This window comes from Microtus pennsylvanicus, chromosome 14, assembly GCF_037038515.1.
Source record: "Microtus pennsylvanicus isolate mMicPen1 chromosome 14, mMicPen1.hap1, whole genome shotgun sequence".
Lineage (NCBI taxonomy): Eukaryota > Metazoa > Chordata > Mammalia > Rodentia > Cricetidae > Microtus > Microtus pennsylvanicus.
In genome coordinates, this window is record NC_134592.1 from 12,575,413 (window position 1) to 12,719,591 (window position 144,179).

Sequence of the window (144,179 nt, forward strand, 5' to 3'; positions counted from 1 at the left end):
CCCAGAGTTTTTCTTAAGAATATTTGTTTTATTGGATTATTTGTTCTTTTGATGACCAATTTCTTGAGTTCTTTGTATATTTTGGAGATCAGTCCTCTGTTCGATGTGGGGTTGGTGAAGATCTTTTCCCATTCTGTAGACTGTCATTTTGTCTTGTTGACCATTCCCTTTGCTGTACAGAAGCTTTTCAGTTTCAGGAAGTCCCATTTATTAATTGTTTCTCTCAGTGTCTGTGCAACTGGGGTTATATTTAGGAAGTGATCTCCTGGGCCAATACGTTCAAGTGTACTTCCCACTTTCTCTTTTAGAAGGTTCAGTGTGGCTAGCTTTATGTTGCGTTCTTTGATCCATTTGGACATGTGCTCAATTATGTTCATAGTAGCATTGTTTGTCATAGCCAGAACCTGGAAACAACCTAAATGCCCCTCAGTCGAAGAATAGATAAGGAAAATGTGGTACATTTACACAATAGAGTACTACACAGCAGAAAAAAAATTACATCTTGAATTTTGCAGGAAAATGAATGGAGCTAGAAAACATTTTGAGTGAGGTAACCCAGACACTGAAAGACAATTATCACATGTACTCACTCATAGGTGGTTTTTAAACACAAAGCAAAGAAAACCAGCTTACAAACCACAATCCCAGAGAACTTAGACAACAATGTGGACACTAAGAGAGACTTACATAGATCTAATCTACATGGGAAGTAGAAAAAGACAAGATCTCCTGAGTAAATTGGGAGCATGGGGACCTTTGGGGAGGGTTGAAGGGGAGGGGAGACATAGGGAGGGAAGCAGAGAAAAATATAGAGCCCAATAAAAATCAATAAATTTAAAAAGACTATTTGTTTTATTTATTTATGTGCATGTGTGCTATGTGGGATGTGCATGTGAGTGCGGGTGTCCATGGAGGATGGATGCATCAGATTCCTCCAGAGAAAAAGCTTAAGGCAGCTGGGAGTCTTATAATACGGGTGCTGGAAACCAACTCAGGTCCTCTGTAGGAGCAGTGTACGCTCCTAACCACAAAGCCATCTCTCCAGCCCCAAATTAGCCTCTTACATGGCTGTTGGAAGGAAACCAGTACACATGGAAACATCACAAAGAAACAAGGAGGAGACAAGAGGAAGTCAAAAGGATGGATAGGAAAGATATCCACCAGGCATCTCACAGAAGAAACACCAATAAGGCCACCCGTGCTAAAGACATCATGTGAAAGCAATGGGAGGCTGGGGGTGTAGCTCAGTGGTAAAGCACGCGCTTAGCATGTGCGAGGCCTTGGGTTTAATTCTTAACACACACACACACCTGGGAGATACAAATGTGTAGAGGCTCAACAGGGGCAATCATTCCACTCGGAAACAGTGGCTACTGGGGAATAATGTGAAAATATATTCCAATATACAGGGGCAGGATTTCAAATGGCCACTAAGTCAGCAAGATGTAATAGACTACATTTGGGGTTCTGATAGTCACTAAACACAGCTGTTGGCTACTTGTGTTGGAAGAGCTGGAGAAAGCTTGGACACATTAAGGAGCCAGACCTGAGGACATTTAGGGACCTGAGGCTTACAGAAGATAGAACTATCCTGGGGTGGGGTGAAGTCATGAGGCTACTGACTATAACCACAGAGCCTGGGAAAGGGCAGAACCAGGTAAACCAGGAATGCACTCTGCTGGGGATGGTGACAGAATGGATTGCCCCGGGACTGTCAGGAATGTTACCCTCACTGGCTTCTACGTCAGGAAAGGTTCAACATGGCTGACAGTGGGTGAGGGTCAGAGATGGCCCCACACTGTGCAATAAGTTGAATTGGGTCTAGGAAGATGAGTGTCCAAGCTGGACCCCCTACAGCTTGCCATAGAAATTTCTGGAAAATGAGGAATTTGTAGAAGCTGTTCTAGAGAGCACGGTCACCTAAGGTCCTGCTGGGTTGAGAATAGGCCCTGACCCATGACTGTGAGCCTTGTGGAAGGGTGGGCAGTGGAGGATTTGAGACGGAGAACCAAAGAGAAGGCTATGGCGTGAAGACAGAAAAGACAGCTGCACCTATACTGTCAGAAGTCAGTATGTAGCTGCTCCGCCGGGCTGAAAGCCAAACGCCAGCTTAGGCCTTGAGATACCAGCGTCCTGGTGAGGGATCGGCATCCTCTCTAGGCGCAGAGTTTTATCTGGAGAGAAGTAACAGGCGCATGCATGATCTTTAGTCGGGACGGACAAAGAGGGACAGAAGCCATACTTGCAGTGGGGTCTGGCTCCAGCACCCTTGCTTTGCAGATTGGGGTCTGATGTTTCCCCCTCTGGGAGGCCGGGGCCCATGTGCCAGGGGCCTCATTGGGAAATGTGTTGGCAGCTGGACCTCAGGAGCCATCAGTACAGAGTCCTTCAATGTGTGCTGGGTTGAGAAGGCTCAGAGTCAGTCACCGCGGTGTCCTTTCCTCCTTGTGGAGGCCTGGGACAAGTGGCTTCCAGGATGCAGCGAGAAGATTGGGTGCTGTAACAAATAGCACCGAGAAAACACCCAAATACTCTCCCCGCTCTGGAGCTGGCAACACGAAACCAAGACTTCAGGTGGGCTGGCTTCTTCTGGAGGTGGGAGGCAGGACCTGTGGGCCCCATTTCTCCATGTCTCCACATCACACCCCCCTCTGAACACCCACTTCCTCTAAGGTCCCAGTCTTTTCAGATGAGCCCCTTCCATGTCCTCCTTTCCTCACTGGACCTCTGTAAAGACCCATCTCTAAACAAAAGCCATGTTCCCAGGAACTGGGGGGTTTGACCATATCTTTGCGGGGGGGGGGCTGTAATGTAACAAATAAAGCCGGAACTCCCTACCCAGTGGAGTTCCTGGACGTTTCTAGAACTCAGTCCACCTCCAATTTCCTGGGAAAGTGAAGAGACGAAAGGGTACAGTGAAGGGCCAGGCCCAGGGCCGTGCTGTGTGCTTCAAATCACAGCTTCATACTTAAGTGAGTTGTTTTAGTTTTGCTTTTAAACCAAATAAGCCTCAGTTCTCTTTTCTGTAGATGGAGGGTAAAGTGTACTGTCCCAGAGTACCGTGAGAGTTCCATGTGAGCAGGCATGGGATGCCCGGGCCAGTGCCAGCACACAGTGATGTCCAGTAAACCGAAAGGCTCCCCACCACCAGAGTCTGCCACACCCGTGCTTAGCTCCCACGTAAGAAAGTGAGAGAGAGGATGATGAAGGCAGACATACAGGCCCGTATGAGAGCATGCCATTTACAGGCTCTGAAAGGCCACTTCTAGAATATCCCCACGGGCTCGTTTGTTTGAACACTTGGCTTCTGGTTGGTGGTGCTGTTCTAGAAAGCCATGGAAGTTTTAGGAGGTAGCGATTTGCTGAAAGAAATGGGTCAAAGAAGGGACAGACACTTAAGGTTTATTGACTGGCCCCACCCACATGCAGTCCTCTCAGCTTCCTGACTGCAGAAGCAATGCGATCACCTACTGCCGGGCCCTCCCCTCGAACTGTGGCTCAGAAGAAAGCCTTCTCCCATGACTGCCTTCTTATGGGGTCTGGTCAGAGCCAGGAGCGAGTGGCTACAACACCCTCACTGCACTTGCTCACGGAGAAACCCATGCCCCTGGTGATTTGGAAAGATCCCCAATGCTGCAGTTGGTTCCCATCAGCACATCCTCCCTGGGAGAAGGTGGGTTCGCGGCTGCTCCCACCGCCGACAGCAAACGTTTTATACTTATTTACAAGGCGGAGCAATTATGTGTAATTATTCCATAATGCAAACACATTACCAATCCTTACAGCGCCATTTTCCCCTCCTCCTAAGGAATCTGGCTGAACTCAGGGTTAAAGATATTTTGTGTAATTGAAATTTGGAGCAGGTGTGAAAAGGGGAAGCCGCCTTCCTGACTGGGGTTAAGGAAACCACAGTGAGTGTTCCTTTTAAAGGTGGAAAGAAGAGTTTTCATGGACAACGACAGAACACTGACACACCAGGAACTGCCAGAGACCGCAGCCCCATCCCTGTGGTGCCATTCCTCCCCATTTTTATAAGTGCGTGTGCGTGTGTGCGCGTGCGTGCGTGTGTGTGTGTGTGTGTGTGTGTGTGTGTGTGCGCGCACTTGTGGGAACAGATTTCCTCCTTCCACCATGGGAGTTCCAGGCATGGAACTCAGGTCTCCAGCCCTGGTGACAAGTACCTTTACCTGGTTAGTAAGTTCTCTTTCTTGCACTGCCACCCCTTCCCCATCCCCGGTGCTCCTGACATTTTTATTATCCTGCCTCCCTGCCTCAAAGGAGAGGCCTACTAGCTCATTTCATCCACTGGCCTCACACCACAGCATGCAGGAAGTGCCGGGGACACTGGGGGCATGCGATGAATGCCTAGTCAATAAGCAAGTGTGGGCCGGCGAGATGGCACAGCAGGAGGAAGCATTTGCTGTGTAAGCTTGATGAGCCGAGTGCAATTCCCCAAACCCACGCTTAAAAAGCCAGATATGGTGGCTCACACTTGCTCCTACTGGGAGACCAGAGGAGAACACGAGACAATCAGCAGCAGTTCATGTCCACAGCACAGCATAAGAAACTACAAGAGAGACCCTGCCTCAAAAACAAAGCAGAGAAAACACTTGGAAAATTATCCTCTGACTTTACAATGCCTGCTATGCCATACATATACTGTGTTACACACGTGCTGGTGGGCATGCACACACATATGCAAATAATAAGCTTTAAAAATAATCAAGTGTATAAATCTTCAAGTCATTCCCTGAGGGGAGGTGGAGGACAAAGAATTAGCATCATGTGAGTGCTTGCTGACCTAAGCAACACAATTTTGTGCCATCCTGGCATACACTCCCAGGGTGTGCAGTTTCATCCCTAATGCACAGGTGAGGAAACTGAGGCTCAGAAATGTTCTGTGGTTTGCCCAAGACCACAGATGTTCAAAACCACAGCAGTAAGTGTCTCACCCTGCAAGTCTTCTGCATCCGACCTGAAGCATCCTCAAAGCGTGATTCTGTCCCTGCATCCTGTTTTTGTCATCTTAGTCACACAACCAAGCTGTCAGCAAAGGCCATCAGACACAAGCAGAGTTTGGAAGGAGGATGGAGTGGCAGGGCTACTGTTGGGGAGCTCATTTTCCTGACATCTGCATGGAAAGGCCATCAACAGTCTCCTGGTCTGAACTTGCCTTTGGCCCTGGGCCAAGCCCTCCGAGGGCCCCAGGGATGTGCTCTCCCTCGCTTGGTCTTAGCACATGCCTTAGCTTGTTCTTACCCGAGAAGCAATCTCCCTGTGTTCTGCTGGATGGTCACCTGGCCCTTACTGCCACTCTGCCTAAGGAAGGCAGGGGCGGGGTGACACCCTGACAGTCGAGATGAAGCTAGTAGGCATTCATAGGCAGAATACTTTCCTTGGGATGGGACAACTGACACCTAATTGTCTTTGCCCTTAGCGATCATCTGCAGCAGCATGGAGATTGGGGGTTGCAGTGGAAGGACCCAGGCTGTGTGTGGTTAGATCCTGGCTACATATTTTTCTTTATTAACCAGCTTCCTAGAATACATCCAGGCGGCTCCACACAGAGGTTGAGAGACCTAAGAAATGAAAGGGAAGAACAGGCTAAAACCAGTTAGGGAGGCAATGACAAAAGTGGTGGGAGGGCAGAACCCCAAATCGTGTAGCTTTTGTTCTGAGTTTCTCATTGGTAAACACACTGTATCAGTTACTATTGCTGCATAGCAAATAACCCTGAAGCACAATGGCTTGAGGTCTGGGGAGATAGCTTAGCTGGTGAAGTGCCTGCCCTGCAAGCATGAGAACCCACATAAAAACATCAAGCATGCTAGGACATGCTTGCAGTCCTCATGCTGGGGAGGCAGAATTAGGCAGATCCCTGGGCTGGCTAGCCAGCCAGAGTACCAGGTCCCAGTGAGAGAACGTGAGTCACAAAGCTAGGTGGATGGATCCTGAGAACTGACTCCAGGCTGACTTCTGACTTCCACACTAACCACACACAGTGTGCTGCCTTCCAGCCGCCATCGTCACAGGCTGCTTCTTCCTCCATTGGTTTCCCTACCCCAGCCCTGCCCACCTTCCTGTCTCACCACGTGATCTCTAACTTCTGGGGCCACCGCGGTGACACCATCACAGTAGTTCCTTATAGAAGTCTCTCAATGGGACTGCCCACTGAATTTCCAAAACCATGAAACTAAATAAATCTCTTTTCTTTGTAAGTAAGTTATTCAGCCTCATGTACTTCATTGTAGTAATAGAAAATGGATATACACTCACCTCTTAGCCCACTATGCCAAGAGGGCAGCTGCCAGGGGTAAAGCGGAAGGCAATCTAGGCGCAAAGCCAGGGATAGGGAGGATCATTTCCTGCCTTGGGGATTCCCAGTGAGCTTCATGACCTCTCTTCTACCAGCAAGTTCCACTCCTGCCGTCTTCTTCAGGACACTCATCATCCTTCGTGCCCTGTGCCTGGCATGGCTCTCTGCTGCTTCCCCACAACGAGCATGTGCTGGTCACCAGTGTGTGGGTCTGTGTGCTTACTCAGAGCTTAATGTCTCTTCCAAGCTTAGAGATTACTAGCCGGCATGATGGAGATGCCAGGACGGCAGGGGTCAGACAAACCACAACTCTAAGTTAAACAGCTCTGGCCTGCAGGTCAGGAACTGTGAGTTGAAACCAGGCCCCACCCAGTGTGAGCATTCTCTATAAGCATCTCTGCTGCTTTAGAGCAAGGTGAGGAATGTTGAGGGCCAGGACGGCCGGCTGTGGCAGAGACCGCCGGGCAGTACTAAACTCTGCCGTGCCTCCCTCACCCTGAGAAATTAAAGGAACAAGCTAAGAAGCACACGGCAAACAAACAGCTCTAGGAAACCAGGCTCCAGAGGACAGGAAACACAGAGTTGAAATGTATAAGGCCCAGTAATGGTTTAGTCAATAAGTGCTTGCCATGAAATCCTGAGGAAAGCCAGGGGTGACCGAGCATGTTTTAGCCCCAGCACATGGCAGCAGAAACAAGGAGATCCCTGGAGCTTGTGGGCTGGCCAGCTGAGCCTAACTGGTGAGTTCCCGGAAAGGAAGAGGCCCTGTCTCAAGAAAAGAAAGTAAATGGTGTCTGATAATTGAATGCAAGTTCATCCTTTAGCCGACACTCACTCTCTCTCTGTCTGTCTGTCTGTCTGTCTGTCTAAGCCAGCAACAGATTACCATATAGAGTGTTCAAGAAATTCCCACAAGTGGAAAAGAAAAAGAGACCAGATCAAATAGGAAAATGGGGGGAAAGTACAGGTACCTTCAGAGAATGAAAACAGAAGAACTAAGAGCCACATAAAAGTGCTCATATGTTATTAGTCAGAAAAAAGCATCATGAAGTAATGACGTGCAAAAATAAGCAGAGTGCCCTGGTTGCCTCTGTCAACCTGACACAACCCAGAACCACCTGAGAAAATCTCAGTGAGGGGCTCTCTACACTGGGTTAGACTACAGGCATATGTTCGTACTGGTTGTCTTAATTGATGTGTAAAGGCCCAGCCCCCTGTGGGTGGCACCATTCCCTAAGCAGGGGTCCTGAACTGTAACTGTGGAGAAGCCAAGCTGAGAACAAGCAAGTTAAACCTGCATGCATTCATTTCTCTCTCTTCTTGACTGTGCATGATCAGCTTTTGACATTGCTGCCTCAACTTCCCCACAATGACAGAATGTAACCTGAAATACATCCTTTCCTTTCTAAGCTGCTTTTGGTCAGGGTATCTGATCGTGCATGGGAGTGTTAAAGAAACTAAAACATAGAACCATGCTGACCACTTGGTCACTGTAGACACCTGCCATGAGCAAGCTCACAAATGGGTTCATAGCCAAAAGAATTCTCACATTGGCCCAGAGAGGGAATGTGTGTGCAATATCAATGTAGCAGCATTATATTCTATAGACACCGCAGCTCACTGCTCTCCAAGCCCCACCTGTATTTTATAATTTACTAAAAAAAGGAAAAGATACTTCCAATTAAGGGCCAAAAGCTTCACATCACTTTGAGTTTTTATCTTCATTAAAGGACTCTCTCATCCTGGGTTTAGTCTTTAGATCTACTCTTGAGAAGATATAAAGGCAGACACTAGTACTAGACTCTTGAGAAGATATAAAGGCAGACACTAGTACTAGACTCTCCTCTGTCACCGCCACCTCAGAGCTTTCTGAGCTACCTTCTGACTCAAGAGTTGTGTCCTGGACACTTAGAGTCACAGAGAAGCAGAGTCTGGCGTCCCTTTTCAATGCATGATTTATTGTTCACACATCACACTCCAGGGAGAGGGAAACACAGCAAACGAGTTTAACAACTTAATCCAGCTCTACGTGCTGCCACTGATATCTGGAGGCAGGACCTCACTCATGGACTGTGGGTAGGGTTGCACAAGCAGGTCTGACTGCCCAGTGCACAGGAAGCCACCATGTCCACCTCCAATGATGGGTGTAGGGGGGAGAAAGGATGCTGTCTCTGCAGCAGCTGCTCCTTGGGAGGGATGATGACAGCTACCTGCGCTTGGCCTCAGTTGTACTTAGCCAGGTCAGAGACAGGAGATCCTGACTGAGGATACAGTTACTGGGAGGGTCCCTTGTTGATAGCATAGGGGCTTTATGTGTTGAGGGATGTTGGAGACCAGTGTCTGCTAAGCCTCCTGGAGCCTGGGATTGTATGAACCTTCAGAGCCCTTCAAAGGTTTATCTCAGCCTCAAAGACAGGCAGCCGATTCCCAGGGCTTTCCTGGTTACAACCAGGTGCTCACTTCTGATGTCAGCACAATCTAATGTAGGGACATTTAGCAGAAAAATGCCTCCATCTTTGCTTTGTTTTCAATTTTGTGTTCTAAGTGCTCACCTACAAGTTATCAATGCCAGCTTGTTCCACACAGCAGCAGTATTATAAGCATGAATCATGAAGAATGTGGTAGAAAAACCTTGTAATCCCAGCTCCATAAATGGACAGAACCACACACGCATGTGCACGTGCGTGCGCGCGCTCACACACACTCGAATCATTGGGCATCTCCTAGCATGCGCCACCACCATCCCCAATACTCTCCTAAGCTACAGTCGCCATTTGTGCAGCTCTAGCCCTGGAGAGATGAGGCAATGCTTTTGAAGGGTCAGAAAAGTAGCGTATCACAGCCCACACAGCAAGCATAAGAGGTTGAGCAGATTCAGGTGTTACACTGTGGGCTCTCTAAGGCATGGTATTCATAGGTGGAACTGGTGGGCATCTAGACACAAGGAAGAAGTTGACACAGAAACATGTCACAGAGCACCAGGAGATGCTAACCACACATTGGCAAACTAAAGCAATGTGGCCCAGGAAACAGAAGCTTCCTGTGGGGAAGGAAGGTAAAGAGAGGAGTAACAAATTAAGCCAGCACTTAACCAAGATAACCACACTGGACGGTTTTTAAAACCCATGAGAGGTCATTTTTTTCACCTAATGCAATCCTCCTGACTCCTTCCCAACATTGGGGAAACTGAGGCTCTGAAAGAGTGAGATAGATGGGAAGCAAGCACATATCCACAAAGTAATTCATTAAAAATTATTAATTTAATAAGTAACTAAAAATAAAAATTTGAAGCCTCATCAGGAGCTGGGGAGAGGGGCTCAGTGGGTGAGCAAACTGGCTCCTCAAACATAAGATCCTGAGTTCAAGTCCCAGGCACTCCATGAAAGCTGGGCAAGGCTGTGTGTGTCTGCATCTCCAGCCCTGAGGGACAGAAACATCAGGGTCTCTGGTCAGTCAGCCTAAGGGAAGTGGCGACAGAAGGTCAAGGGAATAAGGCAGAGACAAAGGAAGACAACTGGCGCACATGTGCACAAACACACACACACATGTGTGCACAAACATACACACACATGCACACACAAACACATAATAAACCAATGAGCAAAATCAACAAACAAAAGCAAACAAACAAAAGGAAAGTCTGATCCTCAGTTACTCAGTACAGCCAAATCTGGAGAGAATGGCAAAGCATTCTCTATTAAAAATACTCCCAGAATCGGTTTCAACAGAGAAGCACAATTTGCAAACTAGACAGATGACAGGGACTAAGAGCCCATTTCTAAGCCAGCTAGTCACAGGCTTCTCCTTCCATGCTCTGTGTACCTGTCTTCATGCATAAGGGAACCCGGTGCCCCGCCACCCCCACCTGCCCAGAGGCGTCACCCAAGGAGGAAACTAGTTCTCAGAATTACATGCTGTGAACTATTGAGAGGAAAACCACAGTCACCCAGGGCATCCGAGAGGAGCCCTGGCATTTCTGGGCTGGGAATCGCAGATTGAGCTGCCTTGGTGAGGTCCTGGGCCCTTGCTCCCAAGGGCACCTGGGACAGCAGGAGCTGGCGAACAGTGTGACACTGTCACTCACCAGGAAAAGTCACTTCCCAAATACCACATGCTGCAGGGAAATGGAAAAAAGGTCAGAGTGGTGTAGGTGTGCGTGGTGTCGGCCACCTCGTACATAAGAATTGCCTAATTACTGAGAAGACACTGAAAAGCGCAGAATATTCCTCTAAGTGGCTCACCCTCAAGGCTGGCGACAGCAAAGCAATCTCAGAGCAGGCTAAACTCATCAGAGCCCAGGTTGACCCCAGCTCTGCCCATGCTTACATATAAATCAGTCTTAAAAATCAGCAGGAACATGCCCTAAGTATCTAAATCTTTGTGTTCATTTCATACTTAACTGATGTGACTAATCATGGGTTTTCCCCTTGCCCTTGAATTTTCATGATGGAGGCTCAAGAAGTATAAATTCTACCCATTTGGTTCAGAGGCATGTTTCACATAATATTTGGATAAATTACATTTTGTTGACTTCACACTATTTTGAAATATGATGGAATAGTACTGTGTCCTCCATCCATAGTTAAAAGATTAAACCCATTTTGAAGCAATATAATTCTTTTCAAAATCACTTCGGAATTCCTTTATCCAGTTCTATTGTGTTCTAGATGAAGCTGGAAAACAAAGCTTTCAAGAGTTTCTATGGACTTGCTGAAAATGCAGATACCAAAAGGAGCTGCTTGCATAAGGAGACACCAGATTGGTGGGATCAGATAAGGCTTCCCAGAGGACACAATGTTGGACTCTAAAGAGAATAACAGAAACTGGGTGGGAATCACAGAAAGGCTTTGGGGTCATGGAGAGGCCCCTGCAACAACAGGGAGGGAACTCTAGGGAAGGGCAGCTTGTTTGGGGTGCCTGGGAGTGGCAAACCCTGTGCTTCTCACTGGGTGTTTGTGCATCAGAGGGAGGAGCTCCTTCCACCATCCTTTTCCAGAACCTTCAGGGTACAACTGTGAATAAGGTCACTGAGTGTCCCCAACTGCTCTAGAAAACAGGCAACTGTGTGTTTGTGTGGAGGGAGGGATGCAGCCAAGGCGACAAGTTTCTAAACTTAAAATTCCTGGGGGAGTGGGGAGGCTCTTGGATAAAGAGGAAGATTCCCTCTAGAGGTCAGAGGTCACCACAAGAGAAGACTGTGCTGGTATCCAGTTCAAGCAGCATCCTCATTGTGTCACAGTAGAGCTGTATCTCTGGGGCCCCAAACATGGGGAGCTCGGGCTCAAGCAAAAACCTTGCAGTCCAGTATGGGATGTGGATGAATAACTCTAAACACAGCTGAATGTCCCTTTCATATGGAGCCTCATGGCTTCAATAGAAACATGTCCCTCAAAAGTCAGGTCATATTTGTGATTTAAAAATAAAAAAACTATCTGTTGTTTATCTGAAATGCAGAGCTCACTTTGCTTCTAATGTTCATGCCCTTCATGATTTTGAGGAGAACTCAGACACTGGGCCTTTGGGGAGATGATTAAGTCCCAAAGGCTCCACTCTTGGGGCGGGACGAAATGTCCTTATCAAACTGGTCTCAGAGCCCGTCAGCACTTTGCTTTTGTGCCACATGAGGACACCATTATCCCTTCTGTCACTTGAAGAAGCAGTAGACATGGTTATGCAACACAGACTCTCCCAGCTTCCTGACCTCGTAGTGCCAGCTTCTAGAACCGTGAGAAATGAATTACTATTACTTATAAATTACAAAGTCTGCGGTGTTTTGTTACAGAAACAGAAAGGGACTAAGGCAGCATCCAGTATTTTATTCAACAACACTGATCAAAGTGTAAGAGAACGTTGTGAAGGTGACAGCACTGGCCAGTCTTCCTTCACATCCGGGAGATGTGCCTCCTTCTAAACCAGCTCACTGTGTCAAACCCAGTCCTTTCCATGGAGTAGCTAATGGAGGCTCAGACACTATTAGATAGTTCATTAACTGTGTGGCATTGGGCAAGGCACTCGAGAGTACTGGGAGATCACAGCACTCTTGTTCGGGGTGTTAAGACTGAATGAGATCTTGCTATACTTGAAATGCTACACAGAAGATAGAGGTGGCCATTTCAAAAACTGAAGAACTATTTGCATCCAGATTCTATACCCAGCTAAGCTTCTATATGCAAAGACAGATAAAAATATTTTCAAACAATATATAAATATCTTGCTATGAACCTTTTAAAAGAAACTTTTGAGTACATGCTAGTGAAAAGCAGAGAGAGAGAGAGAGAGAGAGAGAGAGAGAGAGAGAGAGAGAGAGAGAGAGAGTCGTCCAAGGGAGGAACATCAGCTGGAGAGCAGGGGAAGGAGCCCTATGACTCCTGACATTAGACTGAACTAACATAAAGAACAGCCCTAGGAGGGAGGTCTCCAGCTAAGGGGGAGAGGGGATGCTGAAAGAGCCTGGTGTTATAATAGACACAGTGCAGAAACTATAGGCAATGACATGTGGAGAACTTAGAATAAAATTAGTAAAGCAACTTTTAGTTTCAGGAGGGAAAAGGGAGAATTTTATTTTAAAAATAGGAAACAGTATTACATTTCACCAAAGTAGTGGTGGTACCCGGTAGGAACAAGGTAGCCACAGAGCAGCCATTCATCTAAAGATACAGCTGCACTGAGAAGTGGACATAGGGGAGCAAAGAGCTCACTGGCCACAAGAAAGGACTCAACATCTAAGCTTACAGAACAACACACATCATCAGTGTCATAAGATGCAAGATCAGCACAGGGACACATATATATACACACCTTAACACACAGAGACAAACACATACACACACATACATTAGACACAGACACACAGACACATACCTCAGTTTTCACTGTTTCATACTGAGGTACAATCTTACCAGGTCGGCCTCATGATCTTCCTGCCTCAGTCTCCAGAATGCTAGGACTACAGGCATGAGGCTTCATTCTGAACCATATAATAGACATATATATTATTTATATTTTATGCAACAATGATCTATGGAAGTTGGATTTTTTTTAAATACAGCAATTAAGAAAATGAAATAGGTGTATACTTATTTAAGTGAGTACAAGACTTGTTACCTAAACTTAAACACGAGTGAAAGAAATCAAAGATACTGGAAACAAATGGACAGATATACTGTGAGGTCAGTCATATATGAAAAATCCCAACTCCTCCTTAATGGGCCAGTTAATTTTTATGCTGTTCCTATCACAATCCCTAGGGCTTACTCTAAAACCTGAAAAGCAAAGGCTCTCAAGCAGCTCTCACCAGCTTTAAGGGTAGAACAGAGGAATAGGCATACTGCTTAGGAAACGTGAGCTGCACATGTGTGTGGTGCAGGCGCACATGTGAAGATCAGGTCAACTACAAGTGTTGTTCCTCAGAAGCCGCCCACCGTGCTGCTGTTTTCCTGAGACAGGATCTCTCACCAGACCTGGGGCTTACCCACCAGGCTCCACTCGTTAGCCAGAAGCTCCATAGATCTACCCGGGACGGAATCATACGTGTATGCCACCATGCCTGGTCTTTTACAGTTGCTGGAATCAAATGCAGGTCCTAAGGCTTGAACAGCAAATCTTTACTGACCGGCTACCATCTCAGCCCCCAGATAAGAGTGACTTTTAAGTGACATGGGCAGAGGCAAGAACACAGAATTCAGCAGAAACAAAGAGAGGTCCCAGAATAGACTCATTCACGCCTAAACGATTTTGAGTCAGCGGCAGAAGTTTCTTGCAAACACTGTCCTGCAGCACCCCCCACCCACAAGCAGAGAGCTGAACCTCTGCTAGAAAGCCAGGGAAGTCTTCTCCAGGGAAATGACTGGGCTCACTGTCCCAGAGGAGACGAGAAAGGGAGGGGAGACAGCACTTCAAATCTTCCCATCCCTGCCCAGGCACAAGGACATAATTTCCCCGACGTCCCGAGTCTGACTGCCAGCTCTTTCCCTCCTTCTCTAGGGGTAGCTGGCACACCTGCCAAGAACTGTGCGCCTCCCTTGGTGCAGCTCAGAAGTGGAGGGATGCTGGTCCCCAAGGCCAGCTTGTGAGATGCACTTTGGAGTACCAGGTGCTCTCAGCTGTGGTCTGCTGAATGACTGGCCTTTGCCCCATCCTCAGAGTACCCCTCTCTTCTCACTGAGACCACATGCAGAAGCCATCTGCACTGCATGGAAACCTTCGTGTCAGACTCAGCATCCTGGAGATCGCGGGTTGGATTAAATTCTTCTAAAAACCACCAGCCAGGCTGAAGAAAGTGACAGCTCCAAACACCGCCCCTCATAGAGACTCCAAATTCCAGTCACCTGACCTGGCTGACAGCTCATTCCAGCACAGCCACAGAGCACCTGAGAAAGCCATCCCAGTGGAAGACAACCAAGACAAATGACATCCCTTGAAGAAACATATTTGGAACTGGAGAGATGGCTCTGTGGGTAAAGGCACTTGCCACCAAGGCCTGAGGACTCAAGTTCCATCCCTAGAGTCTACATATTAGAAGGAAAGAACTGACAGCTTCAAGTATGCACACACACACACACACACACACAACCACTAAAAATATAATAAAAGAAAATAATAATAAAAGAACTATGTGGAAGGGCAGGGGAGAGTGCTGAGCGGTTAAGAGCACTAACTGCTCTTCCAGAGGACCCAGGTTCAATTCCCAGCACCCACATGGCAGCTCACAGCTGTCTGTAACTCCAGTTCCAGGGTCGACACCCATGGCCAACACTAATGCATAAAAAATAAAATGAAATGAAATGAAATAAACTACATGGAGACAGGAAGCACTTACGTACTACAATTAAAATCTTTGGGGATGTAAAAGCCTGCAGCTACAAACTAAGACCAGAATCATATTTTTAAAATTAAGTTAGAAAACAGAGAAGAACTCCTGGAAATTACAAGCATAATAGATTTTTTTTTTCATTCCAAAGATTTGGAAGAGAACATTAAGAAAATCTCCTTGGCAGTACAGCAACTGAGAGGAGACAATGAATGTTCTGGAACTTCATGAGAGAACAGAGGAAATGGAAAGGGGAAACTGTCAAAAGACATTTCAACAAAAGTTTCAGGACACACCCAGGAAACAGCCCCGCACCAACTCACTCTATGAGAATAAAGACAATCAGGGAAAGACAGCCCGCCATACAGCAGGGAGGTTAATGGCACCCACAGAACAGAAGCCAGAGCAACTCTGAGTTTGCTAAACAGCAGTAATGGAGCCAGCAAAGTTCTTAAGAAAAATTAATTCCTATCTATAATCCGCTATGAGTCAAACTATCAGTCAAGAGGAAAGGCAGAACAAAGGCATTTGACATCAGCAAGACTTCAAAAGGGTTCACCTCCCACATATCCATTCCTCAGGCAACTGGTGACGAGTCACATGGGATGACAGGTAAACTGAGGAAGAGCACGCTGACTCAGGAATGTGACCCAACACTGCAGGCATGGGCAGGCTCCGGCTGAGACCAGCAGCCTGGGACACGGTGGCGACTGGAGCAGGTCACTGGAGGCTTGTGGATCTGCGCTCAAGCCCGAGTCCACTCTAGGAAGCCACTGCCCCAAGCTTTCTCTGGTGAAGGTGGGCGACTTAGCATGCGGACCACTGAGGTGCTCTGTCAGGCTCATGTTTCCATAGCATAGACACAGTTACATTTTATTTGGGTCAGGAATTCTCTTCCTTTCTTAGTGCAATAAGCAGCATTTTTCTCTATCCAGGTTCTTAGAGGTTTGGAATTCCCGCTGCTCACCTCGATCCCGATCTTTCTGCTATGCACCACGTACACACGTGTCACTGAGAGAAAAAGCTCCCAATGTCAGAGGAGGGCTGTGTAGCAGAGCCCATGGGGCCAGTCAACAGCTAGGACCCTGTCTTGTTTCACACAGGAGCCATCCCACCTGACCTCTCGGAGGGGTGTGGTCTTTATTATGTAGCTGTGGCTATCCTGGAACTACTAATGCAGACCAGGTTAGCACTGAACTCAGATCTGCCTGCCTATGCCTCCTAAATGCTTGGACTAAATGCATGCATCACCATATCACCATGCCTGGAAAAAAACCACACACCAAAAACCTCACATTCTTGTTTTCATCCAGGGTACTTTCAAAATAAAAAGAGTTTGTTTGTAACCATGGCTCCATGGGGGCTCAAACCCAGATCTTCTGCATGTAAAGCAGCCGTATGGGATAACTTCTATACTCTGCAACCTTCACTGGCCTGACTTTCGAAGCTAGTTCTACTTTATTCAAGGCCGATTCATGTTTCACACACATTCTCACTGTGCTGGTTTTCACTACATTGATCTGGGTGAATGAAGTAGGCCCTTCTGTCTTTTCTCCCAGCGTCTGGTACAGTGCAGGAGTCAGCAGAGCCCTGCAGCACTGGCAGTCCTGCAGACAGGAGCCTCAGCCCCCAGGCAAAGGCTGTGAAAGGGAATGGGATGGAAATACGAGGACCCCAGCACACATGGAGTGCAGGGGGGTGGGGTGGGGGGGGGGGATGGGAATGAAATGCACACAGGGACTTCTCTAGAACCACCTCCATTGCGGCTGTCAGAAGTGGATTCAGTAGCAGGACATTAGCTATTAGCGCTAACTTTAGGAGTGAGTGCAGAGACGTAAGAACTCAGAGCAAACCTGTCTGCTTCAAAAGCAGTGTGGCACAACCCCAGAACCTTCTGTGTGGAGGAAAATGCTATCACTTCGAGCTGGGTTTTTAATTTGCCTATTTTTGAGACAGAAAACATGACAGTGGCGAAATGGGGGCAGCTTAAGGAAGGACTGTAGACACTGAGCTGAGTCAAGGAGCAGGAAGCATCCTGGCTTCTCCCTGAATCTTCATTTCCAGGGTCGCAGTGATTAAGAAATGTAAACCCAACACACCCCAGTACAGTTAATTTCTCTTGACAGTTTGTAGCACAAATTGTGAAAATCTGTGAAACTGAGTGTCTCTGAGGCGGGAGAACTAAAGCAAGGTTACACACTGAAGGAAGGACTCAACACAGAAACTAAAATCTGATAAAGCGAGGTGCCAGGGTGGGGCTGCTCGGCCCGCCTTCTGATTCTAACGGGGCAACAATGGCTGTCAATTAGGCAATGAGTGCTCTGTGCCTATGGGCTGGCTCCACTACAGTTTTCCTTTTTTTTTTTTCAGTGTCTGCCAGAATGTTTCACAAAGCGAACCCAGCAAGACTACACTCCTACCAGAAGGTGCCTCAGATGGTTTTGTTAATAATTTTGATCAGCTGAAAGGAGAAAAAAAAAACATTTCAATTATTCACTTTTCAGAAACTGTCAATTTCAATTTGGAGGGTCCAGTGTGTCTTTCCTTCTCCCTCCATCACCACCAACCAAACAATCCAAACCTGAAAAGCAGCCCCAGGCAGAAGAAAAGGGATCAGGCAGGGCATGCCCACACACTAAACATCTTGCTGACCACCTTCTCCCCTGGGGAGGTGGAGTCCAGCGCACACAGAACTTTGTTGGAAGGGAGCACATTCCTTTAGGCTGCAACTGCTACTGTGAAGATACAAGCATGAGCCACCATACACTGGCTTCAGTTTTAATAGCCTTTTAACCAACTTTGTTAATGGACTGAATGCAATTTAGATATGGAACTTGGCTAAAACACAGCTTCAATTGGCTATTAAAATTTAAGAGCCAACTAAGATAGCTAATTACAAAATAAAAAAAAAAAGCCCCAGTGATGATGCTAAGCAGAATTAGGAACAGCAAATGACAGTCTGTCTAGTCTTATTCCCATAGGGGAAGAGACTCTTAACTGAGAAGTCAACCAGACACTGCGCAGCAAACCTAATTGCATTCCTGGTATTACGGCATACAAATCTGGCAGCTTGCTGCTACCAGACAGGGAGGAAGGCCTGTGGAACTCAGTCTGAAGGCAGCTGACCTCTTTCCACACGGGTTCCAGCCTGTTTCAGGAACACTTCCTCTTGTGGAGCAAATGCTGTGACTGAGGAACAATCCTGCACAACTCCAGTGGATGAAGGAGTAAGGCCAGAATAAGAGACCCTCCAAAAAGCACAGTGCAAAGGAAAGAGCTCCTTCTCCCCCACAGACTCCATCTCCCTCTAATATCTAGGTCTAATAAAGGCAACAATAAATACAGGACTGCTCAGAAGCTGAGCCGAGGGGATGCCATGCTCGTTTGCTTCATTACGGATCCCCTCGTTATGGCATCAGCCGAGTGCCGCCCAGCTCTCCTGTGAAGATTTATCGCGTGTGCGGTGGCCACTTTGAATGGAGGTACTGGAGTCTTTAACATTCCCTAGTCAAGTGTCTCCCTGCTGTGCCTGTAAATGTCAGTCCAGTTTTTTCACGGCTGTGCGCACAGATTAGAAACAGCGGGAGAGCCGGGTAGTATGACTACAGTGCCAGGAAGGACACTTGTCTTGTGGCACAGCTCAAGTGATTCTTGGGATGCAGGACCCTGCTGTTTTCTAATATTTACACACAACTGGAGTCATCAAGAGCAGTAAATGCAGCCCAAAGATGGCTCGCTTCTTTTGTGCTCAGAACTTTACATTCAAATAGGGCTATCAACAATAACACCAAAAAAGACACCCGTCTTAAAGTTTCCTATTTCCCCTCGATTCTGCTACACTAACAGACAACTGGGCATTACTGCAGCTGCTCACTTAGCCTGGCCCCTCCAACACTCTGGGCATCACCAGTTCCCTGGGAAGAGCGGGTGTTAGGATTCTTGATCTCAAACTGTGTTTCTGCAGACTGTAGTTTCTCTGACCTCTACAGGAACAGGGCCCCAGACACAATTTTGATGTAATTTCAGCCACCTGATTTTTTTTTTAACACTTTGAATGGCATATTGAACGCACACCTTGTAGGTTGCAGCACCTGGATACATGAGCTTTCAAATCCATGGTTTGGGAACTTAGGAGTGGGGAGCAGGGGTTCTGAACCAAAACTATGCACATCTTAAAAAATTACTTGAATGACTCTTCAAATTATGGAGTATGGAAATTATATTTTCATAAGCTTTTAACTATCTGCTAAGGATTTCTGCATTCACAATGTGCGTGTGTTGAGAGGCACACGGGAGCTAGACGATGCACACGGGAGCTAGACGATGCACACGGGAGCTAGACAATACACCCTGAAACTACAATATCAACCAGCCTAGGATATGCACCTCTCCAGCTGAATGGAATCCATCCTGTTAGTCACTGAATGAAGACAGAATGTCAGGGTGCTTTTACACTCTTGGTTGGGTGTAAAACAACCCATCAAGGATGTACGTATGTATGTATGTGTATATATAAAGCTTTATTGTTGGTATGCATGTGTGTGAGAGCACATTTGCGTGTGAGTGGCTTCTGTGCACATGTGTGTGCAAGTCAAAGGGCAACTTTAAAGTTAAGCTCTCTCTTTCTACCATGAGTTCTGGTACAAACTCAGGTTTTCAGGCATCCACGGCCAAGTGCCTTTAACCTGCCTAGTCATCTTGTTTGCCCAGCCTTGGGGACACCAAAGATATATCTCCTGCATGTAAACTCCTCTCAGGCAGCTTGCTACCTTGCAAACAGTCCTCGGGCATGTAGTGGAGGCCACAGACAGCTCTCTGGGGCTGCTGTGCACCGGTGCTAGAATGCCACTCCTCCTCTCTTTCCAGGCACTCTGACAGAACCTCTGTACACTACCCAGCCGGAACCTGCCCAGCCAACAGACCACCCCAGGACCTTTCAGTCCTCATTAGCTGTGCTCGCGTGCTCTGATGCTGTAAGGGCTACAGCACACTGGCCCCGGATGGGGAAGGTATGAGGACACACGCAGCACCACTCTCAGAACTGAGAATTATGTCACCCCAAATTTTGTACCAATTTCCACCAAGTTCAGAAGGTTAAAGTGAGTAATTTTCTCAATTTTGTAAGATCTTATTATTATATGTATAAATGCTTTGCCTATATGTATGTCTGTGCACTATACATGTGTCAGGTACCCAAGGAGAGAAGAAGAGGGCATTGGATCCCCTGGAACTGGAGTTAAAGAACAAGACCCAAAAAGAAGCAAATGCTGTAAAAGGTTTTCACGTACGCATCTGGCAGTGCTTATCAGTGGCTGCACACAGGTACACCCTTGACTGTCTGTGGGGTTGACAGATGAAGTGCTGCCACCCCCACTTACTAAGGCTGCACTCACATGGACACAGGCACAGCTCTAGGGCGTCCTTACTGAGGCCGCAGCAGTTTGTAGCTTTTGAGCATTCCTAAATTTGTAGTGCAGCTTGGGAGGCAGTAGCATTTCTGCATTGAGCAAATTCAGCTGTTAGCAATTGTAGAAAATAACCACAGAAAATTTCTCCCTCTGTGCGTGCATGTGTGTGTTGCACAATGATGCATCAACTTTTAAAAACTAAAAACCATTATCTGACCTACTGCTACAAGTAAGTACATAAGCATGAAATAGACTAGGAATGGCATTGTCAAAGGTAGGAATTGGAAGTTTAAAACTTTATTATTTGGGGGACAGGGGTGTGCCAGATATGTGTGTGTGGAGGTCAAAATATAAGTTTGTGGAGTCAGTTATATCCATGGTTCCTGGCGATCGAGCTCAGGTCACCTTTACCTCCTGAGCCGTCTCACTGGCCCAAGAGTTTGACTTCTGTAGTGGTGGCAGAATAAGCTAAATGTTTCCCACTTTCATTTCTGTTAATATAACCTGGACAATGACTAAGAATCAGCACTGGTGACACAAGAACCTACCAGGGAACAGACCTGGGATGAGAACTGGAGAGAAATGAAGCAGAGGGAGGGGCTACTGAACGGACGTCCCCAAAGTATCAGTCAGTCTCACCTAATGGCACACATGCACCACAACAATCCTACATCAACTGCAAACTCAGAAACTTTACAACAGAAGTCATAGTAAATATTTCTGACTTCTGGTTAGAGGACATTTTAAAACACTGGCAGAAATTACAATAGAAAACAACAGACCAAAGCCATAAAATCAGATCCTTATGAAAACTGGAGAGACAAACAAAAAGACATAGCAAATGGCTCTGGTCGTTATTCTATAAGCAACAGACACAACTCACGGGAGAGAAGACAGAAAGCTAATTTACAAATAAAGAATTGTTTAGCTAGCAACAACAACAAATTCATCTGAGCAAGGAAATAATCACAGCTTGGCTGAGGCTAGAGCAAACCCAGAAGTTGGTGGCTTCTACAACGGGCACCAGGTCCAAGGCCAAGGTGCAGACACTATTCCTGGTAGAACCATACACAGGAAAGAGACCACACCTTCTGCTTCCTCTTACAGGGAACAGTACTGATGTCACTCAGCAGGTCCCACCCTGGGTACCCCATTATTTCCCAAAACCCCCTTCTACTACTCACACCTGAGATTAGACTTCAGCTTATGGCAGGGGACAGGTGTGGCTCAGGTAGAAGGCAGATGGGACACCAAGATTCGCCCACAGAATTAGATGCCATCAAGATGGAGACCAGGCAAAGGAGGGTAAAGTGCTAACAGACTTTGATAAAAAATGAGAGCACACACCAGTTCAGCAGCTTTCCTAGTCCTTAACCTAGTGTTCACTTTTTTAAAGCTAGGGAACTGGTCACAGATGTTGACAATGAATTCTGCCCAATTTTGTTCAAGAATATTGTTTATAATGTGAAACACTGATAAGAATTTAAAGTTCAATATTAAAGTTATAAAAAGATGAGATCAAAAATCCAGAAGAAAGACACACTATAGTTATGTCCATGAAATAACTACAACATTAAAAACATTGTAGGACTTAAAAAGGAGACCATGGAGTGGTATAAGGTATTTAAAATAAAGTTTAAAAAGTCAAAATTAAGTGTGACTGTGAACAGTGAGTACCTGAACGTGGTGGTGAAGACATTTTTCTGCATATTTTAAATCTTCTACAATGGGTCTGCATTATTAAAACCCTCCAATCACTGTAATACACAACATTAAAAAAAATACAGTACTCTACAGCACATATCCAGATACACAAAGACAAACCTTGCACCCCACACTGAAGCAGTGCTGGGCAACCCAGGTCTGGATGGGCACAGCTAATTCAGCAATTCAAGGAAATGAGCTTGTGTTTACGGTTCTAATAACAGTGTTCTGTCTTAAGAAATCACCATTGAAGAACACAGGAAGTTGTTTTTCTTAGGGCTCAACAAGTTACCACCACTGAATCCTTCTGTGCTCGACAGAAGAGCCTATCACAGGGGATGATCCTCAGGGCCAGGAAACACCACATCACCGAGAACAGAATGAAGTGAAACCAAGCAGCACAGAACTAAGTGCACAGGTTAGAGTGTGAACACTGCACTATGAGAGAAGAACAGAGACTGCAAACCTACCCTCTCAGGAACTGGCAAGAAGATAAAAACTCAAGGACAGCAATTGTAGGTGCTGACTTGGCTAGACCTGCCAAACACCGTACTCCATAGGGAGTGCAGGCAGAAGACCAAGGGACCCAGCTAGCTGGTGGTAATCAATCGGGCTACTTCTGGCTAGTAGTTCTTTGCTAATTTATGTAGCCATGCCAATATAGTAACATTTGAGGAAATGTCAGCACTTGTTTAAAACAATATGGGAGGAAATATTTGTTTTCTTAATATTTAACCAACAGGTTGTGCTGTTTTGTATTTTAAAAAATAAAAAAGGCTACGGCACACAGACAAAAACACATCACACACATTTTATCCTATTTTAGGCATCAATGTGTTTAAGACAGAACTTGGGAGTCGATTTAGGTATTACAAATAGACTTAGGACCAACACACTGCTCAGTATTATAATCCTACATTCTAAGGAAAGCAGCAGCCTCTGTCCCAAATGAGTTCCTTTCCCCTAGTCCTGCAGCTGTATGTAACTCTGGAGTACTGACTTACCAGCCTGTGGGAGCTGCAGCTCAGCTTTGCACTTCTGATAGCACCTTGTCCCAGTGATGACCATGTCGTGTGACAACTCAACAGTTCATAGAGCCAGAGTCACAGCTCTGTCCTGCTGTCCATCCACACAATAGTTTCCTCAGTCCTGTCTACAAAGCAACTCAGTCTTTATGCACCAAGATGTCTTTAGGATTTCCTAGGTTGTGCCAGTTATACTGAGCATACACGATGGCTGCCCATAGTACCAAACACACTACACATAGTATAGGCAGGCAAATTATGCACCCATTACAACATTATGTCTAATCCTGATTACTCTAACTAATTTTTGAGGAATGTCTCTTGAAATTGTTCAGAAACATGCTACATTTTCTGAGCTTTATTCCTCAAACAACTTGGAAAACTATCTTAAGTTTTCTAATCATGAAAATTTTCCATCTAGCATGAGTGTACACATCTATAATCCCTGCAGTTAATGTGGGGTATACAGCTGTAACCACTCCAGCTAGTGCGAGGTGCACAGCCGTAATCCCTGCAGCTAGTAGAGGTTACACACCTATAATCCCTGCAGCTAGTGTGTGGTGCATGACTGTATTCTCTGCAACTATTGTAGGGCAGACGCACACCAGTAATCCTAGCCTTTGGAAAGTAGAGGCAGGCAGGTCAGGAGTTTGAGGACAAATGAGCTATGTAAATCAGACTCAAAACACCAGAAAAACAACTTAAAAACAAAAAACTCTACAGAACTTAAATTTGTTTTACAAATTATCATTTTTACAAAACTGAAACTTGCAAAAATAAAAAAAACAACATCTAAATGGGGGATGTCTTAGTTAGGGTTTCTATTGCTGTGAAAAGACACCATGACCACAGTAATTCTTGTCAAGGAAAACATTTAATTGGGTTGGCTTACAGTTTCGGGGTTTAGTCCATTATCTTCATGGCAGCGTTCAGGCAATGTGCTGGAAAAGGAGCTGAGAGTTCTACATCTTGAGCCACAGACAGCAGCCCACACTGGGCATAGCTTGAGCATCAGAGACCTCAAAGCCCACTTCCACAGTGACATACTTCATCTAACAAGGTCACACCTCCTAATAGTGCATTCAAACACAGGGGTCTATAGGAGCCATTCCTACTGAGACCACCACAGGAAGGTTCTGAACACCCTGCACACAGGACTTCCTTGGAAGGCACCAGGTACTTAACATCTTTGGTCTTGTACCACTGGGTGATCACTGTCTACTGTCCTCCTATCGTTTACCTTCCATGCTAGTCTTACATAAGCTGACTTTCAAACGTGCATGTCTCTCACAGATACACTGGATTTACTGAACTCCTCCTTTGTGCATACAGCAGGCATTCAATTCATGCTTGTGTAAAAGAACAGAATCCACGTAGACCAAACTTTATTGTCGTAACAAATTGTATAGTTACACCGAGCAAAAGAGACCTTTAAGTTCTGTACCTCCCTAAAAGCAAGGAGCCTACCTACTCTGGAGAGTGCACAGCAGCCAGGGTCGGCACACACTCTCAGGCCCCCAAACCACACAGGCTGTAATGACTAAAGATTCAGGGATTTTATAAACTATCCTTCAATAAAGTACACAAAATATTCATTTTAATAAAGTTTGTTTTTAAAAAAAATAGCCATTTAATTATTACTACGACCCCACAAGACTCACATGAAAATAACACATAAAGTAGAAAAGGAGAAAAGCCAAATGAGTATGCAGAAAAGTTGATTCCTGGCAGCTCGCTTACTTCTGGGCTTTCTTTCTGGTTCTTGAACCTTGAAGAGGAATCAGAAAAAGTCACATCAGTAATCATTACTTCACAAAAGGGAGGGTCAGAAGCCCAACTCTCTTCATATCTGCCTGACTGATGTCTGTGGAAATGAACTCCACACAGGGCCTAGCTGTGGCTGGGGAGTCTAGGAACTGTCAGTTTCCTGTTCAGTTGCAGCCCACCAGGAAAAGCACATCCCAGCATTTCTACCCAAGATTTGTACTATAAATTTGATACATTAAGTTCCAGTGCAACTTCCTGGGGATACACTGGGGTTACACACGGCACAACGACAAGAGGGCTGTCCTGTACAGCCTACTCCCCAAAGCTGGGCTAACAGGACAGTCCTCCCTGCTGCCCCCACAGCCAATCCTGACCTAAGACCCTAGGAACAGCTCCTGTCCACCTCACAAAGGGATTCTTCTCCCTGGCCTGACCACACAGCCCGGCACTGACCTCAGTTCTTCCCCAGCCTCAAGCTCTCTGGATCAGAATGACCCACAGTATTGGAATGAGGGCATCCTGGTAGTTGATAGTTAACCAACTTCTTTTTGAAAAAGAATTTTCTTTGAATCTGAGATAAAATTTCTAATCCCATACAAGCAATTATAGTTTCTAAAGGTATTCTGATCATGGGCGGTTTTAGTTACTTAGCTGGAAAATCAGTTTTAAAATTAAATTTTTTTTCAGTCAGTTTCTGTTCAACTGTTCACTTCAGTCACACAAACTTTCGTGAGCACCATGCGCCACTCACACAGCCGGTACACCATGGCTGACTAACAATCTGGGGTTTTTCTGAACTGTAATATACTGGTAGCTAGAGGGGCTCATAAAGCCCCGCCCCTCTATGAGTGCATACAGGCAGAAATGGTTGCTGGGGTGGTTGTTGTATAAGTAACACCTCAACCAGGACTCTCTACCAACCCCTAATGAAATTAAGTAACCAGGCAAGTAAACAGACAAAGAGGGAGTAAGTGGGAAGAGAAAAGGCATGTATGGGAGAGTGGCCAGAACAAACACATTCTATATTCTACAGAAACACGAGTACCACGACAAAACCATTATCATGTATAATTAACCTACACTAATAAAAATAAGCAAAAAAGACCGACCCAAGAAGAAATTAAAAGCTTTGATATTGCAAAATAAATTCCATAGTATATTTTGAGGTTTTCATTTCTAGAATGTTAAAGTCAAATCTACAAAGAAAACGAGAACTGTTGTGACTGTGAGGCTGTCCTGACAGCCATCTCCAAATCAACACCAAGCAGCTCACTTCCGGTGAGCTTTGAGTCCAAAGGCACATGGCAGACACGATGTAACTGCCACGCTGTACTTAACCAATGCTCTCTTACAAACATCCAAACTTGACAATTCACTCTCATGCTAAATATTACTGCTTGTCCCTGTGGTCTAGACTTAGCACTGCTTGCTGCAATTCAGAATGCTCTTTAGATTTAGAATGCAATTTAGATTCCTCTTGGAATCTAAAGTTTCAGAACCGACCTTGATCCAGGAGTCTCTGCTGTACAGGGCAGTTCAGTGTTTTCCCTAATGATCAGTTCTGCTATACATCTGTCTCTTTAAAATAAAACCACATTCACAACACAGTACTGCTGGCAACAGACCTAATCATAAAATCAACATGTAAAATATGATAGTTGAAAAATAAAATATACAAGTTGGGGGAAACCCTTTCACCGTTTTATAAATACGTGAACGTGGGGAGCATCCAGCAGGGTTTTCTTATAAACATCTGATCCCTGACTGTTTGGTATTTTCCCAGCCCTTAGTGCTTGACGAGTAAGTAACCCCCAGAAGAGTGGTCCCCCACTGTCCGACAAGGACAAGCACACAAGCCATAAGGATCATGGCCACATCAACTAATTTTTAGTACAATTCTGAAATATTGGCACAGTTTTAAAATACCAGAATATACATGGTTTTTAAGACTTATCATTTTGTAAGAGGGGGAAATTACTTGCAGCAAATAACCAAATTTTCTCAATTGGTAAAAATTATGCCTTGCATAAAAATAAAAGGATTAGAGGCCTCAGTTTGTTCTGGGCACCACCCGTCACCCTCTCTTTCTCTCACAGCCTGCACAATAACACAGAGAAAGCTTTCAGAGTGCGTGCCCACACAATAGACCCCCAACTATTCAAAATGAGTTTAGGTGTATCAAGAAAATTACACACGGCTTTAAAATGGTCTAAATAGATATTAAAGGAGAGTTGCTCCCATTTTGCGAGGCACAGCATTCTAAAAGATCACATGGTGAGAAAAGTCTCTCACCACATTGTAAACCAGAAACTGTGTTTGAAAATAAAATTGTTAATGAAGAAACTGACATTTCTAGAGCTGCCACTAAAGACAGCCATTCTTGAAACACATTTATGACACAAAATCCTAAAGCTCCAAACCGCAAAATTCATGGAATTTATCGTATTTCTCAAAATATTAAAAAACACAAAAGCAGCAATGTGCCCTCTCCATGAAGTGACTTAAATTGATGACTATAGATGTATACATTTACATGACCCTTGGCCTGTTTTTTTTTTCCTTCCCTTGAATCAACATTTACCAACTACCTCGGGCAATATTTCTCCCCTATGAATATTCTAATAGTAAAATAACTACCCTTGCACTTTGACGGGGGGGGGGGCAATGAAAAAAACAAAACGATCATTTAAGCAAAATGTTGGGCATAGTGGTGTACCCCTTTAATCCCAATTTGGGGTGGGGGTGGAGGCACAGAGACAAGTGGATCTCTGAATTCAAGGCCAGCCATGGCTACTTAGAGAGCTACAGGCCTGCCAGACATACATAGCAAGACCATCTTAACAGGGTGTGCGTACATGTGTGTGCTAACTAAGCAAAGTAATTCTGAGTTTGCATGAATACAGAAGAATCTGATTATTCTTAAGAAGTTAAGCAGCTGGGCATGGTGGCAGCCTCAATCAGGAGGCAAAAGCAGGTGGATCTCTGAGTTCTAGGCCAGCCTGGTCTAGGGCTGCAACAGAGAAATCCTGTGTTCAAAAGCAAAACAAAAGAAAGTTTTCGAGCAATTGAGCAGTTCTAAGTAAGGAGTACCATCTAAGCTCAGTGATATTTTCTCATAAGAACTGCCAGTTACAGTTACTACATTCCTCATTTATTTATTTTGGTTTTTTGAGACAGGGTTTCTCTGTGTAACAGCCCTAGCTGTCCTGGAACGAGCTCCTGTAGACCAGGCTGGCCTCAAACTCCCAGAGATCCACCTGCCTCTGCCACCCCCCCAGTGTTGTGATTAAAGACCACTACTGCCTGGTGAACAGTTACTATATTCTTATATCAAAACTGCCAGCACTGAAGTGTTCATAGTTAAATGAAGAATTTTAAGTCACACACTCTCAAAGCGAAGACCCTCTATGTTTATCGAGCAGCATTCAGGTCGCCAATGACCCACAGGCTAAGAGCGCATGTCTGACTCAGGCACATCTGGGACCCGCCTGGACAGACTCCTGGTCTGGCCTACTACAACAGGAGGCTTGCATCAACTGCAATGACAAGGCTGCTTTAAAGCTTGAGGGTGTGTTCAAAGGTAAGAACAGAACGTCTTCATCAGTGCTACTTAGTTCGTTCCCACTCACTGTCAGAGCTGCTGCAGCTCGCCTCTGGCTGAGACATGCTTCCATGTATTGCACCTTGGGACTCCTCACTTCCTAGTAACAAAATGAACAAGACAGGGAAGGAGGCAGTAAAAAACAAACAGTAGCAAATGGGAGATGGCAGCATTAGAAGGAAAGGAACTACTGCAGAGCTTTGGCCTCCAGAGTGAACTGACGCCCTCCTGACACCCCAGGGACTCTCTGGGTAAATGCAGATGAACCCGACCATGTTGGATCCATAATATATAAGGACTAAATACTAATAAAAATCAGGATAAAGGTGGCTTATTTTCAAAAGCTGCTTTCCAGCATGTACCAAAGCCACTGTCAAAATACAGTGCTGGCCTAAGTCAGCAGGGCATTTATGATATCCTGACATTTTTGCCCAAAACATGGCTATTCATCAGAAATTAAGAAATGCCCCAGGACCAACAAATAAACAAAATGTTGAGAACGAGGAAAGAAATCTTTAAGAAGCACTCAATCCAAAAAAGCACTGCATGGGGACACCAACACACAGACAAGTCGTCTTAGCTGGCCCGTGCAGATGCTGCCTTTGCTGACACCATTTCTAACTGTGGGTTTACAGGCATTGCCTTCAGTGCCAGCCTCTAAAACTAGAAGTAACTTCAAATCTTTGCTTTTGCATCAACTACCCTAAACAGTGAAGTTTCCAAACTTCCTAACTGGGCTGGGATGTGCTGCAGAGAAGTGGACTGTGGCACAAGCATGCCACGAGGTATGTGACTCACTGTGAGGGAGTGGAAAGCTGTGGGCCTGACAGGCAATTCTGGTCTCTACCTCCTAAGTCCCAGTCACGACTGCTGTGAAAAGCAAGTGACATAATGTGTATACGAAAGACACTCCAATACACACTGTGCCAACACAAAACCTATCCACAGGATAGTTTATCATCAAATGGAAATTCTACGACTCACGTGGTTAGCCTGTCATGTGGGAGGAAGTACAACTTGGGGCTGTACAAGGAAGGACAAAGCAATGCTCCTCACTTACGAGTCTGTATGGCCTCTTCCACCTGTGTATTCGAGCACTCCATGTCTTCCACACTACACGCCGTGCTTTCTTCTACTTCTTTCTTCCGCTTCTTACACATGAAAGAAAGTTTAAAAGACAAGAGAGAAAGAGAGATGTAGTCTTCTTCCCACAAAAGCAAATATACATAAATTAGCATATCTCAGTGTAAGAGTCTCAAAACAAACAGAAGAACCTAACAGAAGGATCTGGAAACAGCCCTCCAGCAGTCAGCTGGGTGGAGAATCTTTTCTTCCACCACTTCTAACTTCCCATGCTTTAGTCTACCACTAAGTCACACTTGATCAAGAAGAAATACTTTCAGGACATGAAATGTCTTCACAGGCCAGTGACATTCATACTTCTTCACAACATGGATGGAGGAAGATGCAGAGGCTGCGAGCCTGAGAACACACACACACACCTCACCTCACACCTAGAGTCTAAATTTGTTGGCAAATTCTGTCTATGAACCAGTGTTTCTTTAGAATGCTTCTTAGCAAATACTTGAGTGCCATAAACATTGATGAGTGACATTCTAAGCACCGAGTTCTCGTGGTGGCCTGGAAGTCGTTCAGATTCTCCACACTGGTCCTTCCGTCTTCCATGTTCTTGGCTGGCGTCTGGAGAACGGGCCTGTCTGTACTCCTTTGCCTTCCACTCTTCACAAACACTCTACAAGACTGAGCTGGGCCAATTCTGTGCTGAGTCATTTAATTAGTTAACATCTCTATAAGTGTATTTATAGAGGGATGTTGGCAATAAATATAAAACACATTTTTCATGTAGTCTTATCCTATGTGTGCCCAAAGTAAAATGTGCAGCAGTCCGAATTCTATTCAAAGATTCTCTAAGTTCCTTGAAGTAATTCTGGATCAATTTAGATATGCATCTGACATGTCCCAGACTCCACAGCACGATGCAACAGGACGTCCTCACTTACACTGTCTAGCAATTAAGTTCAACTTCATCTCAGAGTGTTCCTTGCTGCAGGCCATTTTGTGTACCCTGCAGAAGATAATATTCACTGACAGCACAGCATTCTTTCCCTAATGGTAACCACAGGTTCTGCCCTAGATAACAAAGCCAACGTGCGCAAGCTACCATGATTCATATCCAGCGCTTAGAGCCTCTGTAGGTGCATCACGACCAAGCCCACTGTTTTAAGGCATGTATAAGGTGGCTGTAGAGGAACGCAGAGGAACCTAGCCTGTACCCAATGAATAACCCGATTAAACCTTAAGGAACTTTCAATGTCATTCACTTAGGAGATTTGTATAAGAAGGTACTGCTTCTTAAACATAGCCATGAGAACAGTTCTAACTTCACACAGCTGATGAGGGAAGGGGAGAATGCCTTACATCTTTCTTTTCCAAAGTGTTGCTTCATGATTACCATCTAAACCCTGCTGGGCTGAACAGATTGGCTCGATAATTACATACAATAACTGCAGTGGGCAGGTAACCCTCAGCTGGCACGGGCAGCTCCCCTGTGAGAGCCTCCATATGCAAGTGCACTGATGGAGTGCGTTAGGTACGTCTTTCCTGCCGGTTCACAGGCCTGATTAACGGCAGCCAAGACTCCAAGGTTAGTGTGTCAGCAGACTTGTGATGCATTAGGCAGGGATAAACACAGACACTTTTGTTCGTTCAGACCCAAATTAAGGAGGAATATTTCAGCACTGTTCTGTGCTCCATATAGGCTAGAAAGCAGTTTCCAGATTTTAGAGGGTAGTTTTGAAGTGCTTATTATGAAGGGAGCTAGCCAGTATTTCTGACTGAAGAGCCCAGCACATTCAATCTGTTTTGAAGCTTATTTAATAAAAAATGAGCTTTCTTAATCTCCACACAGGTGAACTACAAGGAATGAAAATCAGACAGCATTCAGCTGAGGAAAGGAACACCTGTGCATCAAGGAAGGCGGTGGTCACATTCACCCACACCCCAGTCAAGAAGCTCCTACCCAACTTTTCTGACAGCACATGCTGTCTGGGGAGAAAGGGCCCATGATCTAAAGATCACCAGTTAGCAAAATAAATGAAGTCAGTCTAGCTTAACACTGTAAGGATGGCACATGATTCATAGGGCAACACACAAAAATCCCAAACAGGCTGCTGGGCTGTCTTCTGAGCATTTCTGCCAGTATCCTTACGCTTTGGGTGTGCGTGTGTGGGCTCCATCCGAAATGAAAAGCTTCCCAAGCGGCTGTGCCAATCTTTGATTCTCTAACAATCCCCACAATGTCTCGCAGGTGCCTTTATTTGCATTTATAAATGAAACCAAAATACTGTATGACACACAGGGGCAACTTACAAAATACACATGGGATAGAGTGTGCTTTTAATTCAACATAGAAAAAGCTCTTTAAAAAATAGGTTTATTTCAAAGGACATTAGTATATACCCTACACATTATATTTTTAAAGTGTTCAGATATGCTAGGTTAAAATTCAGTTAATTAGTTGCTTCTCACTTCCAATTTAGAAACAGGAAGACAAATCAGCTGACTGTACTGGACTGATAATTTACTAATAGTCTAAACACTGACTGGAGACCAAGAGAGCTGTTTCAACAAAAAGGACAACAAAAATCTTCAGAGGCAAAACCATAGACCGATTCTCTGCTCATCAAGCTCTAGAAAATCATATGCAAGAGCATGTGACAGCCTTTAGGAAACACCACCCAGATCCATGGCCATCTTCAAACAAGTAAGTGATGCTCTCAGGGTGCCCTTCCCCTTACTACAGGCACCCTTTTCATTTTAAAAACAAAGAACATACAGCCTAAAACTCGCAGCCAAAGATCTCCAGGCACAAATATGCACAAACCAGCTCATCTGAGTTGTCAGAGCCCAGTAAAGTCACCATGCAAATGCACACATTCAGACTGCTCTACTCTAGAGCAACTACAATGGGACATTAGTCACTAAGAGCAACTGGGGGAGGATGGCATGAGCGACAGCAAACATGGCGTGCCACAGAACCTGCAGCCTACAGATTCAGTTAAAAAATACGAGATGGGAAAAAATGAAGAGAGGGACACAGGAAAGCCAAGGAGAATGTGCTCCTTGTTTTTCAGCTCAGGGCAACAAGGAGACTCGAACCCACTGCAGTCCTCGGGCAGATGTCTCCTCCTTATGTGACTGGTTGAGTATGGAACAGCAATTGTTAATCACTGTGTATGTTTCCAAGGAGGAAGAATGCACAAACTGTGCTCTTGTCGGAGTTACGTTCACATCTGTTTTCCTTCTGTATGCTCTTCCAGGGTAGGGACTCAGTCCTACCCATTCCTCACCCTAGCTGAACTTTAGCACAGCACTACATGGGTCTGCACATACAGCAGCTATTCAACTACTGCAACCACGGCAGAGTTAGTTCATTCTTACCTAGGTCTGCCAAATGCTGTGCTATTTAAGTGGCAACGAAATAATTAAGATACATTTGAAGAAAACATTAGAAAGTATCATTCACAGTTAGAAGAAGAAATTAAAAATGGGAAGTAGGCTAGGAAATGAAAACAATGACTTTTTTGAGAAAGACGGATGATTTGAAGACTCATCCAATACTGTTAGAACACAGTAAAATGCTTGTTGTCTGAGGTGGGGCAAAGACAAAGACTGCTCCAAGAGTAAGGGACACTGTAACATCTTTCTCCAGAGCACCAGCCTCTACCCAAGTGAAGACAGCATCTACTGTGTGGCTAGCACGGTGACTAGCTTCTTCTGAACGTTATAAAAACAAAATAAGATTAAAACCATCTGACATGATGCCACACTCCTTTAATCCCAGCACTCAAGGAGAGCGGATTTTTGTGAGTGGGGGCCAGACTGGTCTACATAATGAGTTCCAGGCCAGCTGGGGTTATACAGTGACACAGTCTCACCCCCAAAAAGGAGGGGATTAAAGTAGAAAAGTACTGCCATTTTTATGAAAGCATTAAATACACACATGTTCAGTCTCCACACCTGGTTGCCTTTTCATACACTGTGTATAAAAATCCTTTCCATGTTTCACAAACGGATGCTCCATATAACCCTACATACATGGAATTTCATTCTATGAAGTATTCATTCTTAAGCAGGCATAACATAACATGCCTTCATGGCCAACTCCCAATTTTCCAGTTATTTATCTAAATTTAGACATTTGTCTAAATTTAATTCTCTTACTAACAATTTTAATCTGCTCTGGGGATAGGAAGAAGAAATATAATTCAAGTAATTTTGCTAACTATTAACAAGTTTAGGGAGGAGAGTTTTAAAAAGGAAAATGTTCACAGTGTTCGTTCCTACATGGAAGGGTTTACCATGAGCACCTGAAAGGGTACACCAGCATACTAGGGCTGACCCTGTTGTCACAGCCATGGGTGAGCCAGTCCTGAGGGCATGAGAGCAGAAGAGCTGACCTCCCCCACCCCCATGTCACCAATCTCTCTCATCCTCTCACAGTGGCAGTAGACACTGTAGGGAAAACATTAAACAGGTAAATGGGCAACTGGGGTGAGGAACAAAATCTAAGAAAAGTTACAAAACCAAAAAAGAGACACTAAGCAAGCCCAAGCAGCACATAGAATTTCTATGTTCAGAATCATTAAAAATAGCAATCCCTATCCATAAAGAGACATAAAAGGCTATCACACTGGTAACACAGTTATGGATAGGAGAGAGACTACTGGACCTTACCCATCCCTGCTGATCTATTGGCCACCAACAAATTCTGGGAGAAGGGGAGTTACCGTCCTCAGCTGTGCACCAACGGGTGACCCCACCAGGCTCCAACAAAGACCTCAAAACCTATGGTCACACAGACTGCCCTAGTTAAATTCAGTGGGTCACAAACAAATGACAGGGATGTGAGAGAGATTTGTCTGAAGGAAGAGGGAGATGGGGTAGAAGGAGTTTGGACAGGGTGGGGTGATAGGTGGGCATGCATATATATACATGTTACGGTGTTAAAGAATAAATTTATTTAATGAAAAAGAAGAATGTGACACAAAGAAAATCACCATTTCCCCTAAAATATGACTGAAAAGTAGAGCAAATGAGATGAGTGAGCTACAAGTCCAGAGAGCAGTTTGTTTCACAGAGAGAAGAAAATATGCAAAAGTTCAATGTGAAAAAGGAAAGTAGATTCCAGCTCTCCCAGATACCAGCAAAGACGGGGGACTGGGAGGCAGCGGGGGTGGGAGGGTTGGATGCTTACAAAGATGAATTCTCTCTCTCTTTCTCTCTTTTTTTTTTTTTTGGTTTTTCAAGACAGGGTTTCTCTGTGGTTTTGGAGCCTGTCCTGGAACTAGCTCTTGTAGACCAGGCTGGTCTCAAACTCACAGAGATCCACCTGCCTCTGCCTCCCGACTGCTGGGATTAAAGGCGTGAACCACCACCGCCCGGCTCAAAGATGAATTCTCAAGTTCCAAGTTGAGTGTTACATCTTTACACAAGGGTTCCCAAGTACCAAGCATACATGAGGTTTAAACTAACAAACACACCCATACACACACACACACACTCTCACATTCTGTGGGGAAAAGTATGATGACGGGTAGAATAAAAAGCAAGAGGCCTCAAATCTGGGGGAGGGGGAGCAGAAATCTAGTAACAAACAAAATTAACCAAACTGGAAGCTGAGGGATAATACAGCAGTGCCTTTGGCCAAATTACTCTTTCAGTGGAACAAATAGCACCATTTTTGGAAATTGTGGATTCATAAAGTTTACCATTTATAGCACTCTTCAAGAAAAAAACTTATTTGAGCGCATATTCTAAAAAATGAGTCCAAGAGAAAAGACACAGTAACAATAAAAAATACCAACAGAAATATAAAACTCAGGAATTCCACAGCACCAAGGACAAGGAGCACACAAAGAAACAACAGGAGACTTGCATTAACAACCTGAGACGTGGGCTGTAGGGAGACATTCCTCTTATGGGGGATGGATACAGATTCTAATTAAGTCTAAATGTTCACACACAAACAAGTTAAAATGTGTTAGAAAATAAGGGTGAGGACATTTGGGAAACAAGAATCCACAGCTTCTTCCTGTCTAAAACCTGAAGAAATGAACCCACCCAAAACAACCATTTAGGGCATTTCTGCCACAAGCACTATGGCTCCAAGGCACCACTTTACAAACAGCTGCTGAAAGTAGTGACCAGGAAGAACGGAGGCATATCCAGGAAGTGAGGGGTGGTCCTATTCACCACTGAACCACACTGGGGACATCTTTCTAAAAACCTGCACCAGTAATCCCCAATCAGAAAGTGCAGCTGGGTGGTAGTGGCACTCGGTACCAGAGGCACTTGAAGCAGAGGCAAGATGATCTGTGAGTTCGAGACCAGCCTGGTCTACAGAATTAGTTCTAGAACAGCCAGAGCTACACAGAGAAACCCTGTCTCGAAAAACCAAAATGAAAAAATAAAAGAAAGTGCTGGCCAGTTAGGGGAAATAGGGGTAAAGTGGGGGGCTGTACATTTAAAACCCCTCTGCAAAGGAGACACATCCTCCACAGTGGCCCATCAAGAGCAAGGATTGATAGCAGAAGAATCAAAAGCATTCATTAGGTATGAGTCACCAGAACAAGTGTCAAAAGAGAAAATAAGAGATACACAGAGCAAAAGTCAGAAACCAGATCTTGCTTTTATGGCAGATTTCCCAAGACCTAAGCAATGACTCAAGAGCTCACCCCTAGGGAAGAGAACTAAGGCACCTAGTAAGGAAAAACAGATCATAGGTCTGACAGCACAGGGTCTCCAACAGGTAGGTAATGTGATTAACAATACTGAGCTCAAATCCCAAACTATGAGGGAAAAAAAACAGCTTTGTAAGATATAAAAGTCAGACACAGACACAATAATCCAGCAATCCAGGCAGAGCTTTCCCCACTCAATTAAATACAATCAAGAGAAAAGTCATACCAGCAAGTTAAATACCAAAGGTAAAAGGAGAAAATAAAAGAGGTCGGAGAGATGGCTCAGTGGTTAAAAAACAAAAATTTATAAATCTATCCGACAATCAAAAATGGATTTTAAAAGCGAATGGAAAGTTTTTACAGATTTATTTTTATTAGGTGTGTGCACATACATGCATGCACGCGCACGCACACAGACACACACACATAAAAGCAGGTACTCACAGAGGCTGGAGGCACAGATGCTCCTAGAGCTAGAGTTACAGACAATTATGTGCTGCCCAGCATAAGTTCTGGGAAACAAACTTGGGTCCCTGCTTAAGCAGGTGCTCTTAACCACCGAGTCATCTCTCTAACCCCATTGAAATTGTTTTTAAAAGCAAAAGCAGTTCGGTTAGATACTACATGATTATAATCTCAGGATGTAGGGGGCTGAGGCAGGAAGAACTAATTTGAATACAACCTGGGCTACATAGGGAGAATGAATCAAAAGAGGCAAGAGGAGAAGAGAAAAAGAAAAAAGAAAATGTCTAGCTAAACAAATAGAACAATAACCATCACAGTATCTATGTATTAAAAACAGCCAAATCTAGAGGACAACTGAATGGCACGAAAGGAAGGTTGGGAATTATCAGACACAAAGAAATAATTAAACCGCTGAGACAAATTATACACGGAAGATGTGTATGGTCTCTACAGCAGAAAACCACAAAGGGCACATGGAGGGAACCAATCAGCTGGCTTGAGGGTACAGGCACTTGCCACCAAACCTGATGATCTGTGTCCAATTCCCAAAACATGGTGGAAGGAATGAACAAAACTCCCCCACAAGCTGCCCTCTTAGCCCACACAAGGTGCGCACATATGTACACACACTTACCCTTTAGGCACCCACTCTCTCACTCTGAGACAAAGAGTGTGTGTGCGTGTTGTTCATGTGTGTTCTTTAAAACAACTATTGAGACACAAGAAAGGCAGGTGAGAAAACACAGAAGGAAAGCTGAGGTAAGCCCCATTCATGGAAGAGACTGCTGCAAAGACAGCCTTTCTTCCAGAACTGACCCATCGCATCCATGCAATCTCAATCAAACCTCACACTTGTTTTTGTGAGAATACTATGACTCTAACATTTACGTGCAAGTGAAAGGACCCCCATTAGCAAAGTCAATTCTAGAGAGCCACTAGATAGGCACTCACTGGATAGCAGGTGTCCATAACAGACAAGACATGGTGACCTGAGAGTCACTGCAACACCGTGGGACCCAAGAGTCTTTCCAGTAAGTGCAGATCAACCAGCAATTCACCATGGGAGACCTCATCTGCAATTATAACACTGGCGAGGCTGAGGCAGGGGGACTCCAAGTTTAAAGCCAACCTGGACTTCACAGTGAGTTCAGGCCAGCCTAAGCAGTTAGTGAAAGCCTCTAGGGAAAATCAACAGTGATACAGCCCCGCAGGAGTATGTACATAGTGTGCATGGAACCCCAGGTTCACCCTCTAGGGAACAGTGGCAGGGGTGGGGTGACAAAGCAAACAAAACACCCCTCGTCTGCTCCACTTCGTTTTACAAACAAAAAGATGAAAATCCAGTCAAACTAAGAACTTACTTCAGTTATATGACTACCAAGCAGCTTCATAATTTTGCCACAGGCAAATCTGAGTATTTTATAATTTCTTAAAAAAAAAAACCAACAACAACAAAACTATCTTTCTCATTTTACATGCCAATCCCAGCTCTCACTAAAGGCACTAGCAGCTCTTCCACCGAACTGGCCATTACTTCTTAGTATTTCTCTGCTAACAGCTGAGTCCCTTGAATGCAGATAAACCCAACACTCCTTTAAAGATCCCATTCATGTTTGAAGGCATGCCAAGCCAAGCCATATGCCAACTTTCAGAGACATTTTCACCATATCCATAAACAAAGAGAAACTGAGGCAAGACTAAAGGTCACCCAGCAGAAAAGAACTCCTATATTCAAGCTTCAGTGCCCCATCAACACCTGTCCTCAGATCCCGTGAGGTGGCTCAGACATTTAGTAACCTGCCCCCGTAACGATGTAAGAACTCCACGTCCTCCTGTCCCCAGTGCTCTGCAGCTGCTCTGCTGTCAAGCTGCCCCGCACATGGCAGCAAACCCTTCACCTGCAACCCTGCCTTCAATGCCTATTAAAATGAATCCGAAGAATACCCAGACTCACCTTTGAAGCCGGCTTTGTCTTCATACTTCCATTCTCCACAGCACTAAAATCCAGTTTACCGTCATCTTTACTTCCTATAGCTTTTAGTCCTTGTGAAAGAATGTCACGTAAATTTTGATAAAGAGGTTTTTCAGTGTAGTCCAGTAATTTCACAGTTTCCATGTACTTAGCAATTTCACCTAAAACAATGACACATTTTATCACTTTTAGTCACAAACCCAACATGTCTGTCTCATTCCTAAAAAAACAGTCCATGACCAATGTAAAATTACAATACAAGTGGGCAACATGTTAAAATAAAAACCTTGTTCTCAATCAAAGCTCAGTGCAAAGTATGCTTTTAAGTCCAAAAATTAACAAGTAAATAAAAGAACATATTTTGAGATACAATGTAAAAGACATTTCTGCAACCATAGAGACAATAAAAGAACACATTCAAACACACATAAAATATAAATATAAAGAATTCAGAAAGTAGTTTGTCCTGAGCTGCAGTGACCCCAGAAGCTATCAGTCCTGCAATGAAAAGCTGTATGCTATGAGGTGAGAATCAGAGCCCGAGAGCAGATTCAAAAGCACAAGACATGGCCAGAGAGGCCTGGGTTTCTGCGTGAGAAGAAACCTACCTGGCAGGATCAGCCCCTTACAAAGACTTTCCCTTGACACACACAGGCATCCACTGCCTCATCATCAGAGTCTTGATTACACAACCACTACCACAAACCCCAACTCCTGACCGAGATAAATACACACACACAAACTGCACCCCATCAATCTCTCTGGTGTGTGTCACTGGAAACCTTATCCTCCCAACTCAAACCAACATCTTTTCAGTCTTCCCTCTACTCAACATGAATATATGATGCTCTTTTGCCAGAGCAGTATCCATGCATAGATGCACATATAACTACTAGTTTAACTATGTAAGTGCCACTGTATGCCAGGCTCTATTCTGGACAGCTGAGATACAGCAGGGGCATAGGGGTGGTCTCAAATCTCTACTATCTTAACAAGAAAAAAAAGAAATCTGAAACACCCAAGACAGTATGGTCAAAACACACTGTATGAAAACATGAAAAATTAATAAAAATGTATTTTTAAAACTCCTGAAACAAACATTAGTATGTCTGACAAAATAACCAAAAGCTTCTGTTTTAGATGAGAGGCAGAGAACTCCACCTTCACCATCATCTACGCAGAACACAAGAGCCAAGTTTGCTTTAGCTGGCATCTAAAGGCAAGAAAGTAGGTCAAAGGGTGTCAGAGCACCTTCAGGAGCAAACAGCATGGTTGGGCTTGCATCAAGGTCTATGAAAAAAAGGATTTGGTATGCAAACTTATAATCCTAGCATTCAGGAAGCTGAGGCTGGAAGAGCACAAGTTCAAGGCCAGCCAGGGCTACACAGAGGAACCAAGTACTGGCACAAAGAGATGGAAGGAAAGGGAAAGGAAACAACAAAGCAAAATTCCTACAGCACAGTACAGAATACAGGGTAAAAATACACAAAAATCTGCCCTATTTTTATATACTGTTAGAACTTGGAAATGAAATGTTCAAACCAGAATACTTAACATAGAACAAAAAAAAATATCAGTTACCCAATGTGACTGTGATGACAGCAAGATTTCTGTGGAGGCCAAAATACAACCAGAATTTAAGGAGGAATTTAATGGAAGAGCTGCCACAGTGGGCTGGAAGACAGGATTACAAAGGCGGTGGCTCTTCAAATCACAGCAGACTCGCTCCAAAGCCCAGCAAACATGAGGGACTGACAGTGATGTGCAAACGTCAACAGAAATGCAGTCAAGACAAAGTCAAGGGCTGGAGAGACGGCTCAGCAGTTAAAGCACTGGCTGCTCCTCCAAGGATGTGGGTTCCATTCCCAACACCCACATAGTGACTCACAACCATCTGTAACTCCAGCTCTAGGAGATTCAATGCCCTCTACTGGTCTCCGCAGGCACTAGGCATACCTGCGGTATTTAGACAGAGAAAAAATCCAAACACACAAATTTTTTTTTGAGACAGTGTCTCTGTGTAGTCCTGGTTCTCCAGGAACTCACTCTGTAGACCAGGCTGGCCTTGAACTCAGAGATCTGCCTGCCACTACCTCACAAGTATTGGGATTAAAGTGTATACCAGTAATTCTTTATTGGAAAAAAAAAACGAAAGTCAGGTTTAAAAAACAACAACACATAATTACTTAAACCACCGGATACTGCCAGGCAGCAAGACCAAAGAGAAAATTGCAATATCTGATAAGTATAGATGAGGACGAGACAAAAAGAACCATTCAAAGAACAGAGTTCACACAAGAATTCTGAAAAAACACCAAAAGATAAAGGAAGTCTTTAATAGGATACAAAGTCAACTGAATATGACTCTTCTCACACATAGTCAAACTGAACCCCAGGGAAATGGGTCCTGTGCAGCAGACAAGACCCAGATATGCAGTAGCATACATAAACAATGGAATGTAGATATAGCAGAGCACCACACAGACATACATACAACGGAAGTCTTAGTGCACTCAGCCCAAGACTGAGGACAGAAACGGATGGTAACAGAAGGACACACTGCAGAGTGCTCCCCAGTCCTACCCTCAGCGGTCTTCCCTCAACCAGGACCTAGAGGTAGTTTTTGTCTCTAGAATAGTGGTTCTCAACCTGTGGGCCACGATCCCTTGGAGGGGAGGTCCAAATGACCCTTTCACATGGGTTGCCTAAGACCATCCTGCATAGCAGATATTTACATTATGATTCATAACAGTAGCAAAAATACAGGTATGAAGTAGCAGTGAAAATAATTTTATGGCTGGGGGTCACCACGACATGAGGTGTATTAAAGAATCATAGCATTAGGAAGGTTGAGAACCACTGCTCTAAAAAGTAAAGCCATTGGCATCCCGTCTATTTCGAGCTGTAGACTCTTGATCAAAGTAAAAACCAGTGGCCTCATGATGACCAAAAAGGACAGTCCTCACATCCTCTAAAGCAGTCTCCCAACCTTCACACAGCTACTTCTTCACCTCCTCCCTACAATGTTGCAGTATCCCATCCACAAGGCTGTCCTTGGCCATGCTGCTCAAAATTTAAAATCTCTCTCCTACTCTCTGTGCCATCTCTACATTCCCTATTCCATTGCCTGTCTTCTTATTCTCCAGAGGACTAACAACATAATGTGCTAACAAAAATCGCTGTTGTGTTCTTAGCTGCAGCAAGAGTGCCAGCATCCTGAGGGCAGAGGTAAGATGCAGCCTGCATTAACAGCAGCCTCTGGCACATAATACAACCTCCATAAACACTGGCTAAGCGAACAAAACATGCTTCCCCTGATGAAAGCAAAGGGTAATCATATGAGGCTCCAAAGCCCACTGAGCAGCTTGCTGACCGGCTCACTGTGCAGAGTTGCTTTTGGGAAGAAGGCACACCTCCAACAACAGTAACGTCCTAAAATGCCCAGGCTCACAGGCAGAGGGATTTTTCCTTCCAGAAACTAAAAGCTCTGTGAAGGTCTATGGAAACCTTCCCTACCTGGCTTGTTCTTCTCAGGAAAGCACTTCTCCATCAAAGCTGTGACATTGTCCCTGTATCTGTTGAGGAAGGAAGGAAAGCTTAGTGACAAGTGACCAAGTGTCATTCTGAGCTCAGTCCCCTACCAGGACAGCACAGCAGGCAGTACTTCCAAGAAAAACAGCAAAGTTCAAAGAGCCCTGCCACCTCACCAGCACCTTCTACTTTAAACATCACTGAGCCAGGTGTGGTGACTGTGACATGCCTATAATAGCAACATTCAAGAGGCTGAGGCAGGAGGGCTGCTCAGCAAAGCACTGTCTAAAAAAATAAAATAAAATAAATAATCTAGAAAAAAAACCCAATAGGTCTTGTCAGGAAATTCTGACTAAAATCCTCTGTCCTATCACCACCCAACCCAAAATAATGTAAGATGTCCCTTACCTAATTTTAGAATCTCTAACGTAGTTGGGATCTTTCAAGTTATCCTCCCAAGGAAGACAGCCACTGAGCCACTGGATCATGCAATAACCAAGTATTTCCAAATCGCCACGTCGTGATGGGGCTACAAACACAACAAGATCAAGCAGAGTACAATAGCTTTCCAGAAAGACACAGCAGTCCACTCAAGTCTACCTTTCGGCAGAAACATTTGTCTGAATGTAATGAAAACATTGAACACTGGTCTGTAGAAAAGAAATCTTTATCTACAACTAATAACCCAAACTGACTTAAACTTACTTAACCCAAACTTACTTAAAACCCACACTGAGAAAACTTAAGCTTTCACACTGCTACTACTGTCTAGGAAATACAAGTCTGAAAGCACCTAACATGCACTGTTATCTTTGGGAGACCGGAAGCTATTAAAATGTTGACACTCTAAATACTGTGAGGTCCACCACAGCAAAAGTCATAAACACCGGACTAAGCTAGCTTACACAAAAGCTACTCGCCATAAAGGCATAATACATAAGAAACCAGGATGTAGAAAACAAAGCCGCACAGAGGTGAGCTATGGGAACCCAAAGATCCAGTTATCCCTGAAGGGCAGGGGCATGCACAAGGGCCTTACCCTACTGTAGGAGCCAAACCTTTGCCCTCTTTCTCATCCCACTCTGCTTCTTCCAGTATTCTTATCAGTCTACTTATTTACTTAGCATAATTAAGTACAGAAATTCAGAAGGAAACATCAGTACAGACCACGGTGGACACACCAGGTCACTGTAGACACGGCAAGCTACTGTGGACACAACAGGCCACTGTGAACATACCCACGCCATTGTGCGCATCGATGCTGGTGAACTCCAGTGTGCCATCATGGCATCTTTTGGGATCTTCTTTGTACTCTTTATGAACTCCATCTGGGCAGTACCGATAAGCAAGTCCATAGTCTACCAAGTACACCTATAAATTTCCAAGTGCCAAATTAAAGACAAAAATCAACCCACATGTATCACTCAAAAAGTTCAGAAATAGCCGGGCAGTGGTGGTGCACACCTTTAATCCCAGCTCTTGGGAGGCAGAGGCAGGCAGATTTCTATGAGTTCGAGGCCAGTCTGGTCCACAAGAACTAGTTCCAGGACAGGCTCCAAAGTTACAAAGAAACCCTGTCTCGAAAAAACAAAACAAAACAAAAAGTACAGAAACAAAATACAACCACTTGGGGGTAAATTAACCTACGAGGGCAAATAGCAGCTCTCCAAACAAGTCAAATCTAATATGAACACTGTAGAAGTACTGAACCAACAACCCCTACCTCCTCTAGAACGCTGGGAACTGCACCTAACGTTTCATAAATGCTAAACATGAGTTCTGCCACTGAGCTATTATCTCTGAGTAATTCTTACCTTTTTTTTTTTTCATTTTTCAAAGCAGGGTTTCTCTGTGTAACTTTGGCTGCCTTGAAACTCACTCTGTAGACCAGACTGCCCTCAAACTCACAGAGATCTACCTGCATCTGCCTCCCAAGTGCTGGGATTACAGGTGTGAGTCATCATTGCCCAGCCCTAATTCTTACTTTTAAGAAATCTTATTTTGTTTGCAGTATTGAGTCTAACTCAGGACCTTCCTCTGCCACTGAGCTACCCAACCCTCTCACCCAATAATTTTTACTTTTAATAAATGTGAAATGACCATGAAGCGACAGTTCTTAGAAACTATTTCACTTTGCATATTTTCTTAGAAAAGTATGTGCTAAACTTCTAACTAATCCTGAGCAAGGCTTACTGGTGTCAAGTTTTTCTTAGAGTCTAGAACATAACTACCACACAAAGTAAGCTTTCAAGACAAAGTAAGCTTTCAAGACTCCACAAAGGAGAGAGATGAACAATGTCAGCACACAATACAACAGCTGTCTTCTCTTGATTCTTGACCTGCAGGCCTATTTACATCATAATTATTCAAGGGCTAAAATAATATTCAAAACTCTTATATGAGGTCTTTACCTACAGTTTAAAATATTACATATAAAGTTGAGACTTCCAGATTAAAGCTAATTTGGAATGCAGACAGAGGAATCCAATGAGCAAAGTCTGTTGCTCTGACTAGCACACAACATTAGTACATGTGGCACCCATCTGATAGCCACACATACCTGATTCTCTGTCACAAATGCAGGCGCCCATATACATGTGAGCACAAAGATGGACTAAGTACTGGGAAAGTAACCCCATCCATGCATGCCTGAAAGGTAGGAGAGATGCACATGGCTGTCAAGTGCAAACTAACAGGAGTCAATTTTTTAGTAGGACTAGGCAAGTCCCTCCTAATCCGGCTAAAGGACCTCTACTGTTCAGGTTCTTAGCTGTGTTCAAGGAAACAGCTCAAATGAGATGGCTGTGGAGAGTTGAACCCTGCAATGCCTCACAGAGCACCCCAGCACAGCAACTCTCTTTCTTTTGGTGCACACACACACCCCGATGATCTCATAGCCTATCTAGGGGAAGCAAACACAGTGTGGTAGAAATGGAGGCAATCAAAAGAAAAAGGGAAATCTAAGCCATAGGTGGTTGCAAACAGGTAGCTCTATGAGAAGGAGCCAAGTTCATAGAATGTGGACGGACCACTGCACCAAACCAAGCATGCAGAACTTCCTTCTTATACAACACCAAGAAGTGCCATTCCAGCATCTTCTCTGCATAAAACATGGAAATGGCTACAAGCATCCTGTATGTCACTGACAACCGAGCTGACTCCAACACAGGTATACAATAGAGCTTTCTCCTCTTAAACACAGAACTGCAAAGGGAACGAAGCAAACTGAAGATGCACACCTGCACTGCGCCCTAAGAACAGACAAGTTCAGACTGCTCTGGCAGTCTGTACACCAAATACCAAACCTTCCGAGTAGCAGACACATCTGATGGAGCTCTTGAACAAAGGAAATTTAAAAAGGTGACAGAGCGGACAGGCAGATCTAATTCATTGGTGTACTATATAATTTTAAGCTTCCACCCCCAAATAGCTATTTGAAATTCATTTTGTATCAAGTACTTCTGAATATTATTTAGGACAAATCAGCCAACTTGATAAAGTGCCAGCAGTTCAAACTGCAGCAAAAATGCAGAATGGCAACAATATAAAAGTGTCTGAAGAAACAGCACTGTTAGTGTATCTACAAAAAAAAAAGAAGCAGAGCTTGTGGGGGGTTCAGTACAGAGCACCCTACTTGCCCATGCAGCATGTTTTACAACAGCAAATATTGAAGTTATAAGGACCTGGTCAGGGTTCTTGTAGCTCAGAAGAAGATTGGAGGCTTTGATGTCCCCGTGCACATACTCATGCTCGTGGATGTATTCCAGGATATCCAGCTATGGAGAACACACACAGTAAATTAATGCAGTACCAAACACGGCCAGCAGAGGACTGAGCTGTGACAGAAACAGCCCTTACTGCATCCACAAACAAGGATCAGAGCTCACATACAATTCTTAAGCTTAGCTGCAAAACAGTTTTCCGAGAAAACCTTTTGGCATTTGCTTCATATATTTTCTGAAGGTCACTCCCAAAGCGGTCCATTATCATAAACCTGTAACTGAAGACAAACAAGGAAAGTCAGTGAGGGAAATAACTAGGAACATGCATAGCAATGAACATTCTCCCTTCAGATTATGTCAAATTATGCTTAATAAGGCAGTATTATAAAAGAGGAGGAAAGGGGCATGAACACATCCCATAAAGATTTCTCCCATCTAGATAGAAATCTCAAGAATTCAGACTGCTGTACTGTCCTGTCTTCCTGGGTCTAAACCAGTTTTACAGGAGACAACACTCAATTTAAAACAATGCCCACACAGACTTGAGCAGACCCATCTATAGTGAAACACATCCACTTGGCTTTTAGTGCGGGCACTGATTCTTCTCCTGAAGTTAACTGCTGTTTCTAAACAGGAGCGTCCTCCTGTGACTGTGTCTCCATTTTTAATGTATATTTCAGCAATAAAATGCTCTGTTAAATCTAGGCTGTCAAGAGGTGGCTTAAAAATCACATTCAGTAAAACTGTCCAAATGGTACAAAGCAATTATGTATTAAACACTCAATGGTCAAGATTTTACCCTTTACCTGCATGTCACCTTGACCAGGTGATATTACTTCCTCAAGCCATAACTTCTAGAAATGAAATGAGGAGGTGGGTCTCATCCTTCCTAGGGATTCGAACTCTAAGCATGCATATGAGACGCACTAGAGACCTGTAATGGCACTGCTCAACTCCTCTAAATGTCACTCTCTCCTTCAAGAGTTGCCCAAAGTCTACTGTGTCTACTGAAATCATGAAGACAGACACACAAGACAAAACTCCCCATGGGATGAGCACATAGCCACAGAAGTCAGCTGGTGCACCTCACCCCACAGTTTATCTCACCCAGGGCACTCGCCAGGCAGGCACTCTTCCATCCTATTTTACAGAAGAACATTTTAGTGCCCTCCCCTCAAACCAAGTGGACCCATGGTTTGAACCACTGTCTTCCACACACTGGAATAATAACAGTGTACAACACAAAAGTCACACTTCCATAATGTAGGTTTTTATGACAATAAAATATGGTGAGTTACAAGGAAACAGTCAGCTAATACTAAAAAATGGTGTCATAATATAAAATAAAGGATCCTATCCATTTTTTGAACTAGAAGAGAATTAGAGACTGTACATTTTTTTATTAGATAGTAATGTTTTAGGAGGTAAAGTTTATGTCAAAGTCATACTATCAAGTAGGGCCAAAATATCCATTTGTATCAAGATTCCCACAACTCTGGCCTCTAATATAATAGAGAACAGTCATGTGACTTCCCAATATAGGTAGGCAGGTTTTACAAAGTTGAGAGAGGAGCCTCTTCCAAAGAGTTAGCCTGTGTGATCATTACAAAACTGAATAACAGTGTAACCTTTAACCTTTGCCGACAGTCTGTACCCTAGGGTCACTACTCCTGTGATGAAGCACCATGACCAAAGCAACTGGGGAGAAAAGAGTTTATTAAACCTACACTTCCACATCATTGTGTATCATTAAAGGAAGCCAGGGCAGGAACTCAAGCAGGGCAGGAACCTGGAGGCAGGAGCTTAGAGGCCAAGGAGGGGTGCTGCTTACTGGCTTGCTTAGCCTGCTTTTTTATAGAACCCAGGACCACCAGACCAGGGATGGCACCACCACAATGGGCTAGACCCTCCCCATCAATCACTAATGAACAAACTGCTCTAAAGGCTGGCCCATAGATCAATCTTATGGAAGTATTTTCTCAATCAAGTTTCCTCCTCTCAGGTAACTCTAGCTTGTGTTCAGTCGACACAGACCTAGCCAGCAGAGTCTGGAAGATGGGAACACTGTCTGATCAACACAAGGTCCCACCACTAAAGCAGATTAACCAGGCCTTTGCTTTTACATGCAAATCACCCTTTCACTAACTCTGAACGAACGGCCCTAACATCTTCTCAACATTCCTAAATTATAAACAAATGACACACACAAACTGTTAGCATGTTCTCCTGAGAGAGAGCTCTAAGACTGAATATTAAGAGAAAGCTGCTTCCAAACATGTCAGGTAAGGCCTCTGATGCTTTCTTTTTCAGGGACTTGGCTAAATGCTTCAAGTAATGAGAAAATATTAATTAGATCAAACAATTCCCAAATGGCAACAGAAGTATTTTTTTACAGTCCTCATACTGTCCTAATCACTCCCCATCACTCCCAAACAGGTTAAAGGAAAAGTAAGGATGGCTAGCAGGGGAGGCAGTTGGAAGAAGAATCCTATGTTCTATTTCTTCACTTCTGAAAGACTTATGTGATTATTTTTAGTGCTTCAACCTACAGTCAACACTTCATCCACGACCAGTCTGAGTCTCTTGCTCCACTGAGGAAGGTCAGTAAGCCAGTTTCAGAAGGAATGATCATTACTAACAATAAACTGAGACACAGTTGGAGAATCGGTCAGCTATAGTTACCCACTCTGAGTCCTCTGAAGCTCCTGTCAGGTACCCTTTGAACAACCAGCCTTCCACCTACTACCTCTCTCTGGATTCCAGGGAGCCCCAGACTCCCTAAGAGGAGATGCATGGCTCTCTAGTAAATAAAACTGGCAGGCTTACACACTGGTCGCCCCATTCTCAAGTCTTTGCTAACACAGTACCAATTTAGCTTGGGCATTCCCTCCCCTTCAATGTATCAGTGAAACCAAGAAACTTGTGTGACCTGTGTGGCTTCTTGGACCTTTCCAGTGGCAGGTTTAAGCATAAGAATTACAAAACTGTGACCAAGAAAATGTATAAAGAAGTCTCACAGGACTCCAGGAGAAGTTCCTTGACAGGAAAATTCACAAGACATTGACACCAATTTCTGACACTGGCACCGTGTCTGCATGTGAGGTCCAGAAATGGAACAGCTTCCCCAGTGACACAAAAGGATACTAACAGAGAGCTAGACAATGAGGGTAACTGTGCAAGACAAGCAAAGATGTACCTACAACCCCAGACTCAGGAGGAGCAGGCCAGAGGACACTGTCAGTCTGGGCTCTGCAATGAGCTGACGTAAGTCTAGAAAGCAAGACCTTAGCTCAAAAAAGGACAAACCATGGAATTAGGCTTTGGTGACTGCTTAAAACAGTGGAGTCACAGTTGTTCTTCACTTAATACAAACACACTCTAACTAGTAGGCTTCCAGTTTCTGACTAGGTCTGGCCTTCATGGTCTCTCCTACAAGTTTTGAAAAGAGCAGACTGCACAAGGCATTAGGGGTTTTCTTCAACTCCAACTCCTAAGACATCTAGGAGGAATGGGTTACACAAGTTAGCACCCAGCTTTTCTCCCATGTTTCAGAAAATGTTGTCTCTAAACGTTTGTCACCTCTAACCAGCTAGACTAAAGCTCTCATAAAGAAAAAGGCTCCATGAATGATTAGACATTCAATATGAGATATCAAATGGGATCCTGAGGGCTCTTTTGCATAAAGAATGGAAGAGGCAGGGTGCACTCTTTTGGTTTTGTTCCTGTCAATGGAGCTAGCCACCTGACACTGCTCCACAAGTTAGGCCCCAAACTATGGTGGATAGAGGGAAGCAGAGTTCGATCTTAACCCTCCCCTCTGCCGCCCTACAGCCCATATGTACACCTAGTTATTGTGGGTGCTCAGCAATAAATTCCCAACTAAACCAACCCAACAAGAAATGCTTAAAATGTAGATTTTTACCTCTTTCCATTTTTATCATGTAGACCAGATCCCCAATACTTAGGAACACCAAGGTACTTCAATTTATGTGTACGAATCCATTTCTGAACTAGAAGTTGAAAGAGAGGCCTGCGATGACAACTTCTGTATGTAAATGGTCATTTCAAGACAAATGACTAAGAGGAGAGCATACATACATGAGCAACAAACAAAACCACTCCTACTTGTAACAGGATGAGAAGAGCACAGAGGAACACAAAGTATCATAAAATTTCTACCAACCTGCAAAACAGTGCTCTGCTGTATCTTTCTCTTGAACTGGCCAGATGTGAAACCAGTTCTGAAGTGCACAGCAACAGCACCGCCTAATGACGTAGTTTGCCTGCTTCCGACCCCAATCTCTAGAAACACAGGGCTGTCTCCTTCAGTATTACATCTCTTCCTCACCTTGCAAATCAAGATGTAGGAGACACGGAGGTGCTGCTCCCACTCCCCTACTGTAGGAGTTGGGGCCTCAGATACACAAGAGATGAGAGCAGCCAGGAGGCTGTTCACTGCACTTGGTCTCAGCAAACCCAGTGCCCACCCCTGTTCATGTGCTTCAGGTTTTAGCAAAATGCTCAAAAGAGTTAGAGACCATGTACTCGCACTTGTCAATTAAGATAATTCGTATATTTCTTAGGCCATATACCATTGATTATTCATATACCAACAAACCAAATAGCAATACATCAGAATGACTTCCTGCAAATACCATTTGAATGGAATTTGTGTATGAAGCAAACACAAACAGAGCCACAGGATGTGACACTTTAACCTAGCTTATGTGAAATCAAGTCAGGCAAACTGCTTATTTTTACATATTTAAACCTTTAACAAGACAATTTTAAACATATTTATTGTTTCTTACTTTGCTCTGGTTTAGCAGCCCGCTGGTAAAACTTCAATTCAGTGAAAAGAGGTCCATTGTCACTGGGTTCCTTAGAATACAAGAGTCAATTAAAATTACTGAATTATTTTCACTGAGCCTTCAAAAATGGAGTAAATCTAATTTTTCCTACAACAAAATGTAACTTTGGTATTTAAATTTTTAAGCTATTAAAAGATTAAATTCAACTCCTTAGAAATATTTTCCATGTTCTCACAATAATCTTTATTTCTCTGAAGCTCAACTTTCATAAGTGATGAATTATCAAAAATTTAGTTCTCTCTGCAGAAGTTTAAGACAAATGTTTAAACTAATTTTCATCTTTATTAAGCAAAGACCAGCAACCATGCTAAATGTATCACCATCAAGGGCCTACAAGACATTCCCGAGATTTAATAAGATTCAACCCTGATTTAACCAACTAAGGCTGGACTTCCATTCCTTTCCTTCATTCTTCCCTTGGTTCTACCTAGTTATCAGAACCAGCAGGAATGGATATGGATCTCCAGAGCAAAACAGCACTCTGCTCTTTGCTTTCTGACACTGACTCCTATGTTTCTCAGACAAAGAAACCTTCAACTTTTGTAAAGTCAAAAGGAATTAGAGCTAAATAACTGTTTTCCCCAACTTTACTAGACAGTATCTATTTCCTATTTCAAGGGATATTAACCATTTGAATTATTTGTAAAAAGACAAACATGTACAAAGAGGTATTTTACACAACAAGAGATAACAGCCCACGTTGTTTAATAAATATGGATAAGAAATAAGCTATAATTTTGTTGGCTTTTTAAATACTGAGTTTGGTCTGGCTTATTGATAAAGTAGTATTTACTTAATGTTTGATATTTTATACTGATTTTAAAGGAATGACAACTTCAAATAGGAAAGCAAACATTTCTAAACTAATCTGAGCAAAGTATTTTGGACAGAAAACCTGCATGGCTGAAGTTAAGGTTCAGAGCTCATTAGACATGGCAAAGATTTGAGCTGCAGCTCTTCCCCACCTCAGCAACATCTGCTCCAAACCCTGAAAATAAGTACATCTACATTTTCTCCACTGAAGAAACCCTCCATTACTACAGAAGTTAATTTGGGTCCTTGAGATGTCAATTAAAACCTTTATTCCATAGACAGTTCTCTCAGCTCACAAGTCTCCAGGTAGCACGTCTACCTGACTCGACTCATCGGCAATCAAGCATACCTAACTCCAGAGAGCATGTAAGTCACAAATGGGCAACGCTCGGATCAGAAAGAACCCAAACGGTTTGCCATACTTGCTATAGCTCAGCCTCAGGAAAGCAGTGTTCAAGGGCCTTACACGTCACCAAGCTCTGACCCAGGATCAAGTCCCTGTACTCAAGTGCAAATGTCAAGGGCCTAATTGATGTACTAAAGCAAAAAACTCTCCCTACCTGTTTCTCAGCTGCACCAGGAGCCAGAAACATGAGCAAATGGGATTGAGCAAGTCACAGAATAAGTGAAATTAAAGAAAAAGAATTTTGGCTAACTTTTAGAATGACTCATTAATAAAACCCAGACTTGAAGGACACTTTCCCAAGACCACTCCTGGCTTACTACCAACAACGTAAAGCTTTTGATTTATTCAGTTTCAGCCTACATCCTATCAACTTTAATTTTCAAGTTTCCTTCAAGCAATAATTTATTAAACTTCTAATGTGACTCAACCATATAAATGAGAATGTTATAATGCAGACTTTCTGAGCACTTTCTTACATTAGCTATCCAATAGGCTTCCATTATGACAAAGTAAAGGAACTACTTCTTGGCACTGTGCTTTAGCTGAAGCGAGCTATCTGTGGAGAAAATACCTTATCTCAGAACTAAAATTGTATTAACATATTTCAAATCTAAAATACTTTGCCAACTCTATAATAGCCAAGATTTAGAAAAGAAATTGGGACTGACATTTTAACTAGAATATCACTAAACGTTTCCTTAAGACTTCTAAGTGTCAAAATGACGATGACAACAGGAAAAAAATTAAAATGTGATATATTTCAATGGCACCATCCAAAAGCAACTGGCTGCCATTTAAAAATGAAGCTGTACAAAGTTTCTCCTTCTTACCAAAAAAATTAAGATATCTAAATTGAAAATTCACCACACACACCATAACATCAGGCAAAGTCCTTCCCAGGAGGCTGTGAAATAGAGACCATCAGTTCTCCAAGAAAGGACCACCAAGCACCAGCTCTGGGTGACACAAACTGGAAGCTATCTTCAGGCTTCCAATTCTGTTCCCACAAAGGTGACAATGACTCAAAGAACTAATTCTTACTAAGTCTTCGGTTAACTGTGGGAAGGAGGAATTAGAAAAAAAGTCTTCTCATATTATCCAGTTTACTTATTTACTACTTCTTCCTGACCTCCTAATTTCATATGCACACACATGTGTGCCCACACACACACATAGCCTCTGAAAGTAGAGATAAGCTAACTTACGACACAGAAGCACTATCCTATAGCACCTTGCATCAGTAAAGGTTGAAGAAGGCCCTAAGCACACACAGGAGGCAGTGTGTGGGAGATGCTGAGACATCTAACGTGCATGTGTGTCTTACGTTCACACCAATGCCAAATGCAGGTCTACAGAGCTCATTCACAAAGCAGGCATGTCAGAAGTAACCAAGTTCTCGAGGTGGAGACTCAGAGCAGAAGCATGGGAAAGGATCTCAGAGTCAAAGTCCAGATCTGGAGATATAATCCCATCCGACATGATAATGGTTCACAATGCGGCAGGTTCTAATCTGGATCTCCACCTGACTTATCAAGGCTTGGTTAAAGTTATGTGATTACATAACTTTACAGTAAAAATCAACTTAGCTGTATGTCTTAAATAACTTGCCCATTTTTGTTCTAAAAATAAAAGGCATGCTCATTTTTCCAATGCACAAGTATCGTGGTATGTCTCTTCATAGAACCATCTTATAAAGACCCTTACATACTAAACTTCACATCTTGCTGTTCTGGTATCGTGCCCAGGCAGTCATTCATGTTCTCTGAAAACACAAGCCTTAGCTAGCACTGCAGCAACCACAGAAACCTGCCTAGCAGCCAGCAGGCTTTGCACCCATTTCAGCACCGCACATACAAGCACCTGTCACAACCCTCATGTTTATGTCTGAATGGCAACGGTTCTGGTTTTAATGCAGAAAAGGTTTATTAATCGCCCTACATGCTTGTATTTGATGTCTACCTCCACTTTGAAGACTACAAAGCTGTAAGAAGAGAGATGATGATCCAGTCTATTCCCAATAGAGAAAGGTGAATCAAAATGATAAAAGTAAATGAACAGAAAAACAGGTAAAAGGGGATAGAAAATTATACCTTAATAAACAAACAAACAAACAAAACAGGAATGTAAGAACTGCATAAGTAAAGGACATTTGAAAAAAGGTCATTATCGAGTAACTTAAAATCTACTTAGATTTTAGAGAAATACACACAATTTTTTTGAATGGCATCATAAGGATATTAAAAGTGAAATTGTATAATAAATGACAATACAGTGATTGACACAGGAATTTAAAGGACCCAAAGGTTTTAGTCACCAAGAGAACAGTAGCCAACTATGCGTAGACTCCCCTCTGGAGGCTGGGCAGCTGTTCTTCCAGGACCACAGACCACAATGCTGGAAGAACTACTAAAATATGAATCACAAGAAACCAAGCACTCATCACCATCTCTATTACAAAGAGAAGAACAAAGGACAACAGAAGACACAGAATATTAGACTAGGTCTGAAAATAAACATCCTTAAAACTTAGAACTTCAATGTGCTCTGATTAAATAACTGGAAATAATGATCCTACCCATTTCCCCTCAGCCAGGTAAGTAAAAAAGGTAGAAAAGTGAAGTTCATTCCACTTACAATGAAGCTCAAAGTTCTAAGGTAAAACAGAGGCTGCCAGAGGTTCAGCTCACACAGAACAGAACAAACGCCATCACTTAGCACTCTCCTTCTAAGACTTGGAGACAAGTATGCAAATTAGCCAGCTGCAGAGGGGTCTGAAAGCCTGGACCAGTTTGCTCCGCACAGTCTTGAGTCATAGGAGGCTTACTTCCTTCTCAATGGAATCCTCTAAAGACACTTAGAAACTAATCTTACCCACAGGTGTCATGTTTCCGTCTGTACAGACGACAGGTACAGACAACTCCCTGCAACTGATGCACATGACTAGTGTCACCCTAAGAACTCTATTTTCTCTGCCTGCCAGCAAACCCAGCAGTTCAGAAGGAACGCCATTCCACAAGGAGAAAGAAAGCTCCAACGTGGAAGGACAGGAGACAAGGGAACGAATGGCAGGAGACACAGACACAAGCACAGGCACTAATTAATACGCCACGCAGGACGGGCAGAGGCTGACTAAGGCCTATAAATAAAAGCTGTGGAAGCACTCACCTCACACACTCCACAAAGGCGCTCAAGACCTGCCTGCACTCTAGAAGATGAGACACGAGTGCACACCCAGAGGTCCTTGGGATAAGGAGCCAGTGCAGCCCCTGGGAATCAAACAGCCAATGCTGCTGACAACAAAGCCGGTCAGACTCAAAGAGTCTAATATAGAAATACTTCTGGAAAAAGTAAAGACCATGATGCCTTATGAATAAAGACACAAAAGTCCTGAGCAAAGCAATTCCAAACTACATAAGAAGCCTACTTCAGTCTACCTAAATGGGGTATATGCTACAGCTTTAGCTCAGTATCAGAAGCCATATTAACCAAAGAGGAAAAGAATCTAACAAGTCAGCTAAAAAGATATATAAAAGCATTTAAAAATGAACAAGTCAACTATAAACTAGAAGGAAATAGTTATAACACACATATCAGAAAATAAGATTTAGCCAGAATAACTCATCCTACTCAACTATAAAAGGCAACACAACCCAGTTATTACAAATAATTTTCTTAAGAAGAAGCAAGAGACTGAAGAAGCACTTATCACAAGGAAAGGGGGCTCACTTATGTGCTTGGAAGTAAGCGCAAACTGAAACCACAAGACAACCATCGCAAACCTTCCATAAGGGCTAGGAAAGTAAGCAAGCTCACAAAGCTGGGCACACCCACTGTGGGCTGTCAGCAACCACTGGCAATGTGAAAACCCGCAAGTCACTTCGGAAATAGGTCCGGAACTTTATAAAAATGTAAATGTTTATCCTTCCTACAGAGAAGCAATTCAGCTTCTAAGAGAAACAAAAGCCTATCCCCACCAAAAGATCCTCCAACAACCTACATGGAAGGTTTCTAACAGTAGCCCGAACTGTAAACAGCCCAAATGCCTTCAGCGGGTCAATAAAGTGCAGTAAATGACTGATAAACTAAAAATACAGTGATCCTTTACAAATATCATGCTGAACACACAGCATTTTATCTCGCATAAACTCTAGACAGGGGAAATAGCTGAGAAGGGGACAGGGCTCAAACTCAGGACACAGAGTTCTCTAGAGGCAGCAGAGAGGAGAGACCGCTTGCTCTACAAGGGGCAAGGGTGACACACTTGCACATGCCTGTCACGTGTCTTCAAATACTGATTTATTAGCTTAATGTGTACTGAAAAATTACACTTCTTAGTAAATGTTTTTTACATGCTCACTAAAACAAGGGCTAGCAATAGCTCAGCAGTTAAGAGCACTGGCTGCTCTTCCAGAGGACCTGGGTTGTATTCCCAGGACTCACATGGCAGCTCACAACCATCCTCCAGCTTCAGAGGATCCAATGCTCTCTTTGGCCTGCAGGGCACCAGGCACACACATGGTTTACAGACATAGATGCAAGAAAACACACATCAAATAAACAAATTAGAAAAAAAAGGAAAAAAAACCTCTCAATTCTGGTCTAAATTGGCTCCTAGGGAGTCAAATATATTATATTTGAATACAATAAAATGAACCGACAAATTCTGAGGCACTTCTAACTCCCAGGATCTATAACTTTAGTGAAAAAAAGATGACAGGGAATGCGCACTGAGCTCTCCACAACTCCTCTGCTGGCTCTATTTAACAAGGGTCTACACGTGTATCAAATACGGGGTGAGGGGAACTACAAGCTCTGCTGAGCAGAACAATGTCTAAGTGCAGAGAAAATAAAAACGGTGATTAAATATAAAGATGCCTCAGTTCTCCAGTCTGTAACTGGCCTCGTTACTCAGTGTCCAGTGTGGCGCTACCAATCCCTGCACATGCAACTAACTGCAGCATAAGAACAGCACAGAAGGCCCTGCCACACCAAGGGAGAGAATCACAACTACTTAAAATGAACATGGAAGGGAATAAAACTGACAGCAGGAAAAATAAATAAATATACGGATGGATGAATGGATGGACAGAAAGACGAACAGACAGATAGAGGGATGGATGGATAAAAAACCGCCCAGGACAAAATACAAAAATAAAAATCAGCTTAGCATGATGTTTCAGGATATAAATATAAAACGTGCCTGCCTGGTGTGAAACAGATACTTCCACCCCTGCAGACCTCTGGCATTTCCCACATACCCTCAAATTGTGCCCCTCTAGTTCAGGGGAGCTGAAGACTCTGAACTCAAGTTACTTAAAACTATAAAACTACTTATGTACTTCATTAAATATTTATGAAACATAATTAACAATGCAATACCTTATGGTTTAATTCTAGTCATCAAAAAAGATGTTTTACAAAATAAATCCCAACTTACACTGATAAAAGAAAAAAAATGAGCAGTATTTTCTTACCACTTTCACAACACAGGGTGCGTCACTGCCAACCGGTTTGGAAGAATTTGTGTCCGCTGTTTAAAGAGTGAGACATTCACATTAGAACAAGCAGTGTTGCACAGACAGCAAATGACAGACACATAGGCCTACAGCCCTGCAGCCCTGTGAAGAGTGAATCCCAGTCCCCAAGTGGCACTTCCCAACATCTCTACAACACTGCCCCTAGTCAAAGACTTCTTCATGTGTAGACTGTATCTAGCAGCTTTTGGTTTCTTCTATTTGGTCAGCCAATACAAAGTTAAGGCTATTTCTTTTATACAGAAGTCCTCTGATCACTGGTATGTTGTACAGTGAATCCCTGGAGGATGCAGACTGGTGAAAGCCCAGGGTCTAACAAGCTATATAGCCCTTTAGGAAAGAACAGCCAGAAGCAGAGGTGCTGACCCCAGACACTAGTTATGCAGAGCAATACTTGGGGCACCGCCATGCAGAATGGGAAGCCTTTCCAAACTCATCAACAAGTACCTACACTGTGACATTTTCTAAGAAATGGAAATTTCCAGCTGGGCAGTGGTGGCATATTCCTTTAATCCCAGGACTCGGTAGCAGAGGCAGGTGGATCTCTGTAAATTTGAGGACAGCCTGGTCTACACAGTGAGTTCTAGGATAGCCAGAGTTGTTACACAGAACCCTATCTCAAAAAGGGGGGGGGGGGGAGGTAATTTGCAAGTGGACAGAGGAAAAAAAACAGTTCTTCTGGCTGCCATTTGAGCAGTAAAATACAAACATCACATAAAATATAAAGCATGTTTGATGTGATAGGAGATAGAATTTTAAACAGTGAAGGGGGTAAGCAGTGTTGCAGTGTGTTAAGAAGAGCCTGGGGTATCGCTAAACCATGAAACAGTTTAAGCCACAGGAATTCACAGGAAGAGCATTCTACATGGACTAGCACCAAAGACCACCATGTGGGAGTGTTACAAGCATTTGTAAAGCCAGGACACCAATGGACAGAGAAAGACTATGATATAAAAAGGGCAGAATACCCATTAAAAAGCAGCAGGGATCAAACATGAAGGGCTTAACAATATCAAGGTTAGGACTGCTGCTGTAACAGAGACAGGAAGCCTCCAAGGTTTTGCCAAAAGGACTAGCATAACCCAACTTTGATGGGGCTGCTTGGAAGAACTGTGTGCAGGCAAGCCAAGAACAGAAGCAGGCAGAGCAACGAAGAGATTTGATAGTATAATAGGTGGGGCAGAGTGTGCTCTGACAACTGCATGGGCCCACCAAGGTGGTGCTAGCAGACTGTGATCATAGACTCAAAAGGCAGCTAACAGGACCTCGATGCAGGACCAGGATGCAGAGGAAGAGACGCTTCTAGGGTTTGGGCACAAAACTGCATCAAAAGCTGCAAGTGGAGAAATGCAGGAGAGTACTTTGGGGTATCTTGTTTAGGACACTTACTAATCCAAGTTCAGATGTTGCTATGGTTTGAAACTAAAATGTCCCCAGACTTGTATTTTGAACACTTATGCTCATTTGATGGTACCCTTGAAAAGGAAGCAGGTTACTGGCTGAGGACCTCTGACAGTTACAGCCCCCCCTAGTTCAGACCAACACTCTCTGCATCCTGGTCTGCTGCACTGTGGATAGCTGTCCTCCACTCCTGCCATTACCAGGTTCCCCTCATATGTATGAGCTGCAACTCTAGACTCAAGGTCTGTGAGCCAAAGCAAATCCTCCCCTTTAGGGTGTCTGACCATAATAACACAAAGCTGCTGATACAGATCTTAGTCACCACTGCATATATGTCTCAAAGTCTTAGTGATTAGCTGAGAAATGCTACCTATCAGGTTGAGGATCTAGTTCAGTAGAATAGCACATCCATCCCTGCATAGGTGAGGTCTAGGTTCAGTCTCCAGCACAGTTTAAATGAAGAGACTATTTATTTAGAGCCTCACATTATTTATTTAGAAATCTCCTAAGGAACAAACAGAGAGAGAAAAGAAATGCTAGGACAGATCGCAAAGGCACCCCTACCTCGGAACAGAAGATAGGCAGACTGAGAAAACAGAAAATAAAACCAAAGAAGAGTTGCAGCCAAAGCACTTCAAACACAGGACAAGCACCAGCTTCTAGAAACACTCACTCAGTGAAGAAGAGCTCTGAGCTCCCTAAGAACAGCCCCAGGGAACAGCACTTAGATGCTGAATTAGGAATAAGGCAGGTTCAGAATCTTTAACAAACATGAACATGAAGATAGCATACCAGTACTACTGCACACTCCAGTGAGAAGAGACACAATGTTTCTCCACAACACACGCACACACTATGCCAGACACAAAGAAGACAAGAGCTATGTCGTGTCAACAAGGAGGTTTACCCTGCAACTGAGAAAAGAATTCACGTGTGTGGGGGAGGCATCATAACAAAAATAAAGGATGATGTTCATGAAAGGGAAGAATCATGCCACCCAAAACTATTTAAAAACATATTTTAAACCCAAGTCATGTTTTTGGAAAAAGATGTCATATACTCTCAAAGTGATGAGAAAATGCTGCTCTCCAGAGTCCCCACTCTTTTCTCTCACGTGACGAAGGTTATTGGTAGTAAGGCCATTATTTGTGCTCTCATCCATTCTTGTCAAGACTATACTACTATCACTTTAAAACTCTTTAAGAAAACCCTTTTAAAGGCATAGTGGTGCACACTTTAACCCCAGCACTTGTGAGGCAGAGGCAGGCTGATCTCTGTGAGTTCCAGGCCAGCCTGGTCTACAGACTGAATTCCAGGAAAGCTGGAGCTATAGAGAGAGAGATCCTGTCTTGAAAAATCAAACCCAAACCCAAACCAAAAAAATCAAAGACAAAATATAGATTTTTTTTTTTTATTTTTAAAGGCAAAAAAAAAAGAGGATAAAGGGAATAAACATGTGCAAGCCCTGCCCGAAGCTCAGCTTTGTAAAAGGAAAGCAACAAGCTCTGTGTAAAACCAAAATGGAGAGAGATTCAATGCTTCCAAGTTCAGACATTATACACAAATGCTAACACATCGGGCAGCTTCAATGTATCAGTGTACACAGCAATGAAGGCATCAATCTTGAAGCAAATCCTCCTTCTCTACACAGAGAACAAAGTCCTAAGTCACAGATTGTTTGTTAAGTATTAAAAATACTCAAATCCAAGAACACATCAGAACCATCATCTACCATGACCAAGTCGGCTTCATCCCACAGATGCAGGGATGGTTCAACATATGAAAATCTGTCAATGTAATCCACCACATAAACAAGCTGAAAAATAAAAACCACATGATCATCTCATTAGATGCCAAAAAAGCTTTTGACAAAATACAACATCCCTTCATGATAAAGGTCTTGGAGAGAGAAGGGATACAAGGAACATACCTAAACATAATAAAGGCAATATATATAGCAAGCCAACAGCAAACATCAAACTAAATGGAGATAAACTCCAAGCGATCCCACTGAAATCAGGAGCAAGACAAGGTTGTCCACTCTCTCCATATCTATTCAACATAGTTCTTGAAGTCTAAGCTAGAGCAATAAGACACCAAAGGGAGATCAAGGGGATACAAATTGGAAAAGAAGAAGTCAAATTCTCACTGTTTGCTGATGATATGATAGTTTACATAAGTGATCCCAAAAATTCTACCAAGGAACTTCTACAACTCATAAACACTTTCAGCAATGTAGCAGGATACAAGATGAACTCAAAAAAATCAGCAGCCCTCCTGTACACAGATGATAAAAGGGCTGGGGAAGAAATCAGAGAATCAAAAACTTTCACAATAGCCACAAATAGCATAAGATATCTTGGAGTAACTCTAACCAAACAAGTGGAAGACTTGTATGACAAAAACTTTAAATCTTTGAAGAAAGAAATGGAAAAATCTCCCATGCTCTTGGGTAGGCAGAATTAACATAGTAAAAATGGCAATCTTACCAAAAGCAATTTACAGATTCAACACAATGCCCATAAAAATCCCAGCAAAATTCTTCAAAGACCTCGAAAGAACAGTACTCAACTTCATATGGAAAAGCAAAAAATCCAGAATAGCCAAAACAATCCTGTACAATAAAAGAACTTCTGGAGGCATCACAATCCCTGACTTCAAACTCTACTACAGAGCTAGAGTACTGAAAACAGCCTGGTACTGGTATAAGAACAGACAGGAGGACCAGTGGAACTGAATAGAAGACCTGGATATCAATCCACACATCTTCAAACACCTGATTTTTGATCAAGAAGCAAAAAATATCAAATGGGGAAAAAAAGCATATTTAACAAGTGGTGCTGGCATAACTGAATATCAACATGTAGAAGAATGAAAATAGACCCATATCTATCTCGATGCACAAAATTTAACTCCAAACGGATCAAAGACCTCAACATAAAGCCAACCACACTAAACCTTATAGAAGAGAAAGTGGGAAGTGCACTTGAACTCATTGGCACAGGGAACCACTTCCTAAATATAACCCCAGCAACACAGACACTGAGAGAAACAATTAATAAATGCAACCTCCTGAAACTGAAAAGCTTCTGTAAAGCAAAGGACACGGTCAACAAGACAAAACGACAGCCTACAGAATGGGAAAAGATCTTTACTAACCCTACATCAGACAGAGGTCTGATCTCCAAAACATACAAAGAACTCAAGAAACTGGACACCAAAAGAACACATAATCCAATAAAAAAATATAGAATACAGACCTAAACAGAGAACTCTCAACAGAGGAATCTAAAATGGCTGAAAGTGGGGTAAAGGGAACACTTCTGCATTGCTGGTGGGAATGCAAACTGGTACAGCCCCTTTGGATGTCAGTGTGGCGATTTCTCAGAAAATTGGGCAACAACCTTCCTCAAGACCCAGTAATACCACTTTTGGGTATATATCCAAAGGATGCTCAATCATACCACAAGGACATGTGCTCAACTATGTTCATAGCAGCTTTGTTTGTCATAGCCAGAACCTAGAAACTACCTAAATGCCCTTCGACTGAAGAATGGATAAGGAAAATGTGGTACATTTACACAATGGAGTACTACTAAGCAGAAAAAAATAACGACATCTTGAATTTTGCAGGAAAATGGATGGAGCTAGAAAACATTATTTTTAGTGAGGTAACAGATACAGAAAGACAATTATCACATGTACTCACTGATAGGTGGTTTTTAAACATAAAGCAAAGAAAGCCAGCCTACAAACCACTACACAACAATTAAGGACACTAAGAGAGACTTACATAGATCAAATCTACATGGGAAGTAGAAAATAGAAAAAGACAAGATATCCTGAGTAAACTGAAAGCATGGGAACCTTGAGGGAGGGCTGAAGTGGGGAGGGGAGAGGAGGGGAGATCTCAATAGTATCAATAAAAAAAGTATTAAAAATACTAACAACTTGATGGCACATTCTAATGATAGAAATAAAACATCAAGCATACACACAAAGCAAGTTCCAAACTCATATAAGTCATAAGAGCAAGGACACTGAAATAGAAACTACTATGCCGTAATGAAGAGCACAGGGTAGTATGGTGGCTCAAGCAGAGACTTTAGGGAGAAGAAATGAACAACCTACTTAGCAACAAGTTTCTGTTAATGAACTCCAAAGTCCTGCAGTGACCACAGCACCTCCTCAGAGGAGGAAGCTTGAAATACATTATTCGGCTGCTATGATTAATGTAATTGAATGAGGAGCAAGTGACCCCATAAAAGGCTGCAGCATACAGAGCTGATGGTAAGTTCTAGAAATTTTAGGAAGTAGGACACAGCTGGAGAAGACAGTGGTAGGACACAGTGATAGAAGCCAGCAGGGGAATCTTGCCCTGGAGCCTTCTACTTCCAGTGCATCAGAGGAGACTCTCCTGTCACATGAGCCTACCATCATGACACTCTGCCCAAACACATGGAAACACAGGGGCATGGGGCCAAACAGCATGGACTGAACCCTCTAAAATCAGGAACTACAATGGCAGTGTTTGCTGTCACACACTCCCAACCCCCAAGGGTTATTTTATCACAACAAAGTGATCATTTCATGAACAGCTATGTTTTCGTGTTTTACATAAATATAGCCTACTTCATTGGGACAGCTCTGGTTCTAAACAAACCAGAGTAGCAGCGTATACTTTTCCAAAGGCAAGTACAATCTCCATCAGGAGGCTTGGACACAAGATAGGGTACCAAAGTGCTGTTTGTAAGCTGTTTTATAAGCCCAAGGGCAGAGCAGAGCTCCCAGTCACGGAAGTAAAGCAGGGTCAGCCCAGTGTGGTTCTCAAACCTCAGTATGCACCCAGCCACCTAAAGAGCTATTCAAACAGCTCCGCAGGCCTTCCCCAGTCTCTGAACCATGGGTAGGTGGGTACGAGAATGGCAATGCTAACAAGTTTCCAGGCGATATCAACCTTCACTGTAGTACTGACCCTCCTAGTCAGATGTTGCTGGAAAGGGACAAAAATTAAGTTTTCATTTTATAGTAACTACTTGAAAGAAAACCACTTAAGTAGCTACATTTTTATAGATCTTTACAGTTGTGGGTTTTTAAAAATGGCTATACATCTCATTTTATGTCAACTGTTCTAAACTGAAACTGTTACGGCTAGAGTGACGGCGCAATTGTTAGAAGTCCTGGTTGCTACTCCAGGGGACTGGAGCTCGATTCCTACCATCCATGGTGGCTCACAACCATATGTAACTCTAATCCCTTCTTCTAGCCTGTGCCAGAAATAAATAATGTCTAAAAGTTCTGTAGAACTGGAGGTTACAGACAGCTGTGAGCTGTCATGTAGATGCTGGGAATTGGGTCCTCTAGAAGAGCAGTCAGGGCTCTGAACCAATGAGCCATCTCTCTCCAGCCCCACGTAAACCATTTTTAATGTTGATAATTCAGTAAACTCACAGAAGTTCAGGATTCTAACTTGGTCTCCAACTATCCCAAGATAAGCAGGCTAATAGAACTAGCATAGGTCAAGTCTAATATGGAGGAAAAAGGACAGATACACCTTTCCAGTCTCAAGATAACTTAGACTGTGTAGAAATCCTAAGACTCTTAGGATATTGTGTTTACCAGTAACAATTATCATAGCATTTTAATTTTTTCTATAATAAAATGAGCCATCTTCTATCTATATACCAGAGGTGATCTTATGATCAACCACACAATCTCAACGCAGATAATCAACAGCACCTTGCAATAGCTTAAATGAGAAACTATTTCATAAGAAACATTTGAGTCTTTATACTGATGACTAGTAATCACCACACACTTACCAAGATATATGCAGCCAAAGCCACCCTGGCCAATGGGCAGTCCTAGTTTCCATTCTTTTTTAGACATGTCGGTTATGATCTCCCCAGCAGCAAACTGCTCTGCAAGGCGCCTCTTTGCAGGACCCTGTCTTCCAGCCTGAGCTGCTTTTGCACGTGGCATTTTCTCTGTAATAACAAAGCAATTTTGCTCACAATCATAACCTTAGAAGTGTTCAAAACATTCCCCTACAGAAAGCATCTACTCAGCAAGGAGTGCCCAAGACTAAAGAGAAGGATGTCTACTAATTCTGGTCTGTAACAGCTAGGATCCTATTTGATTGTCGCTAAGCTTTGAATAGGAAACCATAAATATAATGCAATTATGGAAAGCACCTTAAGTTCCAGTGGCATACCATCTGTAACTAAAATACTACTTAGTAACAACAAAACAAGAACTGTTTTATGCAACTGAGGGAAGATATGCAATTAGAATGCACAACACCTCGTAATGCAGCCAAGAGATCCTAAGTAGTAGGGACAGGCTAAATCCAAGCACAGACTACAATCCCAATTAGGTATGCCCAAGGGGGAAGGACAGGACGTTTGTGGCACTCGAGGTGCTGAGTAGGAACACTGCACCAGCACCACTTACACGAGGACAGAGGCTCAGCAGAGAAGTGGTACACACTACCAGCTAGCTCCAGTCTCCACCATCCAATTCTCCCTCGCTCACTTTTGTCACCAGCACAAGTGTAACAGAATGTTCTGGGGAAACAGTTTTACTGGGGAAGAGCATGACTGCCCCCCAAGGATGTAACTGGCTAGATGGGAAGTCCTGATCAAAGCATATCTCCCTAAGCTTCAAATGCACTCAGGTATAACTCACTGCATAATCTACAATTTTCTGTACATAAGGGTAAGTTGCATGACTTCAAGTTCTTCTTTCTATAAATACTAACTCAAAGGTTTCCCTAAAAACACCAGAAGACAAAGCAGAGAGATGGGAGTGACTGAAAAGCCTGGCCTGCAACACTTAGAATGCTATTTCAAATGGGGTCTGTTAAGATGCCACATTCTGAACCCAGATATACTAAACACACTTTTTTTTTTTTTTTTTTTTTTTTGGTTTTTCGAGACAGGGTTTCTCTGTGGCTTTGGAGCCTATCCTGGAACTAGCTCTGTAGACCAGGCTGGTCTCGAACTCACAGAGATCCGCCTGCCTCTGCCTCCCGAGTGCTGGGATTAAAGGCGTGCACCACCATCGCCCGGCCCTAAACACACTTTATTAAAAGATTTGTTTTCTTGAGTTTGAAGTGGTGGCTCGGTGGTTAAGAGCACTGGCTGCTCTTGAGATGTTCCAGGTCCAATTACCAGCATCTACATGGTGGCTCACCATCATCTATAACTCTAGTCCCAGGGAATTCCACACCGTCTTCTGGCTTTCTCAGGAACTAGGCATGCACATGGTGTTGCAAAATGCCCAGATACACAAAATAAAAATAAGCAGAAAAAAAAACAGTGCTTTATTTTCTTATTTTTTAAATCATGTATATAGAATGTATGTGTGGGTGTCTGAGGAGGCCAGGAGAATGAGATCCTTGGAGCTGGAGTTACAGGTTGTTATGAGTCACCTGACATGGGTGCTAGAAACCAAACTCAGGTCCTTTGCACGAACAGTATTTGCTCTCAACTGCTAGATTGTCTCCCTAACCCTAGCCCCCACCCTCAACACACAGAGTATTAGACTGAAAATTTTCAGCAAATGCCCTCCAACTATCACTACACATGCACGAATTCCATATATGCAAATAGGAATGTGATAGTTAATCCTGGTTGTCAACTACATCTGGAATCAAGTAAAACTGAAGCAGCTCAACTGGGCACACTATGAAGGGCTTTTCTTGACTGGACCGTTTGAGTTGGGGGGACCTGCTCTAAATCAGAGCCACACCTTCTGGTGACAGCCCATGTAAAAGAACATGGAAGAAGGAAGCTTTTGTTTTTGTCTGCCTGCCATTAGTATCACTGGCAAGTTCATCTACCCTGTTGCTAAGGCATTCCTTCGCTGGTATTAAAACCTACTTCTTTAGGATTCCAACTCAGACTAAAGACCAGCAGCTCTCTTAGGACTTTCCCGGAACTTCAACACTAGTCTGAAAGGGACTATTCAGACATCCAGTCTTTTTGTTTATTTGTTTTGTTTTATTGTTTTTGTTTTTTCAAGACAGGTTTTCTCTGTAGCTTTGGAGCCTATCCTGGAACTAGCTCTTATGGACCAGGCTGGCCTCGACTCACAGAGATCCGCCTGCTTCTGCCTCCTGAGTGCTGGGATTAAAGGCGTGTGTCACCACTGCCCAGCTTCATCCAGTCTTTTCTTTTCCATCAGGAGACAGTCACTGCTGAACTACTAGGACCACAGCCTCCCCTATATACATCATTGTACCAGTCCTGTTCCTTTAGAAACCCTAGTGCAGATACTTTATTAACTGATGGGGACATCTTTAAATCTAACTTTTCCCTAAAAATCACTGTGCATTTTCCCAAATTTCAACCTTCTCTAAGGTGAAAATCATCTTCAAAGCAAAGAAACTTGGTGCTGGCACTTCCTCAGACCAGTTCTCTCAAGGTGCTTTAATTCTGTGCCAAAATCTTGCCCAGCAGAATCTTGGTAACAGCCACGGCAGCCAGGACTCAAAACACTGAGAAGAGATTAACTTCTGTGCCGGGGTGGCAACTGCACTAAAAGAATGACCTCGAACACACAGCAGTCTCCAGCATTAACATCATTTCTTCTCAACTTCACCCAGCTTTATCAAATCACAGCAATTTCCTATTTGATTATTTTCTTATAGTTGTCGAAACAGTTTTAAATGACTTTAAAACTCTCCTTTCTGTAACTCAAGTGCCTGGACAAATGGTTCTTTCTAGAATTCCTTTCTATGTGCAATAAAGATACCATCCTATAAATTAAATCTACCTCAGCATTATTTCATACAGATTTGTGGTTTTAAAAAAAGGGTGTGTGTATGTGTGTGTGTGTGTGTGTGTGTGTGTGTGTGTGTGTGTTTCTCCAAATAAAACTATTGGCTCTTATTTTTAACTTTATTCTTAGGGCCAGCTATCTGGAGCTTACTGTAATAATTAAGACCAGGAATGTCACTCTTAAAACACCCAAAAACTAATTCTAGGAAACTCTGCAGCAACACTGAGCCTCCCTGAATTCACTCCCCTTCACACCCCCAAACCATACAAGAAAGCACTAGAGCAAACTCCAAACCCTAGCATACCATTCAAAACAAAACTGGGAAATGGTTCCTGTCTCCACAACACAATGTAAGTGGATACCGACAAGACTGGTACATACAACTCTCAAAACTTCAGAGCAGTGTATCTTACGCACACACCCGACTCAAGAAGATGCTGCAGCTACAACCAAGTGAGCTTCACAAGGAAGACTAGGTTTTCGAGAACCCAAGACTGAACAAAAGGGAGAACAGCAAAAACAATTTGCAACTGGGAAGCCGTGCCCACTCAACTGACACCAGGAGCAAGGGAGAGGAAGGTATGGGATAAACACAACATATCCTTTCAGAAAAACATTTCCTTACCCAACCCTGCCCCCCCAAAAAACTAAGCTATAGCTATTTCAAAGTAAACTAGAAGTGCCAGCTGGGTGCGGTAGTTCTGTTAACCCAGAATACTGTGTATAAATGTGGGCTGGCACACGGAGACCAGTAACCTCTCACTAATCCTTCCACAGATTATCATGTTATCCACGGGCAGACAAGGTCCAAAATTCTAAATGCAATATTCCAGAAATAATTCATAAAGTTTAATACTGAGTGCCATTCAAAGTACTGGATGCATCCAGAGCTCTCACTCTGCCCAGACCTTTGTCTAGACACCCCTTTGTCTAGTGCATGCCCACTATGTTTGCTGCCCTTCCTTCCAGAGTTATGGGAGCCATCTCAGTTACCAAAGTGACTGTGATATACCACAGTGCTTGTGTTTAAGTGACACAGTCTAGGGCTCTCCACTACCTCACAACGCTTGGTCATTCACAGCATTAATCTCATTAAGGACACAACATGCCCATCTCACAAGAAGAGATAGACGTCAGAGACACGGAAACCACAAGCACCTCTCTTATCGGACACTCTGCTGACTGCTCTGATCTTGGTTACTACCATTACCCTGACTCCACTCACCTTATAAGCTGAAGTTGGATCCATATTATATGCACTGGTCAGCAGTGTGTATAGGCTCCACTACCAGCATGGTTTCCAGGATCCACTAGGATCTTGGAATGACTCCCCTGGGCTAACAGAGGACTGCTATAATTAGGTGACATCTTTAACATATTATTCCTTTGTTCCTTAAATTCACAAATGTGAAAAGGAGACAGAAATGAGAGGTATGGTTTAAAATGCTGTACTTGAACTAGACGTAGGTGTATGACTAAAGCCTAGTGCTAAAGTCAAAAGCAAAAGGATCAAGAGTTAAGAGCCTGCCTAGGCTACAAAGACAGATGCTGTCTAAAGAAACATAACTGGGGGCTAGAGAGATGACTCAGCAGTTAAGAGCATTGCCTGCTCTTCCAAAGGTCCTGAGTGCAATTCCCAGCAACCACATGGTGGCTTACAACCATCTGTAATGAGGTCTGGTGCCCTCTTCTGGCCTGCAGGCATATACGTAGAAAGAATATTGTATACATAATAAATAAATAAATATTTTTTAAAAAAGAAACATAACTGTACTTGAAATTACCTTTTATGAAAAACATACACACACATACACAAGCCTTCATATTTAGCAACCCCACTCACAAAAAAAGTGTAGAAACAACCAACCCTGTAACTTAATACACATATTCCCTAGCATATAAACTATATTCTTTTTTATGGTTTGATATTTTTTTAAATTGTTTTTATTGAGTTACATATTTTTCTCCATTCCCCTCCCATCCTCTCCCCTCCCCTGAATTATATTCTTGAAATACTATTTCCATTAAAAGAAACCAGCCTCAGGCTGAGAGCTCAGCCAGTAACAAACTTGCCACGAAAGCATGAAGCCCTACGTTTAACCCCTAGGATGCAGGTGAAAAGGCTGGCTGCTGTGGCATGTCTGGTCATCCCAGCACAGAGGAGACAGACATAAGTGGATCCCTGGAGCTCCCTAGGCTAGCCTAATTCTAGTAAGAGACCCTGTTTCAAAGAAGAAGGTGCATGGCTCCTGAGGACTAACACCCAACACGGACCTCTGACCTAGTAAACGAGCCCACAGAGCCTCTTCCTGTCATCATTAATGTCCCTTTCCTGGCATGTACTTCAGGAGGCACACCTTTGGTGAGCACTATTGTGCCAGCTCTTTCTGAGATCTAGACCCTTTACCACACTTCCTGGCCCTGTTTGACCATCACAGCATTGGAAACCCCTCTTATTTTCTAGTTAAGAATAACAGGAAGTCTCCTGGTTTCTGAGAACAGGGAAACAAGGTGTGTCAATCTACTGTTGCTTTGCACACAATTTCTGAAAAGGACATTTCTTAAGCCAGGAACCCATGTTCACGAAAATAAGAAAGCTACAAATACTTGTCTTGACGTGTTAGTGAGTGCTCTGAGGAACTGCAGACACTCATTTCAATTAAACAACTACATAAGTACGTTAGAGGCCTCTTCTAATAATGAAGCCAATCCCAGCATGGAGGTTTCTACTAAGGAATACACAGAATAGCCAACTTGTAAGAAAGTTTGAATCTATGTAATTTCAGTACACTCCACTCAAACCTACAGCAGTAACAGCCTATGCAACAGAAGGAAGAAAGCTGTTTCATCATCACATGACTGTTACATAATCTAACCGTTTCTTTTCCCTTTGATTCTAAATGAAATGCAGATGTAACTGAAAAGCACATCAAGATGCAAATCCACACTGCCCTTTGCTGAAATCACCCACTGTTACATTCTATATTAGCATATTCACCAAATTTAATTGTAAACAGAGTGATTATAGTACTAAAGTTATTAAATACACAAAAGCAAGCTTGGAACCATACATATTCAAAGAGAGTTTCAGCGGCAGATCAACTTTTATTTCTGAAACAATATCCTAATTAATAGTCAGTTCTGACGATAAAATGGGTCCTCAGTTTTTCAGATAACAGTCCAAAAAAGTTCCCTATGAATATTAAAATAAAGTTTTGTGAATAGATCTAAAATCTCAATGGCTATATTTATCACAATATGATACTGTATTTAGATAACTGGCATTTTTCAAGCCCTGGATTCAAATTTGGGGTGTGTGTGTGTGTGTTTTAAGCTGAAAAGTGGGTAAAAAAAGCCTGAATGGAACACATTGACACTTACACTCACTAAGTCATTCAATTCACAGCCACACTGGGAAATCATAGCACAGTGTGATGTTCACTACACTGTATGAACTCGTAAATCTTCCCGAAAATAGGTATACATAAGCTCCTTTAGGGAGTTATATATTTTCATGAAATTTTCTTTAAAGCCATAAAGTTCTCTGACCCGTTTCATACTGTACAGAAGCACATTCCGTCCAGAACTTAAAGCCTTTCTATTACCACGGTACCAACACCTCTGCACTAGCCTTCCTCCCACATGCTTCCTGTACATCCTTATTGAAATTGTTCCCTTTCTCAAAGCAGCTAGTGAAGTAGACTCTGTGCCTCTTGCAGCGTACAGCAAATCCTCCCTGTGTATATAAGCTCCCCAGATGCAGAAACAATCTTCTCTACAATACCTATTGTATTGTATTCTCTATTGTACTCTGCAAGAACTAAACAAATTTCTACAAACAGTAAAATGTTCTGGTTGCTTTTCCTATGCAAGTTCCTAAGCCCAGCTCACTGCACACAGCAGACTGCAGTGGGTGGCAGCAATCCTTTTAAAGGCTCAGCCACTGCTCTCTAAAATGACTAATGTCAAATCCTTTGTTTTTCTCCGAAATCCCAATTGCCCTTTCTAAACAGTAATTCTCAGCAAATGATGCAACAGCCTAGTATAAGAGAACACAAGTTTCAGAAAGAAAACCCCTTTCTTTCTAAGACACAAGTACATAAACCACTTACACCACGTCCAACTTGCTGTCCAGATCTGGCCTCTCCTGTCACAACAGATGAAGTCCTTCCATTCCCTCCAGCTCACCTTCAACCTGGAACCTTCAATAAGTAAGTCTTCCATATGTGGTTTTATTGGAACCCTGTGCTATGAGACGACCAGAGTCAGAGAGAGCAGAGGGTAGAAGGCTGGCTATGTTCGAAGGGTGCCTGGAAACAGTGCTGTGTGCTTAGGAACACATCATGAGAGATGATGGAAAGATAGATGTATGTGGATCTTGGATGTGAAGGTTACTGACAAACTTAGCAAGAGTAGAACAGTTCTCTGAATACGTAGGTCAGAAAGAACTTCCCACTGGCCTAGTTCTTAACACATTTTTCAATGTTGTGCTGCCTTTTTGGTAATATGTATGAATTCATTTTCAACATATAGTCCATCTGTTATGGTTTAAATAAAATGCTGCAGGTCCCCAAACTGGCTGCAGCAGGCAGTGGACCATGAGACCATGCCGCAGATCTCCATAGTAGTGGAGGGCAGCAGGTCCCAAGAACAGCCAATCCCAGACAGGGATGGTGCAGTTCCCCAAGTGGCTACAGTGGGCCACGAGTCCCAGGCAAGGAGCCACACGGTAGACAAGAGACAGAGACATGGATAGGCATACCATGCAGAGTAAGGTTGGATATTTATTTAGTAGGTTATGCAGTGGAGAGGGGAGAAGGGAAGAAGATCAGAGAGAAAGGCAGAGAGAGAGAGAGAGAGAGAGAGAGAGAGAGAGAGAGAGACGGAGGGAGGGAGGGAGGGAGGGAGGGAGGGAGGGAGGGGGAGAGGGAGAGGAAGGGGAAAAGTGGGGAGAAGGGAGAGACAGAAGCTGCCTGGGGGGGGCAGGGACTCAGGCTGGAAGCTGAAGATCAGTTTGTGTGGGGGAGAATTGGGGGGAGTGGCTTGTCTCTTAAAGAGACAGAGCAAACCATTACACCATCTATAAAATAAATATAAACAATCTTGAACCCAAAGTCATAAATGTTTCATAGTGTCACTGTCACAAGTCACACTGAGGTGGGAATGAGTTTATAAGGGATCAACTTCCACTCATAAAAAGCAGAAGACAGGACTAGGCCCTATCTCCTTTAACAAAGTCACCAGTTTTAACTGGACAGTGTTACCATAATGATGACCTTTACAGCAAACGCCCACCTGAAGTTAAAATGAAGATTATTGCTGCTGTTCTATCCTTTGTCTGTGCAGTCTTAAATGACCGCTGTCCTTGCTGCAGCACTGACAGCACACTGTGCCAGAAAACAAACCACAATTTTTTTAAGAATTAAGTGATAGAGCCGGGCAGCTGTGGGGCACACCTTTAATCCCAGCACTCTGGAGGCAGAAGCAGGCAGATCTCTTTGAGTTCAAGGCCAGCCTGGTCTACAAGAGCTAGTTCCAGGACAGGCTCCAAAGCTACATAGAAACACTATCTTGAAAAACTGAAGAGAGAGAGAGAGAGAGAGAGAGAGAGAGAGAGAGAGAGAGAGAGAGAGAATATTAAGTGCTAGGCTTGCTAATCTACATTCAGTGCTGTTCTGTTCATGAAAGCCAAAAAGTGGAAACATTCTAGATGTATCGGTGGGTAAATTGATAAAGAAAATGTGGTAGGTACACTTGCACAATGGAATCTTACTCAGCTGTTAAAAAAAAATCATGACATTCACAGGTAAATAGCTCCATAGCTAGAAAAAAATCATCTTGAGTGAGGTAACCCACACCCCAAGGGCAAACACGGTATGCGCTAGCTTATATGTGAATGTTAGCTTTTAAGGGTTCCATAACCAAATAACCACAGAAGTTATAGTATATGAGACTGAGGGGCAGAGGTCTCCCAAGGAAAAAGAAGCAGATTATGGATGAATGGATGGGTAAGGAGGGACTGGGACAGGAAGATTAAGCAGAAAAGGAAAGAAACGAGAGAAGGGAGGGGTGGAAATATGAGGAGGGACAGCTAATACTAAAGGCTGTATGAGAAGTCATAGGGAAACCCACTACAGTAGAAGCTTCTGAAAGTACATACATACATGAAAGAAACAGAAATGGAATAACCACATAACCAGGGAGAGAAAGTCCCAGTCAGACGTCTCTCGCCACCAAGTGAAACCTCCAGTGATAGGAATGTGTTACATCTAATTGAGTTCCTGGCCAAAGTGGTTCATGGAAACCACCAAACAACCCAAGCTATTGCCAAAGCAATTGGTTGCTCTCCACAAACTGATGGTCAGGCCCTATGGTTGAAGACAAAACCTGTATAACTCATCAAACATGGAGAAATCAAGTGATACCTACCTAGAGCCATTACCCCTACTGGAAGGTACTCTGCAAGACAGCAGAGGAGAAAGGGAAAACACCAACCCTGCTACAAACCCTCTGATCTACAATGGAGACCCACCTGCATCATACGCTGGTGTAAGGGTGGTACAGCGTTGTGGGAGTAACCAACCACTATCTTACTGGATTTAAGACCCACTCCACAAAAAGAAACCCATGCTTGACACTGCTCAGGTGACCAAGAAGAACCTGAGACTAGATAAACCTTGGACCTAGGGGAAAACCAAATCTACTACTATGCTAAAGGAACGTAACAGTAACATTACTTTTAACACCATTCTTCTATACTCAGATCAGTGCCTTGCTCAGCCATTATCAGAGAAGTTTCCTCCTGCAGCAGATGGGAACAAATACAGAGACCTGCAACTGGAAAATGGTCAGAGAATGAAAGACCTCAAAACAGTCAGTTCTAAATACTTTCATCAAATCCCTCCTCTCAGGGTCAGGTTACTTTGTGGAAGATGAAGGAGAAAGTCTGTAAGAGCAGGGATGGAGCACACCAAGGAAACAAAAACATCCACACAACAGGACTGACACACCTACAAATGCAGAGGCTGTGGTAACATGCACTGGGCCTGCACAGGTCTAAGCCAAACGGGTCCCAGTGCTGATAAGGGGGAGTGGACACAAGCCCTGATCCCAACTAAACTTGACTTTTAGGCAGAATAACTTTACTTTTTTAACTGAATAACTTGGTTTTTTTTTTGTTTATTTGTTTTTGTTTTAACTCTATATAAGCTACCCTCCCCTTAAAAAACAAGTCTGCAGTGCCAAGCAGGAGCAGTTGATATTCGTAACAGGCAGCCTAAGGCATGCTCGTCACCTCTTAGTCTGGGTGTCTAAGTTCTATAAGAAAAGCAAATCAGCTGACCAAGAAACACCAAATAAGCCCAAGGATTCCAAAGCATGGGAAACTGAAAGGCCAGAAAACCAAAACCAAATAGAACACAACCTCTGGCCTCAGTAAGCTATGGCTGGCTTCATGCAGACATCAGTTAGAATTCAGTGCCATTCCACCAGCTTCAGGGAAGAGCCAACAATCTTCCAGGTAAGAGACATTTCTAAACCTTTGACAGAACTGTTTTTTAAAGACAATGGGCAGCTGCAGACAGCCATGAGATCAAATCTTGCCCAGGGCATGGAGAAGAGTGGTACATCTTCCCATGATGCAAGTTCTCAGAGGCTGCATTTGTGAGACTTTCTGCTGTGCCTCACTTTGTTCATTTTCAGTGCACTGCTCTGGTACCCACAAATGACTGCACCAGAAGGCTTCAATAAAAGACCCCTTGAGGCTGGAGAGATGGCTCAGTGGTAAGAGTACCTGGGTTCAATTCCCAACTCACCATTGTGTGTAACTCCAGCTCCAAGGGATCTGACACCCTCACACAGATGCACATGTAGGCAAAACACCAATGCATAGACGAGAAAAATAAATAATTTTTTAAAGAATTTAAAAATAAAATATTTTTTAAAGAGTAATAAAGACTTCCTCTGTGGCATCTTAAAAATTGGGTTTAAAATACATATAAATTACTGAGTGAATGATTCAGGTAAAACCAAAACCATGTTTTTCCTCACCTCATCATATCCACAGCCCCACTGGCTCATATGTACTTTAAACTTCTTGGGGATTAAGTAATTTAATTACTTGTTTCAGAAGAAATGGCATAGTTAAGTCAGCAAAGAACTCCCTCACTCCTTTTGCTAAACTCTATCAGGAACAATCTGAAAGCAACATATCTAGACACAATTCTCTCACAAGGAAGCAAGCTAATCAGAAGCCGGCAGATGCCTCTGAGCAGTGCTCAGAGACATGTAAAAGTCACACACAGAGACTGAGTTCACAGAGCCACAAGCCACCAACAGGGTTTGTTCTCACAAATGTACAACTGAGACAAACCTGTAAGAATCGTCAGTAAAGCCAGGCAAGGTGGCTACACCTTTAATCCCAGCACTTGGGAGGCTGGGACAGGCTGAGAGTTCAAAGCCAGCTTGGTCTAGAGAGCAAGTTCCAGAACAGCCAGAACTACACAGAAAAACCCTGTCTCAAAACTCCCCATCACCCCCACAAAAAAGAAATTCTCAGTAATGATTAAAAAAAGAACGGGAGGGAGGGAGGGAGGGAGGGAGGGAGGGAGGGAGGGAGGGAGGGAGGGAGGAGAAGGAAGAGAGAAAGAAAGGAAAGGAGAAGAGAAGAGAAGAGAAGAGAAGAGAAGAGAAGCAAAGCAAAGCACTGATTACCAATACTATCTGACATAAAAACCCACAGTACAGGAAAGCACTAGGATCCCATTGGGGCACAAGACAGTGTTCTAGTTTTAGGGGAGACTCACTCATATCAATCAAAGGACAGCAAATATCCATGGCTAGATGGTATCTTTTGTAACATAAACCAAGTGAGTATCAAACTGCGACTACAGAAGGAAGCTCTGGAGCTGACAACCCCGGAACGTCATAGATTTCTTCCTGAAAGCACTAAGCTGAGCAAACTGTGATGGGTCTTCAACGACTGTCACACCTACTGTGCTTCACACCTAAGCTGGGAAGAGCTAGGTGACACTCACACTGCAAATCCTGGGAAAGGGAAGTGGGTATCGGCAGAAGAAAAAAGGTTTTCTAGTCCTATTTTTCACTTGTATTAGAAAATTAACATTAGACTATAAAAATTTTGTAAAAAAATATTTAAAATGTAGTATATATATTTCAACTTAACCTATTTCTAAAAATCAACAGCAGAACTCATATTGAATTGGGAACACACACCATATAAGCCACCTCCTTGCAACCACTTTCCCCTCAGAGGGAAGACTTCTGCCAGGCCTGCACATGCACTTCTCCTTCTAAGTTGATGCATGCAGTAGATAATCTACCCAGAGATGCCTACAGGTTTCCCAGAACAACCCCCCAGTGAGGAGGCCACTGCTCCATTCTTCACAGGGGCAGGGTGGGAAAGGGCAAGTTTGAGATGCTGCCTTCAGGGAGGAGCCCTACTCCTTATCTTAACACAAAGGAAAATGTTAATATGTTTGTTTGGGGAAAGTAAATGCTAAACCTTCTTGACAATTAGTTAGCTACTCAATATTACTAATACGGGTCTACAGCAGAAAAAAATATTACTGATACGTTACAAAGTATTTAGCTTTTAAAAAAGAACTCAGATGTGTTACACCTTTCCTGAACCTTCCTGTAAACTCTGTCCACAGCTATTCCTCTGGGGAATCCTGGTTCAATCTATCAATATCTTTCCAGAAGAGCTACTGAGCATTCGTCCTGATACAGGCTGGAAGCCCAGCTCTAAAGAGGATATCCTCAAATATGCTAGGAAAATGAAAACGTCTATACAATGAAAATGTGCTGGAGTCGTTTAAAACATCATGAAAACATGAAAGAACTTTTCAGTCTTTGAAAAAAAGCTTTGCATAAGAAACACACAAAAACACTTAAGCCATAAAGAAAAATAATAAATTGACAAAATAAAAATGGAAATTCAACCACAGGTTATAAAAAACAAAAGGAAAAGCACCATGAACTCAAAAGACAAATGAAAACTATCTGCAAAACATGACAAAAGGTTTGTTTCACATTACTGAAAGAACCCTTTAAATTATAAGGAAAAGTAGACAAAAGCCAACAAAGAGAAAAGAAGTGACAAGGACGGGCGGATTCACAGAAGCAGCACACCTGGCTTTAACAGCAGCTTCCTACAGGAATTTCAGAACTGATGAACGGCACAGTGACACAGTTCGGAGCCACACGATACTCACCCCTGCAACAGCTGTCGACACAGGGTCTACTCCACCAGCCCCTCCTAAAACCATCTTACAGCAGATATCATAGAACTTCATATGAAACATCCACCATCTATCATAACCTAACAAAATTAATCATTTCAACAACATCAAGAATTCCAGTCTCCCCAGTCTCCAAAGGATTCATTTTACATGAGGACTCTGCTATTCAGGACCCAAAAGCAAATCCTGATCTGAGTGCCACCTCCCTATGCCTTCCCTCACCCTCTGCTGTCTGTCCTGTAAATTTGAATTTGTTAAAGGTGACCCTATAATGTTCCTGTAGTTTTTTTGTTTTGGACGCTGTACTTAAATTGTGCTTTCTCGGGTGCTGCCATTCACTGCCAAAGGCTGCCATGAACACACAGCAGCTAAAGTAAGTTACCACCCCTTGCAGGAGGGGCACAGTAAGTACAGACAAAAGTTACTGGAGTCTCAGGACTTGGCACTGGTTCGGTAACTGGGGACAGAAGAGTCTCTCCAGTGGCTGCTGTCAGCAGAAGTGGATCAGCTCCACCACTATCTACCATGTGCAAAGCAGCAGCCATGCCCTTGGCTGGGATTTAGCCAGCAGCAGCAACCCTGGTTTTGTCTCTGCTTTAACTCCCTTCCCTTGGTGTCCCTGTGAGCAAAGGCCAGCTCCAGAAGCTCAGGAATGCTCTTTCATTTTTGAACATGACAATCTGGAGCATGCAACACACATGCACCTAAGGTGCTATAAATGTGACCCAAAACAAAACCACAAACTTCCTTAAAACATAAGATTTCTTTGTAACTCAACTGAGTGGTTCTCCAGCATGAACTCTGTAGATAACAACAGTGTCTCAATACAAAGTATGTCACATCTGCCAAACTATAAAAGTCCTTCAAGTTGCCAACATGCCCTTTTGAGACAAGGTCCAGAAGCCTTGGACAAGATGTTCCAGGTCCCCTTCCCCATTCCTATTACAAACCTCAGTCACACTTCTACAGGAAACCTTGTTTCTTTTTAGCTGAACATGACTATTTGGAAGTCCAAACTTCCTGGCTGTCACTGCCCTTGATGCTAGACAGTAGGCTAATTTTAAAGGAAAAGTGTATCCCAAGTTCACAATGGCATTTCTTGTTCACATTTAAATCAGTGTTCCCAGCTCCTCAGACAGCACAGGAGCCTTACTTTTCTCTTCCATTATAATCTTGCTTCCTAAATATTTTTACCTAACTGTAATGGGTATGCTTTTCTCTTTGAATTTTCAAAATTCTACACAACATTTATGAGGCCAAGGACATAGGCTGAGCAAGGTAAAGTGGATTCAGGAGGACATTATTACTCTCGTTTTCTTTCCTCACAAAATAGACATTTCTCAGCGTTGCTGCTAGGTAACAGACCGAGTATATTACCTATGTGTGCTTCACCTGACTTCTTTCATTACCAATACATCCTGAATGCTTGCAGCAAACAGGCTCAATACAAATACAAATTAAAATTATTGTCAAGTTGATGGTTTCAGCTACAGATTACTCAAATTCCAAGTCAGAAAATACACTGGGTTGCTAAGAGAATGAAGAAAAAAGGTACACCAATTTGGCACTATCTATCAAATCTGTAAATGATAACATCTTTGGTACCTCAGTTCACTGCTAGCAATCATCCTGTCTGTACAACTGCAGCATCCTGTAGCATAACAAATGACCAGAAACACCATCAGCTTATATCACAGGGAACTTAGCAATGGAACACATTTTTTTTTAATTTTTTGAGATAAGATCTCACTATGTAGCCTCAAAACTCACAGAGGCCTGCCTGCCTGCCTGCCTCTACTTCCAGTGCTGGGATTAAAGGCGTGTACCAACCGCCACTCCTGCCCAGAAAACAACTTTGGAAGTGAGGTCGCTCTACTTAAACAGCTATAAAGTGACCTAAAGAGAAGCTGTAAGTGAAAAGTACACATGTGTCTTTGAGCATCCTATTCACATAATGCAGACAGCCAACCGGCGAGCACTGTAGATACTGGGGTGTGTGTGACTGGCAATTCCAGGAGCTTTGAATCACTGTGTCAATGTGAGCACATATAATGATTTAATAACAGAATGCCTTAGAGGGAGGAAGTTTAGTCTTCATTTTTTAAACATTTATAACTGACTTTATTGTGTACCTGCATTAATTTTTAAAGTAAGCTAATTTTAAAGAATTCTTCATAAAAAGTAAAGCTTATTAATATCAATCGTAGCTTTTCAGTGCTCCTAATCTAGAACTTGCTGATGCTTCTGCAGAGCAGAACCAGATGAATCAGTCCTGCACACAGACTCAGGTCACACAACCAACGCATCAACTGTAGAATACAACTCTCACCACCTCCCTCCCAAACATAATCATACCTTCCTGCTTTGATAATAAAGTCTAAGCCACTCTTTACAAAATACTGACTCTACCTTGAAAACAGTAATACCTCTTGAAGACTAGTAACTGAAACTGAATATTGACATAACATTCCTACATTAGTATTATCAGTTATTTTTGCTCAATTAACCCTAAATGAGTAAAAATATGAGTAATTGAATCTACAGTGGGAAGATTCAATTAACCATTAGTACAACACACAGCTCTTACATACAAATGAATGTAACTAAACCCATCACTGTTAAGTGACTACACAGCAGGCTTAATGTTGAGCGACTTACACACATTATCTCTGATTTTATAATAGCCACAAAATGTAAGTACTGCAGTAAATGTGCATACAAGGAAACTGTTTAAGTGAAAGTAAATAATTTCTTCATGCCCTTACAACTAAGTAGCAAAGCAAACCACCTATACAAAGTGTTAACTGTTGCAAAAAGCTACTTTCCTGCCCCTTAAAGAGCATATATTGCAGAACAAGTCCTTTGCAAAAAAATTCATCCAAAGTTGGTAAAATATTCCCTTTAATGACTAATAATATACCCATAAAACTACTTGAGAAAACAAGAGCAGACGCCACGCTGCTGCAAGAGTGAATGGTAATGACCTGGGGGATGACAAAATCGCTGCTCGGAGCTTCAGAAAGAAGCTACTTTAAAATCACATGCTTACCAGGCACAGACAGGGCTTGTGCCTGTGGCACCAGCTACTTGGAAAGCTAAAACAGAGGACTCACATGGGCCAGGAAGTGTGAGGTCAGCCTCAGTAACAACAAATTTTTATGTGTTAGTGTGTGTACCCATGTGTCCATGTCTGTTGCCTGTGTGTGTGAATATACTGACAGAAATTTTGCTGGCAAAATAAAACTACTAGAGGCTATAAAGAAAACAAGTCGAGTTCGAGACCAGCCTGGTCTACAGAGCTAGTTCCAGGACAGGCTCCAAAGCCACAGAGAAACCCTGTCTCGAAAAACAAAAAAAAAAAAAAGAAAAGAAAACAATTCATCAGTCAACAGTGTCCTAAGACTGTATTCCAAGAGTCAGATTCCTCAGCAGTCCACCATGGAAACAACAACATTTTTGTTTTAACATCTAAAAAGCCCTAACAAAACTGACTACTCAAAAGTCACATTAGCTTACTTACTGAAGAAAGCAGTGTTACCAGGCTGAGTCTTTCAACTCAGCACTCCAGGGGCAGAGTTCAAGGTCACTGTGGTCTAGGTAGCAAGTTCTAGGCCAGCTAGAGCTATACAGTGAGACCCTGTCTGAACCAAGAAAGAGAGAAAGAATGAGAACAAAAGAAAGAGAAAGAGCCGGGCATTGGTGGCGCACGTCTTTAATCCCAGCACTCAGGAGGCAGAGGCAGGTGGGTCTCTGTGAGTTCAAGGTCAGCCTGGTCTACAGGAGCTAGTTCCAGGACAGGTTCTAAGACAAAAGTAACCTTGCCTCGAAAAACAAGAAACAAAAAAAAAGAAGAGAGAGAGAAAGAACAAGAAAGCTCACAAGCATGGGAACCCCACCTTACTGAGGAACCCCTTGAGTTCATTTAGTAAATGGACGGACCTATTGACAAGAAACCAGCAGACTGTCCTAAGAACATGCTGATGCATCCCAGGTCCTCCACCACCACCACCCCATGAGTTCAGTCAACAGTCCATTTCTCCAGCTCTTTTTTCTCTACCATAAAATGAAAAACTTGGAATAAACTCTAAGTCAGGCATTCTACCTCCTGTCTGAAGAAGAAAGAATGGCAGTTTGTTCTAGAAGCATGTGTGAACCACTGAGGTGCGCATCTCTAATCTGAGATACCCAGGGTTGGTCCCAGTGGACTGTTGGTCTAAGCTGAGGGACCCAGGGTTGTGTGCTGCCATGAGAGATCACCAAAAGCATGTACACAGCCTAAGAATTCTCTTGACCACCTGCTACTACAGTATGAACACTCCCTGAATAGAATGGAAGTAAAACGAATATGCCAGGTGGTGGTGCACTCCTTTAATCCCAGCACTTGGGAGGAAGAGGCAGGTGAATCCCTGTTACACAGAGAAACCTGTCTCAAAAAAATGAGAGTATGAACAATGACACATTAATCAATTCAATAAAAAAAATTAAAAGTGGGCAAAGAATTGAATAAACAATTGATCACAGACATGCAGGTGGCCTACCAAGCACAAAAAAGTATGTAGCAGATCATCAGGGAATGAAAACAAAGGTCACAACTTACTTCACTCTCACTAGGCTACTACCCTTCAGAGACTGAGAACCTCTGGTGGTTTTGCATCCACATTGGCAGGCTCCACTCCTATTACATAACACACAAAATACTTCTGAGGCACCCGGGCCTAAGTGTGAAAGAAATCAGGGAGGTTTCCTATCTAGACATAGGAGAGTTGATTCCAGAGTATCCTTGGGACCACAAGGTAGCAACAAAAGAGGACACAGCACTGACTGGAAGACAGGATGTGACTATAGAGTTTCAGTCACCCAAAAGTGCTCCAAGACTGAAGAGGCAAGTCACACTCAGAATGTATAAAATTCCAGCATTTCAGTGAGACACAGATGAGACAACTGATTAAAATAGGAGAAAGAGCATTTCTTTATTCATTTGTTTAGCATTTAGCTAAAGGCAGGAGGGTTGCTGCAAGTTTCAGGCCAGCTTGTTCAAACAATCAAGAAAATACTTAGCTAAACTACAGCATGTGGAGGCAGGAATGATTGGTGAGTGGAACTCTCATATGCTAATAGGAATGTCAGCTGGTCAACCACTTTGGAAAACTGACAGTATGCTAGGATCTTCTAAAGGTATATCACACATTATAATCAGCTATTCTAGATAAATACCCAAATTAAAAAAAAATATGTGCCAAAACATAAAAGCAAATGGATTTATTGTTATAAATGGTTGGGGTTTTTTAATATTTATTTACTTATTATGTATATAATATTCTGTCTCTGTGTATGCCTGCAAGGCCAGAAGAGGGCACCAGACCCCATTACAGATGGTTGTGAGCCACCATGTGGTCGCTGGGAACTGAACTCAGGACCTTTGGAAGAACAGGCAATGCTCTTAATCTCTGAGCCTTCTCCCCAGCCCAGTTATAAATGGTTGTTATAGTGTAAAAGACAATCACCGAGCTAAGAAAGATGTATAAATGAACTGGCTTTGCCTTTGCTATTGGAAGCTCAGCTAGTTTGGATATGGGATTAAGATTTGTTTTGTGAGACAAGATTATCACTCATGCAAAAACTACTGTAAAAGAAAACTGTACACTGCCAAGGATTCTTGTTCTTCCAGGATCTTTTAAGAAAATCTGATGCTCCAATGTGGGTCTCTGTCTCTGTCTCCTTTCATCGCCTGATGAAGGTTAATATTCAAGAGGATGCCTATATGTTTTTCTTTGGGTTCACCTTCTTATTTAGCTTCTCTAGGATGGCGAATTATAGGCTCAATGTCCTTTATTTATGACTAGAAACCAAATATGAGTGAGTACATCCCATGTTCCTCTTTTTGGGTCTGGCTTGGCAGGCAGGTCTTAGCTATATAAGAGAAGTAACTAAGTAAGCCAGAGGAAGCAAGCCAGTAACAATCATTCCTCTGTGGTCTTTGCTTCATTTCCTGTCCCAGATGCTTGCCTTGAGTTCTAGTCTTGGCTTCCCATGATGATGGACTGTTACCTATAAGACAAATAAACCCTCTCTTCCCTGAAAAAAAAAAAAAAGAAAAAAGAAAATCTGACTTAGAGATCATGGTTTCTTTAAAGACTTTTCTTTGGTTCTAAAGAGTGCCTTCTGGTCCAAAGAACTGTTAGATTATCACAGTAGGGCAGGGAATGTAGCTCTGTAGTAGAGGATTTGCCTCCCATGCACAAGCCCCATGTTAGAATCTATCCCCAGCACCAAAGGGGAAAAGGGAGTCAATACTTAAGCAGATTGTCATTTTGCAACAAATGTAATCATAATGAACCCCTTTCTGCTTAAGAATGGTTATAGGTCAGATGGCAAATCATTGGAAGAAGTCTGAGAAAACCATACACCACACTTCTAACAACTGCAGCTTTTGAGTTCTCTTAACCATCTCTCTTACACCCAGCCAAAAAAAAACCCTGACTTACGAGGGCTTTCCCCTTTAACAACTAGATACCTCCATCTACTTCCAGAACAACTTACAATCTTGGAGAAGTCCATACTTCCCAGGTTCATTAGGCCTTAATGGCCTGTTTGTCTCTATATAGAAACTATTACAAAGCCACTTTACTACAGTCATGCATTCTATGTGCCAATGTTATAGTTAAAGCAGAAAGCCAGAAGAAACAGGAGCAGAACACAGCAACCATGCCCTCTGTTGTAAACTCAAGAACCCACTACAGTACTGAGCAGTCTGGCAGCTTACGAAATATTTACATCTGCTCCTCCTTCCATCACTGTCCTTCCAGGTCTCCTGGGCTGCCTCTCTGTCCAGCTCCCTGTTCACACCAGTCTTCCTCTCAATCTGCAGACATGTGTATATGCTTTTTCCTACATTTCCAGTCTCAGCTGACAGCATTATCACATACTTAAGAATGAAACATCCAATCTGACCAAAAGTTGGGATTCTAAAATATCTAAGAATGTCAAAGTCAGCCGGGCGGTGGTGGCGCACGCCTTTAATCCCAGCACTCGGGAGGCAGAGACAGGCGGATCTCAGTGAGTTCGAGGCCAGACTGGTCTACAAGAGCTAGTTCCAGGACAGGAACCAAAAGCTACGGAGAAATCCTGTCTCGAAAACCCAAAAAAAAAAAAAAAAGAATGTCAAAGTTAGCTAAATTCAATAAAAGTGAATTTAACAGAATAAAACATAATCTCCCACAGTTGCAGTCCAAAACTAATTCAGAACCACAACGAAAGGAGAAAGGGGAAAGGATTATTTGAAATATTCCTGTGATGAAGGAGACACAGTTATCCTGACTTCTGTAAGAGCCAAGGAGCTCTTACAAATCCATGCAATCTCAGTCAGAGCTGGGATTAATGATGACATCCCTTTATCCACAGGCGTGAAAGCTCAGGATGGACAGACGTTTGAACATCCCAACTGGGAATCCTGCCCTTAACAAATACACTAGATGCAGATACATGGTTTCTTGGCTGCCTGTACTCACACCCATCTGTCAGGATGGCAGTGTGCCTGCTCACATGTTGGTCAAACTGTCACTAGGGCATAGGTGCCAAGCAATGATAGTTTTAAATGGGCAGCTTGCACAGCACTGTAAGAGCCTGCTCTTCTGGAGGGGGGAAATTCTGTGACAGTACTATGGAAGAGTCGCAATCAGGACTGTAACACTCTGATCAGTCTCAACATACAAGCAGTCAGGATCTGGACTATAGAAGAGAACCGGACCTAGTCAGTCAGCAGAAAGGTACTGTGAGCACAGGTGAGTGGACGCAAAGCTCTGCCGTGCCCACCTTGCATCCATACACACCATCCTGTCTCTTATGCAGCAAAAGCCTTTACTCAACAAGTCATCACTTTTAAGCAATGGAACGCTTTGTTTTCCAGTCTAACTAAAGCAAAAAACTACACTATTTTCTAGTAGTCTAACACTATGTGAGTTCTGTTTGCTAGCTGGTCACTTTTAAAGTGACAGAGTCTGATGTTTATATTTAACATGATCTTTTTTTTTATTGAGAAAAGGAAAAAAAAGTTTCCGCCTCCTCCCAGCCTCCCATTTCCCTCTCCCTCCTCCCACCCTTCTCCCCCTCCCTCTCCAGTCCAAAGAGCAGTCAGGGTTCCCTGCCCTGTGGAAAGTCCAAGGTCCTCCCCCCTCCGTCCATATCTAGGAAGGTGAACATCCAAACTGGCTAGGCTCCCACAAAGCCAGAACATGAAGTAGGATCAAAACCCTGTGCCATTGTCCTTGGCTTCTCATCAGCCCTCATTGTTCGCCATGTTCAGAGAGTCCGGTTTTATCCCATGCTTTTTCAGTCACAGTCCAGCTGGCCTTGGTGAGCTCCCAATAGATCAGCTCCACTGTCTCAGTGGGTGGGTGCACCCCTCGTGGTCCCGACTTCTTTGCTCATGTTCTCCCTCCTTCTGCTCCTCATTGGGACCTTGGGAGCTCAGTCCAGTGCTCCAGTGTGGGTCTCTGTCTCTATCTCCATCCATCAGCAGATGAAGGTTCTATGGTGATATGCAAGATATTCGCCAATATTGCTATAGGATAGGGTCATTTCAGGTTCCCTATCCTCAGCTGCCCAAGGAACTAACTGGGGACATCGCCTTGGGCTCCTGGGAGCCACTCTAGGTTCAAGTCTCTTGCCAACCCTAAGGTGGCTCCTTTAACTAAGAATTGTGCTTCCGTGCTTCCCTATCCAACCTTCCTTTTCAACATGATCTTTTAAATGCAAGAAACAAATGAGATTCCCACTGGTGAGCACAAAGGGACAAGGTTTAATTTGTATGAGAAAAGAAATCAAGAACTTTAGTAGGTAATAAACAGAAGCCAAGTAGTTTAAGTCAGGAATTAAAAGCTTAGGACTACTCCCCATCACACCCAACCAGGAGCTACTCTAACCCAGTTACCATCCTACCGGTAAAGAACTTTTGGATGACAGTATCTTCCTAAGACTAAACCACATCACAGCATTAGGAGCCAGTGTTCTTCATTTGGTCCTTACGATCTGGAAGAGCAGCTGAGCATCACCACCCACCAAACAGGTCAGGACATACTTACAGAACACCTGACCGCCCTTCTCTGTCATCACAAATAAATCTGGTCCCACCAACTTTTCTCAACGGATTTACTTATCAACTCTTTTATCACCTCAGTGATTCAACTCTCAGACCCTTTTCACATTTAGTCCAAAAGTCATCTACAACAACAAGCCAATGTACTCCATTCTTCTTTCCAAGTGCAATTTGCTACAGGTAGCACTAAGGAGTCTTAAAGTCCGGACTTGTCAATATCCATCACTGAACACAACAACAAGAGTCTAAAATGTACCGTTAGCCTTTGTTATATTCTGAATAACTGCCTCTCAAAAGTCCTTGTGGTACCAGCTTGGGCACCAGTCCAGGTAACACTGAGAGGTGGTGAAACCATTAGGAGGTTGGAGAAAGGTCACTGGAGATGTGCCCTTAAAAGTGACATTGCCCCCTTCCTGTTTTCCTCTGGTCCCTGGACACTAGCAGGAAAGCAGCTTCCCCCATCACTCTTGCCACAATCGTCTTCCCTGCCATGACCCCACAGTAACAGGGCCAACCAACAATGAGCTAGCATCTCCTTGAGCCAAAGTAACCTCTCCCTGGGTTATTTTGTTCCGGTGACAGAAAGCTAACATGTGCTCCTAGGAAGTACTAGAGATAAATAACACTACAAAATATCACTCTCGTAGTTTTCCAACGGAACTCTGTCACACATAGTGGTAAATCAAGAGCCATGGTTATCTCTGGTCCTCCTTCACATGGCCCTCAAAGTCTTCTCTTAATACCATTTCCTGCTCAAACGTCCACCTGGTCAGCTGTTTCTACTCATCAATAACCATCCAGTCTTAAACTGCACCTCCTTCACTCCTCACTCCAAAATACCCAGCTCCTACCTGTGACATGACTTTGCTCTACACATATCCCATTTTTGTCAAGACTCAGGTCATTGTCTACCTACATATATCTGTAGTCATATTTACTTAACTGCTCACTCATTTCCTCCCATCTTCATTTTGATATTCAATTTATGATCTATGGCCAACTGATTGTTTTGCAAAGATTTTAAAAAGTCATTCTATGGAGAAAGAGGAGTCTTCAACAGATGGTATGGGAGTAAGTGGACATTCACAGATGAAACAAAATGAACCAGGATTTAAATTCACATCATGTACAAAACACTAGCCCAAAATAGATAGAGACATGAGAAACAGGAACATAAAATTGTGGAACACCTATAAGAAAATCTACAAACATCCTCCTGACCAAGGGCTAAGCACAGAATTCTGACGCCAAGGGCACAATCCACAAAGGATGTGTGTGCTGCAAAAGACACTGCAGGAGAATGCAAAGACAAGCCAGGGACTGAAAGAATATACTCACGAGGCCTGCGTTTGGCAAAGACGGATCTAGAACATATTTTAAAAGCTCTAAGAAAACAAACAATCCAATTATAAAGTGGGCAAAAGACTTTAAGATTCAAGTCATCAAAGAAGATTAGCCCTAGGGAAGTGCAAATCAAAGTGAGAGCTGGATCTCTCAGTGATGGCGGGACTATGAGTGTGGCTACACAAGCAAAGTTTGGCAGTTCCTTAAGCTGAGCACACACCACACAGCCCAACAGTTACTCGTGGGCATTGATCCTAGGAAAAACGGAAGCTTTACGCTCACACAGAACCTGAAAATGAACACTCACACCCTTCAATGGCTACATAAGATGAAAGACAGTCATACAATGGATAAGCAATCATTAAAAACTAGCAAACTGACAACTCAGCACCAGTAACTAACTCCTTATTCAAATTCCGGCTTTCAGATTGTGTTTCTACACTTCATCGAGTTCACACATCCACGTAACCACCACCACAATCAGAACATGAGACTGTCTTTCACCCAAAGAAACAGCCCCAACCTAACAAACACTAGCCTGCCTTCCATTTCTACACTGTTGTCATTGAGAATGCTACAAAAAACAGCTTGGCTGGTTACTTTCTAAGTCCGAGCTCCTACACCCACATGGTACAGGGAAAGAACCAGCTCCCACAAGCTGTACCCTGACCTCAACATGTAGACCCATACTCACATAATAAATAAATCAACATAAAAAAAAACCTCAAGGATTTTTCCCTTTGGTTTCATCTAAGGTGCTTAAGAAAAACTTCTAAGAAACCAAAACCTCTGTCTCTTTCAGGTGAACCAGAATAGCTGTCCTCATTATCACCCTAATGTCTGCTAAGAGCTGTTCGTGGCTGAATGTTCAAATGTAATTACAATCTCACACTGAGCATGGTCATGAATGTAGCGCCTCCATACATGGCACCTTCCCCATGATGATGTGCAAGCTTCCCTCCCAGAGAAGGAAGGAAACTTGTTTGGCGGAGAACAGGGCTCTGCAAACTACCTGCAGAGCTCTGCTCCTTGCACGAAAGCCTCTTTCTAGCCTTTTAGAATCTCCTGGCTGTCCCCAGCCTTCAGTTAGCGCTCGGCACTGAGCCCCCTGTGAGCTCCCTGCTAACTCTATGTGCACCAAGAGCCACTCCTTTTGTCAGGACCTGGTGTTCCACTGGATGATGGGGAGCTCTTTCTGTTTGGGGCTATTATAAAGTGTCTACAAGTATTAATGAAAAAGTTTTTGTACAAATGCAAGCTTTTATTTATCTAGGATAAATGTCCACAAGTGCAACTGTGGGATCTTATGTTAAACCTTATGTTTAAATTTTTGAGAAGCTGGGCAGTGGTGGCGCACGCCTTTAATCCCAGCACTCGGGAGGCAGAGACAGGCAGATCTCTGTGGGTTCGAGACCAGCCTGGTCTACAAGAGCTAGGTCCAGGACAGGCTCCAAAGCTACAGAGAAACCCTGTCTCGAAAAACCATAATAGATAGATAGATAGATAGATAGATAGATAGATAGATAGATAGATAGATAGATAGATATTTGAGAAACTGCCAAATTAATTTCAGAGTGTCTGTATCTATACATTTTACAGGACCCACTAGCAAGTTCTAAGAAGATAAATTTCTAAGTCATTACTTCTGAAATATATTCTACAAGCCTAAAAAAGGGGGGGGGCCTAAATCTTCTGAATATATTCTACAAGCCTGGGGGGGAAAAAAAACAACAACAAGGCTAAATCTCTTAAGCATTATAACCCGAATTCAGCTTTTACAAAACACAATTTAAAAACTTTTCTGATGTCTAAGAAAATATTTTTCATTACCTCCAACAGAGAACTTGTAACTATACAGAATCTGCACACTGATGGCCACTGTCATACAGAACACTAAATCGTGGGGGTTTGGGGAGCATTGATATCTACAGTAAAACAGTAAGTTCAGTCCATGAAGACTAAAGGGTCAAACACACTTTCTAAGTACTCAGTATTCTGAGACAGGGCCACAGTGCAGCAAGACAGAGGAAGGCCAAAACACATACTTGGTAAAGTAACTTGAGAAATGCAACCTCAAGAAAAGCTGTCATTATCCTGGTTATAAGACTCCAAACTCAATTGTTTTTTAATCTTATGTAAAAATGGACAATTATATAATGCGGTCTCTCTGAGGTTCTTAAAACAAGAAGCTAAGTCTAGAGATGAAGCTGCTCACCGATCCACAGCCATCAGCCGCTGATTCAGAGAACTCTGACGCAGACAGCAGTTAGAAGGCCCTCGTTTTTAGTCCATGCAACCACTCCTGATACTGAGCTATCTGAGGTGCACTTCCTTCCAGTGTCAGTGCGATGGATGCTTTAAAAGTACATGGCAGAACATTCGAAAATTTCCAACTAATTACTTTGCCACTTGATTACTGACTTCCATTCAGTCTCTCTTCCTACTTAATGCACGTGACTTACTGATACATAATTGATTTCATATAGTACTACTCTAAAAATATGTCCAGCTCAATTTCTGAATCCTAGAGCACAGATTCCCATCCTTTGGACCAGACACCCAAAGTCAGGAGTTGATGCGGACTCATCAAAATGCAGTCACCAGTCACCTAATAGCCTGTCAGACGATGACTGAGCGCAGAGGAGTCCCATAAAATGGTGTCCCCCAGGGACACTGGAGGCAGTCAACTGTACAAGTCTACTGTGATGTCTGCAGTTAATTAGTATAAGCATACTCTGTGATGGCCACAGTCAGCCTGTACAAGCTCACCTTTTTCATGTTGTTGATTTCAAGGCAGGGTCTCACTATTGTAGCTCAAGCTGGTCTGGAACTATGTAGACCGTGCTGGCCTTGAACTCACAGTGATCTTCCTGCCTCTGCCTCCCCAGGAGCTGGGACTAAAGGCTTCTAAGCACTGTTACAGTTCCTTCCACAAAGTTCTTCTGTATAAGCATACTGAGATAGCCACACAGTCCGTCTGATAATATGGTATGTTCAAACATCTGTCATTTAATAATACAAGACTACCTCACCTGAGGCCTAACATCAGTTTTCCCAAGTTGACATACATATTACACCTAAAAAAATTCTTAAGTTTATTAAAGAACGGCAATAAAGTGTCCTTGTCATTAGTTAGTACTTGTTGGTAAATTTAATATCTACTCTGGGGTCAGGACACACCTCATACCACCCTAGGCTCTGAAGAGTTTCTTTTAAAGCATTGCCTAACCAGGTGAGGCATGCATACTCCCCTCCGCCACCACCAGCACCACCACTACACATAACTGGACACTTCGGTAAACCAGGAAGATTGCTGTGAGCTCCAGCCAAGTTGAAATACGCAGTGAGTTCTTGGGCAGCCTAGACTACACAGTAAGATCCTTCTCAAAAAACTGAAATTAGCCGGGCGGTGGTGGCGCACGCCTTTAATCCCAGCACTCGGGAGGCAGAGGCAGGCGGATCTCTGGGAGTTCGAGGCCTGCCTGGTCTACAAGAGCTAGTTCCAGGACAGGCACCAAAGCTACAGAGAAACCCTGTCTCGAAAAACCAAAAAATAAATAAATAAATACTGAAATTAAGTTAATAAAAATCCATCAAGCACTACATATACACTACCCAAAAGAATGATGCACTTGAGTTTGAGCACAAAAATCCCAGGCAACATTTAGAAATACAGTAAGACTATCAGGAAAGTGCACCAAGTCACTTCAAGGCAGCAACCTCGGCAACACGGGGCTTGGACACCATTCTCAGAGAGATTAAATGATACTGGCCATCCTTAGGGCTTTACAATGACAACTGCAAACACAGTCAAGGAAACGTGGGCCAAAAGTTTCCCCACTGAGCTCAGGGCTTGGCTGCTGAAGACACCGCCCTTCTAAACTCATCTCACCTCCTTACCGCTCTAACAAAACAGTAGGATAGAACAGGTCTGTGCTTAGCAGTAGCCATGTGGTCTGGTCTCAGGTGAGGGAATCAGTCTGTGTCCTCTCCCTCTCAAACAGAACCTTGACAAGCATGAAAAATACCCTACCGGCCTAATATACAGGCTCTCAGTCCACCCAGTTACCAGTCCACGGGGACCCATCAGGACCAGCTTCCCCGACAGCCCCGTTTCATCCTCACATTCCCAGCTGGCTCACAGCCTGATGCAGAGAGAGAGAGATAGAGAGAGCGAGAGAGTGAGAGAGAGCCTTTGCTCATTTGCATGAACTCAGGAGTCACCCCTCCGCATTTGATGCAAGGTAAATTCGACTTCCAAATCTGTTTATCTTTCAAATCAAAAATGCCTTTAAGTTTTTTATTTTTCAGATCAAATCCTATTCATGGCACGTCTATTAGAGAGGTCTTTAAGGGGGGAAAAAGTCAAAATTTAAATCTTTGTCTTCTCTAGACATCTGGGACAGTCATTCATTATTACTTCACGTTAGTTCTCAGAGTTAAGAGAAGCTGGCCTATTTCCTGTAAGAAGTTTAATTTTAGGGCCTGTCAACATTTTAAACGCACTGCTGTTATTTTTAAAATATACACAGGCACACTTGAATGAGACTCGGCATAAGCTTTCCATATAACCATTCCCTGGGCACTCGATAACTTATTAGATGCCAGGCTCCCTGCTTAACACATCAACTCCATCATCTCATTTGTTTAACAAATAAGACTCTCATCATTCCTGCAATGCCAAGCATAAGCAGCAGCCATTACAGCTATCAAAGTGATATCTGTACTGGATACTAGCGCTGCACCGAATCACTAATGCCTAACACATATTTGTTATCCAACTCAACCCGTGTTCCTGGGTTAGCACAGACACCATGAGCGAGGCTGAGTCGCGGCGGCTGCCATCTGTGGCGCCACAAGGAAAGCCATTATTAAGTGATGTCAACTTGCATTCCTTTCTACAGGTAGATGAGCATTATCTTAACTGGTCAGCAATGTAATGCCTGTCATAATTGTAAGTTCAATCTCCTCCAACAATATGATTAGCATATCACAAAAAAAAAGTGAGATGCCTTCTTCCTGAACTCTTAAAAATAAGTGCTGTTCCACATTGTGGTTTTTTACTATTTTGAATCCAGACTCAACAGATGGGCAATTCCAGTTTGAGAGAGAGAGAGAGATTAATTAATGAAGCTCTTCAAAGATCCCCTAAGTTTAATCACCACCTTTCCAACAGCAAAATCGTCTTTCCAAATTGTTCCAAGAGCAGCAGGGGAGGGAAAGGATGAATTCATACAGAAAGAATGGCTGACTTTAAAGATAAGACAACAGAATAAAAAACGGGTAACCTCAACAGGACTAGAGCGTGTCATTCTCCTCATCTCTCGAAAGACACTGGCGCAGTTTTACACCTAAGGCTATTCGGGCTGGAAACGGTCTAAAATAAACTTTGACGCTGGAGGAAACCTAACTTCTGCCTTTGAAGACAGGGAAATAGAGCACTTGCGATAGAGACCAGAGGAGCAACACAAGGAAGAAGGCGGGAAGCTGGCGCCCGTGGGGTGCGCCTCAGGGCCCCGCCGCACCGCTGCTAGAGGAGGAACGAGCTCAATCCGGGTCTAGGCCCCTGTCATCCCTTGTCCGCCACCCCGGCCCGCGCCCCGTTTCGGGCATCCTTCAAGAACCTGGCTTCCCGCAGCTCCGTGAGCAGGCTAAGAAGCGAGGGTTCCCGGGCAGGCCCGACTCAGCCGCGGTGCCGCCTGAGGCCTGAACGAGCAGGCGCCGCTCTGAATTGACGCGGTACCCATCGTCCCGCCGCCACCCCCCAGCTCCCTACCCAGAGTTGCCAATCAGTCGTCCACAGCGTAGTACGAACTTCCCGCCGCTTCCCTCGACGCGCAACTTGTCTACGGAGCTGTCCCCGCCACACCGTGCAGTACTGAGCCTTCCCATTGGCTGAGAGCGGCGGGAAAGGCGGGGCGAGAGAAAAGCCGCGCTTCCCGGCCGCCTCTGAGAGCATGCCGGGAGTTGTGGTCCTTACTCTCGCTCCATGCTGGGAATTGTAGTCTTTGAGCAGCAAAAATAGTCGGGGGCGGGGGGGAGTGGCTCTGAGCCCGAGGACTTCTGGGAAATGTGGTTTACAGCCCAATGACTGTCTTAAACAGATAGTGTGGCTCTCGAAGCCGTACGAACCTAAATAAATATTACCAGAGCTAAGTGAAGCTTGATTTATTAAACATATAGGCAAAGAGACTTATTTCAGATTTTGAAGCCCGTCTTGGTGTCAGTTTGCTCTGTTTCACCTGTCTCCATCTTCCTAGGAGTGGAAAGAACCGGCTAAGCCGCAATTTGGATCTGAGTCTTCTGAAACCCTGGAAAAGGCTTTGGGTTTGGGTGGTGTTATTGTTTCTACTATTGTTTTACCAATTTAAGATTTGGGGTGAGGTTGTTTGTTCCTTTTCCTTTTCTTTTAGACAGGGTCTCACTAACTCTAGCTATCCTGGAATTTACTTTGTAGAATAATCTGACCTGAAACTCAGAGAGATCCACCTGCCTCAGTCTCACAGGTGCTGAGTGCCACCACACCTGGCCTGTGTTGTTTTCTTAAAGCGGATTCTAAAAAAATAAAAAGAAAAAAAATAGCTCCCACAAAATCTAAGTCGCTTGCCAGTGTGCAGTGTAACATTGATCTTCATATTTTTTTTTTTTTTTTTTTTTTTTTGGTTTTTAGAGACAGGGTTTCTCTGTGGTTTTGGAGCCTGTCCTGGAACTAGCTCTTGTAGACCAGGCTGGTCTCGAACTCACAGAGATCAGTCTGCCTCTGCCTCCCGAGTGCTGGGATTAAAGGCGTGCGCCACCACCGCCCGGCTTGATCTTCATATCTTGAATCCACTGCCCTCGGTAGTTCCACCTACTCCAGCTTCTTCTGCGTCTTAGGTTCTGCTGGTGCAGCTGACCCATAAAAGAATTGCACTGTGTGTCCCACTGCTCCTGGGCTCCTGTTGAATTTAACTCATGGGGGACCCCGAGAAAAGAAAGGTCAGCTAAAAAAAGTGATGTTTCAAGCCAGGCGGTGGTGGCGCACGCCTTTAATCCCAGCACTTGGGAGGCAGAGGCGGGCGGATCTCTGTGAGTTCGAGGCCAGCCTGGTCTCCAAGAGCTAGTTCCAGGACAGGCTCTAAAAGCTACAGAGAAACCCTGTCTCGAAAAACCAAAAAAAAAAGTGATTTCTTCCCAACAATGACACAATCAAAGAAGTCCCTTAGCAGAAAAGGTCATGCTCCCTGGGCCTCCCACAAGTACGCAATGAGGCCCCTGTGATGGGGGGCGGGGCTAGAGCTGAAAACACAGTGGCTGCCTCTGAGCCACAAGTTACTGCTCCGTCCTGTGTGGCTCCAACCCCACACCTTTCTCAACAGCCTCATCGAATAGAAGCTCTCCTCCACGGATCCTCTCGTGGCATCTGCTTGCTGTATACACCCTGACGGAAATGCAGGCACAAGGTGAGCTCTTGATGAATATCGGTCAGTAAAGAGGTCTCAAGATTCACACATCTCACGAGTGTGAAGTCCCACAGCAAGGCTCTGTGGTCGGAATGCTTTGAGTGAAAGGCATTCTGCGCGTACAAACACACACACATCTGAGCTCGGAGTGCAATTCGCTTGTTACAGTGTGACCGTGTTTCCCTGATCTCACCACAGACATGCAGAGAAAAAGGTCCCTGTTTCCACACTGACTTGACGATTGGCTGACCTCAAAGCACAGTTAAGTCAACGACAGTGCATTGTCTGTGGGAACAGAACGTATCCCAGAGCTCGTGGCTCTGGCACCCTCAGTCCGATGGCTCCCGGTTAAACACTGCTTTGCTGCGGCTATGTTCCAAGGCCGTTGCCAACACCTCCAACACCACCCACACGTGCTGAGAAGTCCTACCAGTGCCGAGCATGGCAGGAGACCAGTCCAAGCTGCCGCCATGGTGACAGCATGTCTGAAATACCGCCAGTCAGGATGCGGCTCCTGGGACACAGGAGACCTTCAGCACATTCTATGAGTTGATAGATTGGTGTGAAGGCCAGGCAACCTACTACTGAGCTTTCGAAATTAAGAGTTGAGCTCCAGGGGAAAGGTTTGAGAGCATAACCCTGCTATATATTTTGAAATACCTCTCCAGCCAGACCTGGGAGCACACGCCTTTAACCCCAGCACTCCTGAGACAGAAAGAGATAAATCTCTGTGAGTTCGAGGCCAGACTGGTCTAGACAGTGAATTCCTGGACAGGCAGAGCCACATAGTGAAACCTTGTCTCAAAAAATCAAATCATAACTAAAAACTATAATCCTAACAAATATTTTCTAACATTTTCTGTGAACCAGGGGTTAGAGTATCCACAAAAGATGCTCATGTAATTTATACTTCAGGACACCCTACTATCTGATAGACAGGAATTATACTTTTCTGTACATTTTGATTTAAGGGTTCATGTTTCCTGAATCTGCTTTTGGACGTTCTTCTCTTGGCCATTTTATACACAGCCTCAGGCAGTTCCTGTAAAGAAATCCTTCCTAGTCGGGTGGTGGTGATGGTGCACACCTTTAATTCCAGCACTCAGAGGCAGAGGCAGGTGGATCTCTGTGAGTTCGAGGCCAGCCTGGTCTACAAGAGCTAGTTCCAGGACAGGCTCCAAAGCAACACAGAGAAACCCTGTCTCAAAAAAAAAAATCCTTCTAGCAATAGAGATGTGAAGAAAACAGGGTCACAGCTAAGTCGTGGGACTCTTAGATCAGGGCCATTGAGGATCAAGCAGGTGATTCATATGGAGATTAGGGGGTGCAAACAAGTTTTCCGGGAGGAAGACTAACTACAATTTGGTGTGTAAAGTCTGCATTGGCTTGCCACAGAGCCAGGCCCCAGGCTACCCTCTTTTAGTTCTGAGAGCCCCTATGTTCCTGATAACCCTATACAGAGACAGGTAGAAATCAACAGCAGGAGACACTTTGGGGGAAAGAGTGGAGGTCGGTGCTGTTTTCCCTCTTGGTGGAAAACCAAGCAACCAAGAGAGCCATTAGGAAGAAATACTGCCCTGGCAGGCTGCCACCAGGTGCTGGCTCCACCCAAGAGTTAGTCCTGGTCCCTGTTTTCATCTGTGGAGTGGGAACAGTCATCTTTGGCTAACTAGCAATTTGCCTCTCCCAGACCAATGAGAGAAAATGAGGTTAAGCTTGAGAAAGGCTTTGATCCCTCTGGAACAAAGCCACTGAGTGTCCTTACTAATTACAGTAACGCAGGGAAATACTGACCCTGGTAAGGAGGAAAATGAGGAGGGCGAGGAGCAAAACACGTAGGAGTCTCCAGCCTCCGTTTGTACTCATCCAGGCCTTTTGAGCATCTCCTATTTGTCAGGCACAGTGTCCCAATACATTTAAGATCTAGTGGGAGAGCTAGGTACATGCACAAATTCCAATAAACAGTATGTTATGAAAATCTATTACTTGTAACATCCGAGCTACTACGTATACTACGGTCCTGTAGTGCCTGTACTATGTGTACTACGGTACTATGCTTGTAGAGTACCAGGTTTGCCAGGCAAGGGGCCCGGAGATTGAAACATACACACACAGAGACACATACAGAGACATGGGTCATCCTTGAATTCCCCAAGAATGCCCCCTTTACTGTGTTCCAGGGCAGCTTATATAGGGATCCTTAACTGATAGCCACGCCCCAGCCAAAACCTACCAGAAACCACTCCCCTGCTCAGAGCAGCTGCAGGCTCAGGAAGACAAGTTGTTTTGCTCAGAGCAGCTGCAAACATAACAAGTCGTTTACAAGAAATTCAGGGTCTGAGGATCCACAGTCCCCAACAATTACTTTCTGAGAAAATGATCTCTTATAATTCTGCAAGGCAAATTATATAGGACCTCAGTGTCTAGATAAATAAACCAAGCTCCAAAGTCACCAAGATAATTAATCTCAATTGTCTACTTGATAAGATCTGGAATTTCCAGGCGGCAAGGATCTTCCCTATTATCTTAACTGGGATGGGAAGACCCGTCCACTGTGAGAGGCACTGGCCCCTGGCTGGGATCCCCAACTGTAAATGGTGAAAGGACTGGTGCAGGCATTGCTCTCTGCTTCCTGATTGCAAATTTGGTGTGAAGAGCTGCTTCAAGCATTAAGGCCCCATCCCGAGGGACCTCACTGTGAACTATGAGCCAGAGTAACAACTTTCCTACGTCAAGTTTCTTTAGTCAGGGTATTTTATCCCAGGAACAGAAGAAGTAACTAAGATGATCATGAACTGGCCTTGGTCCATTAAAGGCTACTACTGTGAGGGCTAAAACTATGTTTTACGTTTAAATCACCACGCACAAGAGATCTATAAAACAAAAATGCCGGGGCTGGAGAGATGGCTCAGAGGTTAAGAGCATTGCCTGCTCTTCCGAAGGTCCTGAGTTCAATTCCCAGCAACCACATGGTGGCTTACAACCATCTGTAATGAGGTCCGGTGCCCTCTTCTGGCCTGCAGGCATAGACACAGACAGAATATTGTATACATAATAAATAAATATTTTTTTAAAAAATGCCTCTAACCTGTAAACCCCACTTGCGCTTTGACGACTTCCAGGAATGCTGGGGGCTCTTGTTCCCAAAGAGTAACAAACCACATGCTTTTGCTTCTGTAAACAAGCTTGGTGGTCCCAGCTAACAGGATGTGCTTCATCATAAGTCGCAGGAGGTGTAGATGGTGCTTTTTCTCCATCCCATGATCCTGCTGGACTGGATCTATCTGCCCACCTGGTCCCTGCAACCACTTATGAAATAACCAACCAGTCTTAGGCTTTATTTCAGCTACAACTGTTCGGCCAATGGCTCAGGCTTCTTACTGGCTAGCTCTAACTATAAATTAACCCATTTCTATTAGGTTATATTTTACCATGAGGCTCATGGCTTGTTACCTCATATCTTGCTTCCCCAGAGGTTACATGGCATCTCTCTGACTCCATCTTCTCTCTCTCCCTATCTTTGTTTTGATTTCCTGCTGAGGTATATTTTGCCTGGCCATTGGCTGAATAAGCTTTCTTCATCAACCAATAAGAGAAACACATAGTCACAGCATACAGAGGACATCCTACATCAGAGAGGTACGTAGGCAGGAAGTACATCAGGATGTATACTTGTCCCTGATTGGATGAAGACAGAAAGTACTACCCTTGTGGGTTACGCCTTATAAGCCTCTAACTAATGTACTTTGGTGCCATACCCTGGCAATCCCAGATACGAACCTGGCCAGTGTCCATCATCCCAACTAGTATTTTTTTTAAATATTTATTTATTTATTATGTATACAATATTCTGTTTGTGTGTATGCCTGCAGACCAGAAGAGGGCACCAGACCCCATTACAGATGGTTGTGAGCCACCATATGGTTGCTGGGAATTGAACTCAGGACCTTTGGAAGAGCAGACAATGCTCTTAACCTGTGAGCCATCTCTCCAGCCCCCCCAACTAGTATTTAATCATCTTAGGGTTTCTATTGCTGTGAAGAAACACCATGACCACAGCAAGTCTTATAAAGGAAAACATTTAATTGGGGTGACTCGCTTACAGTTTCAGGGGTTCGGTCCATAATTATCATGGCGGGGGAATGGCAGCATGGAGGTAGACATGGTGCTGGCTACATCTTGATCAAAAGGCAACAGGAAGTGTCTGTGACACTGAGTGACGCTTAATCAAAAGAGACTTCAAGCTTGCCCACATAGTGACACACCTTTAACAAGGCCACACCCACTCCAACAAGGCCACACCTCCCAATAGTGCCACTCCCCATGAGTCAATGGGGGTCAATTACATTCGAACTATCATATTAATAAAGCTTGCTTCAAATTTGGATTAAAAGTTGTGGTTGTGTTCTTATTCTTGCCCGGTAAGATTAACACCACCCTGCAGAGTTGACTGTTCCAAGTCCTTACAGATGTGGTTTACACCTTCTGATATGGGAAAATGTAAGGAAGTCAGAGCTGCTATGGATCCAGCGGGCATCCGCAGCACCAGCCAATACCTGCTAGCTCAGCCTGTCAATGATGTCCAAGTACTTAACTTCCCATGTTAAGTTCCTTTGTCCCTAAAATATCTACCATGGTTTCTACCTCCCACGGTCAACTTTGTTACACGAGAGAAACTGGCCCCACAAATGCAATCTCTCGCCAATTTTTCAATTTTAGTTATGTTATTTAATTAACTAACATAAACTTTGGTTTATTTATTGTGTGAGTTTGAGTGCATGCCATGGGGCACATGTGGGGGTCAGAGGACAGTTCGCAGGAGTCGGTTCTCTCCTTCCATCATGGGGGCTCTAGGCTAAAACTCAAATTCTCAGACTTGGCAACAAGAGCCCTTATTCACTGAGCCACACCACCTGCCCTCTCTCATCAGTTCTGAGATGCATGCTCATCACATAACCTCTGATATCGGGACAGCGCTTGTAATCTGTGCCTGTCGGAGTCAACAATGGTCTCATTTCTCTGTTAAGGAGCACATAATAAAGTTGGATATTACACAGGATGAAGACATAGATCTAATGAGATGCTCAGGTGCCCGCGACTTTGTCATCCTCCCAGGAAATCCCCTCCAGGGCATTTCTACTCTTCATTCTCTTCACCATACTATGCCACAGATCTTACATGCCCCGAGTCTTCGCGGGTGGACCTTCCTTCCTGCTTCATGCTTTTGTGAAAGCAAAGACAAACCTCTCTGGAGAGAGAGAAACCGGATGCTGATGGGAGCCAGTGTGGGTTTGTGAATAAGAAAGGGCCCAGGGCTGGGCCGTGGTGGCGCATGCCTTTAATCCCAGCACTCAGGAGGCAGAGGCTGATCTACAAGAGCTGGTTCTAGAACAGGCTCCAAAGCTACAGAGAAACCCTGTGTCGAAAAACAAATCTAAACAAACAAAAAAAAAGGAAGGAAGAAAGAAAGAAGAAAAAAGAAAGAAGGAAGGAAGGGAGAGAGAGAGAGAGAGGGAGGGAGGGAGGGAGGGAGGGAGGAAGGAAGGAAGGAAGGAAGGAAGGAAGGAAGGAAGGAAGGAAGGAAGGAAGGAAGGGCAGGCCCAGGATGGGCCCCTCCTCTATCACTTGTATAAATGACTAACTTCACCACACCTGCCACTTTCACACACACACACACACACACACACTCACACACACACACACACACACACACACACACACACCATCTTCATCCATCACATCAGCTGATGAGAGTACATATGTAAAATGCTTGACCTGATGGATAGGAAAGGCAGACACCCCTAGACACCCCTTCTGCTCAGCCCTCTTAATTCCACTTTCTGAGCATTGTGGGGTTCCTTCTCTCATCACTCCATCTCCAGAACCCAGCTATAAGCAGCTGTCATTGTGTCCTTCATGGCTAGACTGGGGTCATATACAGACGCATGCTCATACCCAGCTGCCAAGTTGCACACTGGGAAGGGAAGGCGAGCTTGTTCAAAAACAAAAGCCAATTGTCACTTTTCTTTTTGCAACCATCCAATTCTTGTCATGTTTTGATTTCAGAGCTTCTCCAAGATTCTGGGACAAAAGACACTATATATAAGCACGATTGTGGGACTCAAGGGGACTCTGAGCAAAACAAAGTCCTTTTATTACCAGAGAATTGGAGAGATTTGTTGCTAAATATAGTTACTCCATAGAATTTTTTCTTTTTTTTTTTACCCACTATTACCACCACCTAGACTCTATTAGTAATCTGTTCAGAATGTTTCTATAGGATTTTGTTGCCAACAGGCATAGCATGTGGTCTTAAGTACCTCATTCAGTCTTTGCAGCTCTTTGGGGTAAGGCACCATGGCTAGCCCATCTTACCATTATGGAAACTAAGTCTTGGAGGTTTCTGGCCACTTGTCCAAAGCCATAGAGGCAGGATTTATAATATTCATCTATATAATATCAATAACGGCTGTCTTCCTTTGTGGCAAAGGGAACAAAGAGTGGCACCCAAAAGCAGGGAGAATGCTCCCTGACCTTCAGGTAGCAGTCACCTGGTCCCCAAGGCAAGCGCCAATACGTGGCTCTTTCAGTGGTTCCGGGTGGGAACATCTTGGCTGGCCAGGGTTCACCGAGAGTCAAGACTCAGGGCTCTTCTTGGCTCATATGAACCACTGAGTGCCCCTCCTCATTTCCCTAAGGACCCTCAGACCCTGTGGCTTCCTTCTCGAAGTCCAGTAAAAAAGGCATCCCAGTTGGAAGCCCCAGGGAAAGAATCCGATAACAAAAAAGACAGGGATAGCACTTCCCAGCTTTGAAATTTGGGGACAGGGTATCCTTTTTGTTTTTAATTACTCTTTGAAGATTTCATACTTTTGAAACTCTCAGCAGAAGTGATAGAATCCAGAGACTTTTTTAAGCTTGTGTGTTAAAAGATTATTTTTCCAGTCGATGATGGCGCATGCCTCTAATCCCAGCAAACGGGAGGTAGAGGCAGGCGGATCTCTGTGGGTTCGAGGCAGACCTAGTTCCAAGACAGGCACCAAAACTACACAGAGAAATCCTGTCTTTAGAAAAAAAAAAGTCTATTTTAGTTAACTTTCTATTGTGATAAAGACAGTGACCAAAAACAGTCCGGGGAGGAAAGGGTTTATTTGGCTAACACTTCCATGTTCTTCATTGCAGGACCCTGGAGACAGGAACTGAAGCAGAGACTGTGGAGAAATGCTGTCTACCGCCTCGCTCACCCTACTTTCTTACAAACCCCAGGACCACCTGGGATGCCCAAAGATGGCATCACCCACTGTGAGCCGGTTCCTCCCATAATTTTCTTCAATCCAGAAAACGTCCCGCAGACTTGCCTACAGGCCAATCTGGTGGGGGCATTTCCCAGATGATGCTCTCTCTCTTCCAGGAATGACTAGCTTGTGTCAAGCAGACAGAAAACTAGCTAGGACAAGGGCTGAAGGTCCAGGCCCTGGAAGACAGGCTAGAGTGTAGCAGGACTCTCAGCTCCAACTGTCAGCTTCAACACTGTATTTCCTTGAAAACAAGGACAGACTGAGGAAGAGGGAAAATACAGTGCGACAGGGTTGTGGAGTCCCCAGAAAGGGTCAGGTGTGTGTGCTCCCCCCTCTCCCACACCATGAGCAAGTCCCAGCAGTAGAGACGAAACATAACGAGGTGGCTCAGAGAACGAGGTGTCAACTTGTCTCCTGGACTGTGGGCTACCTGCTGCTCTTCTAGCACCAAATCTGTGGGTTCTTAGACCGAATTATGTCCTTTCTCTCCCAAGTCATGTGCTGAGGTCCTGGGCACTAAGACCTCAGAATGGATCTGTGTTTAGAGGCAGAGCTTTTGAAGAGGTGACTAAGGTAACGATGAGGGCTGGTGTCTTTATATGAAGGGGAGAGCCGAACAGAGACCCACATGGAGGGAAGATCATGCTAAAGCCATGGAGAAGACAGCACTGGTAAGTCAGAGAGAGAGCAGCCCTCCTACCTGCAACCTGGTCTTGAACTTCTGCTTCCAGTCCCGTGAGGAAATGGGTCCCCACTGTTTAAACCATAAGGTCTGGGGTATTTTATAATGACCGTCCTGTCAAACTAATGGACATAGGACACAAATTCAATCACAGAGCTGCTTGGGCCTGCCAAGGAGGCTGTGTCTGTTGCCCCAAACCACTCTCAGGTCAGCAGTCTGTCTCTCCCTCTCATCAATGTCTCCTAGCAACTCATTTGTGACCCAGGTCAGGAATCCTTTCTTCTTCATTTGTGATGGAGGGAGCATTCAGAAAACCAGAATGTGGGCATACCTCGACTTCAGACAGTTAAACGCATTGACAGAATTCCTAGGAAACCATCCAAAAGGACAGGAATGAAAGTGTTGAACTTAGGAAGCACACGAGGCTAGTGGAAGATATTGACCTACTTAATCCTCATGATCAACCCAGAAGACAGTGTGATTAACAGAGTCTCACAGGGAAGAAAGGGGGCCTTGGCCTGAGGTTCTGGTAAAGGCTTGGTGTAAGTCACTGCTCCGAGGTTCAGTGTAGCAGTGTTGAAAGATGGTGAAAGCCAGGCACGGAATTCCAGCATCTGGGGAGCTGACGCAGCAGGATCTCAAGTTTAAGACCAGCCTGGGCAACAGTGAGACAGTGGAGAGGACACTTTAAGCAGAAGGTATAGTGGTAGGCCCTGGGACTTAGGTCACCTGTCCTCAGAAGTGACTGGTGAAGCTTTCATTCTCCCCACATGTTCCTACCATCACGCCATTGTCAGTCACGAGCTGATATGGCCTTGGCGTCCTCGCTAGTATCACACAGCTCACCCTGTCCGCCTCCTGGATAGAGAGCTAAACATGCTTCATTCCTGTTCAAGTTCCCCAGCTGTTGGCAGTCCATTAAAAGAACAGAAAAAGGGACAAATACAGCTAGTTAGTGAGAGTAGGGTTTTTAGAGTCTCAGCTGTGTGCCTCTAACGCTGTGGTAGCTCCACACGGCCTCCTTAGACAGCTAAGTGGCCATTTTCCCCCTCGCTCTGCACAAACGTCCCTCGCCCGATACCTTGGGAGAGAAGGAATAATCAGCAAGTTGATAAAGCATACTCACTTCCCACAAACAAGGCAATTGGTATTTTGCCTCTCACAGGTGTGGCTTGATTGCAGACCATTAGTGACCATTAATAAAAGAAACCTGGGCTGCCATTGACAAGTAGGTTTGAATTTCCCAAGACTTTGCATTTCACGCCAGGGAGCTGAGCTCAGCCAGTATTTTCACACTCTAACACCTGCATCAGAGGCATTAAAGCCTGATTTAAGGAAGGTAACATTTTTTTTTCAGCGGGAATTTAAATACAAACCCAAGGATAATTTGTGAACTTGATCATTGTAGCCCGTGATCACTGTTGGCCCCAACTTACTACTAAGCTAAGCCCCAAAGGTCTTGAAAAGCATTAAGCTGCCTAGGAAGGTCGTGTTCCTATTGCAGACCCTTTGGTTCCTGAAGTTCATCCTTTCACCATTAAACAAACGCTGGCTGAGCATCAATGTGGCCTTACTGTCAGGCTCTCAGGATAGGGATGAATGAGACAAGACTGATGCCTGGGGGGGTGATGGACATAGCTTGACGGACAGTTATAGAGTAGGGCATGGCCTCATCATGAAGGGATTGATGCTCTCACCTTCCAGTTTTCATGAGCCAACAGGGGAAGCTATTGGAAAGAAAGTCCAGCTTCTTTTCCACAAACCTCTCTGAGAAAGAACCCAACAATGGGTTCTCTCTCTCTCCCTTTCTTCTCCCATCTCCCCCTCTCACCATATTATACTCTTCCATATGTAGTAGGTGAGATGAGATGAGAAGAAATGAGGGGAGGGGAAATGAGGGGAGATGAGGAGACATGAGGGGAGATGAAGAGAGGGGAGGGGAGGGGGGTGAAGGGAGGGGAGGAGAGGGAAGGTGATAGGAGGGGAGGGGAGATGAGAGATGAGGGGAGATGGGGGAGGGGAGAGGAGTGGAGGTGAGGTGAAGGGAGGGGAGATGAGAGATAAGGGGAGATGGGGGAGCAAAGGGGGGAGGAGGGGAGATGAGAGATGAGGGGAGATGGGGAAGGGAGGGGAGGGGAGGGGAGATGAGAGATGAGGGGAGATGGGGGAGGGGAGGGGGGAGGAGGGGAGACGAGAGATAAGAGGCGATGGGGGAAGGGAGGGGAGGGGAGATGAGGTGAGGCCAGGCCTTAAGAGACAGCATCAGGCTTCTATGGACTGTCTGACAAGGCACCAGAAAGACAGAGAGCTGAGGAGACAGCTTAGTTGGCGAAGCAGATGTCCACAAGCGTGAGACCTGGGTTCCATCCTGAGACCCCGCATGAAAATGCTGGGCATGGCAGGATGAGCTGGCAATACCACACTGAAGAGGCTGAGACAGGACAGCTTCTGGGGGTGACCGGCCAACAGGCAGAGCCTTATTGGCACACTTTAGGCCAGTAAGAGAACCTTATCAAAGGAGGTAAAGGAAGTGGACAGCGTCCTGAAGATAAAACTGAAAACTGCCTTCGTCTCTACACACACATACAACACCCATAAAAACTCATTAACTGATTAAAATTTAAAAATCTAGAGTGAAAATAAAGATGATGGTAGCCACCAGCACTCACCTCGGAGTTCTGAGAAGCCTGAGAGACCCATGGAGGCTCCGAGAGGTGACATGGCAGAAGAGGGGTCTGAAGGGCCTGGAGTCGCTCCAGAGCAACTAAAAGAAAAAAGCAAGATTTAGGGGAAGATGTTATTTAAAAGTGGACTCATGGAATTGGGAAGCAAGGTGGTGGAGCAGAGCCATGTGCAGCAGAGAATGACTCATCTATACCCTTTGCAGTTCCTCAGCCAGCAGGCAGCAAGAACAGAGGCTGTGCCCAATGGGCTGTGGGGCTACCGGCACCAAGGACAAGGAGATGTGCGGCTGCTCCCTGGAGCTCCCGCAGAAACAGGTCAGTATCAAATAGGGTTGGCCCTAGGCCCACAGGCCAGCTCTGCCGCTTTTGCTGCTTGCTCTCATGGGAGCTGGAGAGTGTGGAGCAGCAGCAATGCCCACAGCTGACAAGCACAACAGCCATGTCCCATGCCAGCAACAAGGACAGGGTGGTGAGCAACAGCGTGGAGCTCCCAAGGAAACATGTCATTACTGAATAGGGCTGGTCCTGGGCCCACAGGCCACATGGCCCCCAGCATGGAGCCACCACAGCTGCAGCCTGTGCTGTTTGTCCTGCTGGGAGACAGAGAGTTCAGGGCAACATACCACCTAAAGGCTAAAAGCACAAAGGGAGAGCCCAGGAGCCTCTGGGCAGCAGTCACTGAGGGTGAAGAGGCGTGCCACAGTCAGATCTCACAGAACACCCTTAACATCCTGCCTGTCCCAAATATCAGCCTGACCTGGGTAGCAGCAGGACCTCTGAGACAAGCCTCAGCAATGGTCCAGTATTTATGGTGCTTCAGAAACCAGAAACCACAAGGCAGTGGTGACCCACGCCTTTAATCCCAGCACTCGGGAGGCAGAGGCAGGCGGATCTCTATGAGTTTGAGGCCAACCTGGTCTACAAGAGCTAGTTCCAGGGCAGGCTCCAAAGCTGCAGAGAAACCCTGTCTTGAAAAATAGAAAAGAAAGAAAGAAAGAAAGAGAGAGAGAGAGAGAGAGAGCGAGAGAGAGAGAGAAAGAAAGAAAGAAGAAACCTTGAACCAGATCAATGATTCATTGCAATGAAAATTTGCATGTATAGATGTCTGGAAGAAAGGGAAATACATATGTGTCTCTGTGTGTGTATTATATACATACATACACACACACGCACACACACAAGCACAAAGCACACACACACACACACACACACACACACACACACACACACACACATATATATATATATATATATATATATATATATATATATATACTGTGTGACACCACTGCAGCTTCCAAGGCCACTATGACTAGCGAATATGTCATGGAGAGGTGGGAAAGACAGAGGGACAGAGCACAATGAGCGAGCAAAGCGGAGAGGCAGAACTAGAGACATGACTGCGATGACAGCTGAATGAGAAGGCTGCCGAGGACAGGGAAGCGTCCTTGCTGAGTAGGGCTGACAGGGCGGTATGCAGCAGCCTGGAGCTTGTGTAGACTCAGCTTCTGAACACGCTGCCCAGCTGCAGCATCAACTGCCCTGGTTGTGCGTAACAACGGGATGAGATAAAGACGGTTCCTTTTCTAGCTTGGCCCTCCTCCAAAGACTTCTGTTGTCCTCGGTGCCCTTGGAAGTCATGCTGGTATCCATGACCCACTGCTCCAGGCCTGTTGAAGCCTAAGATTCTTGTGGGTGTCTGTGGTCCTGCAGCAGGTAGGGGACATGTTGATGTCCATGACCTATGTCACCACTGAAGGCTTCTGTGACAACCCCTATCCCTGACAAAGAAAAGTAACGGACAGAAAGAAAAGAAAAGCCTACACAGAAAGCGAAAAAAAGAGAACCCTTAAAAACTGTGACAAGGATGCTAAAGTGTGGCTGTCCACAAAGGATGGCGGCTGGCAACGAAACTAGCTCTTTGTAGACCAGGATGGCCTCGAACTCACAGAGATCCACCTGCCTCTGTCCCTTGAGTGATTAAAGGCGTGCGCCACCCCTGCCCGGCGGACTTAGATTTCTTTAATGGACTGGCCACTGGGAGTTTGACCTTGCTCCAGTGAGTATATGGACAGCACAAATCTGACTTGTCTTTTTCTTCTTTTCTTTTGAGGAGGTTTACAAGGTAGGGGGATAGACCTTGGAGGACTTGTGTAACCAGGGTATATAATGTGAAATTCCCAAATAATCAATAATTTTGTCAATCAGACAAAACAGGAAGCTCATCTTCAGGTGATCCTGGGTTGTCAATAGTATCAAGAAGGTAGCATATAGAGTCTGGAAATCCTGAGTGGGATGGAACAGGACAACTAGAGACTTGCTGCAGTACACAAAACACGCGTGACTCAAATTTATGAACTGGAGATGGAGATACAGGGGACTCCATCTTCGTTATGATGGGCTGGGTGGGGATGGTTCACTGAGGTTGGGTGAGCTGATGAGAATGGTGGCTGTGGTGGGAGAAGACATTGTAGAGAATACAAACAGGATGTTGAAAGCAGCAGTTGGCCTGCCAAGCATGAAATAGACCAGCTGAAGACCAATGGTAGACAATAACCCTCAGAGACAGCACAGCCGAGGACAAACTGAACCTGGACAGATGCAAACACAAGAATGATGTTTGATGGCTCGAGACCTTGCAAGAAAGGGAATAGGGTGAAATACGTATCAAACACACACACACACACACACACACATACACACACACACTGGGCAGTGGTGGCACATGTCTTTAATCCCAGCATTCGGGAGGCAGAGGCAGATATTCTGTGAGTTCAAGGCCAGCTTGGTCTATAGAGTGAGTTCCAGGACAGGCTCCAAAGCTATACAGAGAAACCCTGTCTCAAAAAAACAAACAAACAAACAAAAAACAAAAGAGAGAGAGAAAGAGAGAGAACAGAAATCCAGATTTTGTATCCTGTGAAATCATCCTCCAAAGTAAAAGGGAAGTGAGCCCTTTCTGGGGCAGAAGGAAACACACGTTGCTCTTTGTACTGTCTCTCAAAAAATAGTCAGTCCTTCAGAATGAAAAAAAAGTAGTTTGGGTCAGAAATTCAAACATACAGGAAGCAAGGGTGTTAGGGAAGGAAGACAGAAGGGTCAAATTTAAATGTTGGGAGTGAGGAGAAGAGGGGAGGGAGGGGAGAGAAGGGGTGAGGAAGGGAAGAGCTCTGTTGGCGCTGGTGGAGTAGCTCAGGTCATAACATCTCCTGCTACTGTGTCAAAGCAGACAAAAACCAAAAGGCCTGCACTTGAAGGGGAGCACTGCCTAAGGAGACTCCTGATGTAAGGCATTCACGCCAACAGCACCCAGTGTGCCTGCCGCAGGGTGCTGGACCCAGAGAGGAAAGTCACCATTGTCTCTTCTGAGGAGTCGGAGGATGGGATTCCAGCGCAGCTGGAAAAGGGGGGAAAGAGCATATGCCAGAATGAAGGGACTCATGAGGAGTGGCCCTAAATCCTCCACACAGCGGCCCTGAAATGCTGGCTGATTGATGAATCATACAGGCTGGAACAAGGTCTTCACAGTCTGCACAGGGAAACAGCAGTTGGAAGGCTAGTGAACCAGCCCGGGTGTCAACAACTGCCCCCTGCAGGTGACACTGACGTCAGTTTGTGTTAGAGCCATTAAGAAACATTTGAGGTATAGCTCGGTGGTGGAGAGCTAGCTCAGTGTCCTGTTTTGCTTTCTATAACCGTGATAGAATGCTATGGCCAAGAGCATTGTGGAAGAAAAGGTTTGCTTGGCTTCTGTGTCACAGTCCCATCTATCATGAGGCGGAGCAGGGAAGGAACCCAAGGCAGGAAGCGAAGGAGAATCCGTGGAGGAACAAGGCTGACTGGCTTGTTCTTCGTGACTCAGTCTGCTTTCTTATACAACCCAGGACCACCTGCCCAGGGATGGCACCACCCAGAATGGGCTAGGCCCTCACACCTCAATCATCAACCAAAAAAAACGCCCTACAGAACTGCCTGTAGACCAATCTCAAGAAGGCAATCCTTTGTTCAAGAGCCAGTTAAGGGGCTGGAGAGATGGCTCAGTGGTTAAGAGCACAGGCTGTTCTTCCAGAGGACCTGAGTTCAATTCCCAGCCACTACATCTATCCAATTCCCTCTTCTGCCACATAGTCACACATGCAAATAGAACACTCATATGCATAAATCAATGTTTTTAAAAAGTAAAAAAGAGGTAATTAAGGTTCCTCTTCCCAGATAATTGCATTTGGAAAAACAGACAAAAACCACACCTAGCAGCCCTAGGTTCCATGGCTGGGACTGAAAAAAAAATTATATATATATATATACACATACACACACAAACACATTTCAGGCTGAAATTCAGGAGGAAGAAGAGGAGGAGACAGAACTCGGTGGTGTTCAGCAGCTCTTCTAAAGTGGGATTAGGATTTGGAACCTCCAGGTCTAGCCCCAAAGCCCACGCCCTCCGAATCCATAAGCCATGGTTGCTCTCAGCCATCTGCACCCTTCTTCAACAACTTGTCACTGTCTCCAAACTCCAGACGAACGTGGCATGCGCAGTTGCCCGTCCTCTGTGCTAGCCTGAGGACCCCAGGGCAGAGCTCTTGCATGGCGTCTGGCACGCCGTCCATACCAAGTGTCTGTTGAATGAAGGAAGGCATCGTTTGGTATGGCTCACTTACTCAAGCCCAAGCGTGTATAATGTGTGTTATCTTCCCTATTAGCTAGAAACATATCATTAAAAACCCATTCCTGCCGAACGATTTCACCCTCCTCATGATCCCAGAGTGAATTGAATCGCCGATAATCACTCCGTGTGTCGCCCGGTCTATTTGTACATATCTGTTACTGACGATTTTTAAGCCCGATCAGGAGGAAGTGTGATATGAATGACTTGGTATTTTGATTAATCAGCTCAGTAGGGGAAATTTCCATGGGTAATCAGACTGAACATCAAGATGGGGTGCATGCTGGGAGTGAACGGAGGGAGGGGAGAAAGAGAGAAAAGAGAAAGAGAGATAAGAAACCCTCTGGAAACGGAAAGCCAGCCTGGGCCTGCTGCAGGACCCACGGAGCCATCCCTTTGCTCTGAAGTTAGGCAGCCCTTCTGGTCGTTTCCAAGAGGTGTTTCGACCGTTACCTTGGACTCCATGAACTCTCCTGGAAATCCTGCCGCAGTTCTGGAAACAAGGTGGCAGCACAGCACTGCTCCCTGGGATGGCTCAAGGGGAAGAGCCTTCCCTCCCGCCTCCCCCGGCTGCTGACATCTCCTGACATCCCTTGGTTGGGGGTCACTCCAGTTTCTGCCTGTCTTCACACATCAATGTTCCTTGTGTGTCTTAGAACTCCTTTCGTTTTTCATCTCAGATCTATAAGAGTACACCGTAAATCCTGGGTGCTGTCACAGCAAGAACCCAGCAACAATCTTACCTTTCCATTAAAGCCACGTGAGCTGAAGTTCCCAGGGTAAGAACTACCTACGCATTCATATTCTCCGAGGTTCATTGGCTGATTAAAACACCAATCACTGTAGAGCATTGGAATAATGCCGATTCCTATCCCAACCATCTTGGGCATTTGTTGTTCGGCTCTGTGTGTGGCCTGACAGGCAGCCTTGTGACCATGAGGTGAACTCTTTAGAATGTACACACAGACCCCCTAGAACCCATCATCCTAACAGCACAGACATCAGACAGCAGCTGAGGCCTATAGCTGGAACTCACTTCGCTGAGAGCTACCTACTTGATGTTCCCACCAATATATCTGAAAAGTGTCTTGACGTTTCCTTGTTTTGTTACTGTAAAAACTTCACGAATCTCTCACCACATTGTGTTAGGTCTCAAGGAAACCCTGGCTAAACTGAGGTGCCTGTTTAATGTATCAAAGAGGACTCGGGCCTCTTCTTCCTCTCTCTCACTACACACACACACACACACACACACACACACACACACACACAGGGCACCCACGGCCCAGTTCAGTCTGCTAGTCAGATTCAGTCTGGACTCTCCCAATGCCTCTGGCAGTTCTACCTCATAACTACAACAAGCCTTCTCCTCAACCACGCTTAGAGGCATGGTGTCCTCATTTTTCCATTCCCATTGGAATATAGCATTCAGAGTGACCTGATATGTGCTCCCAGGCCATGGTCACTCATAGGTGGCTCTAGAATAAACCATCTCCTATTCCCTCTGGAGTGAGAACTGTTTGGTTTCTCGTGGCAGGGACAGCTGGTGTCAGCTCAGTGATCCCCTCTAGCGGGACTGAAAGAAGGCCACAGCATAACAGTCTGCTTTCCGGGTTCTGAGGTGTCGCTGCACACCCCTCCTGCAGCTATCTGCTTGCCCAAATTGGACTCTGCTCTGGCCTCAGTTCAGCAGTGAATGTCCTCATGACCATTCTGCAACAGTCCCCAGTCTCTAAACAGGCAGCACAGGCCCAAAAGGTTGAGTCATCTGTACAAAGTCCTGGCCACAGAACAATCCAGGTTTGAATCCAGGCATGTCCTCTGCAAAGCCAGGCATGTGACCATCCCTCACCACCTGACTCAGCCAGCTGTGGTAGAGCCCACGGGTACTCTAGACGCGTCTGTAAAAATGCAGGTACTACTCTAACACAGGCTGTCTCAGCCTTTTCAGAAACCCAGGCTGTGGGAGAGTACTAGAGCAGCTTCCAGACCCAGAGAGAGCCTAAGGTATATGTGCGGGGAGGGGCAAAAAGGAAGTGTGTGTGTGTGTGTGTGCGCGCGTGTGTGCGCGCGTGTGTGCGTGTGCATGCATGTTAGTGCATGTGTATTAGTACATGTCTATGTAGAGGCCAGAGGACTACCATGGGTGTCATAACTCAAGAACTGCCCTTCTTTGTTCGAAGACCATGTCTACCTACTTTGGAGCTCATCAAATAGGCTGTGCTGACTGTCCAGTGAGCCCCAGGGATCCTCCTGTCTTTGCCTCCCCAGTGCTAGGATTGCAAATGTGTCCCACTCCCACCTGGTTCCTCTTTTTTCCTCCCACGTGGATTTTGGGAGGTTCTTCAAGTACCTTCCCAGGCCTGGCAAGTACCACCAATGAGTCACCTTCCCAGCCCCCAGGGAGCTTTTATACAAAGGTAAATTAACAAATCAGGAAGGTGGCATTCAGAGGGGTGAAAAGGCTTGGCCATGTGTATACAGAAAATCCATGCTGGGATCAGAAATCAGCCTGGAGACCTGGCTCTGCAGAAGGATACTTGGGAAAGCATCAGCCAACCGAAGAGATGCTGCATGGCCAGGACTGCTATCAGTAAAGCAGGTTCAAAGAGCAAAGACGTGGCCAGGATTTGTCCGGAGAATCCCTGGCTCCACCCTCCCAGAAAGGCCTTCCAAGATGAATAGTCCAGAGAAGAAATAAAGAGCATACATATGGGATTGAAACAGCTCAAAGGTACCAGCACTAACCACACACACACACACACACACACACACACACACACACACGCATACACACACACACACACACAAACTCACACACACACACACACACACATGCATATACACACACACTATGACTTTCTCAAGCCTCACTTGCTCAGTATGGTGGTTTGAAAGCAAATGGCCCCTAAAGGGAGGGGCACTATTAGGAGGTGTGGCCTTGTTGGAGTAGGCATGGTCTTGTTGGAGGAAATGTGTCACTGTGGAGGCGGACTTTGAGGGCTCATATATACTCAAGTCATGCCCAGTGAGATAATTCACTTCCTGTTGCCTGTGGATCAAGATGTAGAATTCTCTAGCACCATGTCTGCCTACATGCTGCTGCCATGCTCCCAGCACCCCAGATCATATGGACTAAACCTCTGAAACTGTAAGCTTCCACTTCAATGAAAATGGTTTTCTTTATCAGAGTTACCATGGTCATGTTGTCACTTCACAGTAACAGAAACCCTAAAACACTCAGAAAGACTGAAGTAGCCCAAAGACCAAGTAGAAGGCCCTGATTCCACTGCCTCCGTCTTTCCTTCCTTTCTCTTTAATCTAGCATTGGGGACAGGGCAGGGACAGGAACACACTACCATCTGTGGTCATCTCAGTTACAAATTATATTTCTGTGGTGAAACATCAAAAACAACACGGGAAGGAAAGGGTTTGTTTTGTTTATATTCCCATATCACAGTTCCATTCATTTTCAAAGGCAATCAGAGAAGGAACTCAAACTGAGCAGGGACCTAGAGGCAGGCGCTGACACAGAGGCCGTGGAGAAGGACCTGCTGCTTACAGGCTCCCCGCCCCCCTCCCCCAGGTTGCTCAGTCTGATTTCTTCTTTTTTTTTTTAAAGATTTATTTATTAAGCATACAATGTACTGCTGGCAAGGAAGGCACCAGGTCTCATTACATTACAGATGGTTATGAGCCACCATGTGGTTGCTGGGAATCGAACTCGGGACCTCTGGAAGAGCAGCTAGTGCCCTTACCCTCTGAGCTTTTGAAACTATTGGGAGAAAGAGGTTCTCTTTTGCCAGTGCCCCAGGGCAGTGAGGACAGAGGTGGGCGAGGGTACCAGGGAGGATGACCTGGATGGTGAACCTCGGAGCAGAGGAAACCAAACTCTGTTAATGCTGGGTTTCTGGAACACCAGCCTTTCCGGAGGCCATTTCCTTACACAGCACAAGCCCCTATACTCTATTCCCCCTTCACTTAACCTGCTTGAAGTTAAGGATTCAACTCAAAAGTTTCTTAATCCCAAAGCCCCCATTTTAGGATGACAATATGGATACCTAGAGTAGAAACGAAACTTTATCATGTAAACACCTGAAGTCCTTTGAGTCCAACCCTCATGAAGAAACTGGTGTCCACGGATGAGACATAACTTGTTATGTGTAATCAACAGACACCTCACACACGCATGCGCGCACGCACACACACACACACACACACACACACACACACAGCCTATGAGTCCCTTATTATAATACCGAGAAAGCGTTTGTCATCAAACATTTCACACGCACTATTTACACGGAGAGAATTATTCTCTAGGCTGGCACGGGGAAATGCATTTTCCCATAATGGAATCTTACTCTGACAGTGTATTTTGGTATTAAAAGGCTCCACTTTACAATGTCGATGGTTCAATCTGTGATCTAAAAGGCACTTAAACGCTTTGAACAAGAGGCATTAAAGGCTTTTACTGAGAAAGCCTTGCTGGATCTACCCCTTCTGCCATCGATCCCCCTTTCCCAGAAGGCTGCTCTGGAAGGCAGCCACGCAGCAGCAAATCCCATGGCAGGACTAGATCTCCAGTGGGGTGAGTGAGAGGCATGTCAGTGGGCTGTGCTTTCTGGGGGCCCATTTGCAGATACGAAACATTCTGAGCAGCGCGTTAACAGTGTCTTATAGCATGGCTCTCTAGGCAAAGCTCGCGGAGCTTGGTCTGAACTTCCCCCACTACTCTCAATGCAAAGCCTCGGACTGATCACCTCATCTATAAGTTTGCTCAAAACACACCAGCTTCTAGTGTCCCCGGGAGGCATAAGTCAATTAATAGTGGGTAACTGACCTGAGACTTGTGGGTCCTTAGTACTCAGTGAATATCTGCAATTCCTTGTTTCTGGTTGACGTTCTCCTTCGTGACTAAAGGGGTTCAGGCCCCACTGAGAACACTGACATAATACAAAGACCCACACTGAGTCAGGTGACCATGGTTCCCCAGGCTGCTCTGGGGAGGTCATTCTATTCTCTGGCCTCTGCTTCCTCCTTCCAGAGGAACATTGGAATTCACCATGGAACTGTCCCTCGCACTTGTGCTATACATGGGCTGAGATACCTGGCTGCAGCTTCAATTCCACATGCCATTTCAGCACAGCCGCTTGCCATGGAAGAGAGGATGCCGTGATCCCCTTTGCTAGTGGCCGAGGGGTGTGTGGTGTACTGCCTGGTCAGCAAGACACATAGAAGGGATATCTTATGTAAGAGTCTATGAGGGGGCCGGAGAGATGGCTCAGCAGTTAAGAGCGATGTCTGCTCTTCCAAAGGTCCTGAGTGCCGTTCTCAGCAACCACATGGTGGCTCACAACCATCTGTAGTGAGATCTGGTGCCCTCTTCTGGTCTACGACATACATGCAGGCAGAACATTATATACCTAACAAGTAAATAAATCTTTTTAAAAAAGAATCTGACATAGCAACAAAATCAAGAGTGATGAGCCAGCATTCCCTAGAGAATGTTCTAGGCACCAGTGGTCTTGCCAACAAGCACTGGACACATCGCATCGGTGCTTTCGGCAAAGATTTTAAATGTCCACCTCCAAAAAGAGGAAACACAAGTTTTGATTAAACCTCAGACTTCCTTAGCGTATTTCACCAGAGAACATCCTTCCCTCCGGCAGCATTCATTACCATTTCGCAACCCCAAGGAAACACAGAGCACACGAGGGAATAGGACTACAAGATTCCAGAAGCTCAAACAGAAATTCTGAAGTATTTCTTACCTTGGCTATGCGCAGAGGCGCTTCTTAAACTTACGTATGGGTATTCTAACGCGAAGCCATTTTTAAGGGCACACCACCTACTGTTCTCAGGACAATCACACATGCAAGCATGGAACACCTGTTGACCAAAGGTACCCCACTTCCCCACACTGTCCCAGACAAGAAGAGCCCTACAAATGCATAGCTCCTGGATGAAAAGACTTGATTGCCTGAAAGGAAGTCAGACATCTGAACATACAAGAGTAAAAAAATGTCTGTGAGGCAAAGTGTGCTCTGTGGGCTTTGTGGGGTGGCATACAGGGAAGCCTCCTGTGAAAGAGGATTCCAAGAAGCAACCAGAAAGAGGAAATCTACAGGACTGTAAGGAAGCTCCCTCTAGTCACACGGAAAAGTGTGTATGGGAAGAGCTGGCCAGCAAGCCTGCTGCCCCGGCTGTTCCAGTCCAATCCTCATTCACTGAGCAGGTTCCTTCTTGGCTAACTCTGTCCTAATGAACATGGAATGGGAAAAATCAAGGAGTCAGCTGACCACCAGGACCCTGCCATTCCAACCCCTGCAGAGATGGCCAGGCAGCTCCAGTCACTCACATGGTCCTCCTTGAGGCTCAGTCACGGTGAACCAGATGCTTCGTTCCCAACGCAGGCCTGTATCGGCCAGGGTTAGATTCAAACCTCTGCTGTAAAACCAAGCAAAGGCTTTTTGGCCTCGGTGGCAGAAGCAAGATGACGAAAGGAACGTCATCCTTCGGAAAGTGTTGCAACAAGACGCACACGTTGTGCCGCCGCTGTGGCTCTAAGGCCTACCGCCTTCAGAAGTCTACCTGTGGCAAATGCGGCTACCCTGCCAAGCGCAAGAGAAAGTATAACTGGAGTGCCAAGGCTAAGAGACTACTTAGCCTTACCAGGACTGGGCAGATGAGCCACCTAAAAATTGTCTACCGAAGATTCAGACATGGATTCTGTGAAGGGTCAACACCTAAACCCAAGAGGGCAGCTGTTGCAGCATCCAGTTCATCTTGAGGAGTTCAATCTGTCATAAAATAAATGTTCTGCTTTCCAAAATTAAAAACAAACAAACAAGCAAAGCCTCCTTTCTGGAGAAGTATTCCTCTCAGGCAAAGCACAGCCTGGGATTTACCTTCTGCATCAGACATAACTTAGAATCCAGAGAGGTCTTGGGAAAGGGGTCTTTCTTCTGCTGGAAGATGGGGGCTCAGGAGGGGAGAGAAGGAGTGAGCATCCTTATTGGGCCACTGTATCCTCCTGAGCCTTGTTCTGTGTTCGCACCTGTTTCCAGACCCTGGCTCTGAGTCATTCAGTCTCTGTAACAGGGCACTACAAGGCCGAGGGAGGTAACCTCCGAACTGTCCATCAAGTCTAGATGAGCTTTGATCCTCATCTAAATTTTCTTCTGGATTGCACAGTGTCTCCAGGGTTTATGTAGCAATCCTAACCCCCATGGCTTATGTGCAGTTTGGGTCATTGTATTAGTTTAGGGGAGGAGTTGGGTGGATCCTTGATCCAGTGTGACTGATGTTCTTCTCAAAAGGGGGCATCTGGATGTGACGGGAAGACCACCACATCCACATTAGTTCTGTTGCAACAAGCCAGGATGTTACCAGAAGCCTGAAGAGAGGCCAGGTCGACATCCTTCCCTAACCGTCAGAGAGAGCTTGGCCTGACATACACCTTGATCTCAGAACTCGAGCATCCAGACCCATGAGAGTGCACATGTCCCTTGCTGCAGCATCCCAGGCCCAGGCACCAAGGTATGCTGCCCCTCCAGAGAATCTATTCCAGGAAGCTTAGGCAGAAACTATCAGGTCATGCTCCTCTTGTATCCAAGACACCTACTCAGGGCCAAGCCAGACAGTTTCTTCTGTGCCTGGGGCTTCCTGTGGGAGAAACGCCCACCCCCATTCCCTACCCATATACTGAAGTCCTTAGCACCAGTCCTTGGGAAAGTGGCTGTGCTTACTGACATATCAGTTAACTTTCTTGTTCTGCAACAGAATACTTTGCTCATGAAACTGAAATGTGAATAGTACCAGACCCGGCCCAGTTCATTCCTGGTGTCATGCGTCCCAAAGGTGGGTTTCAGCACTTACACAATTTTTTGTAGACATCTATGACCCCTACACACACACACACACAAACCTGCCTCCTTGCATTTGGGTATAACCTACTCAACAAGTCTGAACATCTGCAAGCAATGCCAAGGGTTCCAACTTGTGCAATGGCAGCCACTTGGGTGTTTGACCCAAGTAGACCCAATAAATCTCTTTACTTAAATATTTTTAATGAAGACACAGAAAAAAGAGATCATGGAAAAGACAGCTGAGATGGAGTGAGACCCACCCCTGTTAGACACACACACACACACACACACAGAGACACACAGAGCTGTGTACGTGGGATCCCCAAACCCATTCACACACACATACAGGTACACACACACACACACACACACACACACACACACACACACACATATACTTGGGACCCCCACACATTCACACTCCTCCACAGAGAATCCTGGAGATGCCTACCACCAGGTGCCTCTGTGGGGTGCTTTACATCGACACAATGGAAACCAAGTGAAATCTTGGCAAATTTTAAAGGAAACACAGCTAATTGCCACTGGCATTCTCTCTACTTACACAAGCAAGCTCTGGGTCTAATGACATGCATTATTGTAATCGGCCTGCCAATCACATTGAAATATTTCATTTTTGACATAATTACAGTAGAATACCCATAACCCATCAATACTAGGATAAGGCAAGATTGATACTGTGTTTCCAAATGGGACCTGACAGATCCACCATAGCTTTTGTTCAGGCAGACAGACGGGAGGGGCCGGGTGTCCCCCACACTTGGAGATGGGGAGAGAGACTGTCTGGAATGGTACTCACGAGAGGCAGGGGACCAACCCCACATGTGAAACCATAATGAGGCATTTTCAATCATGTAAGTCTCAGGTTATTCTTAGGGTGCCACAAACCCAGAAAGAAAACCATAACCCAGGGCCTTTGTGCTCTGTGGTACTGTGGGAAGGGCGCCTTTTGTGAAGGGCTCTTTTTATGCTAATTTACCTCCTTTTACTTGTTAGAGCCTTGCTGTAGATCCATTTTATCCCCACACGCACTAGTCTCACAAAGAAACACGCCAACGAGAAACTGTACACTTTTGACTTTCAACTTCTCCAGGTGGCGCATCCGTGACCCCACCCCCAACCTCTTCCGCTAACCCCATCCCCACTCCTACCCCCAAACCTCACCTTTTCTCTCTTTCTTTCTAGGCAGAAGGAGCTGGGAGCCTCAGACAAATCCTCAAACGGGTTATCCTTTTTGTGGGTAAAGTCCTTTTTGTGAGCCTTCCCTCCCCTACTTAGTAGGTGTTTAACACGGAAAGGCAAGAAGCTGGGAGGTGTCTTCCCCCATCCTCCCTTGAGAATCTAGTGGAGATTGACTATGGAGGGGCTCGGCTCAAAACCGAAACCCCGAGCGAGCGGAGGGTGTAGGATGGAGGAGAGAGGGGATGGGCTCTGAGGATTAGCAGGACCTGAAAGGAGGCCACACAGTGCAGAGTGCTGCTCCCTTCCTCACAAAGGTCATTGGAAACTCCGCTGGCCCAGGGGGCAGACATCCCATGGGCAGCATAGAGCCAGCCCACAGAAATGTTTGCCGAAAGTGATTTTAGACACAATGTGAACGGATGTCTTTTTTACTAAAACAGCCAGTCGGGAGAATTGTCTGACACTTGAGAGTATCAAGTGGCTTGGGGAGAGAGTTTGGTTGGTAAAGTTTGCTGCACAAACATGAGGATCAGAGTTCAGATCCCCAGGACCTACATAAGAAGTTAGGTGTGGGGGTGCACACTCGCAATCCCAGCAGGAGAGAAGGGGGCAGGCAGGTGGTGGAACTCACTAAATCAGCCTAGCCTATCAGAGAGCTCCAGGTCTGGGAGAGACCCTGTCTTTTTCTTCTTTCTTTCTTTCTTTCTTTCTTTCTTTCTTTCTTTCTTTCTTTCTTTCTTTTTTTATTTTTGAGACAGGGTTTCTCTGTAGCTTTGGAGCCTGTCCTGGAACTAGCCCTTGTAGACCAGGCTGGCCTCGAACTCACAGAGATCCACCTGCCTCTGCCTCCCAAGTGCTGGGATTAAAGGCGTGTGCCATCACTGCCGGGCTGCTTTCCCTTTTAATGTATGTAGAATATCCCCTGCCTGTCAGGGCCCACTGAGCAATCCAAAGTAAATAAGCTTCCTATTTTAAGAGAATTTATCACATCTGCTAAGACTCCCCCCAGCACACACACACAGGCACACTGAAAGAGAGGCTACTGAGCAGTCAACACTGCTTTCCAGGTCTCCTTTCCTAGCTGTGACCATGAGACGTACCACCTGGGTCTCCTGTGTACCTCCCGCACTGTGGCTACAGAGTAGGGATGAGGAGCAGAGGAGGAAGAGGAGACAGGAGAAGGTCTCACCTCCAAGCCATCTCGTGGGCTCTCCTCTCAGATCATATTCAACCACACTCTTGCTGTCTCACTTACTCTTAGAGGTCTGCAGCTGCCTTCCTGTTTGGGATCCTTCTAGAAGGCCTCTTTAGAGCCACGTGTAAATCCTAGACCCCAAAACGTAAGTTCCTAGCTTTCCACTTCCTCTGTCCCTTTCAACTTCTCATCTACATAGCCATGGCTCTGTCCTCTCTTTGGCTAAACCCCCAACCATGTCAGGATCAGCATCTTTATTTTTTTTTCTTTAAAAAAAAGGAGGTGTATTTTGTATTTAAAATTATGTGCACATGTATGTGTCTACGTGTGAATATATGCACCACATGCATACAGACCCCCGTAGAGGCCAGAAGAGGGTGTTGATCCCTGGAGCTGGAGTGACAGGTGGTTGTGAACTACCTGATGTGGATGCTGGGAGCTGCACTCAGGTCTTTTGTAAGAGTACTACATGCTCATAACTGCCAAGCCATCTCTCAGTTTTTCTTTCTTAATTACATTCTTTATGATTTGTGAGTGACAGACAAGGAGTAAGCTTCTTGGGCTTTTGGGCCCAGACAGTATCCAATACAAACCAGTTGCCCCTGAGCAACCTTGTGGGACCATTTTCCAGAATCTCTGGGTATTGGTAGTCCTCATTTAAAGAGGCATGGCACCCACTCGCGTTCTCCACCCACCGCTCACTCACACACTTCACCAATGTCAAAGCCGTGGTGGTAATTAGTACACTATGTTGTTGTTTGGACTCATAACCAAAATTTAAAAGCCTATACCTGGTCGATAAAGACACAATTGTATCATTTTCAAGTATATTCCCATCCACAGAGGCCACACTCAAGGATACAGTGTTGCCCTTACTCCACTCAGCTCTTAGACTGAGACAGGGCCAGAGCCAAGAGGCCGAAGACAGTCCATGGCTGGGCTCAGTAAAAATGTATTAACAAAACCAAGGTGTCAGATCACAGGAGGAAGCCTGCAAAACCCTGCACTATAATTTAGCCCATTGTTTTCTGCACTTGTCATACAATTTCTCCTGTGAGAAATGGGAAGGACCAGGAGTTCAAGGTCATCCTTGGTCATGTAGGTAGTTTGAGCCCAACGTGGGCTCAAAGGATGAGAAAGAGAAAGAAAGACCCTTACTATGGTCTGACTGTGCTGTGCTGTGATTCCCAGTTCCTATACTGAAACTCCCAATATAATAGAATTGGATGTAGAGCCTTGGGAGGGGATTAGACCAGGAGGACAGAGTCCTTATGAATGGGATTAATGCACTTATAAAAAGATTAACAGAGGACCTCTTTGTCCCTCTGCCCTGTAAGAGCAGGACATTCATCCAAGAACCAGAAAGTGGGTCCTCATAGGACGCTGGCTCTCCTCCCTTGATGGTCCCCCTCCTGCCATACGAGGCTCATAACTAAGAAGTGGCAGGCCATCAAGTCTACAGATCAGTCTTGGAACTTCATCACCTGCAAATGGCAGGATATCTATATCAGGGAGGCTCTGGGGACTCACAAATTGGAAACAGCTCTTGTCGGTGCAGAACAAGACTATTCTTCCTAGATGGCAATGGGAAGATAGGCTTAAATGATGCTCCAGGAGAGGTAAATGCTAATTCCTCTGAGAGAGAATTGGAACTTCCAGCTCAAAGCCAAGAGAGAGTCACAAAAGGCAGAGGGGGCCCCACAAAGTAGGGCAGCTGGGCAGCTCCTAACAAGATTGAGGGAGAACGATATGTGAGCCCATTAAGTTCCGTTATTGCCACTCAGGGCCTGAGAGTGTGTCTTCAGACACCCAGATGTCTGCTCTTTCGTGGTGGAGGAGCTGGAAGGCAGGGTGGGGAGCCCGGACACGGAGGCATGAGAAAGATGGGGGACTCATTAGCAGAAGGAGCTGCGTGACCGCCTTAAACCCAGATAGGAAGTGAGAAGCATCTCAAGCAGATAGACGTCTATTAAGATGTGACCACTGGGAGATTGTCGTATATGCAAAAGAAATCATTTGAAAACATTAATACCAATGGGAGTAAGCAGGAAATTTCATGTAACATTAGACATGTAGCCTTTTTTTAATATTTCTTTTTTTTTTCAAATGAATGGATAGAGGACAGGGAAAGGCAAGAGGGAGACTTCCATGACATGCCTTTACATGTGCAACGGAAACACGTACACAGAAGTTCGAATTTCGAGATTGTCTTTTCCGAGGATTATTTATGTTTGTCACAGATTGCCCGCAAGATCTGATCATGGAATATACTATGAAATATTTTTTTAAAAAAAAATGGGAAAAACAATGCAAGCTGCTTTTCTGGCTACAATTCATTAAAAGTAGGAAATGATAACAGCATTAAAGACGGTGAAATAAAGTCTACCTGTCTTGAAATAGTCAGATGCCTTCTAAATACTCACAGAGAAAAACAAACTGAAATTAAAAACTATTTAGACGTGAACAATAAAGAGAGGATTGTATAATGAGCAGCGTTTTACAGGCAAAATAAGACCCCGAGGAAAACCGCTAGTCATAAACCCTCTAGTTGAAATAAGAAAGATTGAAACAAAACCGAGCATTTAACTCTGGGGAGTGGAGAGGTGGGAGGAAGAGTGAGCCTAAAGACAGCGGAGATTAATAAAGAAAAGCAGAGTTGATAAGACAGGAAACGAATGAGTGGCAGTTAGTAAAAAGGGAAGCCTGGGCCTCAGAAAGCAGCCACCCTTTTGGAGCACGTGCATGCTTCATCAATTCATGGAAAAATTCGGAACACCCTCTAGCTATTCCGGGTGTGGTTCTGCCCTCATAGGGATCCAGGGAGGAAGCGGAGAGGAGACATAAAAAAAAAAAAAAAACAGGCAAGTAAAATCTACACACATCTCTGATGACAGTGAGCGGTGTGTGTGTGTGTGTGTGTGTGTGTGTGTGTGTGTGTGTGTGTGTGTGTATGTTATACAAAGTACACACAGAGCCCCAGGCTAGGTTAGTTCGCCATCCTGAGGAAAAATATCTGGCCTTTCCCACGGAAAACAGAACCGTGCGGCTACCTGAGAAGAACATCCCAAGTAGAGGAACCAGGAAGTGTGAATGCTCATTTGCCTAAGCGATAAGAGAAGGCTAGAGAGACGGCTCAGTGGTTAGGAGGACTGGCTGCTCTTGCCAAAGATCTGGGTTCAATCCCTGGCACCCACATAACTGTTTACAACCATCTGTAGCTCCTGTTCCAGGGCATCGGATGCCCTCTCCTGGCTTCTTTAGGTTCTGCACAGACCTACATGTAGGCAAGACATTTACAGAAAATAAAAAATAAATTTATTTTAAAAAGAGGTGAGAAATCTAGGTACTGATCAGGGAGGACCAGGGGGAGAGAGGGGTGAGGGGAAATGCTGAAGAAAAAGACATGACAGAAATGAAGAAAAAAGGCTGGGCATGTAGCTCAGATTGTAGAGGGCCTGCTTAGCATCCGGGAAGCCTGGGTTGTCCCCGCCACCACATAAACTGGAATAGGGCGTTTGCCTGTAATCCTAACACTTAGGAGAGAGAGGCAGGAGGATTGAAGTGCAAGGTCATCCTTGTCTGTGTAGTAAGTTCAAGATCAGCCTTGGTGGTAGAGATCCTATTGAGAAAGAAGGAAAGGGAGAGAGAGAGAATGTGATGGAACTAGAGACAGAGTTGATTTTTGGGCTAAAGAAACACTATAGCTATACCATGATACATTTAAAATCTAGATGAAATGGGAATTTTCTACAAAAACACATCATCTAAAAAGAGGCACCTAACCTGGAGCTGGTAGTTATGGGCTCTAAGAAAGGGTAGTTTCCATCGTTATGCATAGACTCAAAGGTCATAACGAACCACAGGAGTGGCTCAAACCAAAGAAAGCTTCCCAGTCAGGTCACTGTCCAGAGCCGGCACATGCCCACTCTGCACCCCAGACTCAGGTTCCTTCTGCTGTCTGGATCTGCCAGGCCGACCTGCTGCCAGCTACCTCTTCACCAGGCCCCCTTCCAGGCAGCAGACTGAGGGGAGAAGAAAGCGCCCACATTTCCAGGCCCACACATCACTGGTCTCTGCGATCCACATCCTGGAATCTCTCACAGTCTGAATTTGAAAACTCAGCCACATGTCGCCATCAGAGAAGCGAGTGAGGACAAATGTCTCATTCCAACCATGTGAGTCCACCTACAAGCCCAGGGCTCTCTGATCACAGAAAGACAACCTGTTTGTGTACAATTAGCACTCTCTGCCACACTAGCCAAAGCTATAGCCTTAGAAACAGTCACCACGCCAGATGGCTTCGAGAACAAATCCTCCCAACCAAACTCTCAAAAAAGAGTTGCAGATACAAGAGCAGGGAAAGAACTTGGGGGAGACACAGAGTCCCCAGCTCACTCTTTTAGGTTAGCGCAACACTGATGTAGAAGGTTAGCAGAGAAAAACCTGCAGGTGGACAGCACTTATACACATAGATGCACACCCTAAATAAACTATGTCCCATGGTCTGCTAAGGGAACCCAGCAGCATGGAGCAGATTCTACAGGATGTGGTTCAGCTACTGAGGTGTCCACTTCATCCACAGAGTGGAGAGGAACCATGTGGTTACCTCTAAAGACATCTGGGAAGATGGAGTCCCCAGTCCCAGGCTCAAAACAAACCAAATTTCATCTGTTGTTTATTTCTCTTATTGTTTTGGACAAATCCCTGTCAAGAAGCCATTGAAGGGAGGGAAGATTTCTTTTGACTTGCGGTTTAAGGGTGCACGGTCCGAGTCTATCCTGACTGGGAAGATGTGGTGGAGGCACGAGGGGCTTACCCACCTGAGCTTGCTGGCATATGGTTGGATCAGGAAGCAGAGAGGAGAAGTGGGGAGGACTAAAGCCTCCAGGACCACCCCCAGGCACCCACTTCCTCCAGCTAGAGTCTAGCTTCTAACGGTCCCAGGAGTGATACTACCTGTTACTCAAAACTGGAAGGAAATTAAGTTGATGTTATTATGTGTGACAGCTTGCTCTAGTTTTTTTTTTTTTTACTTTGTTCCTTTTATACTGAACCTTTCCTCCCACCCACTCCCTTTTCATCCACTGCCCACTCCCACCCCTCACCTCCCCCGCCAGTGTTCGCTGGGTCTCTGGCCACTGGGTTAGAAACGATTTCTCCAAGCTTTCCTTGACCGTGGAAGCAATCAGGTGAGTAAGTTCCAGCCAATGGGCTGTGAGCAGAAGCAACACCTACATTGCTATCACCTACCACAAGTAGTCTTGATATTGTTTCCAGGGGAAGCTGTTGGCTGTAGCCGTCCAGTGGCAAAGCCAGCCCTGCTGTATAGGAAGCTGTCAGTGTGAACTCTTACACACAGAGAGAACTTAGCGTTCATCCAGGCCAGGATGATTTGGAGTCTCTAATCATACTGTGTTGTCTATATCCTAACTCTATGCTAACACAGTTGTCACCAGAAGTGGCCTTTGACATCGGTTCCTATAGCAAGTCATGAACGGAGCAGCGAAGGCAGGGGCTCCAGGAGCACCTGCTTTCCTCTTCATTGGTCAGATGTGACTGGCCATGATGGAAGTGTTCCATCCCCGTGGCCAGCACCAGAGAAAAACAAAAGGGGAAACAGATAGATTGCTGCTCATTGATTGGCTGTCTCCACGGGAAAGAACACTGTAGCCACTACAGCTCATACAAAAGCAAAGCTCTCCCCTCAAGGTGACCAGGACTCACACAGGCCTAAAGGGGCCAGGAACAAGCCATGTCCTTCAAAGGCACCCCTAGAGACCCAGCTCCCTCAACTCAGCCTTGCAGCACCTCTCAATAACACCCTCCCATTATGACTCTGTCAATGAGCTGACCCATTGAGGAATCTGACCTCTCGCTATCTAATCCCTTCCAACAGCCCGATTAGCTGGCATCAGAGTCACTGATATATGAGCCTTTAGGGCACAGCTCAGATTCAAACTGTAGCACTGCAAGTCCTAGCCAAGATATAAGGCCAGAAGAGGAACAAAAATAACCAGTATAAGAAAGAAGTTAACTAAAATTCCATTATGGGGGCTAGAGGGATGACTCGGTAGTTAAGAGCAGTGACTGCTCTTACAGAGGACATGGGTTTAATTTGCAGCACAGGACAGCTCACAGTCTATAATTCCAGTTCCAGGAGACCTGACACCATGGCACAACACCAATGCAAATAATTAAATAAATTCCATTATATATAAGCAATGTGATCCTTTGATTTCCTACTGAAACAAAGGTATCAATGAAGTGGTTGGAATATTCATACATTCACATACACATACATTCAGAAGCACATACATATACATACACCACAAATATATACACACATAAACAGAACACACATATATATATACACTCTCACATACACACATGCAAATATACACATGCACACCAATACACACACAGCTTTCCTATACATACAATGACCAATTAAGCAACACAATGGAAAAGACGTTATTTTCACCCAAAGCCAAACAACTGTAACAAACAAATGGACAAACATGTAGAAATAGATACCATGAGAAATGTGTGTGTCGTGTTGAAGAGTACTAAACTGCTTGTAGAAGCCGTGCTCTGCTACAGAAAGTCCTGTGCTTCTATTCAGTGGTTCAAGTAACGTAGACCAACAGACCCGGAGACATAGGTAACAACTGGACAAATGGCGAGTTTGCAGTGGACCTGGTGACACTTGTTGAAATGGTGGCACGCTCTACTCTGTAAATATCCTTGGGACAACTCTTTTCCATTAGAAATAATTTTCAAGTCTTACGACATATCTTGTTTGTTATTTTCATACCTAAGGCAAATACCTGAGATACACAAGTTAAAGAGAAGAATTGTTTATTTCCGTTCATGGTTTCAGAGATTTTGATCCACAATCCTTGCTCCATAGATTCTGGACCTGTGCGCGGTGAGGAGGAAATGATCCCGGAGGGAGAACATGGTAGAAAAAGTAGAATGGACCGTGACAAAAAGGGGTAGGGCAAGATATAGTTCCTAAATACACACCCAAAGCGACCAATCCCTCCATCTAGACTCTGCCTCTCACAGTACTGCCTCAGATTGTGACCTCACCAGAGGATCAGTTGATCCAATAGAAACATCCTCAAGATCCACCCAAACATGGGCTTCCTAACCTGCTAGGTGGTTTTCAGTCCAACCAGGCTGGAAACCATGGTCCACCATCATGCAAGTGCAATGGATTCTAGTTAAACCTAAGATCTAAGAGCAAAGTTCTAAGTAAGTGCCGAGTCTGCAAACCCTTCCAAGAGAGATACAAAACTCGGAAGCCAAGAGGTGGACAGTTTCAGCCACTCCTCGGCTTCAGCCACACAGGTCCCTTAGCTGTTTCTGGAACAGTCTAAGCATGCCTTCACCTCAGGTATATTGTAGTTCCCCCACCCCGTCTTCCGCCATTTCCCCATGTCTATTAAGTTCTTCTCGTAAAATTCTGTTCAATGTTCTCTTATTGGCGAGCCTCTTCCTGGCCCTTGTAGAAAAGCCCAGAAGGCAGTCAGCCTCGGTAACACAACATGTGTGCTGAGGAATGGAGCAGGAGGGAAAAGCTATCAGATCAGCTTATCCAACCACCATCCATGTTCCAAGGCCTCTCTATTGCTTGTGTTTGAATGCTTGCAGCTTCAGAGACGTTGTCATGTTCTAGAAGGATCTGTTCTTTTGATCTTTCCTCCAGCCCACCCTCCATTCACTCATCCATCCGTCTGCCCACCCACCCACTGGCAACCCACTCATCCTTCCATTTATCCATCCAGCGTATCCCATATACTCGTCCTCTTTCCATCCGTATGTTTCTTCATTACCTAAGTGCACCCGTCCACCCCTCACCCACTTTCCCACCTACCCACAGCACTGTGACACTAACAACTACAGGGGAACAACTGTGCCGGAGCACAGTGCTGAGGCTTTGGAACTGAGCACGTCTTGGTTGGGTTGTCAAGGAAGTCAGTCTTGTGAGCTTAAACAAATGATAGCACACTGTTACCAAGAGCTACCACAGAGTTCCTTTCAAATTTCTGTGGAAGAGAGGATGTGATGACATCCAGGAGGGTCAGAGTTCAGTCCCAAAAGGGATGGCATTTGAGCTGGAAGCTGGAAAGTGTCTGAAAGATTCTGCCCAAGCAGAGAGGAATGGAAGGGTATCAAGGCCAGAGGAAATAAAGCACTGAATACAGACATGTATATACCACAGCCTGTCCAGAGCATGGGACGGTGGAGTTTAGGGGCTGGAGGGCTGGGGGTAGAAGATCAGAGCTTGAGGACTCAGACCGAGGGCCAGGCAAGCTGACAAGACTCTGCAGATCCCACAATGTTGAAGTTTTGGTGAACAGTCATTCTCTAGAAATTTCTGTACAAAATATGCAAAGAATCCCCATGATGTTCTTACATTAATCTGTGCTGCCGGCTTGGGCTTAGATGCAGCTTTGCAGAATATATTTTTTAAAGTTTCATTACGCCACTGTACATCAAAATAGGCCAATATAAATTATAATACGGTCATGCCAGTAGGACTTGCAAACACAATATTTTAAGTTTATTTTGCATTCCAAGACCCATAAAAATTATTCCGAATGGCTGTTTGCTTTTTGAAGCCAAATGAAAAGGTATTTGCAATTTGATTATTAACAAATCAAATCACTGATAGAATATTGGATTCGGTACATCTCGGACTGACTGAGAGCGAAAAATTCTCAGTGGTCCATTACATAGCATAGCTGCTTTATTGCTTCCATGTGTCATTAAGAATAAGCCCCACGGCCAGCTCCAATTTTATTTTGATTTATTTTAACCTTTTCCTTGCTCCGAGGATTTTTCTCTAGGCCTTTCCCAGGCATTGGGATTTTTCTCTCACTGATGTTATAGATAGGACCTGCTGAGTAGTTCATTAAGTGAATGGAGCAGTGGGTAGATGGCTCAGTGGAAGGATGGATGAATAGGTGGATGGGGGGATGAATGGATGGAAGAATGATGGATAGATAGGTGGATGAATGGGTAGATGAATGGATGGTGGATTGATGGGTGGATTGATAGTGGATGGATGGATAAATGGATGGATGATGGATACATGGATGGGTGGGTTAAAGATGGATGGATGGGTTGATGGATGGTGGATAGAAGTATGTATGTATATATGTATGTATGGTTAGATGGATGGATGGATGGATGGATGGATAAATAGATGGGTGGATGGATGGATAGTGGATAAATGTGTATATATATATATATATATATATATATATATATATATATGGATGGATAGATGGGTGGATGGGTGAATGGGTTGGTTAATGGAAAGATTCATCCTCATGTGAATGAGATACCAATTACTGTACTCCAGTTCTGAAGAATTAAGAATCCAGCTTAAGAATTCAAATAGCTTTTATCATGGAAAGAGATCTGGTCTTCTTACTTCCAGTACTCAGTTTCTCTTGAAAATTTTTAATTTTTGCTTTGTTTTTGTGACAGTGTCCCATGTAGTGCAACCTAGAACTATGTATGTAGCCAAGAATGAGCCTGAATTCCTGATCCTCCTGCCTGCCTGCACATTCCAGCTGCTGAGATTATAGGCACATGCCACTGTGTCTGGTTTTATGTGGTGCTGGGGATCAAACAAAACTCAGCTTTGTGCATGCTAGGCAAGTACTCGACCACCTGAGTTATGTCCCCAGCCCGAGTTTCTCTTATTTTTAATATTGCTTTGAGCTTTTACCATGTGTCCCTGCTCAAAGTAAAATTTCCTTGGCTTGACATATGCTCAGGGCCTTTGAGGATAATCAATATAGAAAATCAAGACACTGATTTTGGTGTACTGATCAGGCTAGGCCGTCAGGGCAGTGTCTCCGATCCACTGTGGGTTCGGGAGGGACTACTTCTCCACCTGGCCTTTGTCTCCCAGGCACTCTTCCCATTTCTTTCTAGTCAGGATCTCCATTTCCAGGACCCAAACTTGACTAGTGCAGGAGCATGTGGTTTGAGAACCCAGGGGAGATGCTCCTGTTTGGAGCTTGCCCCCTTCTGCCTTCCCCTGGGAAACCGTAGGTGGCTCCTCCCCACACAATGGAGAAGGCTTGGGCTTGGAAGATTCACACCCGTCCTACACTGCTCTGCTTTGAAGCCATCTCAAGAGAGCCACCAAGGGCCGAAGTCACCCCTGTCATCATGGGCTTGTCTCAAAGTTGATTGTCAAGAATTATTTCCTGAATTTTTCTAAATTAAGAGGAAACAAAGATAGAGGAAAGTACCGTTTTGTCACAGAAATGGACATATGTTTATGCCTACTCGGGATTCACGTCAGCACTTTGGTAAAGCACGGCCCCTTTAGACATCATTTCTGAAGGGGTTGCTTCAAAACTGAAGACATGACTTGTGTGGGTTCTTGTCCAAGTGTATCAGCTGACTTTAGGTCACACTGTGGCTGGCATGCCCAATCCATGCCTCATGGACTGCATACAAATCCATGATAGCTATGAGCATGGTTCATTGCAAAATTGTCTGTTTCCTTAAAACATTATAAGATTATTGTGTGTGTGTGTGTGTGTGTGTGTGTGTGTGTGTGTGTGTGTGTGAGAGAGAGAGAGAGAGAGAGAGAGAGAGAGAGAGAGAGAGAGAGAGAGTGGGGGGGGGGGTGTCAGAGAGAGAGAGAAACTTGATTTTGCATGAGCTTTGTAGATGACAACTGCCGATCAGGAAACGTCCCAGAAAGAGTATGTGACCAAGCTGCTGAGACAAAGAGCTCATCCTCTACTGGTGTCAGAGTCGGGGGTGGCACAAGGCAGAAGGTCTAGGGGTGATCACCAGAGAAAGATAGTTTAGGAAAGACGCCAGCCCAAAAGAGAATGAGACTGGAGGAAGCAAACAAAGCCAGGGAATGCTACTTGAGCCTCAGACCCAGCCATGTCTGAAAGCAGCCCTTCCTGGACTTTTATGGTCAGCGATTGCTTCATCTCATACAGTCTCAAATTGTCATGGCTTAAGACAGTAATGTGTGGGCTGGGTAGATGGAAGAGAGGTTAAAGTCCTTGCTTCACAAAGAGGAGGAGTGGGGTACAGGGCCAGGGTGGGGCCAGGGTGGGCATGGCAGCCTGCCTGGGGTTCCAGTCCCTGCAAGTGGGGAACAGAGAAAGCGCAAGATGGCTGGCTAGACGAACCATAGATGAACTCAGGGCTCAGTGCCACACCCTGCATCAATGAATGATGTGGAGAGCAATTCAGAAAGACTGCTTCTGCCAACCTCAGGCTTCTACGTGCACTGGCACACATGTACACCTGTACACATGTGAACACATGTGCAATAAAAGGCAGTAATGATTATCTTCATGGTTCTATGTATGGGTTGAACAACTCGGGGAAGGGTCTTCTTTCTTTTTTTTTCTAGCAATGTGGTTCTTGCTTGAGACCCTGATACCATTGTGTTCTACTAAGTGGGTTTGCAAGATGCTATCCAGACAGACATGTCTGCTGGCGGTGTTAGCCTCTCTGGACTAGAAGGGGCCTAGTGAAGCATCTCTTGTCCATGCAGCCTACAGGAACATGGAGGCCTCCGAATGGTTGGACATCTTCCAGTGCCTGGCTTTAGAAAGGAAGCTAGAAACTGCATAGCTCAGGCCTGGCCCTGAAGGAAGGTAGCATCTCTGGGTTATCAGGGAGTGAACTTCTCTGATCTGTGAACATCAGAGAGGTGTGATACATTGGGAATCCTCTGCGGAGGCTAAAATGCGCCACTCCGTGGACTCCCCATGATGTTCTTAGGCACTTGCCACCCCAGGTAATGTGGAAGCCAGCCTACATCATGGCGCCACATGCTCTGCCCTCGCAAGCTAGCCTCAAACCCCCTTCTAAGTGTACTCCTCCCATCTTCCCTCTCCTACTCAGAGGTCACCCCTCCTGAACTCCACAGAAAGAGCTGGGTAGACTCCAAGCCATTACAGAGACCCAACACTCTACTTTAACAGCTTGGGAAACTGAGGCACAGTCAGGCAACACTTAGTGAGTCACTGAACTTCAGGAAAGACTCAGTGTCTATCATCATCTCTCTCGTATAACGGGTGCTGTGTACCCATGCTCTCTACACTGACCATAATAAACTCATGGGCCCTTCTGCATCCATGGCCCTTTTGCCCAGAGATTTGCAGGCCAGGGCAGACTTTCAGCCTCTCACTGGGAATTTTCTAGCCTTGCTCTGTTCTAAGCCAGTGACTAGTCCCTGGGAGTCATCCCTCTGACTGGTAAGACAGTACAGACAGTACAGACAAAAACCAACCAAACAAAAAGCGCCTTGTAAGAGCCAGTCTAGTGGTACATGCCTTTAATCTCAGCACTCAGGAGGCAAAAGCTGGCAGACCTCCATGAGTTTAAGGACAACCAGGGCTACATGACCCTGTCTCGTAAAAACAAAATAAATCAATATAACAAATAAAATAAAATTTAAAAAAGAGAGAGAAAGAGAAAAAGCTATAGGAAGGAACATAAAAGCAACCCAAGGACCTTGTCAAGAGCAGGCTTGGGTTCCACCATTCTGCCCCCACAAGAATAGATGTCATGAAGACACCTCAGGCTACGTGAGTGGCTTTGGAGCTATGATGCAGGCTTAGGGCTCTGAGGACATGTGGAACCCAGCATCCATATCTATATCCCAGTGTGCTGACGGGGTGAGGAGGCAAATGCAGGGACTTCTCAAAACAGTTACCACCCTCCCTCCTCGACCTTTCTGCCCTTGACCACTCGCACAACATCCCCCAAGCCCATAGGATGAACAGCCCCACCAAAAGTCACCCACCACAGCCCATGGCGAAGGGGAAATCAAGCTTCTCAGACTCCCTCCCTCATCACCACCCCCCAATATTAGCCCCAAGTGGGGAAAGAGACATGACTAATTGTGCCCACAGTTGCCTCCTGGCATGGACAATTAGCCACCTGCATCTAATTCCGAGGGACCCAGAGGCTAATTGCATCTGCCAGACCTCACCACTCTGTGTTGTGTGTGTGTGTGTGTCTCGCGCGCGTACACATGCGCTCTTACCAGTGACACCAAAGCTGCTAACGCATGTGGGTGTTATTGCATTTAACATCTGCTAAGAGCCCGCTGGCCCCTGAGCATAAAGGGACCATGCCACGTCATTGTCCTTCCCAGAGGAAGAGGGACAATGAGGCATTCATTCACTCTGGAATGAGCAGAGCACAGCTTCCCTCTGACTGGCTAAGGAGGAGGGGGTTCACTTCCTGTTCTGGGCAGCTACTGTGATCACAGCCACCTGCTCAGGCTTCCAGAGCCTCCTCTACTCCCACCTCTTCCCTCCCTCTGTGGAGCTCTGCTTTAACGGAGAGACATCGGACTGGGTGCGCTTCCCACCCCCGGCTCAGGCATAGGCACACAGAAGGCGCCTGGGTGACGATCATCTCAGCAGAAGGATGAAGGGAGGAAGAAGAGAGCCCCTTCCTCCATAAGGGCATCAGTGGGGTTCTGCTTTATGAAGTAGGGTACTCTAGGACACCTCATCTCACTCACACCCTGGCCTAGCAGCAAGGAACTCCCCCAAGGGGTTTGCATCTGTCCTGGGCCTGAATCCCTCTCCTTCCGCTTCAGCCACTTTGACCTGAGCCCAGCATAGATCCCGACTTTGGCCTCCCTTCCTCTTCCTCAACAGTCACCTTTCTATGGATGCTGAGGATTCTGACACCATCTGGAGTCTTCTACTGGGACCCCCATTTCTCAGCGCCTCTACTGCCTGTCAGACTTACATGCTTAGCAAGTGTGCCTGGGAATTTCACCAGAAGTGGTTGTTGAGGTCGGAGTGGCCATCTGCTATGCTGAACTCTCAAATCACTGCGGCCTCCTATTACAGCACGCCCCATCCAACATGGGTGAAGTCACTCTGGTTTGTTCAGTCCCTGCCACTGCCCCATCAGCTCTGTGGGTGGATGAAGGGAAAGAGCCTAGGGGATTGGACTGTAGGACGGGTTTCCATGGCCATGTAGGAAGGGCAGCCCGTACATCATTTTCCCCACATCCCATTGGCCAGAACTCAGGCATATGGCATCCCTTAACTACAAAGGAGCCTGGGATTTGTAGTTCACAAACGTGCAGGGGTGTGCGTGTGATTTGTTTGGTAAACAATGAGCTAGCACCACGTCTAGAACCCGGACCATAAAGCAAACAAACGATTAGCTATTTCCTCCGTGCTGCAGCCTGAATATGATGTGCCACCCAGGGGCTCAAGTCTTGGAAGCCTGGTCTCCAGGGTGGTGATATGAGGCCTTAGAATCTTTAGCGACGAAGACTAGTGAGGTCCGTATATCACAGGAGACCCGTCTCGGAAGGGATTAAGGATCCTCTCGGAGGTACCGGATTAGCTCATGAAAGTGCCCGTCGTTACAGAAGCCAGAGTTTGACCCCCTGACTCGCTCTCTGGCTTCCCTTTTGAGATGGGCTCACTACCTCCTGTGCATGCGCCTGCTCAGGTAACACTGTTTCAGCAGAAGCACAGGGACGCAGCCACCATGTCCTTGAGCCCGAAGAACTTGACTTGGCCCTGTGTCAGTTTTCTTCTGTGTTACTGTGACAAAATGCCTGACAGAAGCAGCTTAAAGAAGGGAAAGGCTTGCTCCTGCTCAGTCCCTCGCGGTGGGCCAAGCATGGTGGGAGGAGCTAGAGGCAGCTGGTCACGTGTGCTCACAGGCAGGCTGGTGATATTCAGCCTGCTTTCTCCTTTGTATATAGTCTAGGGCCCCAGCCTGGGGTCTCACCTTGCCTGTGTCTTCCCTTCTATACAGCTCCCTGGAAAGGTCTTCATGGCTCCACACATAGTTGTATTTCCAAGGTAACTGAATCCCACTAAATTAACAATGCAGATGAACCTTCGCTGCCCCATGAGGGCAGAATATCTATCCCTCTGCCTTCTTGGGATTTTTGTCCCAGTTGTGGGACTTGCTTTAGCTCATGGGACATTAGTAGTGATGCTGGCTAGGGCTTCTCTGTTGGTTAAAGAATCGGAAGGTGGGAAACCACCTCAGTGCCAAATCTAAATGTCTATTGGCAAGTGTACTGACCCCTCCAGTAGAAAAGGCTCCCAGAGCCAGAGAGACTGATGACTCTGGGTGGGGCAGGGGTCCTGAGCTTTTACTGGGTGTGAATAACGCCCTGATGACTTTCTTTCTCTCTCTATTGGTTATACAGTGTTCATGTCTATGGCTCCCTTCTAGTGTGGAGATTGGGCCCCCTGTTTCTGTCCATAGACATAAAAATAGCTGTTGGTTGCTTGGTGGTCTGTCAGCTGTCAGGGTGGAGCTCTGCTTCCCACACACACACACACACACACACACACACACACACACACACGGCTCTTGTAGACACAGCTGGACACCTGGGCATAAGTGTGGGAAGCATCAAAACATGGAGGTTTGCTGGCCTCTCCACCTAAACCATCTGACAAAGAGCTTCTAGCCGGTGGCTGTTTCCTGTTCAGCCCCCATAACACTGAGAACAAAACCACAATCCCACCATGGCCTGCAGGATCTCATTCTCACGCAAAGGGTAGTGGTATTTCAAAGACATAAGCTGGCTGGTGCTGTCCTTCTCACAGCGGTCACACACAGCTAAACCATAACTCCAGGAAGCATTTCCCAAACTTGTTTGACCACGATGTGCTATTTAAATGATACCGTTTGTCTGGGTGCCAACAGAGGCTCACACGTGTCGTTTAAATCAACAGAGACGGCAAAAAAAAAAAAAAAACAAGTCTTGAAGTAGAATTAATTGCTGTGAGAAGTGATCAAAATTTGATCCATATGCTTCATAAAAAGTAAACATTGAATAATTGCACCAATAAATGTTAAAGTTACAAGATAAAAGGCGTAGCAAAGATAGGCAATTGTCAACCGGGAAGCACACAGCTTGGCAGTTGGTAGGAGGAAAGCCCAGCCTGTTGCTGACTGTCCTACTTCCTAAGAGGGTGATCTGTCATGTGACTTCCTACCACTGTCTTCAGGTTCGGGGGGAACCTTTCCCAAAGAGACAAAAACACGTGGGGAGAGCCATTACTCCAAGCTGTGGGCTTTCCTCTCCTCACCACTGGCCTAAGCCCCAGAGGCAGCTTCTAAACCAGAGATATTTCATGGACAAGAAACCCATTCAAGAGATCAAGGAAGCGTGCTGAGATGACTCAGCCCGTAAAGTGCCTGGCTTGCAATCATGAGGACCTGAGTTCAATCCCCAGCACTCATGTTAAAAAGCAGGGCATGGCAGTGTGTGCTTATACTGCTGGGTGTGCGTGGGGAGACAAGGAGGATTCCTGGAGCTTGCTGGCCAGCCTAGCTTACTAGGAAAGTCCAATGAGGGACTATTTCCAAAACAAACAAACAAAAACAAATGAAAAACTCAGGTGGACAACACCACACACATTTGTACACACTCACCCATATGAACAAACACATACCCGCATACACCCGTACACACATGCATAAACGCACACACCCTTGCATGCACATGTGCATGCACAGGCAGATCGAGTCATTTCTCCAGTTAAGTGAGACCCGGGGGCTGCGGCTCCAGAGCCCACGCTCCTGTTCCGCTGTCCTGCCTCTCATGCTCCGTCATTAGTGCTCGAAAGATATTTGTTATTTTCCTGATGTAGGTGACACACACCATCAGCTTCAATTGTTTCTCGCTTCTGGAGCACCCGTGAGCATCTCCTAGAGGCTTTGTGTGTCACAGAACGGAGTTCAGCAAATGGCATTTGAGAGACAGCTACAAACTATTTAGCGCTGCCATCCGCTATTCTAAACCATGTATTGATTGATTTTACCACTCCCCTGCCCCGACTTGCTTTATCCAAAAGAACAGCTTACGATTAAAACACACACACACACACACACACACACACACACAACTGAGATTCACTTAGATCAAGCTGAGAGGGCAATGACATAATCTTCCAGGTAACATTACAGATTCACAGCCCACTCTTATCTCTGAGTTCCCTCCCCGCAGAGTCTTCAGGCAAGGACAGCAGGCCACGGTGTTCTTCTTCACTAGAGCTGGGATCCAAACGGATGTCAGGAGAACCAATTTTTCTTGGCCCAGCACCCTAGCATGCATTTTGTCATAGGGACATCTGCATAAGTGGCACTGAGCAGAGTAATGCGCTATATCTTTAATAGTCATTGCATAAGATAATTCTGTGGTATTCTGGGGTGGCTCTTCAGACACCCGGTGTGACCTCGGCTAAGGACATGTGTTAAAGTCTCAATGAGGCAATCATGGGGGGTGGAGATTAAGACAGGAGAGTTCACAGGAGTGAGGTTGCACCTCAAGCTGCCTACAAACCTCCCTCCTCAGAAAGGGCTCCCCCGGCTGTTCTCAAGGGTCTACAAGCTTCCGCCCCAGTCACCTGCTTTGCCATCCTCTGCCACACAGTGACTGTCCTCAACCAGATCAGCGTTCATCTTGTATGCTCAGAGGACACCTCCCATCCTTCTAGAGCTGCTCATCTCCAGCCCCTGGTACATAAAGGGTGCTGTAATGTGGAAGAGAAACAGCGCCCACAGGCTCATGTGTTTGAACCCCTGGTTCCCTGCTGGTGGCGTTGTTAGCGAAGGTGGTGGAGCCTTTGGGCTATGAAACTTTGCTGGAGGAGGTGCATCACTGGGGGAAGGAGGACTTGGAGAGTGTATGGTCTTACCCCACTTCCAGTTCGCTCTCTGGCTCATGGTGCGATGAAATGGGATCAGCCAGTTTTCCACTCGGTGGCCTGCTGACATACCATCCTCTCTGTGATGGGTTTACCCTCCGGAACCGCAGGCAAAAATAAACTCTTTCTTCCTTAAGTTGCTTCTGATCGTGTTTTAGCACAGCAAGAGAGGGGCAACTAATACAGCCTTTGATAAACATTCATTGCAGGGTAGAGGAATCCTTTCAGAATGAAAAACACAAGGGGGCAGGGTGATGGCTCCGCGGATAAAGGCATGTACCATCCAGCCTGATGCCTGCAGTGCAAGCCCTGGGACCCACAAGGTAGAAGAAGAGGATCTGGTCCCTCGGGTTGTCCTCTGACCTCCACATGCATGCTCCAGCACACACACGCACACGCATGGACACAGACATGCACACACATGCATACACACGCACATGCCTTCTCCTGTCATGATGTTGTCATGATGCTGTCATGATGCAAGGTGTCCCCTCTAATTGTAGGCCAAAGTAAGTCTGCCTCCCTTAGATTGCCTCTTCTGCACTTGGTGGCAGAAATGAGAGAGCAATAGCCCTCCCCTTATCAAATGACCCCCGAAGGCCATCCCCTCTGAGAACTTTGCCCCTAGCAGAAATGAACCTCATCTTCTCCAGGTCTCTATGGCAGCCAGTATAAACTAATGTTTATAGTGGGTTAAAGACCAAAAAAAGCACAGACCCTACCATGGGGAAGTCTGGCTTTGAGGGGCTCAAGAAGCCGCTTCATCGGGAGACACCTCAATGTTCTTACCCATGCAATGAAAAAGGAGGGACAAGAAGCAAATAGGATGGTTCTGGGTGATGTGAAGTGTCCATTGGCCTGCCTAACCTCTCTGCAGGGAGCCTCATGGGAGGGGTATTTTGTAGACTCATCTGGCATCCCCAAAAATGTCTGGCAGGGACCTAGCTTAGGGTGCCGAACAAACCTGAGGAATTCAGTGTGAGGGAATTTGATCGCTGGTGCCAATGGTCTCTTGGGCAATACTCACAAACATCCAGAATTAACTTCCAACATTCAAATTTCTTTGATGTCATGATTCTAAGTATAGAAATAACCTTTTGGTTTTAAATAGAAATCAGAGAGCCGAAGACAAGCAACGAAAGTCTTTCCAAGATATCCAGGCCCAACTGTGGGGTTCAGGCAGGGCACAGAGCACTGTGGGGGGCCTGTCTGACAAACCTCCAATGGAATCCAGAGTTCTAGAGAGTGAGGTGTAAACACGGGCCCCACCACACACAGGCACAGCCTGGGCCCAGAAGATGATTAGCGACAAACGAAGAACACCTCAGGGGACCCTCCCACAGACAGTCTGTCACCCAGTGATTTCGCCATTCCGTTTCAAAGTTTAATTAGAGAGTCGCTTTCCAACGCTTAGATGCAATTAACCCCCCTAGAGCAGTCCTGGTGACGCTGTAACTGACACGGGCCACAGATGCCCACCGCGGCTCTCAAAAGCACAGATTGGAAGAAATTCTCAAGCAGGGAAATAAGTGACAAAGATCTGTGGTTTTCAGGAGAAAACTTACTTCCTAAAAGTCAGAAGGAACAAGTTCCCATCTGAGAGATTGACTTTCCCCGGGAGGCCGCCTTCACGACAAACAGTCCTCCTCCAGCACAGCCAGCGCTTACTTCCCTACGGAGGAAGAGTGAGGACCTCCAAGCTGTGCCCTCGACTGAGCTACACCCTCCTTGCCTGGCATGTTAGCTACTGCGCTGGTCCTGTTTCTGTGCAAGCCAGTTAGAGAGTAGAGACCCTTGGTCTGCTTTCCTCCACGTGGTGCTCATGCACAGGATGGCCAGAGGTCAAAAAGAACTCAAAGGGTTTCAGATTTTCAGAGCAATGTGTTTATGGGAATGGCCTTTTAAAGACATACTAGATCAGCTGGGCAGTGGTGGTGCACACCTTTAATCCCAACGCTCGAGAGGCAGAAGGCGGCAGATGAGAGGCCAACCTGGTCTACAAGGTGAGTTCCGGGACAGCCTGGGCTGTTACACAAAGAAAGAAAGCCTGTCTCAAACAAGAAAAAAAAGCCATGCTGTATCTTATTTGCCTTATGGTATCCCCGTGAGGTGAGCAGAAAGAAAACTAGAGTGTCCATGGAACTAACATTCAAGGACACTGAGCCCAGGGGGATGTATCTCATGTAACACAACTCATTAGAACAGGAATAAGAGTCGAAGTCAGGAGTCCAGATTTAGGTCTCCAGCCTTGCAGTCGTTCCCCTAAGCCTTTGTATTCTCTATACATGTTCCATAGAAATACCCGCTATGTGCTGTGCCTACATTTTACATAGTTACATTCTTATTTTTAATCACTTTATTCTTTTAAAAGTATTTTGTTTTTATTCTATGTGTATGAGTGTTTCATCTACATGTATGTATATACCACATGTGTGCCTGTTGCCCAAAGAGGCCAGAAGGTGTCATATCCCCTGGAACTGGAGTTACAGAATGTTGCAAGACATCATGTGGGTGCTGGGAATCGAACCTGGTCCTTGGAGAAAGCAACCTATGCACTTAACTGCTGAGCCAGCTCTCAAGTCCCAGCTGACATACACTCCTATGGATGTGTGGTGCTTCTACACGTTCTCAAGGAGCACCTACTGTGTGCTGTGTTGACTCACATACAGGATTATGAAATACTCACTGTGCAGTGAATCCCATGGAGTCAGTCTTCACAGGACGTCCTGCAGGGATTCTCAGTTTAATAGAGAAGGCAGATGCAAACACAGACATCAAACAGAAAAGCTGAAGGATTGCAGAGCTGGGCTTGACCTAAGATGGGGCAGAGAAGCTGGTGTGGGGGTACTCAGTAGGGCTAGAGAGACTGGGGACACAAGGAGGTCCCAAGAGAGCAAAATTTAAAACGCATTTGCTAGAGCTGCTCCCAGCAAGTCTTGGCTCTGCTGCTGGTGGGTGTTCAGCACGAGCTTCTCTGAGGAGAAGAAACTTCTCACCGCACTTGCCCATGCCCATTCCCAGGGTGTAAAGACTTCCGCAAGGGCTAACAGCCCTCATATGGTCCCTGGAGAACTGGAAGAGATGCTCGTGTGGGCTCTCACAAGCAGGCACAAGCTGGCGAAAGCCATCGCCTGCTCAGGCGTGCATGCTGCGGCAGTGACATTCAGACGGCAGAGGTAGTGACAGACGCACAGAAAGGCGAGATGCGAGTGACAGAGTCACAAGCAGAGCTAAGGACAGGTTCCGAATGAGCCGTGCCGTCCAATGCTGCAGTGACTAGCCATATGTTGATATGTCAATTAAAATTAATTAAAATGCAGCTTCAATTGCTCAGTCGCCCTGGACACATTTCAAGTGCTCACTGGTCACATGTGGTGGGTGTCTGTCATAATGGGCAGCACAATTAAGGGACATTTCTATCATGGTCCAACGTCTTGCTGGACAGCAGCAAATGGAGGAGGGGAAGGCAGGGTCAGAAGCGCTGACGTAGAAGGTGAGAGGTCACAGGAGATGAACCCCCTCTGCTTCCGGTTTCATTGTGAAGGGTCAGCTCGGATGAAGGACAGGTTGAGTGAGGGTGTGGAGAGACATTCCTGCAGGAGACATGCCCTTGGCACGTGTGTGGAATTGACAGCCCTGGCACACAGTGGGTGCTCATTCTTGCGCGCAGCGTTTTGGGCCAGCTGTGGGACAAGGAGCATGCTCTAAAGCGTGCCTGTCTACACACAGCCTTTTTTTTTTTTTTTTTACAGCAAGAGAAGCCAGGAGTTGTGACTACTGTTGAAATAAGTGGTCAGGGGCTGGGAGACGGGAGGGCTGGTTTTGATTAAAATCCCAGGCCAGAAGAAGCTATCTTCATGTTTTATCAGCATTAAAGAATTAGTCAGTCTCAAACTGGCAAGGTGGGTGGAGTCGGTAAAGGTGCTTGCTGCTAAGCCTGATGGCCTGAGTTCAAATCCTGGGACCCACATGAAGGACAGGACTCCTACAAGTTATCCTCAGACAGACAGACAGACAGATATATACACCACACACACACCCCATAGTGGATGCCTTACCCATAAATAAATAAATATAGCTGTAAACATTCAAGAAAGAAACCAGCAGAACCTGTGGCAGTCAGTATGGCACCAGTTTCCATGGAGGCCAGCACTGCCCAGCTCATGGGGTGCAGGCAGTTTTCCCCAACCCACACTCTGTCCCCTAATATCTTCATCTCCCTTACTTTTCTGAGACTTCATCCCTTTCCGGGCTTCCATCTCAGGGGTTCGCTATTCTCAAAGGGAACAGAGGCCGCTGTTTCACGCCATCTGAAAATAAACAGGGTGCTCCCCTCCAGAAAGGCAGAAGAGAAGTTGGGAAAGAAGACAGCGCCGAAATCACCCTTTGTTCCAGCTGCCAAGACGTTTTCTGAATGCACCTGTATCCAGCCTCACTAGGATGGGCTCTGGGTCTAGCCTGAGTCCCGTTTTCAGGCTGACCACTCCATGGGCTGCTCCCCCTGGGATTGGCACTCTTAAAACCATGACTTCTGCGGCAGCATCAACATGAAATGGCAGCAGACTCTGCTCTGTACAGGACTCTGCTGCTGGATATTTGGGGACTGTCATATTTCCAAGATTCCTTTATGCTCCTGTAGTTTGATTCTTTTGAAAAATACTGCATTTACTTATTAGTTTATTATTACGAAAGGCCTGATCTGTGAGTCTGATGGCGTCCTGGGGAGGTCAGAGAACAATTTGCTGAGCAGGCGTTCTCCTTTCGCTGATGAGCTATCTCATAGGCTCATGATTAACAGTTTTGGGTCCAAAATATTTTTTTAACCTTTC

General features: G+C 44.9%; 2 protein-coding genes across 5 annotated transcripts; one reads left to right on the forward strand and one right to left on the reverse strand.

Moving 5' to 3' along the window:
• Nucleotides 1–24,117: 24,117 nt before the first annotated feature.
• Vrk1 (VRK serine/threonine kinase 1) lies at nucleotides 24,118–94,480 on the reverse strand. Of its 4 annotated transcripts, XM_075947759.1 has the most exons (14): nucleotides 94,369–94,480; nucleotides 64,931–65,095; nucleotides 57,648–57,703; nucleotides 50,895–50,964; nucleotides 50,006–50,093; nucleotides 46,253–46,361; nucleotides 46,045–46,137; nucleotides 43,600–43,732; nucleotides 42,770–42,890; nucleotides 42,347–42,405; nucleotides 38,813–38,991; nucleotides 29,691–29,781; nucleotides 28,659–28,730; nucleotides 24,118–25,030 (listed from the first exon to the last, which is right to left on the reverse strand). In XM_075947759.1, the coding sequence occupies exons 2-14, from the start codon at nucleotides 65,088–65,090 to the stop codon at nucleotides 24,999–25,001; spliced, it is 1,263 nt and encodes a 420-aa protein (XP_075803874.1). In that variant the 5' UTR covers nucleotides 65,091–65,095; nucleotides 94,369–94,480; the 3' UTR covers nucleotides 24,118–24,998. The 4 variants fall into 4 exon arrangements, with proteins under 4 accessions (XP_075803874.1, XP_075803872.1, XP_075803871.1 ...); XM_075947757.1 differs by lacking the exon at nucleotides 28,659–28,730 and having other exon boundaries at nucleotides 29,691–29,778; XM_075947756.1 differs by lacking the exon at nucleotides 28,659–28,730.
• A 23,362-nt stretch (nucleotides 94,481–117,842) lies between these two features.
• Nucleotides 117,843–118,183, forward strand: LOC142835037 (large ribosomal subunit protein eL37-like). Its single transcript, XM_075948139.1, has one exon. The coding sequence runs from the start codon at nucleotides 117,861–117,863 to the stop codon at nucleotides 118,155–118,157; it is 297 nt and encodes a 98-aa protein (XP_075804254.1). The 5' UTR covers nucleotides 117,843–117,860; the 3' UTR covers nucleotides 118,158–118,183.
• Nucleotides 118,184–144,179: the final 25,996 nt, after the last annotated feature.

Excerpts from the sequence above, each read along its gene's own strand:
- LOC142835037 (XM_075948139.1), top strand. The coding sequence starts at position 117,861 with ATGACGAAAGGAACGTCATCCTTCGGAAAGTGTTGCAACAAGACGCAC.
- Vrk1 (XM_075947759.1), bottom strand. The coding sequence starts at position 65,090 with ATGCCACGTGCAAAAGCAGCTCAGGCTGGAAGACAGGGTCCTGCAAAG. Across the intron at positions 43,733-46,044 it reads GCTACAAGAACCCTGACCAG|GTGTACTTGGTAGACTATGG; the intron begins GTCCTTATAACT and ends GGAAATTTATAG. Across the intron at positions 25,031-28,658 it reads GAGCTGCAGCAGCTCTGACA|GTTCAAGAACCAGAAAGAAA; the intron begins GTGAGTGGGAAC and ends TTCCTCTTCAAG.